Here is a 136,970-nt window from a genome sequence, read left to right as displayed (position 1 = left end):
CCAGCTCATCATTCCTAATTTTTTTTTTTAAGTTAAAGAAAGGGATCTAGGAGTTTGGGCTAGGTGGCTCAACAAAGCATTTGCTGGGCAAGCATGAGGATCCGAGTTTGAATCCCCAGCCCACACATAAAAGCTGGGCACAGCAGCACACATCTATCACTCTGGAACTGGGTAACCAGAGATGCAAGGATCCTGGAGAGTTTCTGGCCAGCCATTTCAGCCATAACTATGAACTTCAGGTTCAATGAGAAACCTTGTGTCAAAAAATAAGGCAGAGGGCTGGAGAGATGGCTCAGCAGTTAAGAGTACTCCCTCCTTTCCCAGACCACCCACATTCTGTTCCTAGCACCAACATGGTGGCTCACAACTGCCTACAACTCCAGTTCCAGGGGACATAACACCCTCTTCTGGCCTCTTTGGACATCAGGCATGCACATGGTTCAGAGACCTGTATGCAGGCAAACTCCTGTACTTCCCCTGCCCCACACAACATACAGAGCAGAGTGACAGAGGAAGACACAGATACCAAGCTCTGGCTTTTCCATATGCACAGGAGGTTGCACCCAAACATACGTATACAGACCTGCCTAAAACAAGTAACCATCCTCCCCTCATTTAATGCTTTCAAAGTCACTTTGGGGTGGTTTTCTGTTACTTGCAGCTACGGGCATGAAGCATGGATATTGGCAAAGTGCATGCAGTGAGGTCTAGCTGCTAATGATTAAGTTCTGTGGATTCAGTTTCCTCTACTGTGGGTGGCACTTGTAATGCCTAATTAGAATTCAGAACCTAGTCAAAGTATTAGTATAGGTTAAAAGCAGGCCATGGTGGCGCATGCCTTTAATCCCAGCATTTGGGAGGCAGAGGCAGGAGGATCTCTGTGAGTTTAAAGCCAGTCTGGTCTTACAGAGTGTGTTTTAGGATAGCCAGGGCTACATAGAAGGGCTCACTGGGTTCAGCTGCTCACCGACAGGCATGATGACCTGCGTTTGATCCCTGGAATCCACAAGTGCACTGTAGTGTGTGCACTCACACACTGAATAAATAGACAAATGAATAAATAGGTGCAAAACGTATCTAAGCTATATTGGCATATAGCACCACAAATGCTATAATAATAACAGAATAATAACCCCACTGCAAATAGAAGTTTGAGCAGGGTACTTCACTGTCAACATAACCAGGTCTGTGGTGGATTAATGAAACCCACGCTATTTGCTTTATGTGTGTACTTTCTTCTTAGTGAGACTCTGGGCTGAACTTATGATGTGTAAGGTCAATAGACTGAAACAAGTGGGACTGTGCTGGCCTTATGAACTGTATGCTGCTGTCCCTTTCTCCATGTGGACGAGGTCTGGCTAGGCCACTGGAGGAAGAGAAACAGTGTGGAGGAAAAGTCAACTGTCTTAGCCAAGACAGCAAGAACAGCCTGTATACAGCCAGCGAACCCCAAACATCTGAGAGACCCTAGGAAATTCACAACCAACCACAGTGAATATATCTAAGACTAGAAGAATCCTAGCTAATTCACAGGCTTATGTGTAGTAAAAAATGTATAGAATTTCAAGATACAGTATTGGTGGAGGAATACCTGCTACAAAGCCATAGCTAACTGATACAAAACCTCAATTACTAACATATCTGAATGGCCCAGTGCCAGAGAGATTGGCTAACTGACTGTTGTGTAATGTGGAAACATTGTCTCTAATCAGTAGCCTCAACAGGTTGGCTCTTAAGGGTTGGATTGTAAGAATTTACTAGACATGGCTCACATTGACAATGTTAGTCCAGGCCCTTCTGGTAGAAAATAGAACATAACCTTGTGATATGGTTTGGATGTAAGATGGCCCTCCCCCATGATGGCCTTCCCCATCAGACTCAAGTATACGAGCTCTGGATCTCCAGCTCATGGGAGACTGTGGAACCTTTAAGAGGAGGGGTCTACCTGGAATGTAAGATGAATTGCTAAACAGTCTTACTAATAAAAAACCAGAGCCAGATATTGGGGTAAAAAGTTGAGAGATCAGAAAAACAGAAAGAAGCCAGCCACATTCTTACCACTTGGAGATCTTCCGCCAAAGAGACCTACTTCCTGTATACCCACTCCTATATGCCTTTCTGTTCTGCATCTCACTTCCTTTCTCTGCCCAGCTACATTACTTCCTCTTCCTGCCCACCTCTGTCACTTCCTGTCTGTCTGCACAGACCTCCAGACCTTTAAGGTTAGTGCTGGGATTAAAGGTATGTACCACCATGCCTGGCTCTATTCTCAGTGTGGCCTTGAACTCACAGAGATCCAGACAGATAGATCTCTGCCTTCTGAGTGATAGGATTAAAGGTGTGTGCTACCACTGCCTGACTTCAATGTTTACTACAGTGGCTGACTTTTTCCTCTGGTCCTCAGATAAACTTTATTGGGGTACACAGATAAAATATCACCACACTGGAAGAAGTCAGTGCTATGGTCCTTTTGGGTTGTAGTGTGACTCTGGTCCGAGCCCAAACTCTAGGGTTCCTGACTGATAACACACTGTAACCACAGCCATGAGCTGCCCCCACCAACATCCCTTCCCTGCCATGGACTGTGTTCTAATTTCCTTTCTGTTGTGACAAAACACTCAGACAATTTGGGGGAAGAATGGGTTTATTTCAGCCTACACCTCCACACTCACAGTCCGTCATTGAGAAAGTCAGCGCAGGAACTCAAAGTAGGAACTTATTGCAGAAGCCATGGGGGAACATTGTTTGCTGGCTTGCTCCAGGGCTCATGTTGGGCTAGCTTTCTTATACAACCCAGAACACCTGCCTAAAGATGGTGCTGCTCACAGTGGGCCCCTGCATCAATTAACAATCTAGACAATGCCCCAGAGACATACCCCTGACAGGCCAGTTGGCAATTCCTCAATCAAGCCTCTCCTCTCAAATGACTCTTGGCTGTGTCAATTTGACAAAGTTAACTAGGGCAGACTGTAACCTCTGAGTCTCGGACCAGAGAATACTTCTTCTTTGAAGTAGTTCCTATCTGGTGTTCCATCAGAGCAATGACACCAAAAACCACAGAGGCCACACTAAAAACCACAGAGGCCACACTAAAAACCACAGAGGCCACACTAAAAACCACAGAGGCCACACTAAAAAACACAGAGGCCACACTAAAAACCACAGAGGCCACACTAAAAACCACAGAGCCACACTAAAAACCTGGATGTGGAGCCCACTGGGAGCCTCTCCAGCAGAAATGGGATGTCAGTGGAAAATTGCACTTATTACAACTCAAGGGTGATGCTTACCAACTGATACCAAACTGTAGTGTCCTTGCACCCTTCTCAAAGCTGGAAATGTCCCAGAAGACCCCAGTTCCAGCAGGCAGAGAGGAACTAGAAGGGCAAGTGTAACCACAACTCTTCTAAGAGAAACTAGATTCGGAGCCAGAAGATGCCTCAGGATGGGAGAACCAGTAGGAAAGAGTCCAGGAGAGGCCACCTGGTCACACATCTGGAAACATCTGGATCAAGTCACTTCTGAATGGTTTTCACAGCCTTTCAGAATTGGTAGAAAGTCCTACTAAGTAAGAAAAAGGAAACAAAGCAGGGGCATCAAGGCTGAAAAAAAAAAAAAAAAAAAAGGAAGTTCACTCCATTGGTGTGTTCCCTTATTGGTGTGTTCCCTTAGATGAGGTCAGATGACTTCTCACAGCACTTGCAAGTCGGGGGTCTGCCTGGCAAGTTCCATTAGCGATGACAGCCTGCCCCTTGGAGTCCCTTTAATGGTCTGAATCAGAACCTGGCCACTCCTAAGTGCATGAGTTAACAATAATACAGTGGGGAAGACCTGGAAGGATGGCTCAGTGGTTACCAGTGCTTGCTGCTCTTGCAGAGGACCTGGATTCTGTTCCCAGCACCCACATGGCAGCTCTCAACTGTAAGTATAATTCCGTCTGATGCCCTCTTCTGGTCTCCATGTGTACTGTTCATGCATAGTGCCCATACATACAGGCAAACATTCATACATATAAAATAAAAATAAATACATCTTTTAAAAATGAAATATTTAAAAAACAATGGGAAAGCTGGGCATGGTAGCACACATCTTTCTATAATTTTTGTTGTTGTTGAAGTCTAACTTTAAGGCATGGTGGTCCGATAAGATACAGGAGGTTATTCCAATGTTTTGTATCTGTTGAGATTTGTTTTGTGACCAAGTATGTGGTCAATTTTTGAGGAGGTTCCATGGGGTGCTGAGAAGAAGGTATATTCTTTTGTGTTAGGATGGAATGTTCTATAGATATCTATTAAGTCCATTTGAGTCATAACATCTGTTAGGTCCTTTATTTCTTTGTTGAGTTTCAGTCTGGTAGATCTGTCTTTTGGTGAGAGTGATGTGTTGAAATCTCCCACTACTAATGTGTGGGGTTTGATGTGAGTTTTAAGCCTTAGTAATGTTTCTTTTATGAATGTGGGTGCCTTTGTATTTGGGGCATAAATGTTCAGAATTGAGACTTCATCTTGGTGGATTTTCCCTGTGATGAATATGTGATGTCCTTCCTGATCTCTTTCAATTGATTTTAGTTTGAAGTCTATTTTATTTGATATTAGGATGGCTACTCCAGCTTGCTTCCTGGGTCCATTTGCTTGGAAAACCTTTTCCCAGCCTTTTACTCTGAGGTAGTGTCTATCTTTGAAGTTAAGGTGTGTTTCTTATATGCAGCAGAAGGATGGATCCTGTTTTCTTATCCCTTCTGTTAGTATGTGTCTTTTTATAGCTGAGTAGAGACCATTGATATTGATGGATATTAATGACCAGTGATTGTTAGTTCCTGTTATTTTTGTGGTCGTGTTGTGTTGTCCTTCTTTGTTGTTTGTTGGTGTGGGACTATCTATTGCCTGAGTTTTCATGGGTGTGTTTAGCTTCTTTAGGTTGGATTTTTCCTTCTAGTGTTTTCTGTAGGGCTGGATTTGTGGATAAGTATTGTTTAAATCTGGTTTTATCATGGAATATTTTGTTTACTCCGTCTATGGTGATTGAGAGGTTTGCTGGGTATAATAGTCTGGGTTGGCATCTATGGTCTCTTAGTGTCTGCATAACTTCTGTACAGGACCTAGCTTTCATAGTCTCTATTTAGAAGTCTGGTGTTATTCTGATGGGTCTGCCTTTATATGTTACTTGGTCTTCTTCCTTTGCAGCTCTTAATATTTTTTCTTTGTTCTGTATGTTTAGTATTTTGATTATTAAGTGGCAAGGGGACTTTTTTTTTGGATCCAGCCTATTCGGTGTTCTGTATGCTTCTTGTATCTTCATAGGTATTTCTTCCTTTAGGTTAGGGAAGTTTTCTTCTATGATTTTATTGAATATATTTTCTGTGCCTTTGAGTTGGTATTCTTCTCCTTCTATTCCTATTATTCTTAGGTTTGGTCTTTTCATGGTGTCCCAAATTTCTTGAATGTTTTGGGTTATGACTTTTTTGTCTTTAGTGTTTTCTTTGACTGATGAATCTATTTTCTCTATTGTGTCTTCCGTGTCGGAGAGTCTCTGTTCCATCTCTTGCATTCAGTTGGTTATGCTTGCTTCTGTAGTTCCTGTTCATTTAGTCAGGATTTCTATTTCCAGCATTTCCTCAGTTTGTGTTTTCTTTATTATCTCAATTTCAATTTTCAAATCTTGAATTGTTTCCTTCATCTGTTTAATTACTTTTTCTTGGCTTTCTTTGATTTATTCCAATTTTTTGCTTGCTTTTTTCTGCCATTTCTTTAAGGGAATCTTTCATTTCCTCTTTAAGGGAGTTTTTCATTTCCTCTTTAAGGGTCTCTATCATCATCTTAAAGTCATTTTTAGGATTGATTTCTTCTGTTTCTTCTGCCCTGGTATGTTCAGGTCTCACTAGGTTCTGATGGTGTCATGTAGGTCTTGATGTTGTTGCCTGAATTTTTGCACTGGCGTCTACTCATCTCTTCCTCTGTTCGGTGCAGGCGGTGTCTGTGTCTGTGTCTGAAGGTGCCTCTCTTGTTCTAATTGGTAGTCTTGATCCACTAGGATTTCTTGGTCAAATCGGTGCTGTTGGACTCTGTTTCTTCAGGAGCAGCTTAGTCCAATCAGTATTAGTGGGTTCTGTCGGTGGCACACATCTTTAATCCTAGCACCCAGGAGGCAGAGACAGGTAAATCTCTGTGAGTTCAAGGCCAGCCTGGTCTACATAAAGAGTTTCAAAACAGCCAGAGCTATGTAGAGAGATCCTGTCACAAACAAACACACAAAAAATGGAGAAAAAAGCACCAAGGCAGTCACAAGTTTTGAGTCTCTATGAAATCTCACTTTAAAACAGAACTAGATAATAAAAACCCAAACCACATAGCTAAAGTTTACAACAAAACTTGTGATAGTGAATATATACCACAACATCCCAAATACAAGCCAGTAAGAAGAAGCTGCCAACATCCAAAGACCTGCATAGAGTCGGTGTCTCTGCAGAAATAGCAAGGAACTGGGGGCACTGGAGTAGTTACCCACTGGTAACTGGGGGCCTGGAGTAGTTACCCACTGGTAACTGGGGACCCTGGAGTAGTTACCCACTGGTAACTGGGGATCCTGGAGTAGTTACCCATTGGTAACTGGTCAGGTTTTTTCAAAACATCAGGTGGAGGGAGGAGCCCTGTAGAGGGTTCAGGAGAAGCAGGCAGGTAGTGCTGTAGGTAAACAACATGAAAATATGGCGTGTGATACACAGAACTATACATGGCCATGGAAGGAACAAAGAGACAGAGCTCTCCATCCCTCTTCTGACCAGGGCCATGTGTTTATTAATGAAGGGGTCTTACAGAATGCCTCACTCTCTCTCCTAAGTGGTAAGGTCTCACAGGAGTGGTGGACTTCATCCAGCTTCCTTGTCCCCCAAATTCTGACATCTAGTCTAGAGACGGGAGCCCCGCCCTCTCCAGCTAGCCATTTCACACACACCCCCAAGTCAATCTTATCTGTGAAATGGAAATTATTTTAAAGAGTCTCATCTTGCTTATCCCAGGATAATGTGAGGCTGGTCAAGAGACCGTACATGTCAAAGTACGAGGGTCACAGGCACTTTTTTATGCTGTAATGAGTTCTGGAGACACCACCGTCCCTTGATGCTGTAAATTCTTGGGCAAAGTTGCCCGGTCTCTCAGGCTCTATTTTGGTGCCCTCTAAAATGGTAACAGCAGTGGTGATCTACGTGAGAGAGATGATTTGAGAATGAAATGAAGCAGTACGGAAAGGCGTTTACCAGCTTATTCTCTGATGTTGCCTATGATTGCTCTCATAGCTTCAGTACGCCTAGGTTTTCTCGCGCGCAAACGCCAGAGGGCGACATAGACGGAGGGAACGCCAGCCACGAACCATTGCCTCAGCGTCATGAACAGCCACGCAGTGGCGCTAAGGCACAGGCTGTCAGGCTTTCCGCAGAGTTCGGGGATCTGAGAATAATTGAATGAGGGACAAGGAGCCCTGGGAACAGAGGAGCCCTGAGCCACAGGGTCAGAGGTGCTTAGACCCAATAGCCCCTGGGCCTCTGGGACACAGTAAGATCAGTGGGGTACGAGTGGGTCCTGGCACGCTTTCCTTCTGGCGGTGTCTGCGGCCCTTCGGGTAGCTGCAGCCCTGTTACCCGAGACGCCGAGGGAGCGTGCGCCTCTGTGGGCGGCTCTGCTTGCTGAAGCTCATTCATCTGCTGCCGCGGCACTCCGTTGCCATGGCAACGTGATGCAGACGGAGGGGGGTGGCCGGGAGGAGGGAGGCCCTGCGTGACGTCTGCACTCCTCGCGGCTCCTCTCTCGCGGCCTCCCAGTTCTTGCCTATTTTGGAAGAGAGCCGCAGCCCTTCTGCTGATGCGCGCGCGCTGGCGCCTTTTTAAGGCAACTGGCAGAGTGGCGGCTTCGCCAGAGCTCAGGAGCTGCCCCCGCCCCTGAGCGGCCGAGTCCCGGCCGGCCTTGGAAGCCCCCCGGAGCCATCGCCCCACCCCATCCCCATCCTAACGCCCTCCACCTTTGTGGGGACATTTCAACCTTGGAGAGAGGAGGTCTTGCCCTTAACCCCTCGTCCCCCGCCCCCAAGAGGGGAGACTGTCTTATAGAAACCTTGGAAGGAAACAAGATGCCAGGCCTATCCGTGCTTGGAGATCCTACGGACAAGGCCACAAGAGGGACAACGCCAGGTGAGGACCTCACGGCCCTCGGGCCTCCTTTCAGCCCCTGATTTATTCCTGGGGCTCAGTCTGAAGTAGATTGGGATCCCAGAAAAACTCAGCCCTCTCATTAAACTGAAAGGGAAACTGAGGCACAGAGAAGTGATTGGCTAGAGTCACATGGCTAGTTTCTCGAGAACATAGGCCCGAGACCAGGGAGCCTGGCTTCCTGGCCCCGAGAGATCCCCCTGTTGCTTAACGCTGAAGGCTACCGATACATTGTGTTCCTCTTTCTCCCTTGCCCTGCACCCAGCCAAGGGCTAGGCAGCTCCGCCTCCAAACCAGCTGTCTTTTCTTCCCAGCAACATCCAGATCTTAGGTGGGTTTTCTGGACCAATGGCCTTTCTGGACAAACTTCTGGATCCCATGGACTCCACGACCAGGTTGCTACTTATAAATGTCTGCTTCCATTGAAGGCTTCTTGCAGCCCACCAGCTCTCTGGAATATTCTGGAGTCAACCCTCTCCTAGACTGCCTGCAAGTGCCACTTGGCTTCTGGATGGAAATGTGGCCTGCTGGACACTGGCAGGACTCCCCAGAGCCATGTGGACCCAGCCCCTTGGACCCTCTGCCCAGTCCTGATGACACCTGATAGAGGACAGCTTGATGTACTTGGCCATTCTTGAGGAGATGTACAATTTCCAGACAGGTCTCCATTCTGGACCAGGGTTGGGGAGCCAGAGTGGATCTGATCTAGATCAGCATTCGTGGTTTTGTGTATAGCACCTATCCCTGGAGCCTTGAATGGTGCTTCCAAGGGGCACCCATTGCCAGGGCCAAGCCTTCAGTGCACAAAGGGGGAAACTGAGGCAGTCTTCAGAAAGACGTCATTTGCCAAGGTCACGAGGCAAGACAGTATATTTGTTGCTGAGATTAGGACCCAGAACACTGCCTCCTCACCCCAAAGGCCAGCCTTTGAATGACACACAAGGTCACTGCACTGTGTGAGCCAAAGACATGTTTCAGGATCTACCATCTCCAACTGTGGCCGTGGTCCTTTGCATTATTTCATTCTGCAGTCACCCAGAGAGATGACCTCCAAGGAGTTCCCTCTTCAACTGGGCCTCTGAGATTCTCTGAAGGTGGGTGTTTGGGCTAGACTGTGGGGTCCATCCATGGCTGCCCGAGGGACCATGCTGAGAGGATTTTCTTCCTTCTACAAGACTGAAGTTAAGGAAGCAGCAGACGGTAGTTACTTCCGGTGCAGGCTGTGCAGACCACTCTCAGGATAAGCAGGGGTCTGTTTTGTGCATTTTGGATCCCATCAGACTACTCCAATGGTGAGTCCCCTGATGAAGTAGGTACAGACCTGTGGTTGGATCTACTGAGGGAAAAGCCAGTGAAACACTTGCTTTCCACTGAGCTACAGCCTTAGGAAGTATTTATTTCCCCAAGTCCAATAAAGGCTTGGTGTTCAGGGATCCCAGAGCTGAGAACACATGGTCTCCTGAAGACTTCAGGCTCTCTCAGACCCTAGCATTGGGCACATGAGCTCATCCCCCCCCCCCAAAACTGGGTTTCAGCTTTGCAATATTCAGATTCCAGAGCCTGAGAGGTGCTGGGCCAGGTGGGACCTAGATACAGAGACACTCAGGAAGCCGGCAGGGAGGCTCAGGGAGGAGAGAGGCTTGCATGGTACCCCAGTGGGATGGTGGCAGTTAGGGCTAGAATCCATGTCTCCTGATCCTCCTGCCTGGGACTCTTCCTCTGCCTTAAACACAATCTGCTGGCACCGAGGCTAAGCTCACTTCCTCTTCATCTCAGATCTCTGAATCCTTGGCAGAGGCATCCTCAGCCAGGGCTGGGCCATTCAGGAGCTTTCCCCTTCGCCAGATGGTCCTTTCCTCCGCAGCTTCCTGGTGTCCCCTCCTCACCCACACAGAGCTCATCCTAGTTCCAGAAGCTTCTCCAGCAACAGGCCAGAACTACAGGCTGCTTCTCTGCTGCTTGCTATGGTGCAGACAACCGTGGTTGCAACATTTGCAGGGGTGGGGATGTCCCCAGCCCTCTGCTCTTGGAGTCTCTTCTTGGTTGCTTCTAGGGTTTTCTTTCTGCCTCTGGCCCAGTTCTAGTGATCATCGCTGAGTTTTAAATCCCTCTGTCTTTCCTGGCCTCTCTTGGGCTGCTCTCTGAAAATGCCTCCTCTGTGTGCCCAGGGCCATTGGGAGTGATCAGCCTACACATCGCGTCTGCTCTGGGGGTTCTAATGAGCCGATCCCCACACCAGATACATAAGGCATGGGTATTTGCTGCACCTGCAAACTCCATGTCACTGGGGACACTCAGGTGACATTAGAGACAAGCATAAATCTGGGTCTGCAGTAGCCTGCAAACCTGAGTAGAAGAGAGAGCAAGGAGGGGGCAGTCACAGGGAGCTTTGAGGTATGGGAAACAGGAGCTGGGATTTAAGATGGGTAAGAACATGGTCAGGTTGGCCTCTAGAAAGATGGCCAAGGATTTCAATTGTTGACTCCTGAAGAGAATACATTGGTACTGTCCTGGATGCTCCTTTCTGCCCTTGAGGGATGTGAGGATGCCCACTGATACATAGGAAGGGGTCTGAATCCAAATTCTCAAGGTCACTTGGTGTGTATCCCTCAGTTTCCCCAGGACTCCACTGATATCTTTATCCCTCTCTTTGGAGATGTTTCATCCTTGACTGTGGCTGCCTCCACCTGGTACTCATAGACCAAGGATGCAGGAAACACACAGGGCCATGAACCCAACCAAGCTGCGTCTCTATGGTCTTATTCAAAATTATATTTTCCTTAAGATAATGAATGGCCACTCCCATTCCATATCCAACACTTACTCTGTTCCTTCCATGCCTGTGGCCTTGTTCTGAGTGCTTGACAAATCAGTTCACCTAGCTCTTTTTTGTTTGTTTTGTTTTGTTTTGTTTTGAGACAGGGTTTCTCTGTGTAGCTTTGACTGTCCTGGAACTCACTGTGTAGACCAGGCTGGCCTTGAACTCAGAGATCCTCCTGGCTCTGTCTCACCTAAGTCTTGCATCAAGACCTTAACACAAGTTTTATTATCCTCACATCTCAGTTTAATACTAAGGCATGAAATGGTAAGACCCTTAACTGACCATTGCCACAGTCTGTAATGGAGGCAAGACTCAGTCCCACCCTCCCTCCAGGCCCCACCCTCTTGCCTCCCCTGCCCTGATTGTCTTCCAGCTGTATGTGAAGATTCTGTATATTCGAATTCCTCTTTTTATTGTTTTAGTCACATTTTTGTTTACGTTGTGTGCATGTATGTGGGTAAGCATGCACCATGGTCTGTGTGGAGTCAGAGGACAACTTGTGGGAGTCAGTTTTTTCTTACCACCATGTCAGTCCTGGGGATCGAATGCAGGTTGTCAAGATTGGCAGCAAGTGCCGTTACCTGATGAGCCAATGTGCTGGCCCCTCAATCCCTTCTTGATGGTCCTTTCATTCTGAATATGACAAACCACCTCCTTCAGCCTTCTCTTCTCCAAGAACAATATCTCCATTCTTTCCATCTTTTATATGTATAAATTACACACACACACACACACACACACACACACACACACACACACATATATATCAAATATAAAATATACAGGGAGTACTTTGCTCCAAGCTGACAGTAGACAAAGCAGACCATTCCAACCCAGGAGGCTCCAGTCAGGGCCAGGGAAAACAGTGACCAACTCCTCAGCAGAACCAAGTCCAGAACTGCCACTGTCACAGCTGGTGAGAGAAGCCAGGATACCAGGGAAGCTGTAGCTGGAGATTTGACCTGATACGGAAGACTTTCTGGAGTGACATTTGAGCCAAGATATTGAGGAAAATGATAACCAGGTGCAGGGAGAGGCAAGGGGCTGTGCGTGCTCAGGGCTGTAGGGAAGAGGATGGCAGAGGCTGCCTGTGGCTAGAAGAGGGGCCGGATGCAGGCAGGGGAGGGGAAAGGTCACCAGAGCACAGCCTGGGAGGAGGTCGGGGTTGCTCCTCACACTTCCTGACAGCCCTGGTGGTTAAAGCCTGAGCTTTGGAGACCTCATCTCAGGCCCTTCTCAGCACAGCTCCTACAGCCAAATCCGCTGGTTAAGCGGGGTGGGCATCTGTTAAAGGGACACAGTGCTGCCTTGTGTCCACCTAATTAATGCACCTGTTAGATTCTACCACCAGGACCCACCACACCTTATAAAGCCTTAGGACCATGCTCCAGTTCATTCCACCCTACCCCACCCACTCAGCACAGCCAAGTCAGTTGGCCACTTGACTCCCAGCAACACAGCTCAAACACACTTCCCTAGGGAGCCCACTGCCAGCAACCTGGGCTTGGTCTTCCCTTACGTTTCATCTCCCAGTACCCTGGATGCTTCTTTCATGACAGTCTCTCATTCAGACTGCTTGCTGGCATTGTCTTCTCCCCAGTGTGGAGGCTCCACAATGTTAAAGCCAGGCTTATGTCTGCCCCACTGCCAGCATCCACCACAGAGGCTGGCCCCGATTCATCCTTCAGGTGTACGTAGTGAGCATCACGTCCACCCACTTAGTCCCTGATTCCTGCCCAGTCCTGTGGTGGATGCTGGCAACATGGTGGCAGGGGGTGGGGTATAGACAAGGAACAAGCATGATAATTATGACTGGCAAATGCAGCCACAAGACAGGGGCACGCCTGTAACTCCGGCACTGGGGAGGTAGAGGCAGGAGGACAGGAAATTCAAGGTTGTGCTCTGCTATGTAATGAATTTGAGGTTAGGCTAGGATCCCTGAGATCCTGTCTCAAATTTTTTAAAAGTGCAATAAGGGAGAGGCCCAGGCGGGACTGTGAGGGCAGAAGGGGTATGCTAGTCCCCACTAGAAGATCATTGGGGCAAGGAAGAGTTCACCTGCCCAGGAAGATCACGGGCATGAATGTGTGAGGGTGCCTCCTCCTCCAGGCCCGCAGATCTAGAGGTCAGGGGTCATGCCCCCACTTCTATCTTCATGCCACTCAGGCAATGGGGTCCCTGGTCTGAATTTTTAAAGTGTGTCCTGTGAATTAATTTTTCTCTCCTCCTTGGAGCAGCCCCTCTATCAGCCCTGTCCTCAAGCCTTGCCCAGATATCTTCATTTTCCCCATCCAGGCTCTAGTCTCTCCTCCTACCCACTCCGTCCCTCCATGTCCCTCACCCCTGCCCAGCCCTCTGCCCTGGCTCTGACCGTTTCCACACGTGGGTGCCAGCGTGTACCCTCTTCACATGAGATTTGCTGATTTCATAACCATAACTAGATAAAACGTTCTGAGTGCTTCCATGAGCAAGTGGGATTGAGGGAGTGATCTCACAATGGGAAGGTTGGAGAAGGAAAACAGCCCATGGAGGAGCAGCTGAGACCAGCTCGATGCTGCACAAGCCGGCACTACCCGAGGCCTAGCTTTCCATTGCATAAGTATTGCACCATAAACACAGGGTTGAGGACTGCCAGAGAACCTACTGGAAAACCCCCTACTGGGGCTGCAAGTCCACCAATCAAAAGAACGACATAATAAGAAAATCTAGATTTGAAAAAGAAAACAGTGTGGAAGCCAAGAAACATGGATTTTAATTCTGAGTTCATCTCGTTCTGGCTGTGTGACCCTGAGCAAGTTGTCCACCCTCTCTGGGAAGGTGTATATTCTTCCATTCAGTCAAATTAGAGACATCAGGAGGCCTGGTATCTCATAATGTGCTCATTTTTCCCTATAAGAAAAATTTGTCTTCTTGTAATAACTTTACTTCCAATGTGGGACAACTCATCTTTCCAAAATGCAGTCCCAATGAGACTAGAGGTGGAATGGGCTAACCTGACTCTTCATTGCCAGTTGGAGTTCATGCTGTCATGGGAACAGTGTATGAAGAATCACTTCTGCTTGGGTGAGACTACATTCATGGTTACAAAGAGGGCTAGACATTAGTAAGGGCATTTTAGCTTGGTGGTCCCTGGTCCCTTCTGCATTTACCTAACTCTATGGCTGTGTGAAGACGGTCACCATCCATGAGGAAACTAATGGGTTTGAATCTGTCCCAGTAAAACTTCATTTGTAAAAAGAAGCAGTGGACCAGATTTTATTTGGGGTCATAGCATATAGGGTCCCACTGTTGTTCGATGTGGTAAGAGAACAAGTTTCTGGGAGGAGTCAGGCTTAAAGCAAAGCATCGCCTGCACCTTGCTGAATGACTAAGCTGTTGACCATTTCTGATCGTAACTTCACCAACTACATAATGAACATAAGAATACCAATCATATTGGTCCTGAGAAAATGTCTAAGAGGGGCTCATAGAATGGCTAGGAAGGTTAAGGCATTGCTGGCAAGCCTGATGACTTGGATTTGATCCCTGCCCAAGGACCCTGTGATGGAGTGTAAGAACTGACTCCTGCAAGTTATCCTCTGACCTCACATGCACACCATAACACATGTGTGTCCCCACCATGATAAATAAATAAATGGAAAAAAAAAAAGTGTCTAAGAGATCAAGCAAGCCCCTCCGTCCCCTTATTCCATCACTTTCAATGGTGCTAAGTCTACCACCCAGGCCACATTCTTGCTCGCTAAGGGTGATAGTAGCCTTCTAGGATGGAGATGTATCTTTCAATAGAGTCAGATTCTTGGTCTGTCTTTCCAACCTACAGTCCTCAGTGACCCCGTTTCTGGAGCAAGTCAAGCACAGGAGGAAACAAGGAATCTCTCCTCCTCTCCATCATCCAGCCATTTGGCAGGGTGCTAGAGTTCACTTGAGGGAGCAACATGGCTGCAGTGGCTGGTGGCCAGGCTTTGCAGGAGGCCTTGGAGTGTCAGGCTGGCACTAGAGTCAGGAACAGTAAGCATCTGTGTTCTCCTAGCCAGCTCTGGTCCCAGCTTTCCTGGACCTCCATGAAGCCTCCACAGCTGTGGTCAGGTGGGAACTTGCAGCCCCATTCATTGCGTTGTAAGGTTGAGGCTGTCATCTTGTCCTGTCTGCTCAGATGACCTCTGAGTGCCACATCCTTCAGCACCTTTTCATCTCTAAAGCCCTAGCAAGCGGTTCATCCTCTCTCTTCCCCCTTCCTCGCCCTCTCTTTCCTTTCCTCTCTCCTTCCCTTCCTCATAGACATATTTGTGCAAACACCAATGTACACTGACAGTCCTCTGTCAATATCCTTGTTCCAATTTTTGAGAAAAAGCAGCCAGGAGTCTCCATGATATTCTGAAGAATCAAATCCTCCACCCACCTTCCAACTCCTCAGGAGGTCTTCCTCCTGGAAAATCTCTGAAAAAGATACATCACTTCTTTAATATGGGTTGAGGGGTGATGTCCCTCTAGAGCCCCAATAAAGCTATGCAAGACAGGAGCAAGGGATCTTCATGGCCTGTTCTTGCTATAAAAAGGCCTTTTTCGGAAAAAATAAAGAAAGGAATCAGCCAATCCCTTCTCGATGCCATCACCTCTTCTTGGTGATTTTTCGGGGAAGGAGTGGGTGGGTTTCCATGGCAACAGATGCGAGCTCTGCTCAGTAAAGAAGGACCTTGATATTTTTTTCTCTCTCATTCTCTCAGTTGTGTGTGTGTCTCTGTGTGTATGTGCGTGCTACACATGCCTATGCCCACACCAGCAATCTTTTTTAGAACTAAAGAAAGCCCTTCTCTCAGCTCCCCAAATATGGAGTGATGGAAAACCACTCACTCCTGCAGGCCAGAGAAGATCCGGGATGGTTCCAGAGAAAGGGGAGTGTTCCTGTCAGGTTGTTTTTCTCCACTGCAGAGACTGCATGCAGCAGAGAGGCCTTTGCAAATGATTAGAGGCTAAGAGTTAGAAAGAAAGATGCTTGGTGGAGAGAGGTGAGCAAAGGACAGATGGTGCAAAAACCAGCAAATGGTATCAGAGTGGACAAGGGACAGAGCACCGAGTCTCGGGAAGCATTTGATCCATACAAACCATCTAATGCTATGTGAAAGGCCCAAGGCAGGCTCAGATATGGATGCAGACACACAGAGAGCTATAAAATAAACATATGTAAGCACCAAATACAAAACCACATGCAACACAGGAAGGTAGAGACTTAGAAAAACACAGACAGATCAAAACCACAGATGCAGGTACTGGCAAATGTGTAGACACACAAGGATGCAGAGCCCAGCTACAAAACACATGCAAACAAATACATGGATGCAGATAGACAAGTGTGTTCAGACAGACAGGCTTGAATGCAGACACAGAACATGCAACACAGCTTCAACCAAGTATACACACATGCACACGCGTGTGCGCGCGCGCGCGCACACACACACACACACATACACATTCACACACATGCACACACACATACTCACACACCTCCCCTTCAGTTGCTCAAGCATCCTATAGCAGGAGGGCAGAGCTGCTGGGAATCTCTTGTACACCCACATCTACACACACACACACACACACACACACACACACACACACACACAGACCCCCAAAGCCCCTTTCTCAACTCACTCCTTGCCCACTTTCCCATAACAAAAGGCTGTGATGCCTCCCCCATCTCAGGCTTCCAATTCTGTTCTGCTGCTGCCGCTGCCTGCCGCTTGGGGGGAGAGAGTGGGGTGACTCAGCCAGGCCAGGATGACTCATACTGACAGTATTTTTAGCAGCGGCCAGGAGCTCTCTAGCGTGCCAGCCGCCCCCTCCTCCTGCCTGCTATTTCAGAACCGTCACTGGTGATATAAATAGCTCTTCTCCCACGGCCTGAAGCTGCTGCCAGGCTATTTTTGGTTCTGCACAGTTAAAAATAGTTTCGTGGAGGTGGGAGGCAAGAAGAGTGGGAGCTGGCCTGGGGAGAGGAGACATTGGGGGCACACAGAGCTTCTCAACTTGAATCAGAGTAGTCAAACTAGGATGATCCCTCCTCTACCCCCTCCCATGTCCCTTTCTAGACCCTTCTCCCCTTCCGAAGTTCCTTATCCCTAGTCCATTCCTGTGGAAAAAGCCAAGGAGTCTTCCCTTAAGCCTAATTCTCTTCCCTAGCTCAACTATTTCCTACAGAAGTTCTGACCCCCACCCCCGTAAATAGCCCATATATATTCTCAGGGAAGAGGATGGCAGCTGCATCCTGTCACCCTTGTCCATCACGAGGCCCACCTCTGCTTTGATGTAACAGGCAGGCCATGGCCTATCTGATTGGCAAGGCAATATTCAGCACCACGGACAGTAGCCACCATGCGGCGTTTTCCCAGGGCTGCTCCAACTGCTTGGGAGACCAGCAGGACCCAGCAGAGACAACTTATTATGGAGGAGATACCAAGAATGTCCGCTAGCCGAGGCTTAAAGCATCTGTCTGTAAGGAAGACAGGCTAGGGATGAGCCTCAGTGATAGAATGCTTGTCCAGCGTGCACAAAGCCCTGGTTCCATCCTCAGCTGTAAGAAACAAACAAATCCACTTGCCACGTGATGATTTAAGTAGATGCTTTCTATCTCTACCAAAATGGAACAAAACACCAGGAAAGGGTCTCTACAACCATGCACCTCTTCTCTCCCCCCCCATCTCCCCACCCACCCACCTCTCACCTTTGGCATCTCTAGGGATTGAACTCAAGCCTTGAGCATGCTAAAAGTGTGCTCTACTACTAAGTCATAGTCCCATTCCTGAATGCACCCTCTCCCAACACCCCCTTCTCCTCACTCCACATTGCTTCTCTTGCAAACACCCCTTTCCAGGAGGAATGAGGGTTTTCTTGACCACAAACTTTTCTCTTTGGTGTCAAAGTTCATTTTTACCTCTGTGACTTCTGTCCCTATCCCCAGCTTTTTAAATGTTCTTTTTTTTTCCAGCCCTAAAAGTGTTTTTACACATTCCTACTCTAAATGAAATTTCAGGCAAAAAGTTTCAATAGACCATCGCTTTCTCCTTTTGTGAGGCTGATAAAAATAAAGGGCACCCATTCCCTCTGTAGAGAGCAGTCATATAGTGACTAGAGAGAGGGGCGGGGTGACGCAAAGGCCACCCTATGGAGGGAGGTAAGCCGGACAGAAATAGCTAATTAGACCAAAGGTGCAGTTTTCAGGGGTCTAGGGGTCCACAAATTCCCAACATTCAGGGGTTTAGGGGTCCACAAATTCCCAACATTCAGTAGAGGAAGAAAAAAAAAAGGAAATGCGCACACACACACACACACACACACACACACACACACACACACTGGAGAGTGGAAAGGCAGAACGAGGAGCTTGGCGCTAAAAATGGAGCAAGAATTGGAGGGAGATGGGAAGGGGAGCCTGGCAGAATTAAAGGGTCTTAGGTAGGTGCAGCAGTCACGGAGACTCAGCAGACCCTGGCTTCTTAGCTGCCTCCCCCTCTTCCTCGCCGGAGCGGTGGGGGAGCTCTCGGGAGCAGTGCGGAGGCCGCTTGGCCCCGCCCGCCGCCGCCGCCGCCGCCGCCGCCGGAGGATTCCTGTCCTAATATGGAGCTGGGATTCCCCCAGCCCCGCCCCCGCCCCCAGCCCGCCCGAGAGACTGGGCTCGCAAGAGGGCGGGGGAACAGCTCTCTCCGGGGGCTGGCAAGCGGGAGAGGGTGCGGGGAGGCCCAAATGTAGATCCAGATCCTCACCAGGCCCTGGGTCCTTGCCTCAGTTTCCCCTACAGGTGACTAATAAGGTTAGTTAGTTAACATAAGGTGTCCCTATGCTGCCCTGGATATATGATCAAGGCCGAATTCATCTGGTCTCTTCCTCACAGGAATACCATTGCATCCTAGAGATTTAGACCATCAGGCCAGGGCTTGGAGGGGAGGAAGGAATTATTTATTTGAAAGTGGCTAAGGGATTTTCAGATTGAATAGACCCCAGCAAGGACCTCCGGTTGTGACCTACCCCGTTCCCCAAACCTAAGGAAAGTTCCTCATGTGACTTTGATCTTTGCGCGGCAGATAGAGGCAAATTCGCAGAGGTCCCTTCCCCTTCCTGTCCTTTGCCTCCTTAGAAAAAAATCAGTGTTGGTATCCGCCGGTCCTAGACCTCTGGCAAACTCCCCGGTCGAGGGCTTCAGCCCACCCTAACCCGTGCACTGTCCCCCCTCTCGATGGAATGCAATGGGAAACCTGGGTCCCTGCACTCCACGCCTGGCTCTGCACAGCTCTCGCCAGCCGGCCCCCTCCGCAGCCTCCTTCTCCCCCCTTCCCCCGCCCCCTCCCTCTCCTGTTCGACGTCACAAGATGACGTAGGGAGCCAGGGAGGGAGGAGGAGCGCCCCCCCTCCCCAGCCAGTGGCTCCCGCTGCAGCTTGCTTTAGCCCAGCCTCCCGCCTCCCGCTCCCCCCTCCGTCTCTAAAACGAGCCCCCCACGCCTGCCAGGAGCTATATAAGGCGGATCGAGGCAGGCGAGGGGGGCAGCGCTGCCGAGCGGAGCCCAGGAGTGGAGCGGGAGCGAACGAGAGCCTGAGCGAAAGACTGGGAAGCAAGCAAGAGGAAGCCTCCGGTGCATCGGAACAGGATCGCAGGTGCTCGGGAGCCGGAGCTGGAGCTCCACAGCCGGCAGTCATGTACCGATCCACCAAGGGCGCCTCCAAGGCGCGCCGCGACCAGATCAACGCCGAGATCCGGAACCTCAAGGAACTGCTGCCGTTGGCTGAAGCGGACAAGGTCCGGCTGTCCTACCTGCATATTATGAGTCTTGCCTGCATCTACACTCGCAAGGGTGTCTTCTTTGCTGGAGGTGAGCAAGCTTGGGCTTTCGGAGACCAGAGCTGACAGGGACCAGGGATGGAGGAGCTGAGGGAACGCGCTGAAACTGCCGCTTGTCTAGGACAGCGTGCTGGAAGACTGTGGAGAGAAGGGACTTGAGGGACTCCGGACTTCCTACTTTTTCTCCCGAGTTCGGTCTAGACTAGCCTGAACGATGGTCCTAGCACTAGATTTGTGGGAGATGGAGAGCTAAAACAGAACGGTCCAGGTTCCCATTGCCTCAGAGGCATTCCAGGAATCCGGGGAGTGGACAGAAGGAAGCCTGGCAAGCTGCAGGGAAAGCCTGCAAAGGCAAAGTCTGGGCAAGAGCTGCCTGTGCTAGGAAATTCTTAGAGGGTCTTTCCTCGCTCAATGGGCGCTGTCCGAGGTGCTGAAACCAGCTCGCGTACGTGCTGCTGTCCGCGGTGCTTAAAACAGCCGTCTTTTTGCAAAGAGTGCTGTCCGCGGTGCTGAACCCCAATCCCCTCCGGGAGAGCTCTGTCCATAGTGCTGACAGCCCAGGGCTGCTGAGGTTCCCGCAGGGTTTGGAAGTCTGAGGGCTCCTTGGCTAGATGGGTCTAGCAACAGGTTTTCTGGCCAAAATCCACAAGCCTAGGGTCAACAGGTGTTTTCAGAGCTAGGTCTGTGAGAATTCCCTGTGTCTGCTCTGAGACTCAGATGACGCTCTCCTCATTTGTTTTGTACCCGAGTCTTATCCCGACTCACTGTATCTTCTCACCCTGCAGGCGCTCCTCTGGCTGGCCCCACGGGGCTTCTCTCAGCTCAAGAGCTTGAAGACATCGTGGCAGCACTCCCTGGATTTCTGCTTGTGTTCACAGCTGAGGGGAAGTTGCTGTACTTGTCTGAGAGTGTGAGCGAGCATCTGGGCCACTCAATGGTGAGTACTGAAAGTCTTTGCATCTTAGGTTGTGGCATAGGAAGGGTAAATGAGCTTTCTACTGCTGAGACACTGAGTTACTGGAGGTGTGTGGGGTGGGGGGGTCTGCCCTGAGCAAAGCTATTGGTCACAGGTTGGCTCTTGCTGCCTTCACTAATGACCACCTCTCCCTTCATTCTTCTAGGTGGACCTGGTTGCCCAGGGTGACAGTATCTACGATATCATTGACCCTGCTGACCATCTGACTGTTCGCCAGCAGCTCACCATGCCCTCTGCTCTGGAGGCTGGTAAGAGCTTCCCCATTCTGCAGAGTGCTCCTCTGTTTCCCTGCTCCAACCGTCTACGGCTCCTCTGGTGCCTCTTAGTCAGTTTTTCTTTTTGTTCACCTAGATCGCCTTTTCCGTTGCCGATTCAACACTTCCAAGTCCCTCCGGCGCCAGAGTGCAGGCAACAAACTGGTGCTTATTCGAGGTCGATTCCATGCTCACCCACCTGGGGCCTACTGGGCAGGAAACCCCGTGTTCACAGCTTTCTGTGCCCCACTGGAGCCAAGACCCCGCCCTGGCCCTGGCCCTGGCCCTGGCCCTGGTCCTGCTTCACTCTTCCTGGCCATGTTCCAGAGTCGGCATGCTAAGGACCTAGCCCTCCTGGACATCTCTGAAAGGTAAGCCCAGAGTATTCAAACTCCAGTAAGAAGGCAGGCCAGAAAGAAGGGCACCTTAGACTCTTGACCTTAGATCCAGGACAGGGAGGATGGGGCTTGAGTGGGCAGAGAACCTGGGAGGGAGTGAAGTGCATGTGTGAAGTAAGGAAAACAGAAAGCTGACCTCACCCTTTCCACCTTCCCAGTGTTCTAATCTACCTGGGCTTTGAGCGCAGCGAACTGCTCTGTAAATCATGGTATGGACTGCTACACCCTGAGGACCTGGCCCACGCTTCTTCTCAACACTACCGCCTGTGTGAGTGTCCTGAGAGGCCGTGGATAACACAGGAAGCTGGCAGAGGCATGGGAGATAGACCAGGAATGGGCTTGCTCCACACTGATGTTGAGGAGACACTGAGTCCAGCAGTTTTGGAGGCTATAGTCAACTTTGGGGTGAGAGAAGTCAAGGCAATATAGGAGAGAGCTAAGAAACACTGAGTGATAAGGTCAAGGTGGGGAGCCTAGAGGTCCAGGTTAGGGTAGTCAGAAGAGAAAATTCACCGCTCCCTCAGTCCAGTGTAGAGGTGAGAAAGGTGGCTGTGTAGGTGGTGTTACCTGATGGGCTTGCTAACCCTGTATCTCTCTTTCTCCCCAGTGGCTGAAAGTGGAGATATTCAGGCAGAAATGGTAGTGAGACTTCAAGCCAAGCATGGAGGCTGGGCATGGATTTACTGCATGCTGTACTCAGAAGGTCCAGAAGGCCCTATTACTGCCAATAACTATCCTATCAGGTAAGCTGTAAGATGCAGGGTGGTGGAGAGGGGAGGAGGAGCTGAGGTCAGCGTGGAGAGAATGGGACAATGACTCTGCTAACAGGACAGCAACGCCTCACAAGCCACTGCTTCTCTCCTCTGCAGTGACTCGGAAGCCTGGAGCCTCCGACAGCAGCTCAGCTCTGAAGACACCCGGGCAGCCTACGTCCTAGGAACACCAACCATGCTGCCCTCATTCCCCGAGAACGTCTTCTCCCGGGAGCAGTGTCCTAACCCAGTCTTTATGCCAGCCCTGGGGCGTCCCAGAAGCACCACCTTCCCCAGGGCACCTGAACTAGGTGTGATCTCAACATCAGAAGAGCTTCCCCAACCCCCCAAAGAGCTGGACTTCAGTTACCTGCCATTCCCTTCTAGGCCTGAGCCTTCTCTCCAAGCAGACCTGAGCAAGGATTTGGTGTGTACTCCACCTTACACACCCCACCAGCCAGGAGGCTGTGCCTTCCTCTTCAGCCTCCATGAACCATTCCAGACTCACTTGCCCACTCCATCCAGCTCTCTCCAAGAGCAGCTGACTCCAAGCACCATGACATTCTCTGATCAATTGACACCCAGCAGTGCAACTTTCCCAGACCCACTGACCAGTTCACTGCAAGGACAGTTGACCGAAACCTCAGCCAGAAGCTATGAAGACCAATTGACTCCATGCACCTCTACCTTCCCAGACCAGCTGCTTCCCAGCACTGCCACATTCCCAGAACCTCTGGGTAGCCCTGCCCATGAGCAGCTGACTCCTCCCAGCACAGCCTTCCAAGCACATCTAAACAGTCCCAGCCAAACCTTCCCAGAGCAACTGAGCCCCAATCCTACCAAGACTTACTTCGCCCAGGAGGGATGCAGTTTTCTCTATGAGAAGTTGCCCCCAAGTCCTAGCAGCCCTGGTAATGGGGACTGCACACTCCTGGCCCTAGCTCAGCTCCGGGGGCCCCTCTCTGTGGATGTTCCCCTGGTGCCTGAAGGCCTGCTCACACCTGAGGCCTCTCCAGTCAAGCAAAGTTTTTTCCAGTACTCTGAGAAAGAGCAAAATGAGATAGATCGTCTCATCCAGCAGATCAGTCAATTGGCTCAAGGCATGGACCGGCCCTTTTCAGCTGAGGCTGGCACTGGGGGGCTGGAGCCACTTGGAGGACTGGAGCCCCTGAACCCCAACTTGTCCCTGTCAGGGGCTGGACCCCCTGTGCTTAGCCTGGATCTGAAGCCCTGGAAATGCCAGGAGCTGGACTTCCTGGTTGACCCTGATCATTTATTCCTGGAAGAGACGCCAGTGGAAGACATCTTCATGGATCTCTCTACTCCAGACCCCAATGGGGAATGGGGTTCAGGGGATCCTGAGGCAGAGGTCCCAGGAGGGGCCCTGTCACCTTGCAACAACCTGTCCCCAGAAGATCACAGCTTCCTGGAGGACTTGGCCACCTATGAAACCGCCTTTGAGACAGGTGTCTCAACGTTCCCCTACGAAGGGTTTGCTGATGAGTTGTATCAACTCCAGAGCCAAGTTCAAGACAGCTTCCATGAAGGTGAGTCCAGCCTCATGTCCAAGAGCTCCAGTCCCTCTCCTTTCAATCAGATGTTGGGTAGATTAGGTAAATCAGTTCCACTCTCTGAACCTCAGATTTATTAAGTGGACAATATAATCTATCACTGAGGAGGTAGTGAGGGTAAGAACAATGTAAAACTTCGTGTGAAAGATTAGTAGAGCTGGTGGGCAGGGGAGGTGATATGGGATAAAGTGATGGACAACGGCAAAAGCTTGAAAGTTTGTGAGGGACCTAGACCAGCCACCACCCCCTTTTATAGATGAAAATAATCAAGGCCCCAGAGTTAAGAAACTTTTCTTAAGTCATACAAAAATGGATGGAAGTTGATGCTTCCCCTAAAGGGGAGGCAGAGCAACAGTTGGTAGAAGTTGGTAGCTCCATCCCAGTGGCCCAGTGCTGTCTGTTTACAGTTCCCTTCCATATGTCCACATTGCCCCTGTCTGCAGACTCTCAGGATCATTTCCTCAGTGGGCCAGCACATTTGAAGCCCATGTTATGTATCAGCATTGTACCACAGCCTGAGCCCAAGGACGCTTTTCCCTAATAGGCTTAACTGATACCCCCCGCTTCTCTTTCTCCTACAGATGGAAGTGGAGGGGAACCAACGTTTTGAATAAGTCTGTGACTTAACGTCGTCAAGTATGGCATATTGTCATCAAGACGTGGAGCCGCTCTCCACCCCCCCCGGGACTGTTGGGGGGATTCTGGGGGCCAGAGGGGGATATATCTGATTCTCCAGGCCCTGAAGGATTTAGGGGGGGGGGGGGAGGGTAAGGGAGGGGAGCAACTTTTTAAAATCAAGGGACTTCGAGCGATCCCAGTTTCCATTTCAATCTGTATTCACTCGTAGTGAGCTTCCTTGAATGGATTTCAAGCGGAGAATGGGGGAGTCTCACTTCCCCACCGCGCTGCCCCATGGGCCTGGGCCAGTTCTCCACTCCTAGGGGCCGAGCCACCTCTGGGTTTTGGTGGGGGAAAGGCATGGCCCACCTGGGGCTAGCCTGTGCCCCGAGGGGCTCTTGACACCCACGTAGAATTCTCTACAAAGCAGTAACGGGATTTCAATTCCGACGGACTCTGCCGCCCTGGCGGCCCTTCCTGTGACTTTTGCGCCCCGCGCCTGGGGTGGGGGGCGCGAAGAGACGCTACATTCCTTTCCGATGGAGGAAGGCAGATCTGCCGTCACACGTGTGTTTGCACGAGTGCGTGTACCTGGTGCGGGACTCACCCGGCCGCCAGACTGCCTGGGCTTGCCCAGGTGGCCACCTCGTGGTGCTGCGGTGACTTTGTAGCCAACTTTATAATAAAGTCCAGTTTGCCTTTTTGGTACTTTGGTGTCCTGCTCTACTGTGAAAAGGGAAGGGTGGGGAGGAGAGAGCATGAGGAGCTCAGACAGGAGCCCTGGGGTGGGAGGCGTGGGCTGACTCTCCTCTAAGCCCTGACATCTCTTCATGAACTTGTCCATTTCTCCATTTGCTCTGAACCTTGAGTGTGTGGCCCACACTGTGCTAAAGACTGAGCATTTGTCTGAAGCAGACACTACATTGAAGACACTGGAGTCTTCACTCTGTCCTGGGTTTACAGTGTTCACAGTATAATGGGACCAGAGGGCCTGGGGATAGACAAGAGGACCCAGCTTGGCGTTGGTCCTGGATATGGGTTTAAAGTTTCTGGTCTTTTCCTGCCCAATCTTTCAGGATACTGATTTCCTTGTGAAGCCTTAGACCTTTACATTGGAAGCTGTAACCTGTTATCCTCACATAGGGCTTTTCAGTTAGCAAATATCTACATCACTGCTATATAGCTCCATTTCACTGACAAACAACTAGATGATGGGTGTTCCCCCAGTTAGTGAGAGGTGCAGGTGAGTAACATCCACACACACACCCAGTCTTGGCTGTTCTCTTGGCTCTAAAAGCCATCTCATCACAGACTCCCCAAGAAGGGCAATGTTGGTTGGAGCAGGGGCCCAAGTAATCCTCTCCTTTGACCCCTCCCCAAGTCTGCAACATAGAACAGAGTTGTCACAAGTCAGTGGAGGAGAAAATTTCAAACTATGGTGTCTGACTCCAAACTCAAAGGCGCAATAGCACAGGGTGCAGTTAGTGGCAGACAAATAAAGTCAGGAGGTAGAAAGACCCGGATTCATATTGTACTCTGACCACTTGTTTTTGGAGTGGCCTAAAGCTTCCACTTTGTCAAGGGTAAAGTGGGGCCAGTGACAGAAGCAGCCAAGAGACACTTTAGGACTGGACAGAAGACTCTTCCAACTCAAGAAGTAAAGAAAAGACTCAGGTTGTTTTGACCTACAAGGCAGTGGTGACTGGAGACTTAGCCTCTTCTTCAAGGAAAGGATGACAAGTCCAGGTCAATCTTTCCACAGAAACACAGAAGCATGGCCCTGAAAACAGGCCTAGCCTCCTCTCATTCCAAAGTCCAGCTGCAGAGTCAGGCCCTTCAGAAGGCCCCTCCCTTACAGAAAGGAAGGTGTTCACAGGGACCTGACACCCTTTCCCTCCTTTGAGGGGTGTATGGTAGAGCCAAAAGCTGCACTGTCATCCCCAAGAGGACCCTGACTTAGCTCCATTCCCTCCTCAGCACAGGACCATCGAGGTGGCGAGATGGATAAAGGTGTTTGTGCCAGGCTGATGATCTGCACTTAATCCTTGATGGAAGGAGACAACTGACCTCTGAAAACTCCTCAGATTTCTAATGCACTCCAGGACACACTCAGGGCTGTGTGCATACACACATGCACACATACACACACAACACACATACACATACACACACGCACACATACACACACACAAAACACACATACACACACAACACACATACACATACATACACACACACTGTACATATACACTACACACACACTGAACACATACTACATACACATTACACACACATACACACTATGTATACTACTACAACTAATAACTAAAAGTTTAAGAAATAGGGGTGAATTTAGGAAATGAAACTTCTGTGAGAAAAAAAAAGAAACACTTCCCTGATATTTGGCAGCAGGTGACAATAGTGTATATTTTGTTTGTTGTGTATTTCTTGTTTATTTTGCCTTTGAGTTTTTTGTTTGTTGTAACAGGCCCCTGCTAGCTTGGAACTTGCTATATAGACCAGACTGGCCTTGAACTCATAAAGCTCTACCTACCTTTGCCTCCTGAGCATTGAATTGTCTTGTCTTGTTTTGTTTTTGGTTGTTGTTTTAAAATAAAATTACAGATACTTACTGTATTTACATCTTGCCCCACTTCCCAGTGCCCCTTGTCCCTCGTTTGATTGTTTGTTTTTTGAGACAAGGTTTCTCTGTGTAGTCCTGGCTGTTCTGGAACTTGCTCTGTAGACCAGGCAGGCCTCAAACTCAGAGATTTGTCTGCCTCTCTGCCTCTGCTAGAATTAAAGGTGTGCACCACTACCAACACCACCACCACCACCGGCTGCTGCTGCCGCTGTTCCTTCTTCTTCTTCTTCTTCTTCTTCTTCTTCTTCTTCTTCTTCTTCTTCTTCTTCTTCCTTCTTCCTTCTTCCTTCTTCCTTCTTCCTTCTTCCTTCTTCCTTCTTCTTCTTCTTCTTCTTCTTCTTCTTCTTCTTCTTCTTCTTCTTCTTTCTTCTTCTTTATTTTTTTTTGAGACAGCTCCTCATTCTTCAGCCCAGGCCAACCTGGAGTCCACTATGTAGTAGCCCAAGTTGGCCTTGCACTTCTGCAGATCTCCCTGCCTCAGCCTCCAGGAGCTAGGATTACAGACTTGAGCCACCACCCACCCTGAGATTCAGCCAGACCACCTGGTCCTGAGGTGAGGAATATAAAACTAGAAAAGGCAATGTTGCCACCTGCTGGCAAGAGAAGTAGCTGCTCCATTCCTGGCTGGTGAGGCCCTGTGACTGAGCATCATCACCTTAGAACAGACAGACAAACTGAACCCCCCCTGGGTGGTGGGGAACTTCAGAATCTGAGAGTAACTGATGTTTTGGGGACACAGTGCATGAGAGAGGGTGTCTTAGTTACTGTTCTTTGCTGTGAGGAGACATCATGACCAAGGAAACTCAAAGTATTTAGTTGAGGACTAGTTCAGAGTTACAGAGGGTGAGTCCGTGACTATCATGGCTCAAAGAGGGGCAGCAGGCAGGCAGGCAGGCATGATGCTGGAGAAGTAGCTGAGAGCCTACATCTGATCTGCAAGATAGAGGCAGAGAGAGACCCCAAAACAAAGCCCACACCAAGTATCTTAGTTAGAGTTTCTATTGCTATGAAGAGACACCATGACCACAGCAACTTTTATAAAGGAAAACATTTAATTGGGCTAGTTTACAGTTTCAGAGGTCTAGTCCATTATCATCATAACAGGAAACATGGTGGCATGCAGGCAGGTATGGTGCTGGAGTTGTAGCTGAGAGTCCTACATCTTGACTTGCAGGCAATAGGAAGTGGTCTGAGACATTGGGTGTGCTCGAGCATATATAAGACCTCAAAGTCCATCTCCACAGTGACACTTCCTTCAACAAGGCCACACCTACTCCAATAAAGCCACATCTCTTAATAATGCCACTTCCTATGAGCTTATGGAGGCCAATTACATTCAAACTATCACATTTCACTGCCTGGCCTCCGTAAGCTTGTAACACTATCTACTGCAAAATACATTTAGTCCAACTTCTAAAGTCCCCATAGTCTATCACAAGTCTCAACAATGCTTAAAAGTCCAAAGTTCAAAGTCTCTTCTGCGATCTCTTAACTATAATTCCCTATAAAATATTTTTAAAAATCACATACTTCCTACATATAATTGCACAGAATATACATTACCATTCCAAAATTCAGGGAAGGAAATATTGGACCAAAGCAAGACAAAAACCAGCTGGACAAACTCCAAACTCAGCATCTCCATGTTGGATGTCAGAACTTCTCCATGAAGATGTCAGTCTTCAGATCTCCAACTCCCTCAGCTTTGTTGACTGCAACATACTTTTCTCTCTCTTGGGCTGGTTCCATTCCCTATTAGCAGCTCTTCTCAGCAGATATTCCATAATTCTGGCATCTCCAGCATCTTGGGATCTCCAAGGCAATCCAGGCTTCACTTTCACTACTTCATGCAATGGCCTCCATTCAGGAACATCCCTGATACTTGCCTGGTCTCAATGGCTTTCCTTAGTCTTGGAGGCAAATTCCATAGCCCCTTTCTTCTTAACTCCAGAACCACATGGCCAAAGCTGCCACATTCTGCTGTTTACTGGGGCTGGAAAATGGTCCCTCATTCTATTACATCTTCACCAACTTTGTGTTTTCACTCACTGCCTAAGTTTCCTCACTGCCTAAGCTTTCCTGCTCTGGAACTTGCTCTGGAGACCAGGATGGCCTCAAATTCAGAGATCCACAAGTCTCTGGAGTGCTGGGATTAAAGACATGCACCACCACACCCAGCTCTAAGCTTTTCTTTACTTCCTTTTCACAAGTTGGAAATTTAGCTTTTTTAATTAATTAACTAATTGTGTATGCAGTGTTCTGCCTGCATATATGGCTGCAGGCCAGAAGAGGGCACCAGATCTCATTACAGATGGTTGTGAGCCACCATGTAGTTGCTGGGAATTGAACTCAGGACCTCTGAGGCATCTCTCCAGCCCTGGCTGAGATCTTTCCCTGGGGTCACCACTCCCTATATTCCATTTCTTAATCTGTTTATCTCCTTAAACACAGAATTTAGCTCCATTATGGTGCTCCTCTTCTCCTCAAATTTTACATTTTGTAATTTATCTTGCTCAGCTTGTTCCTTTTCATTATAAACATTCATTAGCATTATCACTAATAACCACATGACAGAGTCTATACTAGGCTGTTTTGAAATTTACTCTGCCAACATAATTAATCCAAAACTCTTCACTTTAGCCTCAGGCAGACTATTTGGCCAAGGGTAAAAGGTAGTCACTTTCTTCACCAAAATATCACAAGAATGATCTCTAGGCCATATATTAATATTCTTCTCTTCTAAAATCTCTTAAGCCAGCCCCCACAGTTCAAATAATCTTAGCACCACTGTCTTCCATGCTCCTACTAATATGGCCCATTAAACAGTGCTTAAAACATTCCACTGCTTTCCTAACCCAAACTTCCAAACAAAATGTTATTCCAAACAGAAACATGGTCTCGCCTATCACAGCAAAACCCCAGTTCCTGGTACCAACTTCTGTCTTAGTTAAGGTTTCTACTGCTGTGAAGAGACACCATGACCATGGCAACTCTTACTCTTATAAGGAAAACATTTAATTGTGGTGGTTCACTCACAGTTCAGAGATTAGTCAACTATTGGAGTGACAGGAAGCAAGGTGGCATGCAGGCAGATGGGGTGCTAGAGAAGGAGCTGAGAGTTCTTATATTTTGACTCATAGGCAACAGGAAGTGGTCTGAGACATTGGGCGTGGCTTGAGCATAAATGAGACCTCAGTGCCCTCTCCCCCAGGGACACACTTCCTCCAACAAATCCACTAATAGTGCCACTCTCTAAGAGCTTATGGGGGCCAATTGCATTCAAACTACCACATCCACTGACACATCTCCTCCAAAAAGGCCACACTTCCTAATTCTTCCTAAATAGTCCATCAACTAGGGACTAAGCATTCAAATATATGATCCCATGAGGACCATTGTCATCCAAACCACCATGGAGAGCTTAAGTTTGGGGGCCAGAAAGATTGAACTCAAGGGCACAAGAGGATTGCTTAGTGGGTAAATGTGCTAGCTGCCTGGGAATCTGAGTTTGACCCCTAGGTCTCACCAGTGGAAAGAGAGAATTGATTCTAATAAGTTATCCTCTGACCTCCATGCACACCACGACACTCATGCTCACACACACAATCAAAAAGGAAGACTGAGTTCGGTACAAGCTCTACTCTTGTACTCTTGTCCTGTGATGGATATTTATGACACCTGCCTGAGCCAGGAGCTGTCCTCAGTCCTGGGAAAACTGAACAAACAAGATCCCTGGGCCAGACGGCTGTACTGGGGACATAACAAAAGTGAGATGAGGTCTGACTAACACTAACAGCAGGAACCAGAATACGGTGGCAGAGTAACTGGGCACTGATTCCCACTGCCACCTTCTGTGGGAGTGACGCTGAGCTAACACCTCAAATATGAGAACAAAGAAGAGTCCCAGCCCACAGGAAGCACGTGTAAGGACATTAAAATAAAAAAGTGTTTGACTTGCTTAAGAAATAGAAACGAAGTTCTGTGGGTGGGGCAAGCAAGAGCAAAGTGGCTGGAGAGAAGCCTGCCAGCACATCTAGACGGTGGTGAGGAATTTCGATTCTATTCTAGTGTGCAACTGCAATCACAGCACTCAAAAGGCTGAGGGTGGAGAATCCTGAGTTTCTGGGCAGCCTGGGGCACACAGCAAGACCCCGTCTCAAAACACAAACCAAAACATACACAACAAAAATTCCCAAACCAAAAAAACAGAGGGCTGATGTCCCACTTAGGGTTACTATTGCTATAATGAAATACCACGGCCAAAAGCAAGCTGAAGAGGAAAGAGTTTATTTGACTTACATTTCCACATCATAATTCATCACTGAAGGAAGCCAAGACAGGAACTCAAAACAGGGCTGGTGTAGCAGGAATCTTAAAAGGTCTTATTAATAAAAACCAAACCTGGACAGGTATTGGGGTGAATGCTGGAAGATCAGAGAAACAGAACCAGCCACAGCTAACCTCACCTTGCCAGTTCCTCAGCTGATCCTGTTTCCTCAGACTGGAAGCCTCTGAGTCCTCATCCAGCATGAATCTCAGCTGAACTGTGCTGCTCAAAAGCCTAGAAGCTTAAACAGGCTAGTTCCTGGTTTTCACATCTTATATATCATTTTGCTTTCTGCCATCACTTCCTGGGATTAAAGGTGTGAGTCACTATGCCTGCCTGTTTCCAGTGTAGCTTTGAACTCACAGAGATCAGGATGAATCTCTGCCTCTGGAATGCTAGGATTAAAGGTATGAGTGCCACCATTTTCTGGCCTCTGTATCTAGTGACTGTTTTGTTCTCTGACCCCAGATAAGTTTATTAGGGTGCACAATATTTTGGGGAACAAAGTATCACCACAGGCTGGAACCTGGAGGCAGGAGCTGATACAGAGACCATGGAGGGGTGTTGCTTACTGGCTTGCACAGCCTGCTTTCTTATAAAACCAGGGGCTGGAGAGATGGCTCAGAGGTTAAGAGCACTAACTGCTCTTCCAGAGGTCCTGAGTTCAATTCCCACCAACCACATGGTGACTCACAACCACCTAGAATGAGATCCGGTGCCCACTTCTGGCATGCAGGCATACATGTAGACAGAGCACTGTATACATAATAAATAGATAGATAGATAGATAGATAGATAGATAGATAGATAGACAGATAGATAGATAGATAAATGCAGAGCACTGCACACATAATAAATAAATAAATAAATAAATAAATAAATAAATAAATAAATAAATATTTAAAAAAAAACAAACAACAAAAAAAACCAGAACCACCAGCCCAGCAATAGCACCACCCACAGTAAGCCGGGCCCTCACCCATCAATTACTAATTAAGAAAATGTTCTGCCAGGCGGTGGTGGCACACCCCTTTAATCTCAGCACTCGGGAGGCAGAGGCAGGAGGATTTCTGTGAGTTCGAGGCCAGCCTGGTCTACAGAGTGAGATCCAGGACAGCCTCCAAAGCTACACAGAGATACCCTATCTTAAAAAAAAAAAAAAATTCTACAGGCTTGCCTACAGCCCCATCTCTTTGTTTTGCAGAGGACCTGAATTTGGTTTTCAGTACCCACATTAGGTGGCTCACAACCACCTGTAACTCCAGCTCCAGGGCATCCCACACCCTTCTTTGGTTCTCATAGGCACCTGCACTCACATGTACATATGGTACTCCCATATATGCACATAAATTAAAAGTAAAAAATATAAAAATGTTGAAAAAAACAAGATGGAAACCTACAAAGGAACAACACTCAAGGTTGTCCTCTGGCCTTCATACAGACAGACACAAATATACACAAATTATTAGAGAAAGGTGGTAGTGAAAAAGAGTCTAAATAATTGCTAAGTTAAAAGTAGAAAAAGAAGTCACTACACTTTTAATCCTAGTATTTTCTTTTCCCTTTTTTCCTTTCCTTCTCTCTCTCTCTCTCTCTCTCTCTCTCTCTCTCTCTCTCTCTTTCTCGTGTGTGTGTGTGTGTGTGTGTGTGTGTGTGTGTGTGTGTGTGTATACCTATTTGTATATGAGTGCACGTGTGTGCTAGTGCATGTGGAAACTAGAGGTCGACATTGGGTGTCTTTGTCAATCTCTGTTTTATTTTTGAAAATTTATTTACTTTCTGGAAGGTGGTGGCACATGCCTTTAATCCCAACACTCAGGAGGCAGAGGCAGGTGGATCTCTGTGAGTTTGAGGCCAGCCTGGTCTACAGAGCAAGATCCAGGACAGCCAGGACTGTTACACAGAGAAACCCTGTCTCGAAAAACAAAACAAAACAAAATTATTTATTTATGTATTTTATGTGTATGAGTGTTTTGTCTGCATGTACAGCAGAGGAGGGCATTGGAGCCCATGGCACCACAGGTATAGATTGTTGTAAACTGCCATGTGGGTGCTGGGAATTGAACTCAGGATCTTTGGAAGAGCGGCCAGTGCTCATAACCACTGAGCCATCTCTCCAGTCCCCTTATTTTTAAAAATGTATAAATTTTAAATGTATGTGTGTACACATATGTGTTCAAGTACCCAGGACTACACACATGAAGTCCAGCCGAGAGCATCATGTTTTCCTCTCTATCATTCTGCACTCTTCTTTGGAGGCAGGGCTCTCCTAAACCTGGGGCTCATAACCCTTCTTACCAAGGCTGGGACTCAGCAAGCCTCAATAATCCTCTTGTCACTAACCCCACCCTCAGAGCTAGGTTACAGACATGTGCTAGATGCCCAGTTTGATTCACAAATCATGTGGGTGCTGGAATCAGAACCCCAGTCTTACCCAGCTATGACACCTATGAACAACATCAATGACCAGCAAGACCTAAGGGTGTAATAGTGGTACAACTATTGGTAGTAACCAATAGCTGTTTAATTGGACTTAAGGCTCATTCAACTAGAGAGAAACAATGCCTGGTCCTGGGAACTTAGCCAGCTACTCAGGGTTAGTGAAGTCATGAATGTTGGAAGAGAACTTACAACTACTTTGCTAAAAGCATCATCCCTAACAATAATCTAAGCATTTGTCTTACACCCACAGATAAGTGTTGTCTTCACCCCTCATCAAGAAAACTTCCCTTTGCAACAAATAAAAACCAATACAGAAAACTACAACCAATCAAAATGTAGCATTGTGGAGCCCAGTCCCAATGGCTGCATCTACAAAACATGCCCTAACAAAAGGCTCAGGGAACATTTCAGAAGAGGGGCTGAAAATATTGTAAGAGCCAGAGGATCAGAAAGTTTACTGTGAGATTGTGTCTTCTAGTAACCTCAGGATTATATCCATAAAGTCTTGCCAATATGACTGCCTAAACATGAGCAGAACAAGGACGACACAGTAGACATCCCAAGGTGGATGAGGGAAAGCCTATCAGGCCTCAGCCTTACACAAAGAATCAAAGGCAACTAAGGAAGGCCAAGAGTGGGAAGAGCACATTGGCTATCCAACACCAATGGTCATCCCTGAAAACATACATACAAATAACATTACACAGACTGAACAGGTTATATTTAGGAATATATATATATATATATACACACACACACACACATACATAGATGCATAGAGTAACAATTAATGGAAAAATAGACCATGAATGTGAAACAGAGCAAGGTGGGGTATATGAAAGGGTTTGGAGGGAGGGATGGTAGGGGAGAAATAATGTAATTAATAATGTAATTATAATCTCAACAATGAAAGAAAATAGCTAATAGAATGTATAAATATATTTATATGTATATAATAGATTGTAGCCAGAAGTTTCTCTGGTCCTGCCTGGCCTGTGGTTGGGATGAATCTCTCCTACCCACGTCCGGCAGCTGCTTGATCCCAAGTAGACACACAGAGGCTTATATTATTTACAAACTGTATGGCCTATGGGTCAGGCTAGCTCTTATAACTTAACTCAACCCATTTCTATTAATGTATATGTTGCCATGGTGGCTGTGGGGTTTTTGGTCTGCTGGCACCTTGTTGCTCCTTGGGCAGCGGGCTGTGTCTTTCCCGACTCCACCTTTCTTCGGCTCATCTTCAGTTCAAATGTACCACCTCACCTTACCCTGCCATAGGCCAATGCAGCTTTATTTATCAATCAATCAGAGCAACACGTATTCACAGCATATAGAAAGACATCCCACAGCAATGAATTATACATATGTAATAAAACACAGTAATGACTGCAATATTAGTCTGCAATGTTTAATTATTAAATTTATGTGATAAATTTGCTAAATGTCGTTCAGTACACTGGCAAACAAAATATAGCATAAAAAAACCAGCAATTTTTAAAAAGCCAACAAATAACCATCCTTAATAAGGAGCCAGGTGTGGTGGCACACACTTTTAACCTCAGCACTGAGGAGGGAAAGGTAGGCAGACCTTTGATTCTGAGGTCAGCCTGGTGTGCATAGCCAGTTCTAGGCCAGTTAAGGCTACATAATGGATCTCAAAAACAAAACACACCCACTCAGTAGGGAGGCCTAAAGTTGTCCCTGTATCCAGATGTAAGCCTTCCTGTAACCTGATCTCTCCCACAGGATCCTGTTTCTTGAGAGGAAACTTCCCAACAGATAGACTTCTAAGGGGAGACAAGCAACGTGCCCAAGCTTTAATGTCTGTGGACCTCATGGACTCTGCCTTCTCTCATCCCTCAGGGAAAGAACACATTAACCTCCTTGTTTTTTAGTGCACAGAATGGAACTTGGGGCTTCAAATAAGCAACAGCTCCACCAGGAAACTACATCCTCAACTCTGAACAGGGTTTCTCCCCGGCCTCTACTCTCTCTCTTTTGTTCTTGTTTGGTTGTTTTGTATTTTTCAAGACAAGGTTTCTCTGTGTAGCCCTGGCTGTCCTGGAGCTTGCTCTGTAGCCCAGGCTGGCCTTGAACTCAGAGATCCACCTGCCTCTGCCTCTCCAGTGTGCGCCACCACTACCTGGCCCAACTTAGATCCTAGATCTTATGACATGTTCCGCAGAGGCTCATGTGCTGGAGGTTTGGTTCCTAGTATGGTAGGTGGTGGAATCCTTAAGACATGGGGCCTATGCCCAGTGTGGTGGTGCATGCCTTAATCCCAGCACTCGGAGGCAGAGGCAGGCGGATCTCTGTGAGTTCGAGGCCAGCTAGGGCTGCATAGTAAGACCCTATCTCAAAAAACAAAACAAAACAAGCAAGCAAACAAACAAAAAAAACCCCAAAAAATAGAGGGCTGGAGAGATTGCTCAGCAGTTAAGAGCACTTATTTGATTCAATCCTGGCACCCACATAGTGGTTCACAACTACCCATAAAGCCAGTTCCAGGAGATCCAATACTCTCTTCTGAAAAACACCAAGTGTTGTAGTTGGGATTTAATTGGCCCCCATAAGCTCATAGGGAATGGCACTATTGGGAGGTGTGGCCTAGTTGGAGGAAGTGTGTCACTGGGGTTGGGCTTTGAGGTTTCCTATGCTCAGGACACCTCCCAGTGTCTCAGTCAACTTCCTATTGCCTGCAAGATGTAGGACTCCCAGCTCCAGCGTGATGCTGTACCCTCATACTGCCATTCTGAAAATGGACTAAACCTCTGAAACTGTAAGCAAGCCATCCCAATTAAATGTTTCCTTTATAAGAGTTGTGGTGATCATGGTGTTTTTTCACAGCAATAGAAACCCTAAGGCACTAAGTATGCACATGGTGCACATACATACATGCAAGCAAAACACTCATATATAAAAGAAAATGAATAAATCTATTTTTTTAAGTGGGGTCTAGTGGAAGGTGCTGAGGAATCTCACCTTCATTAATGTTGGCTTTAAGGAAGGGACTGTTACATGAGGCTACCTCTCACAGATGGCCCAATGCATGTGACTGTTTCCAATTTACCATGCTGGAATAGAGCCAAGAGAGCCCTTGCCAGACAGCTGCATGAATTAGAACACAAATAGATAGCTTTTCTTTATAAAGTACTAAGCTTTGGTTATTTTGATATAACAACACAAAACCAGCAAAGGCACTGGGCATGGCAATTTGCTTGGCTGAGCCTGTGTTCACACAGGGAGAAGATTCCTGTTCACTTGTGTGGCAGCTCACACCTTCGAAGGTCGGTAACTGTCAGTATTAGTCCCCATCTCCAAAGTCTCAAGAGAGCTGAGAGTTGATCACAAACGATGTTTATTCAAGCTTGATCCCTTGGCACAGCCATATAGAAATATATAAAGTCAGGAAACTATAAATCATGCTGCCATGAAGTCCCCTTCTTCTCCTTTGGTTCAGCTTTCTCAGTGGGCCCCCTTCTCGGCCTCTTCTTTCAAAATCCCAGAGTGTGGAAGGCTGGGGTCACTTCTTGGCAGCTTCTGCCCGGGCTGCCAAATCTGCCTCTTTCTGAGCAGCCAAAACCACAGCTCGTTCCTTCTGGAAAGCTGCCAGTTCTTCTGCACTGAGGCTACAGGGGAAGAAAGATGGCTAGTGAGTGATGGGTCCTGGTACAGACCCCAGCTACCCTGCCTCTTCCCCCTCCCTGGACTTCCCAACCTCACACCTCTGCTCATCTGTTTCCTCTACCTGGAACCAGAAGGTGAGATGTCTGAGATAACACATCCTCTGCATTCCCAACCTTTGTTCCCATCTTCAAGTCCTAACCTGTGGCCTCCCCTATGCCGTTGGGATTTACTGGTCCTTCCCTTGAGACACAGACACTTCACATGAGGGAGTCACAGGCTTATGCAGACACTCCTCTGGGGAAGCAGGAATCTGACCTCTGTGCCCCGTAAAGTAAGGACTTGAAGAAACATCGAGGCCATCTGTGTTCTCCTCGACTCCCTGTGAGGAACAGCCGAAACTAGCCTTGCTGTAGAGTGTGACACCAGCAGCTAGAGGCCCATGACTGTCCCTGCCCCTGTCTGATATGGTCTGGCCAAATGCTCTCCCACTTGACAAGTTACTTCAAGCACACAATTCCTGAGAGCATCCAAAGCCAGCAGACCTTAGGATTGAGTCAGAAGGTGGGAGGACTCAGCAGAACCTCCCTGACTGCTCCCTGCCTAGGTTATAGCCCACTCTGCCTCTAGACAAGACTCCTGGACCCCTGGGAATGTGGCTTCAGCCCCTTACCTCTCTGTTCATTGTAATTTCCCCACTTTTGGGAATATTTGTCTCCTTACCCTCCATTTCCGGGCTGTTTTGAAGTCACCGCTCTCAAAGAGTCCTCATGACACACCAGATAAAAGCAGGAACTCTTTTCTCTGCTCATGACAGCCATTCTTTTTTTTTAATTTTTAAAATTTTTTTTTTTTGTTTGTTTGTTTGTTTGTTTTTCGAGACAGGGTTTCTCTGTGTAGTTTTGGTGCCTGTCCTGGATCTCTCTCTGTAGACCAGGCTGTCCTCGAACTCAGAGATCCGCCTGGCTCTGCCTCTGAGTGCTGGGATTACAGGCATGCGCCACCCCCGCCCAGCCCATTCATTTTTTTAAACAACACTGACCACATGTCCGTCTAAGTCTCTATGTATGGCTCTGTCTCTATGTTAGGATTATACATTTCTCCTGGTTATATCCGATGTCCAGAACCATGCCTAGCACATAACAGGTGCTTATGAAGTATATTCCAAATGAACAAATGAGGCTTCAGCCATATCCTTCTGATAGAGTCTTAGGTTCTTTTACTTAAAAACTCTACATGTAATGGGCTGGGGATTTAGCTCAGTGGTAGCGCACTCACCTAGCAAGCACAAGGCCCTGGGTTCCATCCTCAGCTCAAAAAAAAAAAAAAAAAAAAAAAAAACCTCTACATGTAGCTAGGCTGTGGTGGCACACGCCTTTAACCCAAGCACTTGGAAGCAGGGGCAGGTAGATCTCTGAGTTCAAGGCCAGCCTGGTCTACAGATCGAGTTCTTGGACAGCCAGGGCCACACAGAGAAACCCTGTCTTGAAACAAACAAACAAACAAAAAACCAAAAAACAAAAACAAAAACTCTACATGTATAAAATTGTCATAATGAAACCTATTATGTATAACTAATATATGCTATAAATTTTTTTTAATTTATTTGACTGTGGGCCAGAAGCGGGCACCAGATCTCATTACAGATGGTTGTGAGCCACCATGTGGTTGCTGGGAATTGAACTCAGGACCTCTGGAAGAGCAGCCAGTGCTATTAACCTCTGAGCCATCTCTCCAGCCCCATAAATTTTTTTAAACCTGACTATTTCACTATAATAGGCCTTCTCAACTTTACTCCCAAATTAGGAGCTTTCTGGGCTTCCTCTCCACAACACCTCTCTCGGGATACTCACTCCTTCACCACACGAATGCCCAGGGAACGGGCAGAACCAATGATGGAACGAACAACAGAAGACAGGGGCACATCTTGCATTGCGAAAGCATCATCCTTAGCTTTGACACAGGCAATCTCATATATGTGCTTCAAACTCACCAGGCCCGCCACCTCTTTCCCTGGGAAGAAGAACAAGTGAAGCGTCAGGCGTCACGACTTTTTCTCTGGAAACATCACAATCTCAGGTGCCCGTTCTAGTCCTCACCTGTTTGCCGGGCCCCCTTCTCAATCCCGGCTGCTGCCTTCAAGAAGTAAGAAATAGTAGGTTGCCCAATCTTGAGCTCAAATGTCCTATCAGGCTTAAAAGAAAAAAAGACATATGAGAGTTTCTTGGTTTTTCTATTCAGGTCCAAGGAATTTATAATGTCCCTTTCCTCCTCCCATCACCATGCCTTCCTGAGGTGTCTTTAATATCACAAGATAGGAAAAACAAATCATAGCACACATCCCTACCATCTTTATTCCTAGGCCAGCTCTACTCTGGAAGCCCCAGTGAGATTTAAGACAAGAGCCAAGATACGGCAAGACTGTGGGAAGAGGAGGGTGGCAACCGGGTTAGGGACAGAGAAGCAACCCCAGGTGACTGGTTTCAAACGCCAAGGAAGAGCGTAGAAGAATGAGACTCTGCACCTTCACAAAGATCTTTGTCGGCAGGGGGATGCCTTCTTTGATGTCCTTTGTCTTCTCGTTGAACTCTTTACAGAACTGGTTGATAGAGACACCTCGCTATGAGGAAGGCATAAAGAAAGTTCAGCGTGCGAACTGAAGGCTTTCTACCACCAGGAGCCCTTGTCCCTCCTTCGTCTCCATTTCCCTGTGTTCCTACACGTCTACCCAGATTCGACCACAGCTTCGGGTCCGGACGATTCGTCCGCAAGGTCAGCAACTAGCCAACCGGGGAAGGGTCGGAGAAGCTGAGGTCCAAAGAGGCTACGGAAGGAACACACAGACCTAAGCCTGCAGGTGTGATGGCGGGGCCGTCCTAAGCGAGACTTCCGGCACCACAGCCCCTTCCCACTACCGGCTCCCGCTCCCGTGTCCCCCAGGCCGGGTTCCAGACACCGCACCTGCCCCAAGATGGGACCTAGTGGGGGCCCAGGAATAGCCTGGCCTGCTCGCACGATAGTCCGGATCACGCCGCCGGCCTCGGGCTTCTTGAGGGACCGAGTGACCCGGCTTAGCTTCGACATGATGCGGGACTTTGTCTTAGCTCGCCTTGGGGCAGCAAGAACTACGCTCTGAGCGCAGCCATTTTGGGTCAGAGGTCAAGGGTCCTCACGTTAGGCCAGAGTAAGTGAGGCCAGCGAAGAGCAGCCTCGTTTCAGTCATACAGCTCTCCAACTAACGGCGGGTTACGGAATGAAAACATCTCAACTTTGCGCCCTGAAGTCAGGAAGAGAACCTATATGGTTTCGGTACACGCATTCCCTCCGGAGCGCGCACAGGCACCACATTAGACAGCCAAACAGGAGTGCGGGACCTTGATTCTCCGCACGGCATTGTGGGTCTGTAGTTTCGGCTCCTTACCCTGCGCCTGGTGTTAGCTGTGCTCTGGGTTGCCATCTACCGGACAGGGTGTCATCTTAGCGTTTGAAATGGAGCAGGTTAGTCCAAGCGGGAGCCCCTCTGGTCTTTTTTCTCATGAAGTTTCATGAAAGGCAATGTGATTCCAAGTCTAGAGTGGAAACAAACCGACAGACCGCTGCTCTTTCTGGCTGTGGACTTGATCCATATTAGAGAGTTGGATTTAGGTTAGGATGGCCTCATTCATCCTCTGTACAACGGGTATTATAGGCGCCTTTCAGAATTATTGTTGACAGCTCAAAAACACATTGCCTTAGAACAAGACTTGAACCGAGGAAGCAGTTACTGCTATTTGTAAAAAGGAAACCCGATTTCCCTCCAATTTATTTAGGCATACTTCATTGTTCCCCTGTCCTTCATATATATATATAATTTTTATTTTTTTAATTTTAAGCAGAAGATTCTGTTATGTGTTTCATCACTCTGCATCCTGCCCCATAATCTCCAGGGCTCCTTGTCATCCCTTGCTTTTTAGTAAATGACGTTTGAAGTCACCGGTGTTTGAAGCTTTTGTTATCACGCCCTGGAGCAACCTTGTGTACCTAGGCGTTTTTGGGATGGCAATGGCCTTGGTAGGACTCTGACCGACTATCCTTGACCACACCTGGTTGTAAAGCTCCTCTAATTGCAGGTTTAATTCTCCATTATTTTTCACAATAGTCCAGAATGTAAAATCCTCCATAAGCTGATCCCCAATCACCAGACTGAGACTACTTGGAAGGAACTATCCGCTAAGTCAGTGTTTGAGATCCTTCCGATTCCAGGAGACATCTCCAGTTTCTTCTTACAATTTCTCTCCAGCCAAACAGGCAGTCTGTTATGTAGCATCCATCTCCAGATTCTATCAGCTTGCTCTGAACTGCCTTTCCCAACCCTCCACTGTTTGGTTTTCTTTTTCCATTTCCTTGTGTGTGTAATGGGCTTGTTTTTGCACTTGTGTGGGTGCACATGTATAGGTGTACTTGCACATGTGCGCACATGCATATCGAGGGCTCAGGTTTATGTTAAGATCCTCTTCCATTTCTTGTCAGCCCTAACATTGAGGCAGGGGCTCTGACTCAAACCCAGAGCTTGCCAGTTGTCTCGTTAACCAGCTTGCTCTGGGGCTCCTCTGTTGAGCTGGAATTACAGGTGGATCACCATGCCCAACTGGCACTCACCTAGTTTCTTGAGGTCTAACCTCTGACCTCACCCTTGTGCAGGAAACACTGATTGCTGAGCAACACCTCCCCACAGACACACTGGTTTTGAAATTGCTCTTAGCCTTGAACTTCTCCACAACCTGCTGGAAATAAAGTCAGGTCCTCTGTGGAGGGACCCAGAGGCCTTTTTTCTATCACCATCTTCTGTGCCCAGTGAAATCCCCGAGCTTGACAGTGGTGCTGGCAAGAACAACAGCGTGTCTCCCTGAGAGACACCCCACCACAGAGGCCGAGTGCTTGGTAGGAAAGGGGCCCAGCAGCTTCAGGTCCCCTCGACTTCCCCTCACATCTCCCCTTCAAAACTCTGCAAGCTGGGACAAGAGCAACTGGTACTCTAGGATTCCAAAGAGGAGTGTCTGTCCCACCGGGGAGCCTTTGTGAAAGAAGGTAGAGCCCATGTTGAGTGACTTTCTTTTTCTTCTTTTGTTGTTGTTTGTTTGTTTGACTGATTGTTTTTCAAGACAAGGTTTCTCTGTGTAGCCCTCCGTGGCTGTCCTGGAACTCACTCTATAGACCAGGCTGGCCTGGAACTCACAGAGATCCGCCTGCCTCTGCCTCCCAAGTGCTGGGATTAAAGGAGTGCATCACCACACCTGCCAACTTTTCTAATAAGGCATAAAATAAATGTCTATTTACTCATATAGAGAAGGAGTCAACACATCAAAGAAAGATTCTGTCAAGTCTAGCTTCAGAACTAATGAGTTTATTGGAGTGACTTACAGGAGTGTGGGTGATTCATGAGCACTGTACCACTGGAGTTACAGATGGTTGTGAACCACCATATGGAGGCTGAGAACTGAACCTGGGTCCTCTGCAAGAGCAACAAATCTTCTTCTTCTTCTTCTTCTTCTTCTTCTTCTTCTTCTTCTTCTTCTTCTTCTACTCCTCCTCCTCCTCCTCCTCCTCCTCCTCCTCCTCCTTCTTCTCAGGGGTTTTCGAGAAAGGGTTTTTCCATGTAGTTTTGGTGCCTGTCCTGGATCTCACTCTGTAGACCAGGCTGGCCTTGAACTCACAGAGATCCACTTGCTTCTGCCTCCCGAATGCTGGGATTAAAGGCGTGCGCCACCGCCGCCCGGCACAACAAGTGTTCTTAATTGTGAGCCATCTCTCCAGACCATCAACTCAGTCTTGAGTCGTCCATCTTCCTCATCTCTCTTCACTTCTCTGGTATGTGTGATGACCTCACCAACCTCAGGACATTTCCCTAGAGTCACTGAGGTGAGCCAGAGGCCCAGAGACCAGGGTCCCAGGAGCCCCACTGCCTTCCATGTTAGAGTCTACAGAGATACTTGCATTTTGTTCTTCTGATTGTCAAATCCAGTCATAAGTCATTAGCCTCTCTCAGTCTTGTCCTTCTAAAGCATATAAATTCCAAGGCTTTCCCATGTCACTAATACCTTGAAGAGTCCATGGATTAGCTGTAGTGGCCAGAGCACAAAGTACATACACTGCTGCCACCCTGCCCCCAGGGATTCCTGATGGGTTGATCATATGAGACGTAAGGGCCAGCCTCCTCTGCTCTGTATCCCCAGATCCAAGGGGCCTGTCTTTTTCAAGCCCACCCTCTGGCCTCCAGTGTAGGCTTTAGCAGAGCCTGGTGTTTCCCAAACGCCCAGCCAGGAGTTTGTTGTGGTTATCTTTTATTTGTTGTGATTTTCTTTTAAAAAGACTTATTTTAATTTATATGGCTGTGTGTATGCATGTGGATGTGAGTGCAGAGGCCAGAAGAGGGTGTCAGTTCTTCTGGAGCTGGAGATACAGACAGATGTAAGTGCTGGGAACTGTACCGCTAAGCCGTCTTTCCAGACCCCTGTTTTGCCTTGAGATAACATCTTACTTGTAACCTTGGCTATATAGACCAGGATGACCCCAAACTTATAGACATCCACTTGCAGATGGTCCCAAACTTACAGAAAACCTCTTGAATGCTGGAATAAAGTTGGCAATGTCCAAGTCCTTACACTCCCATACCTGGACTATGCTAGTATCATAATCCAGACCCGTATCCCAGAAGAAAGCAGCCCCTTCTGAGTCCTGTCAACCTCTAAGTCCTCTACTGCAGACTGGTGTGGGGTGGTAACAATGGGGGTTCCAGGGGTTGGCTCAAACTTGTGAAATCTGGAGCATGCTTCCCTTTCTCTCTGGGCCTCCATTTCCTCACATGTAAACTGAGGTCATGAGGGCCTCTCTGGCAGACAGTGTTGGAATAAAAGAGTCGGAGTGCCTCCATACTATAGGCCTTTAGAATTGAAACCATCCTCCAGTGAGGGATTTGTGTAGCCTTCTGGAGTGGGGAGACCTCTGGGAGGTTCCTGTATGGCCAATGAGTGTATTTCTTTGGCTGCTGGGCGTCAGAGCAGTTGGCAAAGCAGTTGGTATTTTCACCTGTTTTTAGGCATGGAATTAATGGAGTGGATGTAGTGGGCTTAGAGGATGTGGAAAATTAGAAGGGAGATCACATTTGTTCCCTTTTAGGAATGAGTGGGCAAACTCTCACTCCTTTTTAAAAAGATTTATTTGTTTATTATGTATACATTTTTTAAAAAAAGATTTATTATGTATACAGTGTTCTGCCCGAATGCCAGAAGAGAGCGCCAGATCTCATTACAGATGGCTGTGAGCCACCATGTGGGTGCTGGGAATTGAACTCAGGACCTCTGAAAAGCAGTCTTAACCTCTGAGCCACCTCTCCAGCCCCCCTCCCCCACACTCATTCTTTGTGACAGAAGACACAGGCCATCTCTTTTGTGCATAGGTCTTTGATTTCCTCATAAAAACACTTCAAACTCAGGGGTTGGGACAGAGGTGTAGCTCAGTTGGCAGGGTACTTGCCTAGCACCTATGAAACACTGTGTTTGATGCCAAACACTGAATACACTAGGTGTGGTGGCACAGACCTGTAATCCCAGCACTTGGAAAGTGGAGACAGGACAATCAGAAGCTTCAAGTTCAAGGTTAGCCTGAACTGCATAGAATCCTGTCTCAAGACAAATGCACAAACTCAGGGATTACTTGGCCACTGGGATATTGTACCAGACCAAGAGATACTAATCAGTAGAGGCCTCATCTGAGCTTCTACCCTTCCATAAACTATCCTTCTAGGTTGTGGCAACCTGCAAAGTCAGGAGTTCATTAGTCTTGGGGCCCTTGCTCTTAATCCCAGCTCTTGGGAGGCAAAGGAAAGCAGATCTCTGTGAACTAGAGGCCAGCCTGATGTACATGGTGAGCTCCAGGCCAGCTGGGGCTGTACAGTGAGACCCTGTCTCAAAAATCAAAACAAAGGGACTAGAGAGAGATGCCTCAGTGGTTCAGAGGATCTGAGTTCAATTCTCAGTACTGACAGGGTGGCTCACAACCATTTGTAACTCCAAACCTAGGGGATCAAAGCTTCTGGCCTCTGTTGGCACCAGGCATACAAGTGGTATACAGACATACATGGAGCCAAAACACTCCTATACATTAAAAATAAAACAGATTTTAAAATTCTAAAACAAAACAGACAACAGAAATAAAGTCAGGAGCTCAAGAGCCAGGGTGTTGGATAGTGCGAAAATACTTGCTAAGCTGTATAAAGCCCTAGGCCAGATCCCCTCTTGGTTCCTCTTCTGAAAGCCATTTCTGTAAATCTCTTCCATTCTTGGGGGTGTAGAGGGGAGGCAATAATTGTACCTGCCTCTCAAGGATTAAAGGACTTAATTTTCTCAAATTCAACGCAGAGAGCCAGGCATAGACAGAAGAGATTTTCCTGTAAGCGTGTGGTCCAGAGGAACTGAGCACCCAAAGTCGGCTTTCCTTGAGGTTTTACAAAGGATAGGTGCGTGCTGGTGGGAGGGGAGGGCACGTGCCTGTGGACACCAAGGAGGCCAGAGCCCACTGAAGGTTACAGAGAAAAAGCTGAACTGGGAGACAGATCTGCACTCAAGACAACCGCAGTGGCTTTCCTCAGCTTCTGCGGGTGACGCACCTTCCTCCGCCTCCTCTAGCAGTTTGCTTTTCTCAGCTCGCCCCTGGCTTCTCTCTAATTCCGTGGATTCCCCAATGGAAGGCGGGGTCCTGGAGCAGGAGGTGGGGAGTCCCTAGCCTAAGGTTGGGGAAAGGAGTCTCTAGTTTACTGTGAGAAGGAGGCTCCTGTCTCCGGGAGAATCCTGGAGACCCTGGAAGGAGGGTGAAGTATTGGGAGCCTGGAATAGGGGAGGGGTCTTGTAGACCAAGTGGAGTCCCTCAACCAGCCGGGAGCGGATAGGGAGTCCCTCAGAGGGAATGGCGGGAGGGACTTCATTTGTTCCAGGGGCGAGGCTCAGAAAGGGGTGCGGGCTCCCCAAAAAGCTATTGGCGTCGCTGACTACAGTTAGGCTAAGCCGCAGGAGGAGGAGCTTCGGGGTTGGGCGGGGCCCTCCAGGGGGCGTGGCAGGAGGGGGCGGGGCGTGGGAGCAGGGGGTGGAGCGTGGAGCTTTGTGTGCTCACACTCCCTCCTCCAGGCCCCGAGTGTCCCCGTGACGACGCTGCACCGAGCAGCCGCGGGCCGAGCCCATCCCGCCGCAGCAGTCCCGGGGTGCGGCAAGGGTGAGGCGGGTGGGGGCGAGCAGCGCACAGAGAGCTCCCGAGCGCCGCCAGGTGAGGCTGGAGAGGTGGAGGGGCGGGGGAAGGGGGGCTGCGCCAAGAGTGCGTGGGGGGCGTGTTTGCGTTTCTGGTGGTGGCGAGGTTAGGGGATCGGGTCTGAGGGCTAGCGCCTGTGGCTGTTAGCGCGTGGGCGCGTCCCTGCGGTAGCAGGTCTGGGTGTGCTGCGCCCGTCTGGGCACCGCCGGTGGTGCTAGGGGTGTGCGGGACTGTCTGCGCGCGCGTGTTTGCAAGGGGCCGCCGGGCTGTGTATCTGCGTATGCGCTGGGCCGTCATTGTGCCCGTCCCGAGCGCGGGGTACGGGCCTGCAGCAGCGCAGACTCTCCAGCGTTGGGGTTGTTAAATAGTCAGCCTGCGGGGGACCCGCTCTGCTGCGGGGGAAGCCTGGTTAGGGAGCGCCGCCCCGACAGGCCTCCTGAGACCCGAGCGGCCTGAGGACGGCAGACAGACACCTGAGGGAGGGAGGGAGGAAGGGGGCGCGCAGCCGGGAGGGATCTGGAGGCCTGCCTGCAGTGCCAGGCCAAGATGAGGAGACTGAGTAAGGTGGATAACAAGAGAAAGACAAGCGAATAGAGGAAGGCGGGCTGGTAAGAGAAGTGTGGCAGGAGAAAAGGCAGGAGAGGGCAGTCCTGGGAGGACAGAGAGTCATTGAGAACAGATTGACCTACAGAGGCCTCGCCCTGCACAGGGGCAGAAAGATTAGCATGAACACACAGACCCAAGAACCTGACAGAGGGCATAACTGAGGTCTTGGGGTTAAGAACTTCAGCCAGGAACTAAGTCTGAGAGGTAAGGTCCCTTAAGTCCTGGCTGCCCCTCAGCCAAGCGAACTCCATCCAAAGTTGGTGTAGTCCACTGGCCCCCTCAAATATCCCAACCCTCTGACTTTGCCAGTTCTTTCTTGGCCGTCTCTCACCAGTCTCTCTCCTTGGTATCCCAGCAACCTCACCGTTTAGGGGAGGCAGAGTAGTTACAATAACAAGTGTCAAGGGTCCCTCTCGCCTTGGCCTAGGGGGCCCTGCAGTTAGCCCGAGCTTGAAAGGAGCTGCCGTGGGATGTTGCAGAGTTCTTTTCTCCTCTCCCACTCTGCTCAGAATATGGTGCTGGAAGGAAACCCTGACGTGGGATCCCCTCGAACCTCGGACCTCCAGCACCCAGGGAGCAAGGGCTCTTGCATCCTCTCTTCTCCGGGTGAAGAAGCACTGCCAGGCGAGGAACCCATCAAGTATGGTGAACTCATCGTCCTGGGGTGAGCCTCCCTAGCCCAGGAGCCAAACTCTGTCAAGCGTTTTATAGAGCTTTCTCTGGTTTCATTCTCAAAATCAACCTTCCAAGTAGGGGCCTGACAAATGAGCTCCATTTTATAGAGGCCATGTGATGAGTGGGAGAGCCAGGATGTGTTCCTGTGCGTTCTCAGCCTGCATCCTGACCTGTCCCCCTCTAGACCTGCCTCTGCCCATGCAGGAGAAGTGTTCAGAAAGGCAAAAGATGTGTTCCTCACAGAGGTGCTTACCTCTGAAAAGCAGCTGCCAATTTGTGTCCTGATGGAAGGAAGGGCTGTTCTTCTGTCTGGGTGCAAGGCTTGGGATGGAGGAGACTGCAGACACAGAGGAGGGACCTTGTTGACAGCCCTCTGTCCTAAGCAGAGCAGGGAAGCCTCACTCAAGCTGTGGTTCAGAGCCCCTGGAGAACACGTGCAAGTCACACATGGGGTCAGGGAGAGTGCACACACCTCTAATGCCGCCATTCAGAAGGTAGAGGTGGGAGGCCACCCTTGGTTACATGAGAACTTGTCCCCAAAATCAACAAAAAGAAGAAAGGGGGAAGAAGTGGGGGAGGGAGGAGAAGAGAGAAGAGAAATATGAGATACCAGGAGGAAGCTTACACCTGGAGAGGCAGAATCTCTGGACAGGTTTAGAGAATAGAGATTTTAACAGACTCGATAAATTCTAATTGGTCCTTGGCTTTTTTTTTTTTTTTTTTTTAAGATAGGGTCTCATGTAGCTCAGGCTGGCCCCCATCTCCCATCTATCTCCCTACGTAGCCATGGATGACCTTGAGCTCCTGATCTTTATTCTTCCCAAGTTCTGAGATTACAGGCGTGTGCCACCAGACTGCATTTACATGGTGCTAGGAACTGAGCCCAGAGCATAGTACATGCTGATCAAGCACTCTACCTGCTGAGCTACATCCCTAGTCCTTCTCCAGAGCTTTCTATGACTCCCCACTACTTACAGAAAAACAATCTTTTCGTGGTATTCATATCTCCAGACCATGCTCTACCACTGAGTCACTAAATCTGAGCCTCACTAAACACTGCCAGTCTTAGGGCCTTAGCTAAGAATCCTCTAAATTAGCCAGGCTGTGGTGGTGGTGGCGGCGTCGACGGTGGCGGCACACGCCTTTAATCCCAGCACTCGGGAGGCAGAGCCAGGCAGATCTCTGTGAATTCGAGGCCAGCCTGGTCTACAGAGCGAGATCCAGGAAAGGTGCCAAGCTACACAGAGAAACCCTGTCTCAAAAAACCAAAAACCAAACCAAAACAAAACAACCAGAATCCTCTAAATTGAAGGACTTTGGCAAGTCTAGGTGGAGTATGACTACAATGTGGCCTTTTTACTTTCTTTCTTTTTCTTTTTTCTTTTTTAGCTTCTTAGCTTGAGGCAAATCATCCCCCCCTCCCCGCCCCCAGGCTTTGACTTGTCTAATTTATAAAATAGGAAGAAAGGCACTTCCCTGGCAGGACATTTCACAGATTCCATTAGGTAATTAAAAGCCAGGAACAGAGGCAGCAGTCCATGGCAGCAGTCCAGGCAATCACTCACCTCACCTCTGCTTCTCATGGTCCTGCCTTCTGAGGAAGGCTGGAGAGGAAGGTGGGAGTCAGACGTGTGTGGCGATGATGGAGGGTGTGTGATTGGAAGCTGCTGCTTCCTTTGTGGTCATTTATGGTAGTTGTGTGAGGAATGATCCTTTGAAAAGAAGAAGTCTTTCCAGGTCTTCAAGGCCCAGTGTAGGTGTCTCCTCTTCCCGAATTCCAACCCTGGGGTTATTGTCCCACCCACTGCCACTGGGGCTTGAGTGTACTTGATTTGTGCCTGGGTTCCTTGAGAAGCTGGGTCCTCTCCTCCACTGAGGGCACATGACTGTGACGCCTCACCGCTACGACCCTAGCACCTGCTGTCACAGCTGAGGCATCCAGGGAACACTCGGCTCATTGAAAGAGGGACCCCATGCCCCGCTTCTCAATGCAGCCGTTGGCTATGCTGGGCTCTTCCGGCTTTGGGTGGTTCTAGCATTTGTTTCTCAAGGTAGGGTCTGCTTTGAGTTGGCATTTTCCTCCAGGTCTCCTAGGGGCTCATTCTCTTCTTTATCTCCTCCCACTACCCCACCCCCAACATTTACAGCTACAATGGGTGTCTGGCAAGTGGGGACAAGGGCCGCCGCCGAAGCCGCCTGGCACTGAGCCGCCGGCCACATGCCAACGGAGTGAAGCCAGACGTCATGCACCACATCTCCACACCACTTGTCTCCAAGGCAAGCAGCTTACCCCAGTGGAATGGATGCCATCCTGTCCTGTGTGCCCAGGCCCAGGTCTTCAGCCTTCCTAGACCTACTTGCCCGTGGCCTTTCTGGAGCAGGGGATCCCTCTGTGTCATTACTCACTCGCTGCCTGTTGGCTCAGCAAATACATGGTAATGATGGGGCTGGAGAGATGATGACTCAGTAGAAACAGAGGCTTGCGTGCAAGCATGAAGATTGGAGAGTGCATCGCCAGCACTCTCGTAATAAGAGCACGTGTGCCTGTGACCCCAGCACTGTTGAGGGCAAAGACAGGAGGATTGCTGGGGCTTGCACAAGCTCCAGGTTCAGTGAGAGACATAAATCAGAGTGACAGAGGACGCTGTGGCTTTGGTGGGCACACCTGTGCACACATATGCACACCGCAAACACACCCCAAAATAGTGCAGTGTGCCCAGTCCTTAACTGACTTCAAAATGTTTCCTTGACTGCCATACCCCATTCACTGGATGGAAATTTTACTTATTTAAAATTTTTTAAAATTTATTTTTATGTGTAAAGATGTTTTGCCTGCATGAATGTCTATGCACTGTGAGCGCGGTGCCCGTGGAGGCCAGAGGTATTGAATATTCTGGGATGAAGTTACAGACCCTTGTAAGCTGCTAGATGGGTGCTAGGAACCAAACCTAGGTCCACTTCAAGAGCAGCAAGTGCTGTTGATCACTGAGCCATCTCTCCAGCACCTATCACCATTATTTCAGAGGGGGCCAAGGCTCTATGAGTACACAGTGTACTAGTCAGAGTTCTCTAGAAAAACTGAACTCATAGACTGAATCTCTATCTACCTACCTACCTACCCACCCACCCACCTACCTACCTACCCACCTACCTACCTGTCTACCTGTATATCTGTTTGACTATCTATCTATAAATAAATATATGGGAGATTTATTTAAATAGCTTACAGGCTGTGGTCCAGATAGTCCAACAATGACTGTCTACTAATGGAAGGGTCAAGAATCCAGTAGTTGTTCAGTCTACGAGTCTGGATGTCTCAGCTGTTCTTCAGTATAATCCAGAACTCTAGAAGAAGTAGGCTCTAATGCCAGTGAAGGAATGGACTTGCCAGGAGAGCGAGCAGGCAAAGATCGAGAACTTTCTTCTTCTATGTCCTTTAGATAATCTGCCAGCAGAAGATGTGGCCCAGATTAAAGGTGGCTCTTCCTACCTGAAAAAAAACTTGATTAAATATTTATCTTTCCACCTCAAATATTTGGATTAGAAGTGGGTCTTCTCACTTGAATGTTTTAATTAAGCAAAAATCCCTCACAGGTGTGCCCATTTTTTGGGGGGTTTTAGTTAATTCCAGATATAGTCAAGTTGACTACCAAGAACAGCCATCACACGCTATACCAAAGAGAAAACTTTGGCTTTAGAGGGTTGGCGTGGAAGTTAAGTCTCTGCTGTTTCCAGCTGTGTGGCTGAGGGCCAGTTCTTGTCTCTGACCTGCAATTCCCAACTGTAAAATGGAACAATAGCACATTTTTTTTATATAGCTGGAGGATTAAACAAAAGAGCCAGGTAAGAGTTCCTTCTATATAGTCTCCTCTCCATAGGATGGAGCTGCTCTTTCTGGGAGTGGCTATTGGGTCCTGAGCTGGCCTGTGGCTCAGAAGTTTACTCCTGTACCCTGGGAAGTGACTGCCTTCTCTCCACCAGGCCCTGAGTAACCGAGGCCAGCATAGCATCTCATACACACTGTCCCGGAGCCACTCAGTCATAGTGGAGTACATACATGACAGCGACACAGACATGTTCCAGGTATGTCCAGTCTCCCAGCCTCTGTGCTCTGCAGGTGTTCAGGGTCAGGCCATGAGCCCAGACGCCCTGGGAAGGGTGCTTCTGAACATTTATTGTAGTGGGTTGTCCTGCAGATGAGAAAGTAGGATGTCTTAGCCTGGGTTGCTGACTTTGCAGCAGCCCTCTACTAGAGGTGGAGGCTATACAGCTTTGGAATTCAAAGTACAGGGTTAAGCCTTATCATGCCTCATCAGCTCTGTGCGCTTACCACTGGGTGACTTTGGGCAAGAGTCATTTAACATCTGAGTCTTGTTTTTCTCATCTGTAAAATGAAGCCCATAGTAGCTCCCCCCACACGCACCATGGGCAGAGTAACTGAGGTCTTATACAGAAAATGTTTAGCTTAGGCCTAGAGAGATGAGTTAGAAGTTAAGAGCACTTATTGCTCTTGCAAAGGAAGGTTCAGTTCCCAGCACCCTATCAGCTGGCTTATAGAGGCCTGTAACTCAGTTCCAGGAGAATTGATGCCCTCTGGCCTCCACAGGCCCTTGCATACATGTGGTACAATAAAGTCATTCAGGCACACATAATATATAAAATAATAAGCGGGTGTGGTAGCTTACACTTTAACCCTATCTTTAATGTGGGAGGTAGAAACAGGCGAATTTGAGGCCAGCGGGATCTACATAGCAAGTTCCAGGCCAGTGAAGGCTACATAGTGAGACCTTGCTTAACCGCAGCAGCAACAACAAAAATCTTCAGAGATACATTCTTGCTAAAATTTAATTTGCTGTCACTATTCCAGACTGTCGCCCTTTCATTTGTCTATCAGCAGATGAGCTGGTTCTCACTGAGTAGGGTGTTTCTCAGAGCTCTGGGGCCACAGAGCAGAAGTTGGCTTCATGCCACAGCTGATCAGATGTAGAGAACCTGCATGTGAGCCCAAAGGGTCTAGTTCTCAACCTGTGGGTCATGACCCCATTGGGGTCGTGTATCAGACATCCTGCATATCAGCTATTTACATTATGATTTATAATAGTAGCAAAATTACAGTTATGGAAGAGCAATGAAATAACTTTGTGTTTGGGGTCACCACAACACGAACTGTATTGAAGGGCCAAAGCGTTAGGAAAGTTGAGAACCACTGGTCTAGAGAGCTGTGGTGTGCTACCTGCTTTGTGTCTAGCCTCTTCATTGTTTGGTGGCTGCTGAGACACTGGGTGATGAACTTGTGAAATTTGCCTGTGAATGTGTTCTTGCCTTCCTCTCCTTGCAGATTGGCCGTTCTACTGAAAGCATGATTGACTTTGTGGTAACAGACACATCTCCCGGCGGGGGAGCCACAGAGGGCCCTTCTGCCCAAAGTACCATCTCCCGCTATGCCTGCCGCATCCTCTGCGACCGCCAGTCACCCTATACTGCCCGAATCTATGCTGCTGGCTTCGATGCCTCTAGCAACATTTTTCTTGGAGTGAGTGAGCCCCCAGGGCAGGGCTAACCCTTCAACAAAGTGAGCTGAAGGGAGGGAGGCTGCAGAGATGCTACAGCCTAGAGTGATGGGCCGGTACATAGCCATCCTCTCTCTGCATCACTCCCCTACAGCTTAGCAGCTCACTTCTTGAAGAAGCAGTGTGAGATACAAAGAGGTCAGGTGGTGGGTGCCCAGGACCTCTCTGGGAAACCCCAGACTTTGAAGGTGGGGGGAATAACACCTGTGGCATGCAGCCTTTTGGGAGCTCCTGGGCTTGTGAGCTTATCCTTCATGTGGTCCTAGGAGCGGGCAGCCAAATGGAGGACTCCTGATGGTCTGATGGATGGCTTGACAACCAATGGGGTTCTGGTGATGCATCCAGCAGGTGGCTTCTCCGAGGACTCTGCCCCAGGTGTCTGGAGGGAGATTTCTGTCTGCGGGAATGTGTACACATTGCGGGATAGCCGCTCAGCCCAGCAGCGGGGGAAGCTGGTAGGTGGCCTCCTCCATTTCTCCCCACCCTTCCCAGGCCCTCATAATCAGTTCATTGCCTTTCCCAGCGGGGGGTTGGGGGGAAATCTCCAAGAGAGTCCCACTAGGTTCCATTTGGTGAGCTCCAGGCTCAGTGTTCTTGACACTTGTCACTTACCCCTGCAGACGGGACCAGAGCGAGGTCCCTAGGCGTAGTTTTATACTGCTGGGAATCCAGCAGGTGATATGAAATAGAGCTACACAAATGCACTGCATAGAACCAAATGGCTTTGAGGCTGCCAGCAGCTTAGGAAAATCACATCCTCTTCCAAGGGGGACACCTGGTCTGTGTAGGAGCAGTTTATAGCCCAGAGTGTTGGCAGCTTGTACTGTGTCTGTCACATTCAGGGAGGTTTAGTGTTATTATTCTTTCCCAGCAGGAAATGGCCTTTGGAGTAGTTCTTATACTGCTGGTCCAGAAGTATCCCATCCAGAAGATGGGAGTAAGTTATAGGAAACATAGGGCCATGTGGCTATATTCCTTGACTGGACCACACAGAATTCTCCCCAGGTGTCAGCACATGGGAAGGTTATGCATTCTAGCCCAGCCTGGGCACATAGTAAGAACCTGTCTCAAAATCAAACCAGGGACTAGAGAGATGGCCCAGTAGTAAGAGCACTGGCTGTTCTTCCAGAAGACCCAGGTTTGATTCCCAGCACCCACATGGCAGCTCACAGCCAGCCAGCCATAACTCTAGTTCCAGGGGCTCCAACACCCTCTTATAGGCTCCATGGGTACCAGGCGTGAATATGGTATATAGACATACATGCAGACAAAACACTCATAAAATTAAACAAAACAAAGCAAAAAGCAAAACACACACATGAATGTTATGTGGATGTACACTTGCTATGTGCCCACTGTATACCAGGCATTGTTCCATGTTTTTGTCTGGTTGGCATATTTAGGCCCACTTGAGATATCAAATCCACTTTGAGGTTCAGGAAACCAAGACACAGAAGTTAAGTTATTCTCTGAACTGAGTAAGTGAATGACAAGACCAGGATTGGAACCCAGGCTCTCTATCTCCAGAATTCTTGCTGTGATCCATGGCCCTTAGGACAGCTACTTTGGGCTAAGAAGCCAGTATTCACCATGGGAGGGATTTGCTCTCCCCACTATACCCAATTTCTGCTGTTATGGGAGAGCTTTGGAAACCCTTGCTTTGGGCCAGACCTCCTGATGTGATCTATGAAGACACCAAAGGGCAGGTCCTGCTGGGAATGGGGCCATCTATCTTCCTTGTCTCAGCTGGCCTGCTAGCCTAGGGTGTTCTCTCCAGGGAATGTCACTGGCCAGAGGGTGGCTTCTCTGGGGTGAGGCTGCCTGACGGCAGGGTCAGAGAGCTCTTGGGCTAAGGCCTTCTGCTGCCCCCGCCAGGTGGAAAACGAGTCCAACATCCTGCAAGATGGTTCGCTCATCGACCTGTGTGGGGCCACGCTGCTGTGGCGCACTCCAGCAGGGTTGCTGAGGGCACCCACGCTGAAACAACTGGAGGCCCAGCGACAGGAGGCCAACGCAGCACGGCCCCAATGTCCCGTGGGCCTCAGCACCTTGGCCTTCCCCAGTCCAGCCCGTGGCCGCACAGCACCTGACAAGCAACAGCCCTGGGTCTACGTCCGTTGCGGTCATGTCCATGGCTACCATGGCTGGGGCTGCCGGAGGGAGCGCGGCCCTCAGGAGCGCGAGTGTCCTCTTTGCCGCCTTGTGGGACCCTATGTGCCCCTGTGGCTCGGCCAGGAGGCCGGTCTCTGCCTGGACCCCGGGCCACCCAGCCACGCTTTTGCACCCTGTGGCCATGTCTGTTCTGAGAAGACTGCCCGCTATTGGGCCCAGACACCACTGCCACATGGCACCCACGCTTTCCATGCAGCCTGCCCCTTTTGTGGGGCTTGGCTCACTGGTGAGCATGGCTGTGTCCGCCTAATTTTCCAGGGGCCACTGGACTAGGCTCTCCAGGGTCCTTGCTGCCATGCCCGCCTGCCCACCCAGGTCCCCCATCTTCTGCTATTCAGAGGGAGCTCTGCATGTGGGACTGTGCCTGCTGGCAATAGCCACACCAGTTGGACACATTGGATGGCCTGCGGCCCTCACCTCAACTCTAGCCTCTAAGAGGATCCCTAAGATCTCCATCCCAGTCATACTGATGGGGACTTCAGCACCAGCTCTGCCCAGGCTGATGGAGGGCCCCCATGCCGCTGCCCTCCCTGGAGTATCCTACATCATGCCGCCTACACTGTGCCCCTGGGGGAGTGAAGGGGCCATGGCCCCTGACTTCCAGCTTAGTCTGGTTGTGCCCTGAACCTGCCAATCCAGGAACAGATTCCTTCCTGCTGCTAACGCTGCCCTGGGTTACTTACTCTATAAACCTTGTTGCTCAGCTGCCCTCACAGACCTGCAGATCCACATGCATGCAATACCTGCAGCCCTCAGTGAGTAATGAGTGAGTAGGCAGTCTGAGGTCAGCATTTGCAGGCAGATAATGCCAAGTGGGGGACACATGGACAGTCGGGATCTCCACCTGGAGGAGTTCACAGCCTAGTGGAGGGTAGACGGTTTCATGGGTATTAGGACCAGAGAATTCTAGGGCTAGAGAACAGCAGTTGCTGGATTTGGGAAAGTAAGAGGTTTTGTGGAGGAGGTGGTACGGGAGCCCGGCCTCCATGCTGACATGGAATCTTCCAGGCCCACAAGGTAAGGGCTCTGTTCCCTCTTGGCACAGGCTCAGGGTAAGGAAGCAGGGGTGGAGAAACAGATTAAGGGGATGCTGGAGCATAGGGTGTGGCCATGCTTGGTGGAGAATTCAGATCCTCATTTGTGGGCCATCAGGAGTCAGTGCCACAGCACTGGTTCTGACCCAAGGGCTACCATTGCTGAATAGTCACTGTGTGCCCACCCCCCATCCCAACAGTAGTTACAGCTGTGTGCATTGAGCACTCACTAGGTACCAGGGCTTTGCTTCTTGAACAGGGATTTTGTTATCTACTCTTCACAGTGATCCAGGAAGAGAGATGTTTGCACCTGTGTTTGTAGAGAGACAAAGTTATAATCTAGTTGCAGGCAGTTATTGGAAGCCATAACTGCCCCCCTCAGATCATACTAAGGCTGTGCAGGACTGAGGCAAGGCAGTTTAGTGTCTGTTTCGTGGAGAGAAGAAGAGAGAGATGGAGCTCTGCCTGCTCAGTGCCCAGCCCCACGCAGGGCCCCAGCCCCAAGCAAGGGCTCCCAATCAGAGGAAGCCCTGTGGAACTAAGGCCAGAAGCTGATGAGCACATCCTGCTGGCCACCTGTACATGCTAGGGTTATCCTGAGAACTTTGGGGGGCAGAGGCAGGATGGAGTTTTGAGGGCAGCCTGGGTGAGGGCAACAGTAGGGTAGGGAACATGCCTAACAACCAGTATCTGCAGGTCAGCAGAAAAAGAGCGATTGGATCAGGGCTGTGGGCTGGGACCTGGTGGGCCTTGGTGACTGTGGAAGTCAGTGCTGAACCCTCCCTGTTCCTCCGTTTGTGAGTCAGGTCTTCCTGTGAGCCAAGGGCTGTGCTGGGGTTTCCCCCTGCCCATTCAAAGGGAAGTGAATCAGGAAAACAGGTAGATAGACTCTAGAGAAATCAAAGGAGGTGGCTCTGAGTGTAGGTGTGACCTTGTCCTCAGTACAAGACAGAAGCCAGAGTTTAGGGAGGTGCAGATTTCACAAGAAACTGTACAAGGCCACACAGCTGGCTGAGGCCAGAAAGACCAGACTTGGGCTGTTGGGAGGACAGAAGGCGGCCATCACAGAGAAGACTGAGTGTCACATAGCTACAGTGGGATGCCAGAACGCATGAAGAACATTTCAGCCCTCCCCTCAAAACACTAGAAATGAAACTCTACTCAATTCTTGCTAATGGCCCTGTTGGGGACCAGACGGGAACAAATTCTGATATCATTTCTGGTGTTGACTTTGGGAGGATGGACAAAAAGTACTTGCCTGGGCTGGTGGTGGGAGTCAGCCTTGAGCTTCAGATGCCACACTTGTTAAACGGAATGACAGTCTCTAAGACCAGGCACGGTGGCATGTGCTTGTAATTCCAGCATTTGGAAGGCCAAGGAAGGAGGATTATGTGTTCAATGGCAGCCTGGGCTATATGGCAAGACTTGTCTCAAACAAACAAAAACAAAAAGTACTTTGTTCACCAGGTGGATGTAAACATACAGAAAAGCCATGACCCATTAACAGAATGTGCTATGGTCAAAGAGGAGAGAGAGAGAGAGAGAGAGAGAGAGAAAGAGAGAGAGAGAGAGAGAGAGAGAGAGAGAGAGAGAGAGAGAGAGAGAGAGAGAGAAAACAGTGTAGTGGAAGGTCTTAGGAAATCAAAGATCCTCTAAGTCTAAGTTTTCCAATCTGTGCAATTGATACAACAGTGATATGCTATCTCAGGGGTTTTGCAAGAATTAAATAAGATTCTATATGGCAAGCTGCTGGTAAAGGACTTCGTTCAATAAGTACTCCTATTAATTGAGATTATACATCATGCAGCTTGGCTGGGGTCTTGGGTACTGGGATCCTTCACTTGCCTGAGCTACCTTGGTGCCTATGGACAGCTCTACCTCTCCTAGCTGGTACAGCTACACTTCAACTTCATCTGAGTCAGTCAACTTTATTACTCTAAAACAACGAAAGAAGGCAAAAGGAAAGCAGATTTTCCTGAGGACATAAGCATTTTTACAGAATTCCCTCTTACAATGACAAGCACCAATCAGAGCCAACAGCTACTATCACTGTGGGGACAAGCCAGCCAGTCTTGGGTACCTTTTTGGATGAGAAACTTGTGCCTGTGTTGGGCATTGGTTACATTGGGCCCTAAACACAGACGTGGCAAGGAGAGTGTTGGATTTTAGCCCAAAGACACTACCTCCTACACAACCCTAGGGGGCAGCACTATCCCTTGACAGTCGCCCATTCCTTGGAGCAGATTCACTTATTCTGAAGTAAAGCTGACAGAGCTCCAGAGTCAGAAATGACCCACCTAAAGTCACATAACCTGCAGGCGAGAGGTCTGGTTTGACCTTAGGCAACCTGCAACAGCCTCCAGTCTAACTCAAGCTCTTTGCCCTGTCAGTCATTGCAGGAACTTGCAGGCACTGGAGGTCACTCGGACAGACACCACCCAGACTGCTAAAAGCGACAGCATGCTTGCCCTGAAGTAATCGGGGGGGGGCTGCTTTTCTATGCTGGTCGGCAAACGGCTGCACAGACAAAACAGCAGCTCCTTGCTGCCCTCGTCTTTGCGTGTGTTGAGGAAACTGGGGTTTCAGATGTTTAAGGGTCCATGGCCGGCCAGCGAAGCGCCTGTTCCATTTTTTCTGCACCCCTGGGTGGGTGGAACTACTTCTGCTCTGCCCGGAGCTTCTTCACATGTAGCCTCCGCTCTTTGCAAGAGCTTTGAAGTCTCCAAATCCCAAATTCAGAGAGGAAGGGGATCCACATTGCTACACTCTTCTCTCTACATGCTTGTTGCTAACCGCCAAACCCAGATCGGAGGGAAACTAAACCCCGAAGAGGGCAGGGTCCCAGCTACATGTGAGGGGGGGCTCCTGCTGTACAGGGATCCTGGTGTTTGGGGATCTTGTCAGTCCCCTCTGTCTGCACCGGGCAGCAGCTACGTGGGTTACCGGTACCCAAACCACTCCCCCCACCCTTCCTCCCCCGCCACTCCACCGCTCGAACGTGGCCAGCGGACAAAAGGCCAAGGCTTCAGGCCCTTCTAAGCAAGCACCACCCACAGCGCCCGGGGGCGGTGAGTTGATGAGGGAGGTGCTGTCCTCAGCTCGAATACTGGCTGGAACCGCCGCCCATCTGATCCCAGGGGCCTGACAATTGGTCGGCGGGGGCGGGGCTTGTGAAGTCCCAATGAATGGGGGGGGGGCCGGAAGCAGGAAGTGAGTTTGCGAACGGAGCAGCTGCAGCAGGTGAGGTGCCGGGCCCTGGTTTCGGGGTCACGACGTGTCATCTTCAGGGGATCAGAGCGTGGCCGGGCTGTGCGCGCAAGATCATCCTCTTTCTGTCCACCCTTCAGTGCCTCTTCCAAATCGCTCCCTGCTTTCGGGCCAAGGAGGATTTGCGGGCAGTAAAGAGTTAACACCCCTTTCCGAGCCCCGGAGACTGGGTAGTTGGGGCGGGGCGCGCGATGGGGGAGCACAGAGTCAGGGGCGGGGCGTAGAGAATGTAGTGTGTTGGGAATTCCCTGGGTCCCATCTGGGCTGCAAAGCTTTGGATAAGTTGCTTGTTTTCTAAATGACAGTGTCTCTATCTGGAAAATGGGTTGTGACCTTGTACGGCTTCCCAGGGGTAGCAACAGAAGAAAGAAGGATAATGGAGGGCTGAAGAAAATGAGGAGACTGGGGCAGATGCTGGGAAGGAAAAGAACATGAATACTTTTTCGGTTTGCTTGTTTTTGACAGGGTTTCATGTACCCTAGACTGGCCTTGGACTCCAACCCAGGGCCTGTTTAGTGCTGGGCAAACACTCTACTGAGTTACATCCCTGCCCTGAGAGTGGCCTCTTCTAATTTGCATACCCAGCTGTTGAGCTTGGTGTCATCTTCATACTCAGTTTTACAGAGGAGGAAAGAAAGATACAGGAAAGTGAAGTGGTTGGCTTGGCTTTTAGAACTCACTGATGGAGCAGATTGGCGCAGGGGGTGGATAGGAAGCCAGACACCTGCCTTTGTCAGCAGTGATGGGCTGGAGGTGTTGAGGATTTCTGAACCAAGAGGCTAGGAAGTCTGAGAAGGTGAAGGTGATGGATGGGAGTGGCCTGGCCTGGGAGTCTAGCAGTAAGGGTTTATTCTGCTGATTCCTCCTTTGTATGCTTAGAAAAAAGGCATCTTTGAGCCTCAGTTTCCCCGTCTATAACATGAGGTAGTTGGAGTCAGACTTTAAGTCCAAGAGGCCACAGGCCCAAACTGGCCCACTAAGTATTCGCATCTTTGGATTTCAGCATATCAGGTGAATGGACGCTACTGGATGACTCCCTCCCGGGGTTTTGGGTGGAAGAAGTTAGCTCATGAGAGTTCAGAGACGTGAAGATGGTGTGTTCTCTGAAATGACTGTGATGTGTCCTTGCAGGGCCCATGGCAGATACCCAGTACATCCTGCCCAATGACATCGGTGTGTCTAGCCTGGACTGCCGTGAGGCCTTCCGCCTGCTGTCCCCTACAGAGCGCCTCTATGCCCATCACCTGTCTAGGGCTGCTTGGTATGGAGGCCTGGCTGTGCTGCTCCAGACCTCCCCTGAAGCCCCCTACATCTATGCCCTGCTTAGCCGTCTCTTCCGTGCCCAGGACCCTGACCAACTGCGTCAACATGCCCTGGCTGAGGGCCTTACCGAAGAAGAGTATCAGGTCAGTTCTCACAGGCCAGCCTGGTTCTCTGAGGGGCTTCTAGAAGGGTGTGAAGGACCAGGATCAAAGGGCACAGAGCTCTCTCTTCAGCTAGATAGAGGATTAGACTAAAGGTTGCTAGGTCAAATGCATGCATGCATGAATGCACACGTGATGTATACACACACACACACACACACACACACACACACACACACACCTACCTACCTGTAGCCTCAGACTTCTGATCTGTAGAATATACATGTGGTCTCTTAGTATTATGGTGACCTACTTAGAACAGTGCCTGCTTCAAGATACAGGGAGACAAGTCAGGCATAGTGGTGCACACCTTTAATTCCACCACTCTGGAGGCTGAGGTGGGAAGGTTGTTGTGAGTTTGAGGCCAGCCTAGCTTCCACTGTTCTCCGAAGTCTGCAGTAATTATACAAAGGACTTAGCAGCTGGTATTGAGAGGACAGAAAGGTGGCCTGGGTAGAAATCAGGAAGTTTGAGTTACTCTTCTGCATTGTGAGGAGCCTGGGTAGGATGTTCTACTTGTCCCCTGGTTCTTGTCTGTGGATGTATTGGCCAGATACTACACAAATTCTTAGTGTATTGCAGCAGTTCAGAAACATACAAAACACAAAAAGTCACACATGCTCATTGTCTCTCCAGAGGTAGTCACTGTGGCTAGTCCTTTTCCATTCTCTGTCAGTGCATTGGGTACTGATACTTGTATGTGCACAGTATATTTATTTAACTTACTTTTTTAAAATGTAAAATGCCAGTCTTATGTGCACATGTGCAAGTGTTGAACAGAGATTCCAGGTGAGAAGTTACTCCCTTGAAACAGGATCTCTCTCTTTTACAAATATTTATTGTGTGTGTGTGTGTGAGTTTTAAGTGCCCTCAGAAGCAAGAGGCATTGGATCCACCTCACATGGATGCTAGGAACCAATCTTGGGTTCTCTAGGAGAGCTCTTAATTACTGAGTCATCGCTCTAGCCCCACAACAGGGTCTCATACGGAACCAAAGCTTATTGACTATAAAGCTCCCAGGATAGCCTGTGTGCACACCCTCCTTCCCAGTACTGAAGTCACATGCATGCATGGCCATGCCTGACTTTTTTATGTGAGTGCTGGGTATTCAAACTCAGGTTCATCATGTTCTCAGTGTTCTGCATACTGCCTCTTTTGCAGATCTCTGTGTCCTGGAGAACTTCCAGAGAGTATATATTAATCCATTTCCTTTTATTGGCTGTGAAGCACTCCACAGCAATATACACTGTAATCAGATTAGTTTTTGTTTTGTTGTACGTTTGAGATGGTTTCTACTTTTTCTTGCAAGCCGTGCCACATTCTCCTCCACCATTTGTGGAAATAAAAATGCTGGGTTGAAGGCTCTGTACAGTTATAATGATCTGGTTCTGTTAAATTATCTTCTCAGGCCACGTGTGCTGGACACCTTTAGTCTTAACACTGGGGAGGCAATTAGGCAGGTCTCTGTGAGTTCAAGGCCAGCCTGATCTACATATTGAACTCTAGACAAGCCAGGGCTACCTAGTGAGACCCTTTCTCCAAATAAAATGGTTTTGAAAAATGCTTCAACATGTCATGTCATGTTCCCACCAGGAGTGTGTGGACTGGGACCTGGCTTTCTGTAAGGAAAAGGAAAGGATCAGACTGAGCCAAGGTTATTGTTTCTTCACCTCTTTTGAACTGTGGCTAATGCTGCCTGTCTTTGGGCCTTGGTCTACTGTTTAAAAGAGCAAATCTCTGCGGAAATGCCTGTCAGTGGGAAGTACTACCCAAGTGTCAACTATTTTTAGTGGGATTCTTTTGTTCGAAAGTAGCAGAAGCTCAATACAAAGTGGCTCAAAAGGCTGGAGAGATGGCTCAGAGGTTAAGAGCACTGACTGCTCTTCCAGAGGACCTGAGTTCAATTCCCAGCACCCACATGGTGGCTCACAACCATCTGTAATGAGATCTGGCACCCTTTTCTGGCCTGCAGGGACACATGCTGTATACATAATAAATAAATCAATCTTAAAAACAAAAACAAAACAAAGTGGCTCAAAGAAAGCATTATAGCTGGTGGAGGTGGCGCATGTCTCTGAGTTTGAGGCCAGCCTGGTCTACAGAGTGAGTTCCAGAACAGCCAGAGCTACCTAAAAAAAAAGCAAGAGAATTATTAGCTCACGTAAGTGTGAGATCCAGGGCTAGAAGAGGCTTCAGGTGCCCTTGGATTCAGTTGGTCAATGCTGTCAAGATGGGATCTTCATTTCTCAATGTTCTCTCACCATTGTGGTAATAGAACATAGTGATGCTGGCCAGCTTGACTGTTTATTTAGTTCAGCCTGTAGCAAGAGAAGGTGATTCTCTGACTGGCCTAGCCAGCTTGCATGCCTACCCTTGGAGCTGTGGGAAGCAGGTTCCTGCTCTCTCCACCCTAGGTGTATTTGGTAGCTGCTGAAACCAGTTTGTCCACATAGTGGGGTCAAGGTGAATTTGATCTGTGACAACAAATTGGGCCAGACTGGGGCCTCCTAGGATCAGGGTTGAGCCCTGAGATTTCCCAGCCTCTTCCACACTGGTATGCCCTGGGGTTCTGGTCTCAGGCTGACATTTTCCCGAAAGCGAAAGGGCGGTGCTTCTCAGGTGTTTGATGCTATGTGGTCTCCATTCCCCAGGCATTCCTGGTCTATGCTGCAGGGGTCTACGCCAACATGGGCAACTATAAGTCCTTCGGTGACACCAAGTTTGTTCCTAACCTGCCCAAGGTGAGTTGGGGCGGCTGGCAAGGAGTCGGAGGTGGGCTGTGGTTGGAGAATGTAGAAGGGACCCTGATTGGAGTCAAAGGTACAGACTCAAGCCCTACCCCTGTCAGTGGGACACTGTGACCGTGGGCACCACTCAGCATCCCCAAATGCTGCAGACACACACATAAAGGAAGAGTGAGACCCTTTCAGACTGCTGATCTGAGAGTCGGTCCAGGGCGAGTTGTGTAGATGTGAACTGTCAGATGCCTGCTGGTCATGCTGTACAAGTGGCCTGGTGATGTTCATGCAGTGGCTGACTGAGCAGGTCGTTGGTAGCCTGAGACCCAGCTCTTCTCAGTTTCTGTTGATGCTGCTGTTCCCTGGGCTATACTATGAGGTCTTAGGTTCAAGTAGAGAGAGGCACTGGACGTTTGAAGGGCATGTGGGGAGGCCAGTGACTTCCTTTCTCCTTGCAGGAAAAGCTCGAACGTGTGATCCTGGGGAGTGAGGCTGCCCAACAGCAGCCAGAAGTCAGGGACCTCTGGCAGACCTGTGGGGAGCTTATGTTCTCCCTGGAGCCGAAGCTTCGTCACCTCGGGCTGGGGAATGAGGTGAGTCCCACCATGCAAGAGCTTGATAGATTGGTGGGCATCCTTGAGGCTGCTTGTCAGCTGTAAAATGGGAAGGGAACTGGATGGAATGATTCCAGAATGTTCTTCCAGGTCTGCCCTGCCTGGATGTGGGTGCACGAAGAAGGAAGAAAAAAGGAACTAGGAGGAGAAGGGAGTCTAGGAGGGAAGGATGTGGGGGCTCAAGGGTCCCTGCCTCTAGGGATTGCTTGGGCTGCATGGGAAGAGGGCTGGGGGCCAAGCTGGAGGAAAGACTGAGTTAGGCATGGTGGCACAGACCTGTAATCCCAGGCCTCAGGAGGTTGAGTCGGGATGGCTGTGAGTGTGAGGCCAGTGTGGGCTGCATAATGAGACCCTGGCTCACAGGAGAAAAAACATAAAAATGTCCAAGATGATGATCTGTTTTACAACTCTTCCCCCCTGGAAATGGATGGACAGGGTGGAGGTGCAGAGAGCCTAGGAAGGAAGCCATCAGCTGCCGGATAGGGTCCCCGTGAGTCCTCAGTAACTCTGCACTCACACCCCTTTCTCACTGACTCTTCCCCAACAGGGAGTCACCACCTATTTCTCTGGAAATTGCACCATGGAAGATGCTAAGCTGGCCCAGGACTTTCTGGACTCTCAGGTTTGGGAATTGGGAATTTGGGACACTAGTTTGATTGGGCTCCTTGTCCCTGTACGTTCAGGGCACCTGTTCTTGGGTCCCAGCTTGAACTCAAAAGACATATGGGCACCTTGGGTCCTTGAGGTAGAAAAGACTTAAGGAATCTTCGTGCGTGAGGTAAGCCTATGCCAATCGGAGAGACAAAGAAGTTACATGTGTGCCAGGATGTACTCACCCCTGCCATTCCCACACTTCCAAGATGAGGCTCTTGGGGGCCTGTGTTCTTCAGCCACTTGCCAGCTGTGCGGCTGTTTCCCGAGTCTATCTCACACAGCTAAGAGCTAGCCGAGGTGGCTCTGTGCCTCACACAGTCAAGTTGATGCTTAGTAAAAGTTATCGCTCACAGGGATGGTGAATGGCTCAGTGGGTGAAGGTGCTTGCCAGTAAGCCCAATGGCATGAGTTTGATCTCTGGAAGCTACATATTCCCTAAATTATTCTGAGACCTTCACACAGGCACTGTGGCACATGTGTGGACCCTGTGTGTGTAATTTTTGTAATTACAAAATCTGTTTATTATGTTTTGTCTGTGTGTGTGTGTGCCCAAATGTATGTAGTGTGTGCCACCTTTATTCAGGAGCCCTTGGCTATCCTAGGGCTAGACTTAGAGATGGTTGTGAGCCAAGCCACCATGTGGGTGCTGGGAACCAAACCTGGGTCTTCTGCTAAAGCAATAAATACAATAAGCACTTGTAACTCCTGAGCCTTCTCAGCCCCAGTGAATCAGTTCAGTTTAGTTTTTTGAGGCAAGGTCTCACTCAGTAGACCAGACTGGCCTTGAACACACTGCGATCTGCCTGCTTCTGCCTCCTGGGATTAAAGGCGTGCACCGCTCAGTAGTAGTATTTTTTTTTTTTAAGTTAGCATTTAGTGTGTGGAGCCGTGCATGGCAGCCATCCCTGGCCGGCCTGCCTGTCCTTTCCTGGTAGGCTTGGGAAGGTTCCTCAGGGAAGCCCCAGCCTATTTGCCTCACTGCTGTCCATGGGGCTCCCCCACCCTCCCCAGTCTCCCTGATCTCCCCATCCCTGAAACCCTGCTCTGGTCTTTTCCAGAACCTCAGTGCATACAACACACGGCTCTTCAAGGTGGTCGACCAGGAGGGGAAGTCCCACTATGAGGTGCGACTGGCGTCTGTGCTGAATACAGGTGCGCTCAGGCCCTACTGTCTGATGTCAGCCACCTAATGACAGGTGCTCCGGGCAGCAGCCCGGCTGCCCAGCAGGAAGAGTCCTTGGGTCCCAGTTGTTTCTTCACGCAGCAAAAGAGTGGCCCTCAACTCGTTTTGGACAGGGCTCTGATTGGCTCCCCCTGGTCTCAAGCCCACCCCAGGGCGAGGTCGGCATCTGCTCAGTCACTCAGGGAGAGGTGGCAGTGGGACCTGTTACAAAGCAAGGAGAGTGAATATATTTAGGCCCCTCTGCTGCCCTTTGTTAGCTGTTTTTACCGTCCGCATCCCCAGCCTCCAGCCACGTGCTACAGCTCCTGATTTGTACATCTCGTCACCAAGGCTTCATACAATTTGCTGCCCACTTCCTGCTCAGAACAATTTCTGGCCTAGTTCATCTTTACCCAGCCAACCCCTCTCCATCCCATGGCTGGATGTGGATGGCACCTTTTTAGGGACCTTTTCCAGCACTCCCAGTAGTTTCCTAGTTGGTCTTCTGTGTCTTGACAACATTCCTCTGCTAGAATGGACCATGTGTTTCTGTCATTGTCTTTCCCAGTGCCTAGAGCTTGATAGTACTCAGGTACTCAGTGTGGAAGTGTGGGGGTAACAGTGAATGGACATACCACAGGCACTCCAGATAGAGATAACGTATGAGCCACTGCAGGGTGATGGAAAAGCTTAGGGGACAGCACAAAGTATGTTTTGACTAAAAAAAAAAAAAAAAAGGACATATCAGCTAGAGAAACGGCTCAGTGGTTTAGAGTTCTCCCTGCTCTTCTAGAGGACCTGTGTTAGGTTCCAAGCACCCACATCAGGCCAGCCGTAACTCCAGTGTCAGAGCACCCAACACTCTCTTCTGGCTTTCCTAGGTACCAGGCGTGAGTGTGGTGCACATACATTTATGTAAGCATCCATCGCATACACAAAATAACAACAAATTTTTAAAAAGAAAGCAAAGGGACATAGGTCTGGGAAACAGAGGGGACCACAGTGATGTAGAAACTGGAACATACCCACGGCACAGGTTGCAGGGTAGGACAGCACCAAGACTAGCTTTGGGGCTGGGAATGTGGACTGTGGGAAGAGTACTGGCCTAGCGCGCGCCAGGCCCTGGACTCTATTCCAAGTACTGAAAACTTGCCTTTTCCAGCTTCTAGAAGACTGTAGGTGTCTGTGCTCCTTGGCTAGTGGTCCCTTCCTGCCATCATCAGCCCCTGTCCCCAGTTACAACTCATCCCTCATAGTTTTTGAGATGTGGCTCTTTTAACTCATTTTTTTCAAAGATTTATTTCTTCCTGTTTTTTCTTTATGCGTATAGTGTGTGCGCCTGTGTGAGTTTCTGTGCACCATGTATGTGCAGGTGCTCGAGGAGGCCAGGAGAGGGTTACAGACGACCATAATACACCTGACATGGGTGTTGGAACTGAACCTGGATCTTCTGCAAGAGCAATATATATTTTTTTGTTTGTTTTTTCAAGACAGGGTTTCTCCGTGTAGCCTTGGCTGTCCTAGAACTTGCTCTGTAGACCAGGCTGGCCTTGAACTAAGAGATCTGCCTGCCTCTATCTCCTGAGTGATGGGATTAAAGATGTGTGCCACCACTGTCTTGCAAGAGCTATATGTCAATATGTACTCTTTTGTTGTTGTTTTGTTTTTTGAGACAGGGTTTCTCTGTATAGCTTTGCACCTTTCCTGGAACTCACTCTATAGCCCAGGCTGGTCTCGAACTCACAAAGAACTCCCAAATGTTGAGATTAAAGGCATGCACCACTACCGCCTGGCTTGGAATATGTGCTCTTAACCACTGAGCCATCTCTCTAGTTCCATTATTATTTTTTAGGACAGGCTAGTCTGGTGGGAGTACAGGTGTACACTACTGTGCCCGTCATAACTCTTGGTGTGTGTATGTACGGATTATTGTTTTTTTGTGGGGGTCATTTTTGTTTTCTTGAGATAGTGTCTTTATAGTCTTCAAGGATACCCTAGACTCACAGTGTACCCTTCAGCTCCTTATCTTCCCATGTCTACTTCCAGCTGATGGTGTTGTAGGTGTGCAGTACCACACCCTGCTGTTTTACAGTTTCTTTTCCTTTTAACATTTAGTGTGTGCACACGTGTCCTGGAATAGAAGTCAGAGGATGATCCACAAAGGTCGATTCTGTCCTCTCACCATGCAGAGGACAAACTAGGGATTAAACTCAGGTCGTCAGGCTTCATGGTTGGAACCTGTACCCTCTGAGCTGTATCTGCAGCCCCTGTGCTTTTTGAGACAAGGTCTCACTCTAGCTCAGGCTGGTCTCAAACTCAGTGTGATCCTCCTGTCTCCACTTCCCAATCAGCAGGATTACATATGTGCACCTTGCCTGGTTTATGCAGTGCTAGGCATCAAACCTGGGGCCTTGTGCATGCCTATGCAAGCACTCTGTCAACTGAGCCACATCCCCAGCCCCTAGTATATGCATGCATGTTTGAAGAAGAGAAGTTATCCTAATTTCTGTCAGCAGTGGGGAGCCTTTGAAGTTCTTAGTGGGCCGGAGTGAGAAGCCTGCTGGGGTGTCCTGGCCTGGCCTATTTCCTGAGTATTTCCTCATTCCTTAGACCCTGCTCTCGATTCTGAATTGACTTCCAAGCTAAAGAGCTATGAATTCCAGGGGAGCCATTTCCAGGTCACCCGAGGGGACTATGCCCCCATCCTCCAGAAGGTGGTAGAACACTTGGAGAAAGCCAAGGTAGGTCTGGCTGGGACCTGAGGGGGCCGCTTACAATCCTTCTGGGCCGCAAAGGTGGATGGTCCAAGGCTGACCAAAGCTCTTTTACCCCAAGGCGTATGCAGCCAACAGTCACCAGGAGCAGATGCTGGCCCAGTACATGGAGAGCTTCACCCAGGGCTCCATTGAGGCCCATAAGAGGGGCTCCCGCTTCTGGATTCAGGACAAAGGCCCCATTGTAGAGAGGTGAGGTGCCAGCCTTTGCTCCCCCTCCACGCTTCTGCCAGGTCTCCTCCATCTCTCCCCTTCTCTCCTCTAGTTACATTGGTTTCATTGAGAGTTACCGTGACCCATTTGGCTCCCGAGGAGAGTTTGAAGGTAACTTCTCGTGGAGGGGGAGGTTGGGTGGAACTTCCTTTTGTACAGGTTCAAGTCCACACTCCCATTTTCCCTTGAGGGTTCTGTCCTTCCCTCCTAGAAATAAACAGCAGCCCTGGGGCAGTGGACTTGTGACATCCCAGGCATTGTGTAGTACAAAGTTAACCTATATTGTCTCACTGAGCCATCCCCCAAGGCTTTTACCATAGTGGTGGCCAAGTCCAGGTACCCTGACTGAGCCATTTGGCTGTTTTGCCTTTTGCGCCTGACTTGGCAACGCTCTAGGTAGACAGATAGACAGACAAACTTGACTTCTTACTCTGGATTTGCCCATCTGTTCTGGGATGCTGAGCAGTCAGACCTCTGAGCAGCGTGGAGTCTTGTGTGTAGTGATGTGCTCAATAGCCAGGAGAGGATGTGCCTCTCCCTGGAGACTGATGCAGCTGTCATCCCACAGGCAGGTCATTGCCGGAGGATTCAGACTGGTCTCTGCCTGCTCTCCTCTTCATTCTGAATAGAGAGGCTGAATATTGAGTTGCTAAGCCAGGGATTAGCCTGGCACTAGAGGAAAGGTACCAGTGGAACATAGGAGGCTCAGACCTGAGTTCATAGGAACATGAAGGAATTCACATGCCTGCAGCTTTCCTGCCTGGGACCTTAACCTTGCAGTCCCCAGCAGCCAGCACCATGCTGCTGCACACAGCAGTGTTCATTGTACATGGCGATGTCTGGAGGAACTGGGTAGGGTGCAGTGGGATCCCAGGATGCTGCCAAACCATAGCCCCACCTCTCGGCAGGTTTTGTGGCCATGGTGAACAAAGCCATGAGTGCCAAGTTCGAGCGGCTGGTGGCAAGTGCTGAGCAGCTGCTGAAGGAGCTGCCCTGGCCTCCAGCCTTTGAGAAGGACAAGTTCCTCACCCCTGACTTCACCTCCCTGGATGTCCTCACCTTTGCTGGCTCTGGCATCCCTGCGGGCATCAACATCCCCAACTGTGAGCTCCCTTCGTATCCTCCCAATTCAAGGATGTCCCCGTCTATTCCTCCCCTCCACACACATTTCTCACCGAAAACTGCCCTTTGCCGCTCACCCCTCTATCCGCTCCCCCACCTCCGCCCTTCCCTGGGTCAGCTGTCTTCCTTATCTTCTAGATGATGACCTGAGACAGACTGAAGGCTTTAAGAATGTGTCTCTCGGCAATGTGTTGGCTGTGGCCTATGCCACAAAGCGGGAGAAACTCACGTTCTTGGAGGAGGAGGACAAGGTAGGCACTGGCTGCCTGAGGCTTGGGGCCAGACTACCTGGTCCAACACTGGCGAGGTCAGAGTCCAGCTTTGGTCCCGGCCTAGCCACTCTCCTGCCGTGTGACCCTGTGTCACTGAGGGGCTTTCATCTCCTCACAGGGTGCGCTGTGGAGGCAGGCCCTCCTGGGTCACTGTGAGTTTGAGTTGGGCTTCTCCACGTGTGTGAGGAATGGAGTGAGCTTGGCTTCCAGAAAGCACTTACCCCACATGGGCCTCAGCCTTGCTGAGAGGCCTGGTGTACTATATGGCCAGGGTGAAATGGTGACCAGTGGGTTCTTCGTTTGTCTTGGCAGGACCTGTATATCCGCTGGAAAGGGCCGTCCTTTGACGTGCAGGTGGGGTTACATGAGCTGTTGGGCCATGGCAGCGGCAAGCTCTTTGTGCAGGTAAGAAGGGCCAGCAGGGACCTGCTGCACACACAGCCAAGCTGGTCCTTTGCAGGGCAGCATCGCTCCCTTCAACATCTGGAAAAGTACAGGATCCAGGTGTAGAGACAGTGCCTTGGCAAGGCAGCGGCAAGGACTGGCCCTTCCCGGTCTCTGTCTAGGGGCCACCCGAGTCATACCTGCAAGGGGAGCTTCCCCGGCCTGGGCCCAGCAGTCCCTCTTGGTCAGCAGTCACCAGCTGAACTGTCCCCGAGAGCTCTCTTTACCTATTCAGTTATCGGGGCTCCTGGAGCAATTAGGGGCAGGGGGGCTCAAGCCAAGGGTTTTCTACCTAAGGGACCATCTCCCCAGAACACTTTCTTCCCCCGTTGGTCACAGTGCCTGGAGCCCTTGGCTTGCACTTGGGGAACATGGAAAAGGCTGGCAGTCTTTCCAGCAGGCTAAGGAAACTCGTGGGCTCGCAGTGTGGAGCCACATAGCTGAACTAACCAGAGGAGGGTAAGGACAACCAGCGAGAATGGTGTTCTGGGTTAGGCCTGCTCCCATTGCTGGGACTGCCTCTCTAGATGAGGGAGGGCTGGAGCTGGACCTGGGAAGTCAAGAGAATTTAGGAAGCAGCTGAAGAGATAGCAGCCCAGCATTGTGTCTCAGCCAGTCTCTACTCAGGCCATGGTCTTAACTGTTCTTCTGGCCGGGCCTCAGTGGACCCATCTGTACAGTGGAATTTCTGACACCATCACATGAACTATTGTGAACAATAAAAGAGGAGGTGAGGCGTAAGCCCTTCACAGTAGGGTTTTAGCAAACATGTATGAGTGTTAGGAGACAGGGAGGTTATGTAGCCTGATTCCATTTGGGGGCTCTTGGTCTCTGAGCCTCAGTTTTCCCACCTGTGATATGGCGAGGGTGGAGCCTTTCCTAGGCGGTGGCTGTGAGGATTAAATGTGTGATACATGAAAGACCCGTGGCATATGGCAGGGTGCGGTGTGGGAGTGGGTGGGTGGGTGTCATGCTGGCAGCCTGAGTGTTGGGGCCATGACACATGGGAGAGGCAGGCTCTTTGGCCTACTACCCATCGGCATTCTCCCACACAGTCCGGGTAGTCTGGGTTCACAATTTCAGGGGGTCCCTCCCTTGTCTGGACCCATTTCCCTCTCTGTACAGTGAAGGGAATGCGTGGTTCCTCTACTGCTGAGGGATCTGAGGAGGTGGTTGGCATTACAGAGCTCTGAGGGTTGCAGGCATTAGTGTAAAGGTGTACTCATGGTTCCTGCCTGCCTGATCCCTTTCCTTGTCTTTCTGAGCCACATAGATTCTGCCCAGGGACACTGTCCCCTAGCCTACCCCAACATTCCTGACCCTTCTTCTACAGGATGAGAAAGGTGCATTCAACTTTGACCAGGACACAGTGACCAACCCAGAGACCGGGGAGCAGGTGAGGAGAGCATCTTTGGAGCCAGGCTGCCGGGATGGGGGACACAGGCGGGGCCTGATTCCTGGGTCCTGGGTCATCCTTCTAGATTCAGAGCTGGTACCGGAGTGGAGAGACATGGGATAGCAAATTCAGCACCATTGCCTCCAGCTACGAAGAGTGCCGGGCCGAGAGTGTGGGCCTCTACCTCTGCCTCAACCCCCAAGTGCTGGAGTAGGAACAGTGGGCTGGAGGGGTGGTGGCCGAGTCCCCACACTGGGCAGCTCTGAGGGTGTTGGAGCATAGGGCTAATCGGATCAACCCTGTCTCCCCTCCACCAGGATCTTTGGCTTTGAGGGAGCTGATGCAGAAGATGTAATCTACGTAAACTGGCTCAACATGGTTCGGGCTGGGCTGTTGGCTTTGGAGTTCTACACTCCAGAGGCGGCCAACTGGCGACAGGTAAGACTGGCCAGGAGCCACCTTCAGGATAGAGAGGGAGCTTACATGTGGCTACTGTGAGAATTCTGGGTGCGGGGATGGGACAAGTGCACTCCCTAAGGCATAAACTCCAACCCCAGACTCTACTGTTGGTGGGACAACCCCCACCCACTGCATTTCTGCTAGAAAAAGAGTCAGGGTCCAAATTCATGCACTTCCTTTGTAGCCTTTTTTTTTGGGGGGGGGAGGAGTGTTTTGTGTTTTGTTTTTGTTTGGTTGTTTTGTGTCTTTCAAGACAGGGTTTCTCTGTGTAGCCCTGGCTGTCCTGGAACTCTCTCTGTAGGGCAGACTGGCCTTGAACTCAGAGATCCTCCTGCCTCTGCCTCCAGAGTGCTGGGATTAAAGGCGTGCGCCACTATACCTGACCAACATGTAGTTTGAAACTATGGTAATCAACAGTGATTTAATTTTTTTAAATTTATGATTTGTGTGTGTAGAGTTAGTTCTCTCCTTCCAGTTTATGAGTCCTGGGAGTCAAAGTCAAGTTGTCAGGCTTGTATGGCAAGTGCACACTCATCAAGGCAGTTTGCTGCCCCCTCACCCCGCTTTTTAAACAAAATCAAGCGAATATAGTGTGGGGAAGCAGTGCACGCCGTCGAGGGTCTGCACTGTAAGACTTTGCAGCTGCTGGGGTCTGAGACAGGAGTTTTCCTGAACCCCAAGTTCCTGCGAAGCCTGGGCAACATAGCAAGACCCCATCACAAAAGAGAAAAGAGAGCTGGAGAGATAGCCCAGTGATTAAGGGCACTGGCTGCTCTTCCAGAGGACCCGGGTTCAATTCCCCACACTCACATGACAGCTAAGAATTGCCTATAACTCCAGTTCCAAGGAATCCAACCTTTTTCCTAGATTCCACAGACACTGCATACATGTGGTACACGTACATGTAAGCAAAACACCCATGCATATAAAATAAAAATGAAACAAGTTTTTGAAAAAATAAAGAGAGAAAAGCTGGGTGGTGGTGGCGGTGCACGACTTTAATCCCAGCACTTGGGAGACAGAAGCAGGCAGATCTCTGAGTTCAAGGCCAGCCTGGGCTACAAAGTGAGTTCCAGGAAAGGCGCAAAGCTACACAAAGAAACCCTGTCTCGAAAAACAAAAAACAAAAAACAAAACAAAAAAAAAAAAAAACAAAAGAAAAAAAAAAGAAAAAGAAAGAAAGAAAAGAAAAGAAAGAAAACTAAAGAGAGAAAGACAAAATCGTGTGTGCGCGCATACATACACACACATAAAAGGAAATACATTTTAAAGTCTGGACTGAGGTCTGACCTGACTGTTCCTTCAGCCGCTGTGTGACCTTGACTGGTCACTTCACGTCTGGGCCTCAATGTTTTGTCATATGTAAAAGAGGGGATAATGATGCCTACTCGGTTCCATTGCACAAAGAAGACTGGGAAAGAGCGAGCCCGTGGTGGTGCTCACCTTTAGTCCCAGCACTAGGGAGGCAGAGGCAGGCGATCTCTGTGAGTTCAAGACCAGCCTGGGCTACAGACCAAGGACAGCCCAGGCTACACAGAGAAACTGTCTCAAACAACAAAAACAAAAGAGATTGGGAGAGTCCTCAGGGTCTTGATAGTGAGGGACCCCAGGAGTAGCTGCTGTCTGGAGAATCAAGAGCACGTGATGAGGGGGCGTAGTGCACCAGGCTCTGCTCACACAGTCTGCCCCAGTGAACAGGCTGGGGAGAAGAAAGGAAGAATCTGAGAGGTGAGCGGGGAGCAGGAGGGAGTTAATGGACAGTGACAGCGGACAGCATGGTGAACACATCAACAAGCTTTGCCTCAAGCACTGAGTAGGCTACACATGACCTCTTTCTCTTGGCCTTGGTAGGCCCACATGCAGGCCCGGTTTGTGATCCTGAGGGTTTTGCTGGAGGCTGGCGAAGGACTTGTTACCGTCACTCCCACCACAGGCTCTGATGGGCGCCCAGATGCCCGTGTCCACTTGGACCGCAGCAAGATCCGGTCAGTGGGCAGACCTGCCTTGGAGCGGTTCCTACGCAGACTCCAGGTAAGTGGAAGTCTCACCTTGGCCCCTTCCAGCCTCTTCTCTGGTCCTCCCTCATTCTGTCAGTACAGCTTAACCTCCTGGCCAGTCACTGCATCCAGCACGTCTCCCTAGTGACTGAGAATAAGCTATGAGCAGGTTCTCACATGCTCGTGAAGGAATGCAGACATTCATCCATGAATGCAAAAGATGCCGTGGCAAAGAGCTGTATGGGTGTGATGGTGAGCAAGATTGGAAAGGAACGGCCAATGCTTGCAGAGGCCCGAAGAGGACATTGATTCCCCTGGACCTGGAGTTACAGACAGTTGTGTGCAGTTGAATGCTTTTTACTCCTTGACTATTTGGGGGCCCGCCACCCAGCTCCCAACTAAATATAAAATACATGGAGGCTTATTCTTACTTATAAGTGCCTGGCCTTGGCTTGGCTTATTTTTAGCCAGCTTTTCTTAACCTAAATTATCCCATCTATCTTTTGCCTCTGGCTTTTATCTTTATCCTGTATACCTTTCTTTCCTTCTTACTCTGTGGCTCACTGTGTAGCTGGGTGGCTGGCCCCTGAGTCCTCCTCCTCTCACTCCTAGATCTCCCCCCTCCAAAATTTCTTCTCCTGTTTATTCTCTCCTCCTGCTAGCCCCACCAATCCTTTCTCCTGCCTAGTTATTGGCCATTTAGCTCTATTAGACCCTCAGGTGTTTTAGACAGGCAAAGTAACACAGCTTCACAAAGTTAAACAAATGCAACATAAAAGAGTGCAACACATCTGTGCAGCATTAAACAAATGTTCCACAGCATAAATGAATGTAACACATGTTAAAATAATATTCTACAGCCTGGCGGTGGTGGCGCACGCCTTTAATCCCAGCACTCAGGAGGCAGAGCCAGGTGGATCTCTGTGAGTCTGAGACCAGCCTGGTCTACAGAGCGAGATCCAGGACCAAAACTACACAGAGAAACCCAGTCTTGAAATACCTGCCCCCCCCCAAAAAAAATTCTACAATTGTGAGCCAGCATGTGTGTGTGCTGGGAATCAAACCCAGGTCCTCTAAAAGAACAGCTAGTACTCTTAACCACTGAGCCATCTCTCCAGCCCCTGAAAAACTTGTCTTTATGGTATGGTACTTTCTCTTTTTTACTTCTTTTTCTCATAAAAGACCCACCTGCATCTGCCTCCCAAGTGCTGGGATTAAAGGCGTGGACCACCGCAGCCTGGCATGGTGTGGCACTTTCCACTAGAACAGGGACATATTGAGTATTTTTAGCACTACATATATTATAAATCATAAAGTTATGATTCTTTGACTCAGGACCAAAGTATCTCTGTGATTGTATGCCTATCTGTTTCCAGGAAGGATCTAAAGAGTCTTTCCATAAAATATGTGGGAGTTTGGGGTGATTTTTGTTTTAAAATTTTGTGTGTGCGCGCCGGATGGTGATGGCACATGCCTGTAATCCCAGCACTCGGGAGGCAGAGGCAGGTGGATCTCTGTGAGTTTGAGGCCAGCCTGGTCTACAGAGCTAGTCCAGGACAGGCTCCAAACCTACAGAGAAACCCTGTCTCGAAACCCCCCCCCAAAAAAAAAATTGTGTGTGTGTGTGTGTGTGTGTGTGTGTGTGTGTGTGTGCGCGCGCTACAGTGTGTGTGTGTGTGTGTGTGTGTGTGTGTGTGTGTGCGCGCGCTACAGTGTGTGTGTGTATAGAGGTCAAAGATAATTTGTGAAGTCGATTCTTTCTTACATTTATGTAGATTTTGGGACTCAAACTCAGGTCATAGGCTTGTGTGACGATGGTGTTTATCTGCTGGGCTATCCCACCTGCCTTGTTGATTTTTGTTTTTCATTTTAATTTTTCAATTTTTTTGGGGCAGGGTCATACATGTATATCCCTGGGTGGCCTAGAACTCCCTATGTAGACCAGGCTAGCCTCAAACTTGTGTCATCCTTCTGCTTCTGCCTCTCAAGTGCTGAGGTTATAGGTGTACACACCCAGCTAAAGCACATGCTTGTAAAGTCAAATTAGTGACTGGAGGTAGCGTGTACACTTAAAACATACGTGAGACCCTGGGTTTTATTCCTTCACCACCAAAAAATAAATAAGGATAAAAGCCACCAGATGAAAAATATGGCTTTGGTGGGTTCTGGGGTAGAAAGGGGGATAGTTGGCAAAGCTAAGGAGACCTAAGTGAGGGCTGGAATTTAGTTAGTAGTAATGGGCCAGTTATGAAGGTGTTGAGGATAGAAAGCCGTGCTGACTACTTCTGGGAGCTCACTGTACCGTCTTTAAACTTTTCAATAAATTGAAGATTTTTGCTGCAAATGGCAAAAAGGAGGAGCTGTTCCCAGAGATTAGGTGTAGGAGTCAAGGAGGTGAGGCAATAGGTTGTTTGAATCTTCGATGGTCTTTTAATTAAAAAAAAACAGAAAACAAAAAACTCAGAGCCAGATATTGGGGTGAAAGCTGAAAGATCAGAGAAGCAGAGCAAGCCACAGCCAACCTCACCTTGCCAACTCCTCAGCTGATCCTGTTTCCTCAGACTGAAAGCCTCTGTGTCCTCACCCGAAAGGATCTCAGCTGAACTGCTTTAGTTCCTGTTTCCTCATGTCTTATATACCTTTCTCCGCCCTGCCATCACTTCCTGAGATTAAAGGCATGTGTGCTTCCCAGTACTAGGATTAAAGGTGTGTGCCACCACTGCCTGGCCTCTGTGTTTAATCTACTGGCTGGCTCTGTCCTCTGATCACCCAGGCAAGTTTAGTAGGGTATACAATATATCACTACAGTAGTCCTTTTTTTTTCTTTTCTTTTCTTTTTTTTTTTTTTTAAAGCAGGGTCTCACTGTATCACCCTGGCTGGCCTGCAATTCTCTGTAGACCAGGCTGCCCTCAAACTCACAGAGACGGGCCTGCTTCTTTCTCCCTAATGCTGGGATAGAGGTTGCCACCATGAGTGACCCAGTTGAGCCCTTTACAGGGGACTCTTGCAGCATGGTGCTCAGTTTCCTCAGCAGTGTCCAGAAACAAAGTTTGAAGTCATCTTTGATTCAGCTGTGTATTATGTCAGCCATGTTTTTTTCCTACTGCTGTGAACAAAGGTTAGGTATGTGCCTTTATCTACAACTTCTTGGGAGCTCTGGCAACAGTGGGCTCAATTCCTATGTACCAGCTGGCTGGAACTGAGTAGTAGTCCCACATTCAGACATGGCATGGACTGTTCATTTTCCCCAGGAACTGCCTGCTTCTTGTTATTCCTGTAGTCCAATTTCTGTATCCACCAGTTCCATATCCATAACATCCATAAATTCAACCAAATACACACATGCAAAAATATTTAGGAGAACCATCTCATATGTACTGGACATCTACAATATTTTTCTTGTCATTCCCAACAGTATGGAATAAGAACTAATTACATAGCATTCTGTTTTCTTGGGTATGATAGTACTCTAACAGGCTGGGCATTTTGGTAGAGGACTTGCCTAGTGCACATGAAGCCCTGGGTCCCATCCTCAGAACTATAAAAGTGTTGACTCGGACCAGTGATCCCAGCAGTCAGGGTAGAGGCTGAAAGATCAGGAATTTAGGGCCATCCTTCACTACATGATGAGTTTGAGGCCAACCTGGTTGGACTATGTAGGCTCTGTCTCAAAAAAAAAGCAGGGCTGAAGAGATGGCTCAGTGGAGAAATAGGCTTGCTGCACAAGTGTAAGGACCTGAGTTCAGATCCCCAGTACCCGTGTAAAAAGCCAGGCCTGGTTGCATAGACCTGTAACCCCAGCACTGTGAGGGCAGAGACAGAAGGACCACTGGGCTTGCTGGCTGCCAGCCCAGCTCCAAGTTTAGAGAGAGACCCCATTTCAAGGGAATAGGTGGAGCGAGACAGAGCAGGTTGCTCAACATCTTTCTCTGGCTTCCTCTGCACACACCAAACACATGCACAGAAATCTTTAAAATTTGTAAGAAATCTAAATGTGATTTAAAATGTACTGTACCAGAAGATGTGTGGAAGTTATACATATATAGCACACCATTTTGGATTAGGGACTCGAGCATTCAGATTTTGTTATCCACCGATGGTACTAGGATCCATTCCCAGTAGACTGTACCTGCCTGAATCACTCCTGATACCACTGGCTCCTTTGGCATCCATGTTACTAACTCTCCAGTTTGAGCTTTCCAGGTCTGGCTTGTTGGTTTGATGAACATATATGAAGAGATTACATATTATCAAGAAGTAAGAGGTGATCTGAGTCACGCGCACGTGGTGGAAGGAGAGAACAGACTCCCTCCAGTTATACATACATAGATTCGTGCGCATACATACCAAGTAAACATAAAAGTAAATGTTGATAAAGAACTAAATAGGGGTTGGGGATTTAGCTCAGTGGTAGAGCGCTTACCTAGCAAGTGCAAGGCCCTGGGTTCGATCCTCTGCTCAAAAAAAAAAAGAATGAAATCTTGGACTTCAGTGTTACTAGGCAAGGACTATGCCACTGGGCTCTGTCTGAAGCTAAGAGAAAGGTTAAAAGGGAAGTGGAGCAGTGTCCATGAGTGAGAAAGTCTAATATGACAGAAACTTGAGCTTCGGGAGAGACAGTGAGAAGACAGTGTAGGAATAGAACCCATGTTGGTGGAAGGGAAGGGTGGGCTTCCACAGCTGCCAAGTGTGGGTTCACAAAGGAGGAGCCCAGATGCTCTTTAAAGCCCCACCTCTTTTAGTTTTCATTTAAATTAATTTTGGGGTGTGTGTGTGTGTGTGTGTGTGTGTGTGTGTGTGAGTGTGGTGTATATGTGGCATGTGCATGTGTGTGTCCTGCTCCATCACACTTGCCATGGCCCCTTGAAATAGGGTGCCTCACTGAACCTGGAGCAAGGCTGGCAGCCTGCAAGACCCAGGGACACTCCTGTCTCCCCTCCCCCCAGCCCTGGGATGACAGCTCATGTGTCACTGCCCAGCTTTTTCACATGGGTGCTGGAGATTTGAACTCATGCTTCTCGTTCTTACCCATTGAGCCATCTCTTCAACCCCAAAGCCAAACCTCTTAATATACACCAGCCCTCTAAAAAATTAGCTGTCAGACATTCTGCCACATACCTTTAATCTCGGCCTGAAGAAGGCAGAAGCAGTTCTGTTGTGAAGCCTGGTTTACATAGTGAGACTCTATCTTTAAAAAGCAGGGTGGGGATAGCCATCTAGGATGTTTATTCTAGGGTGTTTATTTGCTTGTTGTTTTTTTTGTTGTTGTTGTTGGTTTTTTTTTTTTGGTTTTTTTTTTGGTTTTTGTTTGTTTTTTTCCGAGACAGGGTTTCTCTGTGCAGCTTTGGAGCCTTTCCTGGAACTCCGTAGCCCAGGCTGGCCTCAACCTCACAGAGATCCGCCTGGCTCCACCTCCCAAGTGTTGGGATTAAAGACATGTGCCACCATGCCCAGCCTATTTGTTTGTTTTTGAGACAGTCTTATGGGTTGGGGATTTAGCTCAGTAGTAGAGCACTTGCCTAGCAAACTCAAGGCCCTGGGTTCAGTCCTCTACTCCCCTCCTCCAAAAAAAAAAAAAAAAGAGAGACAGTCTTACATAGCTCAGGCTGTACTCCCTGTGTTGCCCAGGATGACCTTGAACTCTTGATTTTCCTGTCCCCACCTTCTAAGTTCTGGGATTGTAGGTGTATGCCATATACCCAGCTAGCTCATCAAGTCTTAGCACTGAAATTTTATAGAAGACAAATCATAGCATATCCTATCCAGAGCTAGGCACAGCTGGCCATGGTCCCTGGCAGAGTCTTGTGGATGCAAGGTGAGTACCCACCCTAGGTACTTAATTCTTCTTACAGGTGCTGAAGTCCACAGGGGATGTGGTTGCTGGGCGGGCCCTGTATGAGGGCTATGCAACAGTCACTGATGCACCTCCAGAGTGCTTCCTCACCCTCAGGGACACAGTACTGCTGCGCAAGGAATCCCGGAAGCTCATTGTTCAGCCCAACACTCACCTGGAAGGTAATGGATATTGCACCGTTTGATGGAGCCACCTGGGGTCTTTCCAGAGATCAGATGACCACTTGGTTCAGGGAGACCTCCTCTCTGCTGTGTTCTTTCTAATGGACCGCAGGCCCAGAACCTTGGCATTTTCCACTTCACACACATGGACACTGGTTGCCAGGCAGCAGCAAGAGGTCTCAGGAAGGCCAACAGAATAGGAGCTTGTAGGGACCAGGTCAAGGCCTGGAGGATCTGGAAGGTCCTAGCAAGGAGGTAAGGTCAGGCAATGAGCTGGGACTGCACAGGCCAAGTAGGGCCTTTGAGAATTGGAATCAACAGCATTCAGGATAGAGATGTCCTCGGCCGTCCCCCCCTTCTCAAGTAACATTTCCATTTCTAGAATCCCTGATCCTGCATGGTGCTGGTACCCTGTGTGCCCTTCTACCTCTCCAGTGCACCAAGTCCACTGTACTCGATAGCCTTTGTACATGCTGTTCCTTTGGCTTGACATGATGTCCCTCCATTCTGTCCTGTCTGGTTCTTCTTGTTGATCAGGTCTCTGTTAAATGACACTTCCTGAGACTTGCTGTCTCCAGCCCCTCAACACAAAGTAACCCCTTCAGTCTCTTATCTCTCCACTTCATTTTCCTTTGCCCTTTGATACATTCAGTCCAGGGGAGGCCGCTGAGGGATGAAGCAGTGGATGGGATCCAGCCATTCCCTGAAGCAGTTCAGAGCGTATTAGGAATGAGAATACATGGTGATGTTAATCACACAGGGAAATTTTTTTTGTTTTTTTGTTTTTTTTTTTGTTTTTGTTTTTGTTTTAAGATTTATTATGTATACAGCATGTATGACTGCAGGCCAGAAGGGGGCACCAGATCTCATTACAGATGGTTGTGAGCCACCATGTGGTTGCTGGGAATTGAACTCAGGACCTCTGGAAGAGCAGTCAGTGCTCTTAACCTCTGAGCCATCTCTCCAGCCCACACAGGGAAATGTTAATGAATGTTTTAAGGATACTAACAGTGCTCTGAACCCTTGGATAAAGAGCCCATCTATATCTTTAGAGTATCCAGGAGAGTTCTTGGGAGGAAGTGGTGATGCTTAAACCAGGCCTGAGGAACAGGTTGGATTTTTCAAAGGTAGTGGTGAGTTGGAGTATGACCTATGGTAGAGCATTTGCCCAATATGTAATAGGCCCTGGGTTCTACCCCAGCACTTTGGTAGTTGGTAGCAGTGGTGATGTTGGTGGTGGAGGACTTGCAGGTCCCAGGTACTGGGTGAAAACTTTTCACGATATGCTGGGATTGTAGCGAGTGTTTTGCCTGCATGTATGTATGTATGTGCACCATGTGCATGCAGTACCCTTGCGGGCCACAAGAGGGCATTGGATCCCTAGGACTAAGCAGTTATGAGTCACCTTGTGGGTACTGGAGGCCAAGCTGAGAGCAGCCTGGGTCCTCTGCAAGAGCAAGAAGTACTCAATCCCTGAGCTCTCTCTCTCTAGCTCCCCGACAGCACAACATATTAGTCATTTTTGTTAGTGATTGCTGGGGTTTGGTTGGTTTTGTTGAGACTAGAATTATCTAGACTAGCCTTAAAATTAATGATCTTCCTTTCCTCAACTCCTTGAGTGCTGGGCTATGGTGTGTACTACCAGCCAGACTTAACTCTTGACTTAAGGGAAGGATGAAAGCTGGTAGCAGTTCATTTAAGTCTGCTCCTGTAATTCGGCCTCCCTCACAGGTTATCCTAATGACTAAGTTAGATAACTAGTCTAAAGGCTGAAGAGTTTGTGCCGCAGAGCTCAGTCAGCAACACTCCCTGTTCCTGTTATTATGACTCTTCTTCACTCGTCATGTCTTACCATGCCGGCGTTTTCTCTCCGTCTCCTCCCAGGCTCAGAAGTACAGCTTGTAGAGTATGAGGCCTCAGCGGCTGGTCTCATCCGATCCTTCTGTGAGCGTTTTCCAGAAGATGGGCCTGAGTTGGAGGAGATCCTTACGCAGCTGGCAACAGCAGATGCCCAGTTCTGGAGGGACCAGGTCAAGGAGGCCCCAGCTGGCCAGGCTTGAGAAGATTGTGTGGTCCCTTCCCCTACTCCTTCAAACCAGGCCTGTCAGTGGCCCAGCGTTGTGTGTGTGAGATTAGGAGTCAGAGGAGGGGCAGGAGCTCGGACTCTGGTGCTACCTCAGCTGAGGGTGGTGATACTAACCCTTCCATTTGTCAGCACTTTCCGGTTTACCAAGTACTTCCTCAGTTCCTTGATCTGCACTGCCATCTTTGGAAGGAGCGCCACAGGCTGCCTAGTCCAGTTTCCCACGTGGGGAAGTGGCAGTTCTGAGGAGTGACTGGTCTAAATCCTGCAGGTGGCATGTGACAGAGCCAGGGCTCAAAGCAGTCTCACCAAATCCAATGCTCTTTGTGTATTACTTTTATAACCAGAAAAAATAAATACCACAACCAACCATCTTTGCAATGTGTGTGATTCTTCCTGTCTGGGTTCAGAGCCTGGGGAGGGCACAGTACACCACTTTTGGCTCACAGTCCACAATAGGATGTTGATATCACATCTAAAGGAGAGCACAGAGACACAGTGTGGGTGCTGCAGCTCTCCTTTGTGACATATTAAGATTTATTTTTATATGTATGTGTACATTTTCTCACTGTGTGTCGGAGCTGGAAGCTAGACGACGGCATCAGATCCCCTAGAACTATACTTAGAGAATTGTGAGCTGTCAAAGGTTGCTGAGAAGTGAACTGGGTTCCTCTGCAAGAGCAGCAAGCATTCTTGTACTTTAAAATATTCCTGGAATTTAAGCGCTAGAACTCGCTTCAACTTGAGACCCCTCCCTTTAATCCTCGGAGCCTGGACCTCTACAGTATGACAATCAGAAAGGACATGGCCCTTTTCAATTGGGTTAACCATAAAAATTGAGGCAGTTCATTTTGGAGGTCTTAACCCCAACAAGGGCTCCTCCCCAGGCCTCGAAGCCAAGGATCCTGTTATTGATGCAGAAACCATAAATCAAAATAATGGTGCAAGGGAAAACGTGGGCAAGGGACCGGCGCTTTTCTTGTTTGGTTCCAGCCGGGACAATTTCATTCCGGAACGTTTGTTTCTGTACTTTCCGGTGTCCGGGTACTATTGGGCGTTGCGCTACGGCGGAGGTGGTTGCCGAGGCGACGCCAGGAAACATGGCTGCTACGTCTTCGTCGGATTCCGACAGCGCGAGAGCTGAGAGGTGAAGTCCCGGGTGTTCACGGCTGCCTTTCCCTCAGATGAGTTGACGGTGCCTTGGTGCCGGTCCTGCACTCTTGCTTTCGGGCAGCACTGGACGTTGTGGAAAGGCCCTTTATAAATCAGTAACTGAAGCCGAAGGCCAAGAGTGTCTGTGTGTATGTGATTGGCAGATCACTCCGGGCGGCAACTGATCCCAGGTTCCCCTTTCTCCGTGCTCTCAGTCTTAGGCATCATTTTACTCAGAACTTTCTTCCTTTCCTGTGGGACTCACTTTCCGACGCTCCTCTCCTTTCCCTCGCAGCAACGAAGCCAATTCGAAATGGCTGGACGCTCACTACGACCCCATGGCCAACATCCACACTTTCTCCTCCTGCCTGGGTGAGTGAGTCTCCAGACCTAGGAACGCCTGGATTCTAGGAGGAAGGCAAGGTTAGGTAACGGTGAAACCTTTGGGATTCTCATTTACGACCGTCTTGTGTTTTCCAGCTCTGGCAGATTTGCATGGCGATGGGGAGTACAAGGTAAGCAATCAGAAAGTTGAGTGGGGAAAATTCAGAAGTGAGATTCGCGAAGAGACGCTGCAAACCCAGGAGCCCACTAGTACTGAAAAGACACATTTAGTTGGAACTTCTTTCTTTCTTTTAAGTAATTATTTATTATTATTTTATGTGCATTGGTGTTTTTCGTGTATGTATGTCTGTGTGAGGGTGTCAGATCCCTTAGAACTGGAGTTACAGACAGTTGTGAGCTACCATGTTGGGTGCTGGGATCCAGGGCAGCCAGACCTCTTAACTACTGAGACATCTCTCCAACCCTGGTATTTCTTTTTTAATTTAGAAAGTGAATATTAATTTTATAACATGATCTGTAGAAATAAAACAGAAAGCAAAATGTAGATTCATAATGCCAAGACATTAAGTCTCTAAGAATTAATTTGGGGGCCAGGAGTGGTGATGCATGCATGCCATTAATAACAGCATTTGTGCAAAAGAGACAGGTGGATCTCTGAGTTTGGGGCTGGCCTGACAAGTTTGAGACCAGCAGAATTACATAATGAGACAGACCCTGCCTCAAAAAAACAAACAAACAAAAAAAAACCCATTCCCATCCCAAAACAACATTAGAAACAAAGTTAATTTTGATATTTTTATTTATTTATTTAGTGTGTGGGAGGGTACATGAAGTGTGGCAGACAGGTGACAGTTCTCTCCCATGTAAGTTCCAGTGGTTGAACTCAGGTCATCAGGTATGGTGGCAAGCACCTTTGCCCACTACAGGCCCCAATTCTTTTTGTCTAAGTGTTATGACTTAATTTTTTAGTTTATCGTACAGAAAAAGGGGCTTAAAAATGAGAAATGATTCACAAAACTGGTTTGGTTTTGGTGTTTTGTTTTGTTTTAAGATAAAGTCTCTCAGTGTAGTAGTCTTGGCTGTCTTGGAACTCTCTATGTAGAGGAGGTTCCAGACTGGCCTCAAACCCATGGAGATCCTCTACCTCCCAAGTGCTGGGATTAAAGACGTGCACCACCATGCCCAATTTCTGTGTGTCATCTCTGAGTAGAGACTATGCTAATAATCTTCTCCATATCATCCAAGTTTTAGTATATGTGCTGCTGAAGTAAGCATATAGCCTCAGAGTTCAGATACTGTGACATGATTCTTTGGTGCAAGGGAAAATACCTTGACTGGGAACAGGCATTAAAGTATCATTGGATAAAGGTGCTTGCTGCTAAGCCTGATGACCTGAGTTCAGTCCTTGGATGCATGGGGTAGGAGGAGAGAACCAACTCTGATCCTCTGATCTCTACATATATGCTGTGGCATGGATGTGCCCACACACATATAAATATATGTAATTTAGAATATGAAAACTCAGCTGGGTGGTGATGGCGCACGCCTTTAATGCCAGCACTTGGGAGGCAGAGGCAGGCGGATCTCTGTGAGTTTGAGGCCAGCCTGGGCTACCAAGCGAGTTCCAGGAGAGGCACAAAGCTACACAGGGAAACCCTGTCTCAAAAAACCAAAAAAAAAAAAAATATATATATATATATATATGAAAACTCAAGGAAGTAAGGTTTTTCTTTCTCAAGAGAGCATAGGTTATCAAGAGGCTGGTGATTGTAGAAGCTGATAGTGGTCCATATAGGAATCCATAGTATTTGTCTCTCTACTTTCCTTTATAATTAGAAATTTTCCTTGGCAAAAACTTGATTTCAGCCAGGCTGTGGTGTCACATGCCTTTAATCCCAGCACTTGGGAGGCAGAGGCAGGCAGATCTCTGAGTTTGAGGCCAGCCTGGTCTACAGAGTGAGTTCCAGGACAGCCATGGCTGTTACACAGAGAAACCCTATCTCAAAAACAAAACAAAACAAACAAAAAGCTTGATTTCAATACAAATATAACATAAGTATATTTAGCCTCATAACAGAGACTATTACAACAGTGTTCAAAGTCCTGGGTTCAGTCCCCACTATTATAGTAAAAGAAAAGGAATGAATGATGGAGAAACCCTTCATCTGCCACCCTGAGCAGTCACCAGCCTCTATAATTCAGGATTCCATTTGATCTCCTCCAGGTGTTATAGGGTAGCATTCCCTTTTGCAAGAGAGGAACCTGAGTTCAGAATGGCTCATTAGCTTTCCTAAGGGGATACTTCTTCCAAGCCCACAACAGCAAAACCTTTGTGCATGTGAGGATGGATTAGTAAACACCAACAGAAAGGCTGAGCCTAAGAAGGTCACTGAAGCCGGGCGGTGGTGGCTCATGCCTATAATCCCAGCACTCAGGAGGCAGAGGCAGGTGGATCTCTGTGAGTTCAAGGCCAGCCTGGTCTACAGAGCTAGTCCAGGACAGGCTCCAAAGCTACAGAGAAACCCTGTCTTGAAAAAACAAAAAACAACAACAAAAAAGAAGGTCACTGAAGAAATGACCATTATGCTGAATGGCCTCTTTTCCCTGCAGCTGGTGGTGGGAGACCTTGGCCCAGGTGGGCAGCAGCCCCGTCTGAAGGTGCTCAAAGGACCAGCCGTGCTGACAGAAAGCCCACTGCCTGCCCTGCCGGCCTCTGCTGCCACCTTCCTCATGGAACAACATGAACCCAGGACGCCGGCCCTAGCGCTGGCTTCAGGACCTTGTGTCTATGTGTATAAGAATCTCAGACCCTACTTCAAGTTCAGCCTGCCCCAGTTACCTCCAAACCCTTTGGAACAAGATCTTTGGAACCAAGCCAAAGAGGTAAGTGACCTAGGGAACAAGATCACAAAGATAGCAGCTGCTGAGTGAGGACCAGACTCAGAAGAGTGGGCTCACAAATGGGCCGATAGTGGGAGATAGGCCGTAACCCAGCTGGGGCATCAGCAGTGAGATGCTGTGCTCGGCCCCAAGAAATAGCTTCCAGGGAAGCACTGAGCCAGGTCCTTTGGAGAGCAAGCACAGAGAGCCGCTATGTTCTAGCCACATCCATTCCTACCTGTGGGTGAAGGGAAACCAAAGAAGGGAGAGACTCACTCTAGAGTGAGTGGGGGATGACCCTGCAGAGTAGGGATCCCTGGGAGAGCAACAGGAAAGAGGATGACGGGCGTGAACATGGTCCTGAGACTGAATTCAAATCCAGGTCTTGGACTTGGGGTTCCTGTCAGGCAGTTGGGAAAAAAGCAGAGAGGAAGAAGACCTACCCCTTGTCTCCAGATGTAGACGTAGTGAGTCGGTTGAGGACATGGCTGCTAGAGCTCACAGGCTCTCCCTTCTTTCCTGCTGACACAGGACCGGATCGACCCCTTAACCCTGAAGGAGATGCTGGAGGGCATCCGGTGAGGGTCCACTTCCCTGCTTTCCACGCCTCATCCCAAAACTTCCCTGTGGCCCTTGCTAAAGCCGCCATTTTGGGCTCTCATTGCAGGGAAAAGGCAGAGGTGCCCTTGTCTGTCCAGTCACTCAGGTAGGAGTCCTGTGGAGGCAGGGCAAAGCGGGTATCTGCCGACTAGCCCCAGGAGCAGCCCTGCCGTGGCATGCAGGTGCTAATTCTGTGTGTGTGCAGGTTTCTACAGCTGGAGCTGAGTGAGATGGAGGCGTTTGTGAACCAGCACAAATCCAAGGTTATCAAGCGGCAGGTAATGGCCTTCTCTTTTTGTTGCCCTATAAAGGTGCATACATTATTTTTTGCAGTTAACAGGGATGGCTATGAACAGCTGTGACATGATAGTAATTATCAAACTTATTTTCTTTTTCTTTCTTTCTTTCTTTTTTTTTAAGATTTATGTATTTGCTATGTATAGTGTCCTGCCTGCATGTATTCCTGCAGGCCAGAAGAGGGCACCAGATCTCATTACAGATGGTTGTGAGCCACAATGTGGGTGCTGGGAATTGAACTCAGGACCTCTGGAAGAGCAGTCAGTGCTCTTAACCTCTGAGCCATCTCTCCAGCCCCAAACTTATTTTCTTAAGGGCAAAGATAATAATTCTTATTACAGAATATTCAGAAAATAAAGAGAAATATAAAAATGATTCCACTATGTAGGGACACCCACTTCTTAGCATTTCTGTACATTTCCTTCACAGATTGTTTTTTTTAATGCTGCTTCTCTTGAGTAACATTCTGAGAACACCATATTTGAGCCTTAAAGAGACTTTGAGAACTCTTAACACTAATTGTTTGGTTGTTTGTGATTTTTTTCATTTGTTTGGTTTGGTTGCTTTTTTTTTTTTTGGTTACAGGGTTTCTCTGTGTGTCCTGGAACTCACTCTGTAGACCAGGCTGGCCTCAAACTTAAGAGATCTGACCACCTCTGCCTCCTGAGTGCTGGGATTCAAGACTTGCGCCACCACTGGCAGCTTGGATTTTCTTTTTTTATCTTTTTGTTTTGTTGTTTTTTTTTGGTTTTGTTTTTCGAGACAGGGTTTCTCTGTGTAGCTTTGCGCCTTTCCTGGATCTCACTCTGTAGACCAGGCTGGCCTCGAACTCACAAAGATCCTCCTGGCTCTGCCTCCCGAGTGCTGGCATTAAAGGCATGCGCCACTACCACCCCGCTTTGGATTTTCTTTTAAAAAATGTTTTTGTTGTTGTTTAGAGAGTTTTGTTTTGTTTTGCTTTGATTTTGAGACGAAGTCTTGCTAGGTGGTTCTGGCTGGCCTGGAACTGGGGAACTAGATTTATAAGCCAATTTCACCTTGAACATGCAGCAGTCCTCCTGCCTCTGCTTCGATGCTGGGATTACAGGTATAAGCCACATACTAAACTCTTAAATGTGTGGCCATGTTTGTTTTGACTATATGAATAGCTCATAAGTGATTTAGACAGTACTCATTGTTAGGTAGGGGGGGGGAGGGGGAGGGGGGGAGATGAAGAGGTGGGGGTGGGGTAGGGGGGGAGGGGGAGAGCGGCAGCGATGGCGGCACACACATGCACGCCTTTAATCCCAGCACAAAGAGACAGGTGGATCTCTGTGAGTTCAAAGCTAATCTGGTCTACAGAATGAGATCCAGGACAGGCTCCCAAAGCTACAGAGAAACCCTGTCTCGAAAAACCAAAAGGAAAAAGAGAAATGTTATGTTTGTTGGCAAAAGACAACTAATTTTGCCATATAACATTGGTTTCATTATTGCGACACCTCATGCGTATGCTACCTCGTTTTGCCCTCGTTCCTTCCCTTCCATCACCCTGCTGCTGGGCCGTCTGGCGGTTCACTACGGTAGGAGCGCCACTTCTTGCTATGACAGATTTTCACCACCATGATCAGGCCCTTGAAGACAGACCTTTGAGAAATGAGGATTGCAAGTGTCCCTGTTCCTGCGATTGCCTGTCGTACTGAAAGAACAAGGAGCCTCCTAGTGCATTGAACCCTGCAAGCGCCTCACCAATTTTGACCAAGGTCAGTGTCAGGTCAAGGTCCACTTAAAAGTTTTTTACTATTAATGCTGCTACAGCAGTCTTCCACGTTCAAACAAAGTAGACATATTTTGTGTCTACTTAGATAATTCTGATACTTTGCTGGAGGCAGCAGAGTTCAGCCCAATGGTGTGTAGACTTAGAGCTGTGACCAGTAGGAAGTGAAGGAATGGATTAGGATTTTAATCAGGAATTAACAGTTTCTTCCAACTATGGTCAGTATGTTTGGAGCCTTTTCTCTGCAGATGAGCCTGCCCAGTGTCCCAGTCTTCCTGGAGGTTTCTGGCCAGTTTGATGTGGAGTTCCGGCTGACTGCTGCCTGCCGAAATGGGAGCATCTATATCCTGAGAAGGTAGACACAGTTGTGGCCTCAGAGACCTGGTGATTTCAGAGCCTTGCAAGATGATCAGGGGGTTTGGGGGCTGGACTTTGGGATGGAAAAGATGGAAGAATTTGTAAAGGAGGTTAAACTGGTGAGAGTAGAGGGGAGGAGGAGGCTGGCAAAGAGTGAAGGAGCCTGACACAGTTTTTGTAATACACAACAGTACCATCAGAGGTGGAGGAAACAGATATAATCCCTTGTATTTGCTATATTGTTGGTTTGGTGTTGTTTTGTTTTTGTTTTTCAAGACAGGGTTTCTCCATGTAGTTTTGGACCCTTTCCTGGAACTCACTCTGTAGAGCCCAGGCTGGCCTCAGACTCACAGAGGTCCACCTGGCTCTGCCTCCCGAGTACTGGGATTAAAGGCGTGCGCCACCACCGCCCAGCTCCAGACAGTCTTAATCTAAGACATTTAGTGAGCATCTACCATGCATTTAGCACTGTCCAGAGTGTTGGAGGTGATGGAATGCTGCAAACACAGTTCCTGCCTTCCTGGGGAAGACAGGCATTACAGCCATTGCAAGTTAGATGGGTGCTTACTGAGGAGCAGTGGAGGCTCAGTGGGACGAGAAACATCGTCTGCTGGGGTGACCTGAAGGCTCTTGCACCTTTAGTCCCAACTTTTGGAAGGCTAAGAAGGGAGAATTCCTAGAACCCAGGAATCTGCACCAGCCTTGGAACAGAGCCCAGAAGCCAGTGGAGACCCACAGTCATTAGATGGCCTGAGGAAAAGTGGGTCCGAGCCTGGGGTAATTTCTGGAAAAAGAACTTACATATGTAAATACACTATATAGATGTGTTTACTTTGCCATTTGGTGGTCACATGTTTTTCATTATTATTAATGCTGCTACAGTGGTCTTCCAGGTTCAAGCAAAGTAGATGAACTTTGTATGTCTGTTACTTAGATAATTCTGATACTTTGCTGGAGGCGGCAGAGTTCAGCCCAATGGTGTAGACTTAGAGCTGTGACCAGTAGGAAGTGAATGAATGGATTAGGATTTTAATCAGGAGTTAACTGTTTCTTCTGGAAAAGGAAAACTAAGAAGGAGAGACTGGAAAACTAAAGATCCTTTTCTCATAAACCAGTACACTTCCCAGGTCTAATAGTGTTGGCTAGACTGCTCTACAGTAAATGTATTCACAACTCTGAAATCCCAGGCTGTTAGACTTGTCACATTGTGAAGGGCAGGAGGGCACAGAGTAGGAAAACACAGCTGGTGTTATCCAAGGTCGTACATCTACAAAGTGGTAGTTGGAGAAATAATCCCATCATCTGCTCAGGACCAGGGGTGCTTTCAGGTTAATCTGGGAGTGCTTAGAAGGCTGGGTCAGCCAGGGAGATAGAGGCAAGGCTGCTCTGGGCAGAGATTGTGTGTTTATTCCACAGAGACTCCAAACACCCCAAGTATTGCATCGAGTTGAGTGCCCAGCCTGTGGGGCTGGTCCGGGTACACAAGACCCTGGTGGTGGGCAGCACCCAGGAGAGTCTGCATGGCTTCACCCACAAGGTGTGGTCTCTGGCAAGCCCCCCCCCCTCCCCCTCCCCTCCACACCATCTGCCCTGTTTGCCCAGAGCTCTCCCTTAACCTGCTCCTGCTGCCCTTACTTTCCACTGAAGCCCTGAGCTTCCTGCAGACACACTGGCTGTTTCTTGCTAGGGTAAGAAGCTGTGGACAGTGCAGATGCCTGCAGCCATCCTGACCATGAACCTCCTGGAGCAGCGGTCCCGGGGCCTGCAGGCTGTCATGGCTGCCCTGGCCAATGGGGAAGTCCGCATTTACCGTGACAAGGCCCTGCTTAATGTCATCCACGCCCCCGTGAGCACACCTTCAGCATTGCTGCCGGCCCTCTTCCCAAGCCCTTCCTCCCCTTTCATACGTTTTTATTATGTGTGTAATTGATGTCGTTCACCCACACCCCTTAACTCCCCTCTGCCTGAAACCCTTCCCCCAATCGGTCTCTCTCACTGTCATGTCTTTGTTTTTAAATAACCTACTTTGTTTACTCAGGGCTGTTGGCATGTGTATGGGGTGGGTGTATTCACTGAACCGTGACCAGCTTACCGGTGGCTGCACCCCCAAAGAAAAATGACCCCCACCTCCAGCAGCCATGGACTGCCAATAGCCTTGGGTGGGGCCTCATCCCCTCTCCCCCATGCATCTAGCCCTGCTTCTTCACCGCCTCTCCTGACCCCATAGGGACAGTCTCAGAGATACTGGCTGAAACTATCATGATGTGTAGAGTTGCCTACAGGGTTTCTTCTCTGTGTAGTTTTGGTGCTTGTCTTGGATCTCGCTCTGTAGACCAGGCTGGCCTCGAACTCACAGAGATCTGCCTGGCTCTGCCTCCAGAGTGCTGAGATTAAAGGCATGCACCACTGCCACCCAGCTTGGCCTCTCTTTCTTCAGTTGTTATTATTTTACATACACACTTATAATCTGATCAGTTCATTTTAGTATGTATATGATTTCAGGATTGACTACTTGGTATTGGATAACCAGTTGGGATTTATTTTTTTATTAAATTAATTTTGTGTGTGTGGCTTGTTTGCCTGCATGCATGTCTGTGCACCATGAGTGCATAGTCCCATGGAGGCCAGAAAAGGACATAGGATCCCTTGAATCTGGAGTTACAGGCCACCATGTGGGTGCTGGGAATCAAACCTGGGTCCTCTGGTAAAGCAGCCAGTGCCTTTAACTGCTGAGCCATCTTTCTAGTTCGAGTTCCAGGGCTCTTTTTACACACACACACACACACATACTCCATGTGTGCATGTGCCAGGGTGAGCATGTGGGGATGAGAGGTCAAGTTTCAGGGATGAGCCCTCCTTCCTCCATGAGTTCTGGGGATCGAAGGCAGGTTGTCAGATCTGCACAGTGAGTGCTCTTACCCTCCAAACCATCTCACCAGCCCTGTGTGAACATTTCTTAATGCAAAACTAAGTGGTTTTATGAGTGCTACGTAAAATCTGAAGGCAGTGCTTGGGCCTGATGTACTGGGGGGGTAGAGGGTTAGGAGAAAACTGGGGAAGGTAGAGTGGAGTCTGATGTGAAAGATCTTAAATATCCTGCCAAGAAGAGCAAAAGTCATTGGAGGGTTGTGGTTTTGAAAGGCAGTAGAGGCAATCAAGGACACAGTGGAGACACAGACTAGGTGGCCCAAGAGATTGATTTAAAAAAAAAAAAAAAAAAAAAAGCCACTCCAAAAGAGGGATAGGGGTATTTCAGGTGGAGCTTAGCAGGGCCGGTGAGGTTGGAAGGGAGATGAATAATCCAAGAAGTATTTCCAGAGCATTCTTCAGCTTCTCTTCACATCTCACCCATTTTTTTCTTTCATCTGGCCTCTCCCTCTGGCCATCTTGCTTTCCTTCTCAAGCTGTCTTCCCAGGTAACATCTGGTTTCTCCACATAGGATGCAGTAACCAGCCTTTGCTTTGGCCGGTACGGGCGAGAGGACAACACCCTCATCATGACTACTCGAGGTGAGAACTCAGATCTGGGAAGGACAGGGTGGACCTGGAGTGGAGAGATGAGATTCTGGGGGGAAGGAGGAGAGCTGTGGATAGAACAGGTGGAAAGCCAGGCCTGTGCACATGTTCTGTGTAAGGTTGGATCAGCTTATCAGCAGTTGGATTTTTCTGCCTAGGAGCCAATCCTGGTCAGGCCTGTGCCTCTCCAGGTTACCTAGCACCCTCAGCATCCACCATAGTGCCAAGAAAATCACAGTACTTCATAAACAGCTAGTAAAGGAATGAATGGCTGGGCGGTGGTGGCGCATGCCTGTAATCCCAGCACTCGGGAGGCAGAGGCAGGTGGATCTCTGTGAGTTCAAGGCCAGCCTGGTCTACAGAGCTAGTCCAGGACAGGCACCAAAGCTACAGAGAAACCCTGTCTTGAAAATCAAAAAAAAAAAAAAAAGGAATGAATGAATTGGTGATAGGAGGGTTGCTGGGAGCCACGTGTGCTGGATCAGGTGGTCAAGGTCATGTTTTAACACAGAGGGAAGTTCAAGGCTCTCCTAAGCTACATGAGTCCCTTCCTCAGGAGAAAAAAGACAGACTTGAGATATTTCATTCCTTCTAGAAAGTGAAGCTTGTAAGGAAGACAGGACGGGTATGGACATGAATGTAATTGTTTTGGAAAGAGTGGGAATGTGGGGTAGGACAGGGCAATGGATATGTTTCTCTTGCCCACTTTGCAGGTGGTGGCCTTGTCATCAAGATCCTGAAGCGTACAGCGGTGTTTGGGGAAGGCACAGGTGAGATAGGGCCACCACTGGCACAGACCACAAAACTCAATGTGCCCCGGAAGACCCGGCTCTATGTGGACCAGACCCTGCGGGAGCGGGAAGCTGGCACGGGTAAGACTCCTGGAAGAACACAGAGACTCCCACTGGGGGCCTTGAGCATGAGAGAGACCTCGGCCAACAGGGAAGGTCAGAGGTATAGCCGTCAGGTAACGAACTGATCCTCCAGGCGGAGGATGCTGTTAGTGAGAGTCGGGACCCTTGGCATTCAGAGCAGGAATTCTCAAGAGAAAAGGAGAATTCACCAGCATTCTTCTTGTTGTTAAGTGTTCCTGCTCACCCATTCATTCGTTACCTATGATGATACCAGGCAGCTCAGTCCGGCTAACTTCATGTTGGGTGCTAAATGCTTTCTTCCAAGGGCTCCTGGAGCACAACAGAATGAAAAATATTGCTGGGCATGATGATAGCACACGCCTTTAATCCCAGCACTTGAGAGAGGCAGAAGCAGGCAGATCTCTGTGAGTTCCAGGACAAAAAAAAAACCCCAAAAACCAAAAACAAAACAAAAAACCAACCAAATATGTAAATGGATAAAGTGTCAAAAAATCAGTAGAGAGTTAAATTCCATAAGGTGACCAGATATAAAGTCTAGTAAAGGAAATTATAAAACTATCTTCATGATGGATGTGATGGCACACACTTATAATCCCAGCAATCGGGAGGTGGAAGGTGGGAGATCCAGTTCATGATCAGCCTGGGCTACATAGTGAGACCCTGACAGAAAAATAAAACAAAAACCAACCCAGCACCAAAGTAATTAGAGTGGGGGCTGTGGCTCTAGAGGTGGATTGAAGAGGGTCATCTGCACTGGGCAAATGGTTAGGGGTAAGGGATGGGCCAAGGGGACTTGGGGACCAGTAAGTGGGTGGGACAGGTGCAGGGTGAGGCTGGTTTCCATTATGTTGAACTTGGTGTGGATGGGACCTCAGATGAAGATGATCATGAGGCAGTTCAAAGCTGAGGCAGGCCTGGGCACCCACAAGCTGCTAGGGACACACCACACAACAATGTCTACACGTACGGAGCTTGGCATGTGGCTATGGGAACAAGTTCAAATCCTTAAAGAGCCAGAAGCTGATGTTCTTTGGGGTGGCCAGAGTCAGGGCAGGCCCTATATTATTCAGAGAACAAGATGGTGGGTGAGAAGACCAAGGTCAAGACCAGCCTTGAAACAGGGAACACCAGCCTTGAGGGCTGGCCAGAAGGTACCAGGGATGGAGACCAAGATAAGGAGGAAATAGGGTATGGCCCACAGCATCCAGTATGGCACTCCTCCTATATTCCCAGATTCTGCAGGCCTTGTTCCTACCTGTCATGCCTTCCTTCTCCATTCTTCTCACATGATCTGGTCACTGCTCCATTCAGCCTTCATGTTTCCCTCTGCAGCCATGCACCGAACCTTCCAGACAGACCTCTACCTACTGCGCCTGCGGGCTGCCAGGGCCTATGTACAGGCCCTGGAGTCCAGCCTGAGCCCCATGTCAACCACAGCTCGGGAGCCACTCAAGCTGCATGCTGTGGTAAGCACCCAGGGGTGGGGACATTAGGGGCAGGGGTGAGTGGGTCCTCCTGCTGTACAGGTAAGCACCCAGAGCCAGTGCCAAGCCACCTAGCCCTGTGCTCCCTTCTCACCTCCCCACAGCTCTGGAGACTGAGGCCTGTCCTCCTGAGAGAGTGGCTCTTTCCTCCTTTACTGCTCCTCAGGAGGGCTGCTCAGTCTTGCCTGCTGTCCTGCCTGTGGCTGGCTACAGAGGGAGATTTACTCCCCTGTTCCACGCTGTACCTCAGACAAACCCCTGGGCTGGAGTAGGGTATAAGCACATAGTAGTTACAGTGGGACATTTCTTCCCAGATATCTGAAAGGATTCTCCTGGCCAAAGTTCAAAGAAGAGAGTGATTTCTGTTGGCATGGCAACCTGGGAATAGGACTGCGTGGTTCAGGGTAGGGTCACCTTGACCTGACCCTATATGCCCTGAGCATCCGCGCGCGCGTGCGCGCGCACACACACACACACACAAATACAACACACACATACACACACATACAAATACAACACACACATACACACAGAGACACACACATACAAATATACTACACATACACACACACACACAGACACAGAGAGACACACACATACAAATATACTACATACACATACACAGGTACACACAGACAGACACAGAGAGACACATACAGATACACACACACACACACACAAATACAACACACACATACACACACATACAAATACAACACACACAGAGACACACACATACAAATATACTACACATACACACACACACACAGACACAGAGAGACACACACATACAAATATACTACATACACATACACAGGTACACACAGACAGACACAGAGAGACACATACAGATACACACACACACACACACACACACACACACACACACACACACACACACGAGCAACCTCAAGGCCCACACAGCCCCAGTTCTCAGTGAGCCTGAGCGTGTTATCAGAACCTCCATGTTCCAGTCCCTCCTTTTCTTTTCTTCCCCTCCTCCCTAGACAAGGTTTCTCTGTTTAGTCCTGGCTATCCTGGAACTCACACTGTAGACCAGGCTGGCCTTGAACTCAGAGATCTGCCTGTTTCTCCTCCTTAGTGCTGGGATAAAGGCGTGCGCCGCCATGCCCACCTTCATTTGTTTCTTTTCTGAAGAAAGAGGCTGGATACAGAAAAGGTTATAGAGCCACTTAGAATAGGGTGTGGGCTGGTGTTTAAATTGTTGATGATTAAATCTCACTGGGATGAGAGGAGAAGACCGTCAGGTCCTGGGGTCAGTGGTGAGTACAGCTGCAGCCCCAAGCCAACTTTACCTACAATTCCTTATGTAGCCTCCATCAAGACCTTCCCTGATCTGTGCCTTTGCCATCCTGTACACCTCTGAACTGCTGTGCCCTTTAAGAAGCAGATGTACAGCCAGGCTGTGGTGGCGCACGCCTTTAATGCCAGCACTCGGGAGGCAGAGGCAGGCAGATCTCTGAGTTCGAGGTCAGGCAGCCTGGTCTACAGAGCGAGATCCAGGAAAGGCACCAAAACTACACAGAGAAACCCTGTCTTGGAAAAAAACAACAGCAAAACAAACAAACAAAAACCGAAAAGAAAAGAAAAAGAAGCAGATGCACAGAACTGGAAAAGGTGGCTTGAAGGCATTGATGAGGAAGCAGCAGGCAAGGTGGTGGTATTCAGTGTTCAAGGCCAGTGGGTCCTAAGGGCCTCGCCATCTACTCTTTCCACAGGTTCAAGGCCTGGGCCCCACCTTTAAGCTCACACTTCACCTACAGAATACCTCAACAGCTCGGCCAGTACTGGGGCTGCAGATCTGCTTCCTGTACAACGAGGCACTCTATGCCCTGCCCCGGGCCTTCTTCAAGGTACTGGATAGTCAGGGCTGGGGCTGATGAGGTGCCCCTAACTGTTAGGTTGAGGTAAGGGAGTGGCCAGCAGACCAACACAAGCCAGAGACCAGACTCAGCTCCTGCCTCCACTGCCTTTTCCCAGCCAGAGAGACCCCAGGGAGCCACACAGAGGAGCTGGGAAAGAGCAGAGTGACTTCTTCCTCTGCACACCCCCATGCTGCTGGGGAGGGTGGAGAGCTCCAGAACTCATGCTGCCCAGATGTTCCTGCTGGAGAAGAAGAACCCCCCTCTGGCCCAGTCACTACAGAAGCAAAGGGCTGGGTTTCCCCCAGGGCTCAAGGTGTCCTCAAGTTGGGAGAAGCAAAAACCAAGACTCTTGAATAGGGAAGAATCAACCCTGGCCTTGGTAGCTGTCAAGAGGTCTAGGTCTAACCAGACACCCATGGGCCCCAGGCATGTACTTACCCTCCCGTCACCGTGTCCCCGGATCTGGCTTGTCACCCCTGCCCAGGCTGAAGCGTCCTGAGATGCAGCAGAGAGGACGGGCACAAATGCTTCGAAACCTAGTTTATTTCTGTCCCCAAACATAGGTCCCTTTGCTGGTGCCAGGACTCAGCTACCCACTGGAGACCTTTGTGGAGAGTCTCAGTAGCAAGGGCATCTCAGACATGATCAAGGTAGGTTGCCCTTTGGTATTTCAGAGAGCCAGGTGAGACTCTGGAGAAGACAGTAGGATGAGGGTGGACAGGACTCTGGGGCCCTGGGCCAGATATGTCAGCACAGCAGAGGCCTCCCAGCCTTCCCGTCCCTCTGACAGATAGGCTGGCAGCCTATCATTTGAGCCAGCGCCGACAGAAGATTTGAGCAAAGAGGAGAGGTCAAGGTGTGTGCTCCCTTCGCCATGTCTTCTCCTCCCTAGGTGCTGGTGCTCCGGGAAGGCCAGAGTGCGCCCCTGTTGAGTGCCCACATCAACATGCCTGTGAGTGAGGGGCTGGCAGCTGCCTGAGCCCTGGGCCAGCATTCAAGCCTCCACAGAATGGAGTCAGCCAGATCCAGCAACTTCCAGTGTCCCCAGGCCACACCCCTACACACCAGTCCCTGCTCTCCACCTTTGCCACTGGGCCTGAGCCACAAGACAGGGAGTGCTCAGAATCAGCTCCTCATCCCTCAGACTCCTCCTGAGCACTGTCCCACAATTCCTGCTGCCTACCACCCTCCCCAGCTCTTTAAAGAATCTTGCCGGGTTCCAGGAAGAGCTCTGAGGTGATCGAGTGAGCAGAGGCCCAGACCTTCCTCCCTCCCACTCATCTGTTTCAGATCAAGGCCACAGTTGTTCAAGGGCTTGGCCTGGGAATTCAGCTGAGACTGAACCCCTGCGGCCCTTTAAGGTTTTAGGGGTGCTTCTGCCAGCTTAGCTTACAGGCGCATGTGCTATTCCTCAGATGAATGAGGGGCTCCACCTTCTGCCTTGCAGCCCAGGAGACACAGGGCTCTGTCCTCAAGTCTCAGACTAGCCACAAAGATTGCCAGAGGAGGTGGTGCAGGGGATAGAGAGGTCCATGTGAGGAGCTCGAGGTCCCAGCCCCAGCCAGAGCTTCTACATAGCACCTGCTGCTGACCAGAATGCTCATGTCCAGAGACATTGTTCCTGAAATCAAATACCAAGCTAGATAGCAGAGCTGGGGCTGGTGGCACCAGGAGGAGTATTTCTGGGACCTAGGAAGTGGTCCAAGAGGCAGATGCCTACAAGTACCTATCAGGATGCACTTAGGCCCAGGCCCAAGATGGTCCAGAAGTTGGGATGTTTTCTGTGCAGTGGCCAGAGTATGCATGAGGCCACTGAAAAGTACACATGAGTGGTACGGAGTGAGGCTGAAGACAACATGTAGATGTGTCTAGATCCCAAGTGGCAGCCAAACCTGGCCCTCCTCAAGGACCATTCTGAACCACTTGAGAACCAGGAACCCTGCTCCATGGGAACCAGCGTTTTCTCCTTTCTGACCAGGTTCAGCCTGGTGTGTGGCACACAGCTCAGGGCTGCCTCCTGCTTCCACCTCCTCTCCAGTAGAAAAAAGAATTTGACTGGATTAATTCCAAACTGTTTTCAGCTCTCAACACCATCAGAGCTTGGCTGCTCCTCAGGAGGAAGGGAAGAATTGGCCCAAATAGGTGATATTCACAAGCTTTTGCCCACAAGACCAATGGCTCCAAGCTGGCCACCACTGCCCAGTAACAGCTTCTGAGCCCACTTGGGGACTAGGGTAACACTGCCCACCTTGACCCTTCCAAAGAGTACATTGGGGGCCAGGCTAAGAGACAATGGGCCTAGACCAAAGAAACAGCCCATCCCCTCACAGACAGACTGCCTGAGCATGGATGGCAGAGGGTGTCCAGCTGCATCAGCCAGTGGGGACCCAGCTGGAACGAGCAGGAAGTCTAATGGAGATGGAGAGATGAGAGGGGATGGGATGTTGCTGTCAGTCAGAACCCAGCCTAACCTGCAGAATTAGCAGGTCTGCTCAGGAAGGGGATAGGCCCCTTGTCACGGGTATTATGTTATGATAAGGCTACATTGTGTATTTGGTCAAAAAACATTCCAGTCCCTTTCACCCCAGTCAAGCTGTGAAATCAGAACAAAAATATTTGATGTGCACTCTCTCCATAGCTCTTCAAAGCTGAGAATTAACTAACCATTTTGAACTTTTAGATGTTTTCATGGAATTGGTACCTGCTTCCCCCCCACCCTCAGGATACCTCCCTCATACCTTGCTTCTGTGTAGACTCCTATAAGAGAGTTCCCTTATAGGAACTCCCTTTTCCCTTATCCAGGGAAGACCCCATCTTCCTTCTTACTCTGCCCTCATTTGGTAAAGCATATGCATGGGGAACTTCTTTTTAAGACCCATTCTAGTCTTTATAATGTTGCTTGTCTGGACATTGCTGTATTCAGCTCACACATGTAATAGTTTGGGTGGTAAACGGAAGCTGGAAATGCTTTTCCTATAGACAAAGCTCCCGTATCCTCCGGCTTCTGCGCTGTTTCTACTCATTGCTTTGTGAGGTGGGGACAGATGAGCATTCCATCCCAGGGCTGTACTGTTCTCTCTGGAGCTCCAGCTAAGCCCACCTTCTGATAAAGGGGTCATCCCTCAGAGGACTAGATTGATCCTGATTTTCTTCTCCCTTCTTTCATGGTCATTGTTTGCTTCTTTTTTTTTTTTTTTTTTTTTGTGGGCTTTTAAATTTCAAACTGTTTATCTTAGATCTCAACTCCTCTGTTCAGTCCTCATGGTATCCTTTCAAAGATGTATTTAATCTTTGCATTTATGTGTGTGTGTATAGCCTAATAACATCTAATTTTAAAAACTCATACTGAATTTATTTAATTAAACAATCTATTCCCTCTAAAGTCAGAAATGGGCTAGATGGGGGGCTCAGTGAATAAGAGCACTTCCTGATCTTGCAAAGGACCTGGGCTCAGTTCCTGGCACCCATATAGTGAAAGACCCCCCGGCACCCCTATAGTAATGCTATGTTTGCAAGGCTTATAAGGGAACAAAAGACAGTTCCAGGAAATAGAATGGCCCCACCGCAGCCCAGATAGCCGATAGATAAGCAGGATGTCAGGGGCAGACTGCCTGGCGTCAGTGCGGGAGGGCCAGAGCAGCTGGAATTCTAGATAGGGGTTGAGTCAACACACATATCTGGTTACCAAGGGAAAAACCCACAAACCGCCCTGAGCCTGAGTTCACGCCCCATTTGATTTATGCTCATATATTCGCGCCTCACTTTGACAGAGCTTTGTCCAATTAGAACCCTTAGACTATTCGCGCCTCACTTTGAATTGTCCAATCAGAGGTTTGTCCAATTAGAACCCTTTGACTATTCGCGCCTCACTTTGACAGAGCTTTGTCCAATTAGAACCCTTTGACTATTCGCGCCTCACTTTGAATTGTCCAATCAGAGCTTTGTAACCATTCGCGCCTTGTTTAAATTATCCAATCAGAACCCTTTGACTAATGCTTTCCCGCGCTTCTTGCTATAAAAACCCATCTTACCAACCCAGAGGGGCGCAAGTTTTCCGAGAGACTTGGTTGCCCAGGTACCTGTGTTTAAATAAACCTCGTGCTGTTGCATCTGATCCCTGGTCGCTGTGTGCTCCTTGAGCCGGGGGTCTCTCCTGAGGGGAGACCTCTCCGGGGGTCTTTCAATAGTATGGTTCAAAATTGTCTAACTCCAGTTTCAGGAGACCTGACCACCACTTTTGGCACTCAGCACCCACATGGTGCACATACATACATGTAGGCACTCATACACACAAAAAAGTTTAAAGTAAAAAAGCCAGGTGGTGGTGGTGCACACCTTTAATCTCAACACTCGGGAGGCAGAGAGGTAGGTGGATATCTGTGAGTTCTGGGCCAGCCTAGTCTATATATTGAGTTCCAGGACAGCCAGAGCTGCTACAGAGAAACCCTGTCTAAAAAAACAACAAAAAATTAAAAAAAAAAAATTGAAGGTGCATTCTATATTGTATAGTGGTCTCATCCATGCAGAGAAGCAAGAACCATAAAAATGTAAAAGGAAGCCAGATGTTGGTCACACCTCTAATCCCAGAATTCAGAAAGCTGAGGCAGGAAGATGAAAGTTCAAGGCCATCCTGGGCTACATAGTTTCAGGCCAGTCTGGGGACTGCTGTCTCCACCAAAATAGTTTTATTTATTTTACTTTCTGACAGAAGCCTCCCCTCCCTCCTCTCTTTCTACTCCCTCCCCCCCGGCCCCCTTAATACACCCCTCCCCCAAAGTCATTTTTTAAAGGAAGAACAAAGAAAATATGATCGCAAATACAGTGAACATAGTCTACAATGAGGGGCCATTAAGACGGCTCAGTAAAGGCATCTGCTGCCAAACCTGTCGACCTGAATTCAACCCCAGTTGCCATGTGGAAAGAACCAACTTTCTCAAGTTACCCTCTGACCTCCACACACACAAGTGCATGACATAAGTTATTCTTCCCATGCACACAAAAATAAAAACAGATCTAGTGATTTTTTTTTTTTTTTTTTAACCAGAGCTGAGGACCGAACCCAGGGCCTTGCACTTGCTAGGCAAGCGCTCTACCACTGAGCTAAATCCCCAACCCAATCTAGTGATCTTTATATGTGCTTAACAGTCTCTTCATAAGTCATGTATAATTAAGATATAAAATACAAAAGTGAATCCACTCAAAAGACATGTTCATCAGAAAAAAAAAAAGCTTTATTGAAAATATTTAGAGCTGACATGGTGGTACACACCCTTAATCTGAGTGCTTTGGAGGCAGAGGCAGGTAGATCTCTGAGTTTGAGGCCAGCTTGATCTACTTAGTAAGTTCGAGGCCAGCCAGAGCTGTAAAGAGAGACCCTGTCTCAAGAACTAAGAAAATATTCAGTGAGGAGATAAACCATGTTCATGACCTGGACAGTTGAATTTCACACAGATGCCAGTTTTCACCAAGCTCTGCCAGTTGTTAGGTTCCACTAATTACTTCAGTGCAATTACAGTGTAGAATTCATCTTATCGGTCAACTCTGAGGAACTGGGCCTCAGATGGTTATGGAAGAGTAAGAACTCGTAGTGGGTGATTCCCACTAAGTGGGAGTAGAAAAAATGACCAGTGAAGAAAAAGAAAAGGTTTGGTTGTGGTGTATTCAGAGCTCTGTGTGGAAGAGTACCAAACCAGGACACGCAGTCATTCGAGCACATCTCATACTGAGTGAAAAGGCCAGCCACAGAATAAACACAGCCGGAGCATGCAGAATCGTGACAAGCACATGTGACAGCAAGGCAAGGGGATGACGAAGATGAGTGAACCACTCATCTCCTACAGGGGGAGCACGGCAGGGCTTCACGCTGTTTCCCAGACAAGCTGTGGTGAAGGTTCCAAGGAGCCTTCCGCATCTCAAATAAAAACTCACGAAAATTCAGTAGTCTGCAGGCTAAGGGGTAACACAGAGGAGGACACCAGATCTGCCCAGGCCACACACAGCACCAAGTGTTCCTAATGTCTTTCTACAGCAACAGAACATGTGGAGGGACAAACAGTGACTTCTAGGAGTCCAGGAAAAGCCGGTCAGGAGGGTAGGTTCCTGAGGACTCGGCATATGACTACCAGCAGACGGCGCCCAACATTTTCTGTGTTTAGCTCTATTTTTGATCCAGCCTCCCACTCCTGCCTTTGCTGTTGCCCCGGAGCTCCAGAGCTTCCCTGGTCCAGTTTGTCCTCATCACCCTACGACCACATCCCAGAAGGGTGGCTGCAGGACGGATGAGGTCTCGGGAACAGCAGTTAGTACCTCCTGACATAAACTGCCAACACCCCAGCCAAGATTAGCCCAAAGCCTCACCTCACCTTCCATTGTGCTTGGGAAGTTCTGCCTTGCTTATCCTCCCCTCTCTTTAGGAACAAGTAATTTTAATTTTTAATTTTCTCCTAAGACAAACAAGCTCCCAACCTCTGTCAGGTTTCAAAACATTGTCAGGCTCTTTGGAATGCTAACATCTATCTTTCCCCTTATAAATTTATATTATTTTTACTTCTCTATTTTAGTGAGTCTAAAGGCAAAAAGAGATAACTGGGGTGCTGAAGCCTGCCATGTCTAGCTGTTGACTATATTTACATCAGATGCTGAAAGCTGGGTGTGTTGATTCACCATACCCGCATTCCCAGTGACTGGAAGTCTGAGGCAGGCAGTTTGCTGTTGAGTTCCAGTGAAGCCTGGGTTACATAGTAAGTTCCAGGCCTTCCTGAAATACTAAATGAGATCCTGTCTCAATAATAATAATGATAATAATAATAGATTTTAAAAGCAAAAAGGGTCTGGAGAGATGGCTTAGTGGTTAAGAGTCTCTTGCAGAAGGACCCAAGTTTAGTTTCCAGTACCCACATCAGGTGGCTCACAACAGCCTATAAGTCCAGCTACAGAGGATTCAATGCCCTCTTCTGGTCCCCATGGGCACCCATATATACATGACTGTGCATGCATTAAAGCACACTCGTGTGCCCAGACAGACATACACAAAAATAAATATTAAAAGCATCCTTCACAGGCTCTGGAACACCTGGAAGCTGATTGGTTTTACTCTGATGTTTCTCCTACTCACTTCAGCCGTGAAAAGTAAAGCTGACATCCCACGCAACCTAAGTCAGAAGCGCATTTTTTTAGTAAAAGGGGGACCTGTAGGGCCCTGGCCCCCGTTTTGGGTAGCTGTTGCCTTGCTTGCTGACCTTGACCTTAATATCCTCCTTATGCTAATTCCCTTCCAGATTCCACCTTCCTGAATGCTTAAGGGAAGCTCCTTGTCTGTGTATCCAGCATACTGGCCATTAACAGCCTTGGGATGCAAGATTGTAAAACATCAGAATCGGGGTTGGGGATTTAGCTCAGTGATAGAGTACTTGCCTAGCAAGCACAAAGCCCTGGGTTTGATCCCCAGCTCCAAAAAAAAAAAAAAAAAAAAAAAAAGGGAAAGAAAGAAATTGAAGCCAGCGATGTTCTAAAACAGGAAGTGGTGATGGTGTCATGGGCCTATGAGGATGCTGGACTAAAATCTATCAAATTGTACAAACAGGAAAATTGCATACTATGTGAATTATCTGTCAATAAAGATCTTATATTAGCCGGGCAGTGGTGGTGCATGCCTGTAATCCCAGCACTCAGGAGGCAGAGGCAGGTGGATCTCTGTGAGTTCGAGGCCAGCCTGGTCTACAGAGCTAGTCCAGGACAGGCTCCAAAGCTACAGAGAAACCCTGTCTCGAAAAAGCAAACAAACAAACAAACAAAAAAGTTAGGTTTAACTCTAACCTCTTGGGCCAGGCATGGTGGTGAATGTTTTAATCGTGGCACTCAGAAAGCAGGAGCAAGTCAGTTGTGGTGATGCATGCCTTTAATCCCAGCACTTGGGAGGCAGAGGCAGAGGCAGAGGCAGAGGCAGAGGCAGAATCATCTCTGAGTTTGAAGCCAGCTTAGTCTACAAAGTGAGTTCTAGGACAGCCAAGGCTACAAACAGAAACCTTGTCATGAAATAAAAATAAAAATAAATAAATTTTAAAAAGGTAAAAGCAGAAGCAGGTGGATTTCCTTGAGCAAGGTCTACATTTCTACCCCACAATCTTGTCAAACAGTCTAGCAGGGCTTTATGTTTCTTAAAGAACAAAGGTCCCAACTCTGGCCCCACATACAGGTGTGCTGCAAGAGTTTCCTTGAAACCCCTGCTGCAGAAATGTGTCTACAGAGTGCTACCCTCTAGAGCACACTTGGCCTTTCCTTGCCTGGATCCCACCACACCCTTCCAAGGCCCATCAGGATCTCATGCCTTCTGTAGTCCCCAGTCCTGACAGCCATGGGAACTGGAAATAGCAAACAAAGCAATGTGAGGGATAGGAACCCAGCAAAGATGGGGGAGGACAAGAACCAGGTGGGCACAGTAGAGAGGCAGACAGGCAAGCCAAGTAGACCCCTTGCCAAAGACCCCACCACCACCACCAAAAGGGGCAGAGTTGCAGTGTCTGAGCTCTCCATATGGAAAAGCCCACACTGGGCAGGTCCAAGGAGGGAGCTAGAGCTGCCCACTAGAGGCATGAATGGCCAACCTGGCCTTTTCTCCTGTGGCTGGCATGAAGCTGAAAGCAAATTCCCAGCGCTCTCCTCTGCTCCCTTCCTCCCTATTCAGTTCTGGCTCTACCTGGACTCAGGAAGCCACAAGACCCACATCAGCTGGTGTCTGGAACGTGATCCCATCTCCAGGCAAAGGGGACGCTAGGAAAGGCCAGAACCAGACGAGGGCCCAGCGCGGACCCAGGGCTGCCTGCAGGTTATGGCAGGTGCCCAGGTCATAGGAGTGCTGACCCCGAGCCCACTCCCAGGTGGTCTGGCCCCGCAGCAGGAGCATCCCATGGAAAAGCAGTCCAGCACCACACAGAAGTGCACCTGCCACACATGTGTCCACCACAAAAGCTAAGGCGAACTGGGCCAGAGACACTTTGCCTGTGGAGAGAAAACAGAAAGGGTCTCAGGGCTTTTGGCTGGCCTTCCCAAACCCAAATCCTGCCTTCCTCCCACCCAAGAAGTGGGACTCATTCCTCCATTCTGTAAATTCAGTTACTCAGTTACACCTGGGATTTGTGTTACATGGGAAAGTAAAGCACCTTTTACCATCTTGGCTTCAGCAGGCAGCTAGTTCCTGCTGAATTGACCACCAGAGGCCATGAAACATTGTGCTAAGTGAAAGAAGCCAGGCATAAAGGGCCATGGGTTGTGGGATGTGATTTCTGTGAGCGGCCTTGAATGGGCAAACACATGCACAGAAAGTAGACTAGTGACTGTCAGGGCTTGAGGGGATTTAGGGATTCACGCCAGGGCTGTTTACTGGTCACAGCATTGCTCTATGGAGTGAAAGTGTTCTGAAATATGTGGTAATGATTGCACTACACTATATACTAAATACAGATATTTAGTTTAGAATACTAAAATCTACTGAATTGTACACTTCCAAATAACTAAAATGATGTGTTTAGTATCAGTAAAAGAGTACTTGGTCTGAGGAAATGGCTCATTCAGTGAACTGCTTGCCTTGCAAGCATGATTCCAGTCATGATAGGACAGGAGGCAGAGACAGGTGGATCTCTGGAGCGTATTGGCTAGCTGGCCTGGCCTACTTGTCAAAGTCCCAGGCCAATGAGAGACTGTCTCAAACAGAAAGGGGAAGGTGCCCAAGGTTGTTTTCTGACCTTCACACGCACATGCACGCGTGCACGCACACATGCACACCCCAAACCAGGGCAGAAATGCTGTGCAAAATACTAAGAGTAGAGGAAATAGACTTCATCTATTTTGATAAAAGGGGGAGAGAACATCCTGTCCAGGAGAGACTCCTAGGAGACAGTGTCGGTGGTCTGGCAGTTTAAGAAATCCTGTTGCCCAGCAGATCTGTGTGCAGTAGAAACCTGAAGAGGGGCAGGCTCCGTGAGCAGCTGGATGTGCCAGAGTGTGTGGAGGGAGAGGGCGGGTCTTCTACACTCAAGTACAGGATACAGAGACCGTGGAGAGCAGACGAAAGGAAGATCAAAGGGGAGACAGAGATGGAAATAACCAAGTCTGAGCTATAGGTGAGGCCAAAGGCAAAACACGTCAAGAATACAGTGCTGGGAGCTCCTGAGCCTGAGAGGTCCCCTAAAAGCAAGAAGACGGCTGGATTTCCTAGAGACAGAGCCTGGCTTGTACCACTCTAGGCGGAAGGGCAGAGCAGAGGCCAGGTGGGAGCAAGGAGAGGCGTGAGGCAGGAGGGAGCAGCTTTGAGCCTACACAAGTCCTTTGGAAGGAGGCGGCAAAATAAGGAAAAGGTCTATATAAGGTAAGGGAACCCCAAGAAAGCCAATGAAGAAAGCTGGGGCACAGGAAGAGGCGTGGACAAAACAAGCAGAGGCCTCCAGCAAGGGGGACATCAGCTCAGCTTCCGAAAGTCGTGGGCCCTCAAGCCTGACAGGGGGAGTTGAACACAGGAACATTGTTGTTCTCTCAAAATATATAGCCCAGGCTCACCTTAAGCTCTATATGTAACCCAGGTTGGCCACAAACCCTTAATGTTCCTGCCAACCCGAGCCTCAAATGGAGAACAAGGTGGACCTAGCCGTGAACATGACATGAGTATCTGGAAGCTCTTAGTAGCCAGGAGAAGGAAGATGAGCTCGGATGCTTGAGAGACTGGCAGGAGAAAGGTGGGAATGAAGGACGCAAGGCAGGAACAGTGCAGATGGGACAGGCAAGATGAACAGAACCGGGGAGAAAGGACAGAGGGTGGAGGGCACAAAGAGGGACGGCCAAGGAGGGGACACCGAGGCTCTGACAGGGAGCAGGTGTGGATGTGAGAGTTAGGAGAGTTGAAACACAGATAGGGCCAAGAAATGGGAACCAGAGGGTTGGGGATTTAGCTCAGTGGTAGAGCGCTTGCCTAGCAAGTGCAAGGCCCTGGGTTCGGTCCTCGGCTCCAAAAAGAAAAAAGAAAAAAGAAAGAAATGGGAACCAGGAGTGAGCACATGCCTGCAACCTCATCAGTGCTTGTGAAGCTGAGGAAGAGGATTGTGAGTTCGAAGCCAGCCTGGGCTAAATAGCAAGATTGTGTAGAAAAGAAAGAAGGGAGGGAGGGAGCAGGGGTGGGAGTGGGGGTGGGGGACGGGGGGGGGGGGGGGGGGGGAATAGCAAAGTAAGCCATCTGGGCATGGATAGGGCTGTTGATAGTTTTGGTGCTTTTGGCTTCAACAGGTCCCAGGTTCGACAGGCTGGGAGCCCAAGTCAGTGCGAGGGAACGGAGAGGGAGGCTGTGATGGCTGCAGAAAGACACCAGGCCTCAGAAAACACAGAACCATCGAGAAGTGTATAGAAGAGCCTGGAATGGAAACCAGCATGAGCTCCTCAGTGGCTTCCAGAGGCTGGGGGAAGGGGTATTTGGGACAGAGGACTTAGTAGGCCCATCTCCCCTAAGATAACCTTCTAGCACCCCAACAACCCATGGACTCTCATACTAGCTTTTCCTCTTCTGTACCAAGCTCTGAGACCCTTGATTCTGGGGGCTAGAGCTCTGCTGGTCTTGGAGCCTCATGTAAACCACAGTACTTCACACTCAGCTGCGTAGGAGGCTTCCCTCTCTCCTTAAATGACAGGGACTGGGTCTCCAGAGTATTGCCCAAGAGAACCAGCTGGACACGACCCCTCCCATGGCCTCCCCAGCACAGTGCAAGGTTCAGAAAGCGTCCCACCTGTGAGTAGCATGAGCCAGGGCAACAGGAGGAGAGCCACCGTGTAGAGGGCTGAGTGGGCCCGCAGCAGGGCTGACAGGGCAGGGCTTAGCAGTGCTGAGACGTGGAGCAGGACCCCAGCGGCGTGAAGCAGCAGGCACAGGAAGGGCCGGTAGTTATGGAAGCCCACACAGCGGCCCAGTAGGCGGCAGTGGTGGTCTCGCCGGAGGATGCACACTCGGCAGGCAGAGCAGTGCCCACTGCGTGGTGGCACCTGGCTTTGGCACTGGTAACAGTAACTGCAGAGGCAGGGAAGGGGGAATAACCACGTGTTAGTGCCCCCAACAGCTCTCAGTGCCCCAGACCATGCCCAACCTCAGCCCCAGAGACCATCTTGGGAAGCAGGAACAGCCACCGCCCTTGCCAGGCACCTCCAACTCTAGCCTCGCAGGTCTGAGGTGACACCTGAGGTGTCACCTCCTGTGACATACCCACTGAAAAACGAAGTTTTCAATGGCTTGGAAGTGTTCCCACCCCAACACCTCTTTCCCTCTCTCCACCCCAGCCACGGCCCTTGTGGTTCTGGAATATTCTGGACACACAGTGACTTCTGCCTTTTTGTGGTCCTGCTTCCTCCTCCAGGAAACCAGTTCAAAAGTTCCCAAGTGGCTAACTCCACCACTTCTTTGTACAGATGCCTCAATGAGGTCCACCTTGACCACTTTATTTTAATATTTTAGTTTTTACTTGCAAATGGGTGAGTTAGTCTTACTATATTTGCAGATGCTGTGTTTTTTGTTTTTGTTTTTTTAATAAAATGTGAATGAATTAAATCAAGCTAATTAACAAATCCATCACCTAAAATTCTTGTGCTGAAAATTGACCATGTATTTAAAACTGAAACTTTGGGCTGGGGAGATCGTTCAGTGCTTAAAGGCATTTGCTATACAGGCCTCACGACCTGTCAGTTCCCAGAACCCAAATGCTAGGAGAGAACTCCTGAAAGTTGTCTTCCGACCTCCACATGCACGCCTGGACTAGGACACACGTCATAAATACAAACAAAAATAACTGAAATTTGTGTTCCTCGCCTTTTTTACACTGACCTATTTTTTTCCACACCATCTTTCACCGTCCATTTTATTATGCAATTTGCTTACTTATTGAGCTTGTAATTTATTATCTGCCGCTTCTGCCTCTGGAATCAACTCCAGGTCAGACATTGTTTTTATTTGGGTCCCCGGAACAGTGCCTGATCAGTATCTGAATGAGTAAGTAGCTAGCGGATGGCAGGTTCTAAAGGAGTTCTTTGGCTCTAACAACCCGAATACTAACGTCATCTGGTTTCTGACAACTCAAGTTCTGGGGCCTCTCTTGGTCCCAGCCCTCCACCCCCACCCCGCTTCTGCCCGCAGACCCCGGTGCCCGACACTCACGCCCAACCCCGGCCCAGGCCGCGGCCAGCCAGCATCACGCCCCGAATGCTGGGATCGGAGCGCAGGAAGAGTCCCACGTTGCCCAACAGGTTAAGAAGCTGATAAGCAGCCAGCGCCAGTTGCAAGGCCCGGGCCAGGGGTCCCAGCTGGGGCGGCCCGGGCCCCAGCACCATCACGTAAGCCAGCTCCAATACCACGGCTGCAGCCCACAGCGCTGTGAGCACCAGTGGCAACCGCGGGGGAGCTCCTTCTGCACCCCGAGCCGCCCAGGGTTCCCCCATGGTTCCGACCCACCCGCTGACGGACCCCTGGGACCCCACCGCTTCCTTATTGGGGAGGGCATAGCGGCGGATGGACGTCTGTCACGACCAATGGGAGCTCTGCAGGGTGCGTTGCGCGTTAGAGTCACAGGGCGGGGCCACACATACAGAGAAGTGATTGGCTAACAGATCAGATTTCGAAATCCGGTTGGTGCTGCCTCCCAGTGTCAAAGTGAAGTGGACGCCCAGCGTACCGCAGGGACCACGCCCCCTGGTGTGTCTAGCTGCCAGGACCAAAGGATTGAGTTGCAACCCCTGTGGCGTCGGGGTTTCCCGGCTCAGCACATTCTCCCCACACTCCTCTACAGCCGCCCCGGTATTAATAGACCTGGCTGGCTCTATCATCTGGCCGCGAGCCTTTCCCCATGCTCGGGTGTCTCCATCACCCTAGAAAACTCCCCAAACAACTTGTTGCCTCGGTGTTACTGACTGTGAGATAGAAATAAGGGTCTGTTTCTCGTGCGCAGTGCTGGAAGCCGGACAGACTCGGGTCCACAGGGCAGCTTTCGGGATGGCCTGCAGCCACCACCTGGACTCCACTTTACCGATGTGGAAACAGACAAGGCCCATGGCTCTCCCGAGATCACACAGCAAGCTAACCACAGAGCTGAAATGCGAACCCGCTGTCAGGGTCCGTAGTCAGTCCAGCATCCCCCCGCGATTCCGCAATCTTTGACTCCAGCGCAATCTCTTCTCTGGTCCAGACCCAAGCTCCCTCGCCCCCTATCTGGCCCCACCCACCTCCCCCATATTTAGTACGAATCTGATCTGGGGCTGGGATGGGCCCTACTTAACCCGGCCTGAGCGTTCAAGAGCTCGCCCAGCAGAGCAGAGCAGAGCCAAGATCCTGAGCAAGATGATGATGGTTATGCAGCCCGAGGGTCTAGGGGCCGGGGAGGGGCCCTTCTCCAGCGGCGGGGGCGGCGAGTACATGGAACAGGAGGAAGACTGGGATCGTGACTTGCTGTTGGACCCGGCCTGGGAGAAACAGCAGCGGAAAGTGAGTGCTCACCCATTTCCCAAAGGCAAAACTGAGGCTGAGAGGCCAGGCAGTTCTTCCTGGGCATCTGGGCAGTTCAAGGGCAGAGCTTTTCTGTAATCTAGACTGCCACTCCCCAATCCAGGCTCTGCCCATCAGTCATCTGCCGTCCCCTAGGGCTAGAGAAAAGTCTGGGAGTCCTCATGAGGGATTTAGAATTTCAGGAGTTCCTGGAGTCCTAACGACCGCCCCCTACTCCCTTGAGCCCACTGCCCCGTTTCTGCCGGTGAAAGTAGATTTTGGACAAGGTCCAGAAAATCCAACTTGTTGGGTGGGAAGTGAGGAAGTTTCAAAAAGTTATGCCCCTCTATACACCCACCCCACTTTCCAAATTAAGTATCCCCAGACCCCATTCTGAAAACATGCCAGGCACACAACCAGTGTGTGGTGTAGGGGAGAAGAGCCATCGAGTACTCTTCCTATCTTCTACTATGTATTCTGCTCAGAGTAGTGTCCACAGTGCCTCTATCGGCTTGGCAATTGAAGAAACTGAGTCCCTTTTAGAAAACAGCAGAAACAGGCAGCCTATTATATACTGTGAGAAAAAAAAGAATCCCCCCCATTTGAGGGTCTTTGTCCCTTGCCCCATCCCCCTCTCTCCCAAGTCACTCCTCCCTGCCTTAGAAGCCCTGAGTCTGCTGAAAAGGCCAGAAGGTCGGGAGGAGGGGAACCCTGGGTCCCCTTACCAGTAACTTAACCCGAGGGCCCAGATGGACACTTGTGCTGAGGCAGCGCCTTTGGGGGAGGTTCAAGAGGGCCATGTGGGCAGCCGCTGCCCAGGCCCAGCCTTGTAAGGCACTGCCCCCCCCCCTGAACTGCGGAGGGAGCAAGACACCTGGGTTCCTCAAAGAGAAAATGATTCCAGCTGGACTTGAAAAATGTTGAGGAGCTGCAGGCCAGGCATGGGGAAGGCACCATGTGGCCATTGGACATGCCTTTTGCCAACTATGAGTGATTCCAGGAAAGGGCAAGGCACTGGTGTACCCAGTGGAATTTGTAGGACCTAAGAACCCCAGAATTTCTGCTGGGTTAGATGACAGACATTGACTGCAGGGGTGGGGAGATCGAGTTGACTGGGCTGAGGTGCCTGGGGTGATCTACCCTCTACCCTGCCCCCCTACCCCCTGCACCTGTCTCCAAGCATGGCTGTGGTCCCTGAGTTCGGCAATCCCCAGTGATGTCATCCCTGCCCCTGGCTCCAGCTGCCATTTGCTCCTCAACAACTCTTGTTTCTAGCCCCAGCCTTCTCCCAGGTCCAAGTCTATGTCTTCCTGTCTCTTTCTTGCCTTTGTCATTTAAAATATCAGAACCATCCTTTCATTCCAAATTACAGCCACCCATGTCCACCACCAATGTCCACCACCAACCCCAGTCCACCAGAACAGGGTTGATGCTCTGAAAACCAGTGTGCATTCCCTGTAGATGCACATGTGGGCTATTTCTTCCTCATTCCACATTGTTTAACAAGAATGTAACATCCTTGTGGTCAGACACCACTCTGCCCCATCCATCCCTGCTCCTATATGCCTCTTAGTGACTTCTTCCTTGCTTACCAGTGACTGCAGTAGCCAGGGTCTCCAGCCTTGGAGCACTCCCGCTCTCTCCTGATACCCGAATCCTCTTCAGTTAACCACATTAAAAAACAATTGGCTCATACATATTTCTTGGCTTTTTTTAAGGTCTCATGTAGCCAAGGATGACCTTGAACTGATGATCCTCTGCCCCCTCTTTCTTTCTTTTTAGACATTTTATGAGATTTCATTCTATTTTATGAGGAGTGTTCTGCCTGGGTATATGTGTGTGCATCACATCCATGCTTGGTGCTTGAGGAGTTCAGAATAGTGCATAGATTCCCTGGACCTGGAGTTATGGGTGGGAAATGAGCCACAAAGTGGGTGCTGGGAATCAAACCCTGGTCTTCTGCAAAAGCAACAAGTGAGCGATCTGTCCATCACTTCCTCCATTTTTCTTTCTTTTCTTTTCTTTCTTTTTCTTTTTCTTCCTTTTTTTCTTTTTTTGTTTTTGTTTTTTTGAGACAGAGTTTCTCTGTGTGGCCCTGGCTGTCCTGGAACTAGCTCTGTAGACCAGGTTGGCCTCAAACTCAAACTCAGAGATGGAGTGCCTCTGTCTCCCTAGTGCTGGGCTCCTTCCTCCACTTTCTAATTGGGGGTTGCAGGTCTGCACTGTCACGCCAGGTCTGAAGCGGTGCTGGGAGTCAAACTCAGGGCATCTTATGTGCAAGGCAATCACTCTACTGAGCTACATCCCAGATGCTCCATAAATATATCTTTTAATTTTTTTAAAGATTTATTTATTTATTATGTACACAGAAGAGGATGCTCATTACAGATGGTTGTGAGCCACCATGTGGGTGCTGGGAACTGAACTCAGGACCTCTGGGAGAACAGTCGATGATCTTAACCTCTGAGCCGGGTTGGGGATTTAGCTCTGTGATAGAGCACTCACCTAACCTCTGAGCCATCTCTCCAGCCCCTTTTTATGCTTTTTTTTTTTTAAACTGGAGCTGAGGACCGAACCCAGGACATTACGCTTGCTAAGCAAGCGCTCTACCACTGAGCTAAATTCCCAACCCCATATCTCTTTTTAAAAAATCTTTTCTTGCTGGGCGGTGGTGACGCACACCTTTAATCCCAGCACTTGGGAGGCAGAGCCAGGTGGATCTCTGTGAGTTTGAGGCCAGCCTGGGCTACCAAGTAAGTCCCAGGAAAGGCACCAAAACTACACAGAGAAACCCTGTCTTAAAAAAAAAAATCTTTTCTTTAAAGCTGGGCAGTGGTGGTGCATGACTTTAATCCAAGCACTTGGGAGGCAGGTGGATCCCTGTGAGTTCAAGGCCAGCTTGGTCTACAGAGTGAGTTCCTGGACAGGGTCCAAAACTACACAGAGAAACCTTGTCTCAAAAAAATTTTTTTTCCTTTAATGATTTATTTTTATTATGTGTATGTACATGGGTGTCCATGGAGACCAGAAGATGGTGTCAGATTCCTGGAGTTGGAGTTACAGGCATTCATAAGCCTCCTGACATGGGTGCTGAGAATCCAATCTGGGTCCTTTGGAAGAACAACCAGTGCTTTTAATCACTGGGCCATGATTCCAAACCCATAAATAGGTCATAAGAAGATCCGGAATCAGAATGAAACAAAGCACACCCACCCACCCACCCCTCCTCATACCCACTCTCATGTCCCTTGTATCCATTCTCACCTCCTCATTTTCCCTTCTGTTCTGACAACCATTGTCCTTGCTCTGCAACCAGAGTGAGCTTTTAAATTTACAGTCCTGGGGTACATTTGGGAGACAGAGGCAGGCAGATCTCTCTCAGATGGTCTGTTCCATTTAATGAGTGTCAGGATAGCCAGCGCTGCATAGAGAGGCTTGTCTCAAACATAATTAATCAAGTTCTGATGCCTCCTCCCTTTTGCATGAAGCTTCGCCAACTCCCTGTGGCTCTCAGGATCAAGTTCAAACTCCCTGGCTTAGCACCCAGAATCATGCATGACCTGGCCCCTGTTACCCCTCCGGTCTGTCTCTCCCCACCAATACCCCAACACCTCCAGCTTCATTCCAGCAGTGCCCACAATGCTGCAGTCCCACAAACAGAACAAGTGTTTCTCACTGCACGTTTTCCCTGTGTCTGCCCCTGCCTGGCATGCCCTTGTCTGCCCTGCCTGGGCCAGTACAAGCTCCTGCTCTTCCTTCACAGCGCTGATCCAATGGGAGCCTGTAGTATGAATCTTAAAGAGTCTTATTAGTAAAATCAAGCCTGAGGCAGGTTATTGGAGTGAATGCTGGAAGATCAGAGAAGCAGAACAAGCTCCGGCTATCTGTTTTCTCAGGCTGGAAGCTTCTGAGTCCTCATCCCAATGGCTCTCAGCTGAACTGTCTGCTCCAAAGCCTGAACGCTTAACCAGCCAAATGCTTAACTAACTACATGCTTTACTCTTTAGTTCCTGGTCCTCACGCCTTATATACCTTTCTCTTCCTGCCCCCCCCCCACTCCCTGGGATTAAAGGTTGGGTTTCTGGGATTAAAGGCATGGGTCACCATGCTTAGCTGTTTCTAAAGTGGCCTTGAACACAGGGATCCGCTAGCTCTGCCTCCCAAGTGCTGGGATTAAAGGCGTGTACCACCACCACCCAGCTTCTGCTCTGGCTTGCTCTGACCCATTTTCTAGCCACCATTTTTGGCTTTGTTCTAGTAGCTATCTGCTCTCTGACCCCAGATAAGTTTATTTTGGGGTACACACAATATTTCAGGGAACACAATACCCACCACAGGAGCCTCCATCAAGAAGCCCCTCCCTAATTTGGACAGTCCCTCTCCACCCCAGATTCCTCTGATGTCTCTGCCAGTATACCTCAGAGACCAACATGACTCTAATTGGTTGTGAACTCCTTCAGGGCAGGGCTACAACTTATTAAAACTCAAATTTGGTGCTGGGAATGTTGCTCAGTTGATTAAATTCTGACTTAGCTTAGCATGAATCCCCAGTATCAAATAAACAGGGTATGGTAGTGCATGCCTGTAACCCCAGGACTCAGGAGATGGAGGCAGGAGGATCAGAAGTTCATTGTCAGTACTGGCTGCATAGTAAGTTCAAAAATACACGAAACCTTGGAATACATAAGACTTGGTCTCAAAAAATAACAACAACAACAACAACAACAACAAACAAACAAACTCATGTTTGCCTCCCCCGATCCTTCAAGCCCTCCCACCCCAACCCCCAGCTAAGCTGAGGCCTCCTGCCAACTGTAGACCAAGGGCATCTAGACTCTGATGGTAGAAGCGGCTGCAGAAAATATGAATGCAATCTCCTGTGCGTGGGTCCCTATTGCCTAAGGACCCACTTATACACCCCCTGTAAACAGAAGCTCACCATGTTCCCTTAGCAATGACAGCTGTCCAGATTTATAGCATTCCTAGCACACCTGGAAATCTGGCTGAGGAGAGAATTCTAAATGGCCTCCAGGGCCACCTCTCAGGATCATCTGTTTTATGGTGGGGGGAATGATGTTTTTTGGTCAGCTTAGTGACTGCACATGAATCTACTGATATTTTAATTATTGTCTGTGGCCCCACAGCCCCACTGTCAGTGCGCTGCCAGCCACTCAGGCCAAGCAAGGTCTGGCGGGCCTTCCAGTCCCTTAGCCTTGGTTTTGCCGCAGCCATGATATGTAGGTTTAAATTAAGTCTCTCTTGTTCCATTTATCAATAAGACTTGGGAGTCAAAGGCTGGAGTGAAAACCTGCTAGCTCAGAGAAGCTGAGTAGCAACTGGCTGACCTTGCTTATTGGCCGAAGACACTGCAAGAGAAGCATCTCTTTCTTTCTTTCTTTCTTTCTTTCTTTCTTTCTTTCTTTCTTTCTTTCCTTTTTTTTGTTTTGTTTTTGTTTTTGTTTTTGTTTTTGTTTTTTTTTCGAGACAGGGTTTCTCTGTAGCTTTGGAGTCTGTCCTGGAACTCACTTTGTAGACCAGGTTGGCCTTGAATTCACAGAGATCCACCTGCCTCTGCCTCCCGAGTGCTGGGATTACAGGCGTGTGCCACCCTTGCCCAGCGAGATGCATCTCTTTCCTCATCCCAGAAGCAAAAAGAAGTGCCAAACTCAAGTCCCTGTCCTTACCTCCTGCATGTCTTCTCTATGACCAGTTCTGATCAGCTGGTTGCTGGCTCTGCCCTCTGATTCAAGGTATAATTATATCGGCAAGTCTCGGGTGTGTCCGAGTGTGATCAAAATATCCCACAGCAGAGGAATGTGCTGAATTCCAGGATCCTGCTGAGTTAAAGGAAGAATGACTAGAGACGTAATGGAGTCTGACCACCACCCTTACTTGGACAAATACAGAAAACAAACCACAGAGAGGTCAAGGGCTGGCCCCAGATCACAGAGAGGATGCCATTTGGGGTTGGAGCTCAGCTGTGAACTCCATCAAGGATCCAGAGCCAGTGGTAGCACTCAGGGTCTGAAGGCCTGGTTGGTTGGCAAGTATATGCACACTCATAGGACAACCCCATTCCCAATAGATACAGCCATATCCCGATCCTCTTATCTCAGTGGAAGCTGAGACTGGTTGTAGGGAGGGGGTCATCGGTGCTGGGAAAGAGGTCATGTAGTTTGCAGTACCTGGTTAACTGGGCACTTCTTTGAGACCCAGTGGGGATGATAAGGTGTTTAATAAATCATTTTGAATTAACAACAGACTGTTGATCACCTGTGCAATGCTTTTTTGTCCAGGGTCTGCCTGGCAGCTGATTCCCACCTCTCATCTAGATATGATTCCCTTGAGGAGCTCTCAATTTAGAGACTGTATCTCTGGGCTATCTGGACCCTCAGGGGACTCCACACTTTTGAAGTGTGTTAATGTTTTCTAATTCTATCTGCGGTGATGAAGATTAGATAAAGCTGTGTATCAGGCTTTTTCTTTGGGCCACCAGCTCAAAAAAAAAAAAAAAAAGACTTATTAATTATGAAAGTTCAGACTTAGCTTAGACTTGTTCCTAACTAGTTCTAACTTGAATTAACCCATATTTTTTAATCTTTTTTTTTTTTTTTTAACATGGCTCGGTTACTTTTTCTCTGTACTGCCCATCCTGCTTCTTCCGCATCTGGCTGGCCAATCTGCCCTCCTCCTCCCCAAGTCCTCTCTGTCCCCAGAAGTCCTGCCTAACCTCTTCCTGCCTAGCTATTGGCCATCCAGCTCTTTATTAAACCAACCACAGTGACACATCTCCACACAGTGTAAAGAAATATTCCACAACAAAGCTGGAGTGCTGACCGAGATCTCAAGTCCAAACTGGCGCTTACAGAGGCCGAGCGCCATTTCTCTTCTCTCAGTAGAACTAAAACTCCAAGAGGGAAAGAAGCTGAAGAAGGATACATAGCAAGACGGTGGCTGAACCAGGATCTACATCCGGGGCCTTGAGTTCTAAGTCTTATCTTCATGGAGCTAGATCTGTGTGCACCAGACTTGGTTCCAGGCATTCCCCGTCCATAGATCTGTTCCGGCTGTCCAATCACTGTCTTCTGTCCCTAGACCTTCACTGCATGGTGCAACTCACATCTGCGCAAGGCAGGCACTCAGATCGAGAACATTGAAGAGGACTTCCGCAATGGCCTCAAGCTCATGCTGCTTCTGGAGGTCATTTCTGGTGAGGGCACACATCGGTGGCCAGGGAAATCTGGAGAGTTGTGGGAATGGTGGCAGCAGAGTGCTGGGAGGGAGGGAGCTTGGGAGCAGCACTTTTAAATTAAGAAATGTCAGTGCTGAGAATCAAATCCAGGGCTTCAGTCAGGCTAGACAAACGTTCTACTACTACTGAGGTACATCCCAGCCCCCTCCAGTAACCTTTGACCCTTACACTCTCCTCTTATACTCAGGAGAGAGGCTGCCCAGGCCAGACAAAGGCAAGATGCGCTTCCACAAAATCGCCAATGTCAATAAGGCGCTGGACTTCATTGCTAGCAAAGGAGTGAAGCTTGTGTCCATCGGTGCCGAAGGTGAGAGGGGACAAGGCCAGCATGGGCAAGGGCGCAGGGGTGTCAACAGCCTTCTTCCACAAGACCCAGTGGAGATAACTGTTCCTGTCTATAGAAGTAACTGCACCCAGCAGGTGGTCAACGAATCATTCTAAAATAACACTACGTGACTATTGAGTGCTTGCTAGGCGCTTACGAGGCACCAGGCCTTGGGTGGGATACAGGGCCAGGAGGCCGAGCTGGAGGGCCGTGCGCTGAGGCCTGGGCTCTATGGCCTGGAGTCCAACCCTGACCCCTGTCCATGGCAGAAATTGTTGATGGGAACCTGAAGATGACCCTGGGCATGATTTGGACCATCATCCTCCGCTTTGCCATCCAGGACATCTCTGTAGAGGGTGAGCAGAGGAGGAGGTAGGTGGAGAGGGCCAGCTCAGACTCTTTCCCAGCTAACACTTCTATCCCTTTGTCCTCCAGAGACCTCGGCCAAAGAAGGCTTGCTTCTCTGGTGTCAGCGGAAAACAGCACCATACCGCAATGTCAACGTGCAGAACTTCCATACCAGGTCTGTTTGATGGCATCAAGGGGGCACAGTCAGGAGCTCTGGTCCATGAAGGTGTAGACTGGCCCCATCCCAAACCTCAGCAATTGGAGGGGCTCCGGTTCTGGAACAGCCTCTGAAAGGAGGACTCAGGATATAATGAAGTGAATGGGCCAGAACAAGGAGGGTTGCCATAAGAAGCCTATTTCAGCCAGAGAAGACCTGGATACCCCATGTATCTAGAAACTGGTCTGGTCTGAGCCTAGGAATGTGAAGGGGTTATGAGGAGCTTTGAGGAGATGGTCTGGCAATGGTGGGGCAAAGGAATTTGTGCTTGACTGCATTTCACAGAAAAGGCAGTCCTGCTTGGGAGCTTCTAGGCTGAGGGCAGGACATGGCCTCAGCCTGAACCCAAGCCTGACAAACCTTTCTCTCTGTCCAGCTGGAAGGATGGCCTGGCCCTCTGTGCTCTTATCCACCGCCACCGGCCAGACCTCATTGACTATGCCAAGCTGCGAAAGGTGGGCCTCTATGAGTTATAGACCCAATTCTTCAGTCTCTGCCTTCAGCTGACCTTTCACTTTTCCCCTTCATGCCTCTCTAGGATGACCCAATTGGAAACCTGAACACTGCCTTTGAGGTGGCAGAGAAATACCTGGACATCCCTAAGATGCTGGATGCAGAAGGTGAGATCAGTGGATGAGAACAGTATTAAGTATAACTTGATCCAGTCCAACCTCCACTTAGTGCCCTGCTCTCTCCTCCTCCAGTGATAATTTACTCCTGCTCCCTACTCTATCCCTACCCTTCTTCCTTTTCAAAATCTTATGGTTTTTGAGACAGAGACTCATGTAGCCCAGGCTGGCTTCAAACTCAGTATGTGTCTGAGGCTAGCCCTGAACTCCTGATTTCCCTGCCTTGACCATTCAAGTGCTGGGATTATTGGCATGTGCTAGCATTCCCAGCTCTTTTTACAATGTTCCATACTATCATTTCTCTTCTCCAGGAGCTTTCCATTACACACCCCAGCCCTCCAACTCCTGGCCTTCCTCGATGGAATGGCTCTGCCCTCTGTCTCATATCCCAGGCTCTTGGTTATCCAGGATAATATTGGTCCCCAAGACTGGAAGCTTCTCTGGGGCACATTCTGCCTGTGGTCCCTGAGCCCAAGCAATGTTCAGTCAAGGAAGCAGCAAATATTTTCTGAGCAACCACTGCTTGGTACCCTGGATATCTGGCCCCAGAGGAAATCACAGGACTTAGAGAAAAGGCAGAGAGACTGAGTGACAGGCTGGCTGGGGCACCAGGCAGAGTTCAGAGATCCCTCATGAGGACCTCAGTAGCTGCACACTCATGCATGGCCTCATACCAGGCCCTGGGATGATCATAGAGGGCTTCCTGATGGAGGAAAACACTGCACTTGGGGTAGCTGGCAGCCGGTGACTAAAGTCCCTTTTGTTATCCTGAGAGTGTCCCTGCATGGGGAGGAGAGTCTTGAGTTCATTCCCCACCCTGGCTTTGGTCAACATACACTTTATAAGACAAGAACTGAGTTTGTTGCTGAGTGGTGGAATGCTTACTTATTGTGAGAAAGCCCTGGATTTAATTCCTACGCAAAAAAAACAAAAAAACAACCCCCCCAAAACAAAACACCATACCCCTTGCTGTCCTCCCCCAGACATTGTGAACACCCCCAAACCAGATGAGAAAGCCATCATGACCTATGTCTCCTGCTTCTACCATGCGTTTGCTGGGGCTGAGCAGGTAAAGGAAGACCTCATTGCTGCCCCACTGAGGGCACTGCTGCCTAGGTAAGGTCCAAGGGCCCAACTTTGGTGTTAGCCTGGCATTTGGAGGTGCCAAGCCATGCCAGCGGGAGAGCGGGACGCTGTCTAAGTTGTACACAATGTGTCTTCAGGGAGCTCAGGGACAAAGGCCTCTGTCCTGAAAGCTCCCTCCCACCTTAGAGATGTGATCACCCCTCCTTCTCGATCTGAACACAGGCCGAGTTTTTGAGGGCTTTACATGGGAGGCTAGGTTGGGGTGTCTGGAGTAGCTTGTCCTAAGCCCTCTTGCTGTCCCCACTACAGGCAGAGACCGCTGCCAACAGGATCTGCAAAGTGTTAGCTGTGAACCAAGAAAACGAGAAACTGATGGAAGACTATGAGAAGTTAGCCAGTGAGGTACGGCTAGGACCAGGGCACCTTCCTGCCGCCACATTCCTTACCTTGTCCCTGCGGACCATCCAGCCGTAACCTCTGGCAGGAGTCTTCAGGGCTCCTTCCGGGTTCTCTCTTGCCTCCCCACGGTCTCCTGCCCTCTGTCAACCAAAACTCCTGGTCGTTCCTGATTCACTTACTGATCATACATTCACCGATCCTGTCCTTTGCTTATATTTAGGCAGCCATATGTCCTTTTTATACATGCCAACCTATTTTGGCCCCTGGACTCAGAGATTGACTGTTCTGGAACTGGGATGTGGCTCAGTGGTAGAGTGCTTGTCTAGGCTATGGGAAATCCTAGATTCAAGTGCCCCCCGCCACCCCCACACACATATACTTAAGCATTCTGTTCCTTCTCTGACCAGTGAGGACAGACGACCCCATTCTGTTCTCCATAGTTTTGAAAATCCCCTCCATGTATTTGAGGCCTGGCCCTCTGGCCACAGCCTGTGTGTGGAGTGGAGATGGATGGGTGAGGGATGAAGGTCAGCTCAGAACTCTCTGCCTCGCTCTGGTCCTGGCAGCTGCTGGAGTGGATCCGCCGCACTGTCCCGTGGCTGGAGAACCGTGTAGGTGAACCCAGTATGAGTGCAATGCAGCGCAAGCTGGAAGACTTCCGGGACTATAGACGTCTGCACAAACCTCCCCGTGTGCAGGAGAAGTGTCAGCTGGAGATCAACTTCAACACACTGCAGACCAAGCTGCGCCTGAGCCACCGCCCTGCTTTCATGCCCTCTGAGGGCAAGCTGGTTTCGGTGAGCTAGTGCCCTGGGTGATGCTGGGTTCTCGATCCCCATCTGCATAATAGGTGAACTGTGATGAGGCCATCTTTGTTTCCACACAGGACATAGCCAATGCATGGCGGGGACTGGAGCAGGTGGAAAAGGGCTATGAGGACTGGTTGCTCTCAGAGATCCGGCGTCTGCAGCGGCTTCAGCACCTGGCTGAGAAGTTCCAACAGAAGGCTTCCCTGCATGAAGCTTGGACCCGGGGTAGGTATATCTCATGGGGCTGGACTCCTTCCTGGGACAAGATGCACAGAATAGGGGCAGATGCTCTGCAGGGAGCCAGAGACCAAGTCTGCAATGCCCCTCCCCCTTCCCACCCACACTTCCGCCACTGCCACTGAAATTGTCTGACTATATAGTGCCTATGTAGACCAGGCAGAGATCTACCTGCCTCTGCCTCCTGCAGGGGGTGCTGGGATTAAAGACATAAACTACCTAACCTGGCTGGAGACCAGATTTTTCATTCCATCTTGACTTGCCACAGGGCAATCTGGGCTTCTCTCAGGACTAGTTGTGTTATCTATAAATTTAATCTCCCTCTCTCAGGCTCTGGCCCTCTGTAGTCATCTGACTAAGATGTCACTTAGCAGGGGTTGGGGATTTAGCTCAGTGGTAGAGTGCTTGCCTAGTGAGTGCAAGGCCCTGGGTTCGGTCCTCAGCTCCCAGGGGGAAAAAGAAAAAAGAAAAAAAAGAAAGTTGTCACTTAGCTTTTGTATATGGAACAGGTGTCCAAAGGTAAGTCCCTAATCTCAATATCACTATGTCATATTCAAAGTATACTGATGTAGAATACTGCATAAATCAAATATATCACTCTCCATAAATAATGCCATCCATTCAGGATTATATCAGAGATTTCAGTCCTACAAAAAAATGAGTCCTTGGGGAGGGAGAGATGGCTCAGTGGTTAAGAGCATTGATTGCTCTTACAGAGGACCTGGGTTCAATTCCCAGTACCCATACGGTGGCTCACAGCCATCTGTAACTCCAATTCCAAGGCATCCAACACACTCCTTTGGCCTCCTTGTGCACCAGGCATGTACATGTTGTACATATGTATGTGTATATAAAGCATGCATACACATAAAAATAAATATTAACAAGAACAACTTCTTAAAAACCAATCTGTTAAACCAGGTGGTGGTGGTGCACACCTTTAATCCCAGCACTAGGGAGGCAGAGGCAGGCGGATCTCTGAATTCAAGACCAGCCTGGTCTACAGGACAGCCAAGGCTGTTACACAGAGAAACCCGATCTTGAAAAAACAAACAAAACCAACCCCAATCTGTTTTGTTAAAAGAAACGAACAAGCATTCATGATGGATTATGGCATAGTGAATAACAATAGTTTGGATATTTTTATAAGAATTCCTGAAGTTGCCAAGTAGGGTAGGTAGTACACTCATTTAATCCCAGCACTCTGGAGGCAGAGGCAGGCAGATTTCTGAGTTTGAGGCTGGTCTACATAGTGAGTTCCAGGACAACCAGGACTACACAGGGAAACCCTGTCTCGAAAACAATTCTTGAAATTTAGTTTAGGTGACTCTGAAGCAGTCTCTGAACCTTTATACCCATCACCTGCAAATGCAGGGACCCTCAAATAAGGTGTCCCTACCACTACTGTAATGATGGTGGTGGTCTTTATTTGTAAAATTATAGTAATTATTACTTATTAAAACACTTTCCCAAAAAAAATCACTTTTACATTTATTATTCATTCATGCAGTAATTATTCTTGGAGGTTCTGCCATCCACACTGTGCCAGGTGCTGGGAAAGCAGTGTTGAGTAAATGAAGCCAGGTCAAAGGATTGAGGAATTCACAGGAGCATTGAAAAGTAGTTCGAAGGCTGGGCGCGGTGACTCACGCCCTTAATCCCAGCACTAGAGAAGCAGAGGTGGTAGATCTCTGAGTTTGAGGCCAGCCTGGTCCACATACCATGACTACATAGAGACTATGTCTCAGAATAAAACAGAGGGACCGGGGAGCGGGGTTGATTATCACGCAATTCCAAAATTGTAGCAAAGGTCATCCTGGACAGTGCTGGGTCAGGGGACACTGACTTCATTGGCAAACAATGCTAAAGTTCCGGCCGGGATCTCAGGGTATGTTGGGAAACCTCACACTCTATCGGGGCGGCCTCTGGGTGACAGGACCCTGTTCTCTTTCCGAGCAGGCAAAGAGGAGATGCTGAACCAGCACGACTACGACTCAGCTTCGCTGCAGGAGGTGCGTGCGCTGTTGCGGCGCCACGAGGCCTTTGAGAGCGACTTGGCTGCGCACCAAGACCGGGTGGAGCACATTGCCGCACTGGCCCAAGAACTCAAGTAGGCGTGGCCAGAGACTCAGCCTCGCCCCTTCCCGTTGATCCCCACCCTACTCCTCTGTCATACCCTTGGTAACCTAGTAGTGGCAGCCCGCTTTCTTTCACACCATTACTTTCTTGCGTCCTTACTGAAACACTGTCTCCAACCCCTGCATTTATCCACTGGCATTCATCAGTCCCACCGCATGGGGAAATCTGTCCCCCGCAACATAAAGACCCCTTCACCTCAGAATATTAGCCTACCACCCCATCAGCCTTGGCCTCACCAACCACCTCCTCCAGTTCTCCTCCTCCCACAATTCTGCTTCTGAAACCCAGGCTCCACATCAGGACACCTCCAGACACTGAGACACCCCCCCCCCCCCCCCCCCCGACGAAAAGCTCCTCTGCTCCATACTTGCTTTGGCTGCCTATCAGTCACTCCTGCACCCTCACCCTGCCTTGGGTTCCACCAGGGTTTAAGTTAGGCCAGAGTCTGCCTCGACACTCATTCGGCTTTCACTCCATCAGTGAGCTGGACTACCATGAGGCAGCCTCAGTGAATAGCCGCTGCCAAGCCATCTGTGACCAGTGGGATAACTTGGGTACACTGACCCAGAAGAGGAGAGACGCGCTAGAGGTGGGCAGGTGGGCAGGTGGGCCAGGGAACCGAGGGCAAGGCGATGAGGCCAGCAAGCTGCAAAGGGTCTGATCCATGGTCGCCCTGACCCATAGAGGATGGAGAAGCTCCTGGAAACCATTGACCAGCTGCAGCTGGAGTTTGCTCGGCGGGCAGCACCCTTCAACAATTGGCTGGATGGCGCTATTGAGGACCTGCAGGACGTGTGGCTAGTGCACTCTGTGGAAGAGACTCAGGTGAGTGCAGGCATTCTGGGAGAAGTGTGGGAGGCACTGGATGTAATGGGAGGTAAACTGGTCTCACATCCCATCAGCCATATCTTTGGGTTCCTGGGTAACAGGAATAGGAAGCAGGAAAAAAAAAAAGTTATGGGGGTTGGGGATTTAGCTCAGTGGTAGAGCACTTGCCTGGCAAGCACAAGGCCCTGAGTTCGATCCTCAGCTAAACCAAAACCCAAAACCAAAAAACCCAACCTAGTTATGGAGTGGTAAGCTGGCAGGCAAGAGGCCTAGGTTCTTAAACCAGTCCTGCACCAACTACTAGACGGCCTAGTTCCCTGTTCTGCCTCCTCTGTTGCTTGCTGATAAGTGGGTGTGCTATCTGATCCTTCTTGTTCCCCCAGAGTCTGCTAACAGCACATGAACAATTCAAGGCAACATTGCCAGAGGCTGATCGAGAGCGAGGGGCCATCCTGGGTATCCAAGGAGAGATCCAGAAGATCTGCCAAACATACGGGCTACGGCCAAAGTCCACCAACCCCTACATCAACCTCAGCTCACAGGACATCAACACTAAGTGGGACACGGTCAGTGCTACTGGCAACCTGCACGGTCCCCATTTGCTCTTGCACATTTGAATCAATGAAAGCTCTGGTGTCCCAAGATATGGGGAAGAAAGCTCACCCCTATCCAGATCTGGGGTCTGCCACAGATTACTCATGGCATTGGGTAAGCCCCACCCCTATCAGGACTGACTGACATGTCACCTACAAGCCCACCCACACTAGTTATGTCACTGGGCACCATTTTACAGAGGAGGAACCTGGAGCCTATAAAGGTGAAGTAATTTACTTCATGAGAACAAGAACTGAGGTTTGAGGGCTTGAAGGCCACCTCGCCTCAGGACCATCTCCTGGCCCCCAGACTTAGCCATGGTACAACCACTCTCCTTCCCAGGTCCGAAAGCTGGTGCCCAGCCGTGACCAGACCCTGCAGGAGGAGCTGGCACGGCAGCAGGTGAATGAGAGGCTCCGGCGACAGTTTGCGGCCCAGGCCAATGCCATAGGACCCTGGATCCAGGGGAAGGTGGAGGTGAGGACTTGGAGGGCTGGGCCAACTCAGGAAATGGGATTGAGGGCTGGCCCACAGGGAGTTGAGAGTTCTTATTCTGCCTGGGTACTCCTGCAGGAGGTAGGGCGGCTGGCAGCTGGGTTGGCCGGCTCTCTGGAGGAGCAGATGGCTGGTCTACGGCAGCAGGAGCAGAACATCATCAATTACAAGAGCAACATCGACCGGCTGGAGGGTGACCACCAGCTACTGCAGGAGAGCCTGGTCTTTGACAATAAGCACACAGTCTACAGCATGGAGGTGAGGCTCGCCCTTGGGAGAAAGGGCAGGGAAGCCTGATGTGATCATAGCTAGAGAGAGCATGTCTGTCCCATTGGGTCACCAAGTCAGCCTGGCAAGCTTTTCCAAAGCCCCACGGTAATATGGCTATCCAGCAATGGAAAGTGACTTGTCCAGGCTAGGTGTGATGCAAACCTATAATGCCACCACTCGAGAGGGGAGGCATGAGGATCAGGAGTTTGAAGTCATTCTCACCCACATACCAAGTTCAAGGTCAGTCTGGGCTTCATGAGGCAAGGGAGGGGGAAGAAAAGAAAGGAAAAGTGACCTGTTCAGAGTCATAAAGCATCCTAAAGCTAGACCCCAGAATTGTCCACGGCTGGTTGATCAAAACTTAATACATAATAAGCCATCAAACTTTAAGATAGAAAGGGCTGCTTAGAGTCACTTAGGGGAACTTCGAGATGGGGACAGAGGCCCAATAAGGGGGAGGACTTGACCAATGCTATATAATAGATTAAGAATTCAACTAACTAGACAGCCAGGTCTGGTGGTGCATATCTTTAATCCTAGCACTTGGGAGGCAGAGGCAGGTGTATCTGTAGGTTTGAGGTCAACCTGATCTACATAGAGAGTTCCAGAACAGCCAGGGCTACATAAAAAGACCTTGTCTCCAAATGAGTACACACATCCAAAAAAAAAAAAAAAAAAAAAAAAAAAAGTAAAACTGGACTAAGGACCAAGAACGGCCACCCACTGACTGCCTTGTCTCTTGCTCTCTAGCACATTCGTGTGGGTTGGGAGCAGCTGCTCACCTCCATTGCCCGCACCATCAATGAGGTAGAGAACCAGGTACTGACACGAGATGCCAAGGGCCTGAGCCAGGAGCAACTCAACGAGTTCCGGGCATCCTTCAACCACTTTGACCGGGTCAGCAGGGCCCAAGTCCTATAGGCTGAAATGGGAGCTGGTGGGATTTGGAGAGCAAGCCTGATACCCTTTTGCCCTCTACAGAAGCGGAATGGGATGATGGAGCCTGATGACTTCCGAGCTTGCCTCATCTCCATGGGTTATGACCTGGTGAGTTCCCTAACTGCTTCTACAAGTACCATCAGTTCCCCTCCTTCTGCCTGGCTCCCTCTTCACACAAATCATCTCTGCTCAGCACACCCACACAAAAGCTATCTATGTGACTCCCTAGAGCCGAGCTGATTAATGTCTTGGGGAGAAGAGAGTCCGTTGTCACTGGGGTGATATAAGCCAGGTATGGGAAATCCCCAGGAGGATCATGAGCCCTCTTGGCTTTAGCACTTATGGACACAGTGCCTGCCCTCTATCTCTGCAGGGCGAAGTGGAGTTTGCTCGCATCATGACCATGGTGGACCCTAATGCGGCGGGGGTTGTGACTTTCCAAGCCTTCATTGACTTCATGACCCGAGAGACCGCCGAGACAGACACGGCGGAACAAGTTGTAGCCTCCTTCAAAATCCTGGCGGGAGACAAGGTGAGTATCATGTGGTGGGGGGGCTGGCGGGCCAGGGCATGACTCAAGACCTGCGGGCCACGTCTCCTCTTTTCTAGAACTACATCACCCCAGAAGAGCTGCGGCGAGAGCTGCCAGCTGAGCAGGCCGAGTACTGCATCCGTCGGATGGCGCCCTACAAAGGATCTGGGGCTCCCCCCGGAGCCCTGGACTATGTGGCTTTCTCCAGTGCCCTCTATGGAGAGAGTGACCTCTGACAGTCTTAGCAGAGAAAGAGGGCACTTCCTGTGGTGGAAGAAGCACCACAGAGCAAGGGCCTCAAGATCATCCAGCACTGTGTTCTGAATAAAGGCCAGGCTGTGGGCCTCTCCCATCTCCTCTTGGTTCCTGAAGGGGAAGCTGGGCCCTGGCGCTCCTAGGTGGGATCAGCTACCCCACTTGACCCACTAGGGTTCCCTCAGAGACTAAGCATTTATACCACACTGGAGAGCAGGAGACCTCTTTATTGCTCTTAGAGAAGGCTGGTTACAAGTTTCCCGGATGTGGAAGGGAACCAGCAAATTTACAGTATCAGACAGAGGGAAACAAAAGCAGGAAGCCAGGGCCTGCTGAAGACAAAGCCAAGTTTATGATGAGAATATTTTCATTCTGCACCTTACCCGAGCCTGGGGTTCTTGCCCCAGCGTTGGCTTCCGTGAAAGCTTCCTTCACCTCAGGATCCTCCTAGCTACCACAATTCAATAAAGATGCAGCTAAGAAACTTCAGGTGGACATGAGAGGGAGAGATGGAGGAAAGAAGGGGCCCAGGGCCCACTGCTCACCCTGAGGTACCAAGTGCCTGTCCCTCAGCCGGCTGTGCCTCCTGAGGAGGGGCCTGGGGGATGAGTCAGGCTAAGGAAGGGGCCACTGTGGTCGGCATCAGGTCCTGTGCCAGCAAGTCCCTCAGTTCACCACTGCTGAGCTGGCCATTGTATTCACACCACAGGCTCCAGACCCACGATACAAGTAGTAGTAACCCTGAGGGACAGTGGGACTTGGTGAGGGTGCTTAGGTAGAGTGAGGCTGGAGGGTCAGGGGCCAACCAGGCAAAACTCACCTCCTCACCCCAGTTACGGCCCCAGCTGTTCTTGATGGCCCAATAAGGAGTGTTAGAGCCTGGGGAGCAACACACAATACAAGGAGTAAGAGGCCCCAATTCTCCACTCAGAGACTCATTACACTGTACCCTTCACATATCTGCAGTGGGCCGACAGTGCAACAGGAACTAAGAAAATAGCAACGAGCTAATGAGGCTCACCTACTGTCCCCATAGAGACCCCATGCATCTATAAGGCTTGGAGAGAGCACTTGTCCAGCTGCCTCTAGAATAACCTCCCACAGCCCCAGCTCTCCTGTCTACAAAAGGCATGGGTGTTTCTCTGAGGCTCGGACCCAGGGCCAGGTTCCCAGGCATTACCCCGAGGTTCCTCTCAGAAGGCCTAAGAAGCTGCTATCTACCCCCTGACTATATGGTCTGGGGTGGATGGAAATATAAGCAGGAGACCGGTGGAACTCACGGTTGCCATAGCCCACCAGCAACACAGCATGGTCGATGAGCCAGGGGCTGCAGAGGGGCCGGAGAGGGTGAGCGATCCCATGGCGGTAGAACTGACAAGAAAACAGGGAATAGAATGCCAGCTTGAAAGGGCGAGTGAGGGAGGCACAGACGAGAGATGGGCCGGGGCACAGAGACCAGGGCCTCACCTGCATGCCAAAGGCATTGATGGCAACTGAGATCGGTCCTTTCTGGGCCAGCCAGGCTGCCATCTCTGAGAGGGGAAGGCAGCGTCAGTGGATACTTGGGCCCAGCAGCATCAACCTGGACCCACCCCGGCCCCCACTCACTGTTCTCATTCTTGCTCAACTCCACTGAATCATTGATGTAGACTTTTGCTCTCTGTGCCGAGAAGCTGCAGGCCTGGACATGGCCTTGGTAGCTGTAGTCATCCTCTGTCTCCAGCCCTCCTGGAAATTGAGGAGACTCCTGTTTATCACTCATTCGTGTTCTCCCAGGCAGAAGAGTGCCAAGCATCCCACAGACATGAAGCCACATGTTCCTTACATACTCCCAGGGCCCCAGGCCTCTGAGGACTCTCCTCAGACTAGAGATAACAAAGCTTGGGGTGAAAGGATGTGGGGAAGGAGCTACATTAGCACGGGCAGGACTCTGCTCCCATCTCTGCCTCCTTGCTGAGGCCTCATCCCAGGCTTCCTGGCACTTTGTCCTTTGCTGTTTGTCCTGCTCAACAGTCTACTGCTAAAGTAGCAGCAGACCCTTGCTGGGCTCCTGGACCAGTTTCTCTGTAAGCTGCCTCAGTTCCTTAGCTCACTATCCTCTACTACTGCAGCCAATGGCTGAATTTAATACCTCTCCTCGGGAGAGAGATGTGTTACTGTCTAGTTTAGCATAGTAAGAACACAGACTTCCAGGAAGTGAAAACATCAAGATCCACTGGGTCCTTGTCATGCAACAGAATCTTAACATCTATTTTCTCACTTGACACTGGAGACAATCATACGAAGTGGACAATGTATATCCCATTTCACAGTTGAGATAACTAAGGCTCTGACAAAACTGACTTGCTGTAAATCTTCAGCCAAAAAGGGTCAACTTCAGGACCAGGACCCAGTTCTATGTGACCCTCATGCCCATCTCTCCCTCTTGCAAAGAGGCAGCACCTGCTGCCCCTCCAGACCAAAATAATGCATACCCAAATTCTTTATGGCTGTGTAGGCATTGGAGGGCAATCCACCCAAGCAGGCTTTGTCCATCTTGTCACAATCCAAGAGCTCTAGGAGACAGAAGGCTGGTTCGAAGGGATCCTCTGGAGAGGCTGGCCTTAATGTCAGGGGGCTGGAGCAGGATGCTCACCCTGCTCTGACAGGGACAGCAGAGACCCCTGGTTCAGGAACCACTGGCCCTCCACATTGCCTGTGACAGAGAAGGCCCAGCAGGAGCCACACATGCCCTGCAAGACAATGGACACGGTCAAGGCTCTCCCTTTCTTCAGGGTCCCATGCAGCTTGCCTTCTCATCCCCACTTCTGGGACTCCAACCTGGTCCTTCACGTCAGTGACGGCCCCTTTCTTCCTCCAGTCCCATTCGGGTGGGGCGAGATCATCTATGGGCTTGGCTAGACTCATCTTCTTGCCAGGCTCCTTTTGTAAAAGGGGATTCAGGTAGATGGTGTAGAATTCCTCCTCTGTAGGTAGAGGTGGGCAGGGCAGAGAGGGGTAAATATTTTACGCTAGCCCAAATGAGGAGCTTCCAGAGCAGGGCCCAGTCTCTTCCAAGTTCGGCGAGGGCTCTGCTCACCATCCCCACCTGTGAGGTCACTGAACTTGGTGATCCCATACTGAGCTGTGCCACGGTCCAGGGCTTGAATCTTCTGTGCTCGTACCATGTTTCTGGTAAAGACAGTCAAGCGCCACTGGGCTTCTGAGTACCAAAGAGAAGGAGAGAGGCTTGAAACCAACCAGATCATAAAAGGAGACATAAATGGGGTTAGCAAGCCAAGTTTTTCCCAGGTGAGAAGTAGACTCTGAGTTGAGCTTGAAACTTTTGAGTGTGTCAGAGCGAGTGTGGTGTGTGTGTGTGTGTGTGTGTGTGTGTGTGTGTGTTGGATAGTAGTATGCTGTCTGTGTTATTTCACTCCTGATCATCCTGTCCTCATAAAGTTCTCCTGCTTTCAAGTAGGCTAGGCTAGCTGGTCATGAGTCTACTTCTGCTTCTATTTCACCGATACCTAGGCCACCTTGTTGGGCTTCTTTGGTGGGATCTGGGAATTGAACTCATGACTTCACACTTTCAAGGCAAGGGCTTTAGTAACCGAGTCACTGTCTTAGTCCCTGAAACTGTTTGTAAGGACAGATCCCTGGGGCAGGGAGAATACGACATGGGGAAGCAGATCACAAAGTGACAAGGTGGGAGGTGTGGTCAACTTTGGGAGCCTAAACCGGAGCAATGACCAAAATGAGACCTGAGAGTGTCATCCAGAAAAGGTTATGGCAAAGGCCATGATGACAAAGGAAATCCAACAGAGAAAATCTGGTCTCCGCCTTACCCGACCCTGCCTGGAGGGACGGAAGCCCATGGTTTCTGGCCAGGAAGATAAGATGGAAGGAAGGGACAGTCCACTCTTCCTTGACAAGATGGCTGCCTAGAAAGCTAGATAAGAACTCAGGGATTGGGAGTCCTTGAGAGACACAAGGTCCTTGTGTCCTTTCCTTCCTCAATATCAAAGTGCCGTGGTAGGAGAAGGCCCAAGTCTGACTGGGACAGGTACAGACAAGGCTGGGTCCTACCTTCCTTTGATTCATAAGTGCGGTTATAGGTTTTCATGAAGTCCTCGAAGACTGTGGCCATCTTTACAGAAAAGTCCTGGGAAGGCAGAAGGGTGTTTGTTTACGATGCGTTCGGCCTGACCCTGGGGACGGAATTGAGGCTAAAGGGAAAAGAGAAAAAGGGGGAGTTGGCTCTCCCAGAGACAGGCTCCTCACCTGGGGGAGGGGATCCTTGTTCAGCATCGGAAGGAATGAGCTGAAAGTCTCGTTTCCATACTCTGGATAGGGTTGGAACAGAGAGAGAAGCAGTCAAGGCTGAATTCTGAGTCAGGTACGGTCTGGGCTATCCCGTCTCCTTGAACTAGCCCAGCACCTGTATCCTTCGGATTCACGGGACCACAGTCCCTCCTCAGCAGCATGTGTTTTCCTAGTTCATCCAGGACTTCGAAGCTGCAGAGCTGGTGGGAGAGAAGGAACAGTCTGGGGACACACTGGAACAAGCTCCTGGCAAGAGCAGCTAGACGCTCCTCAAAGGAGGGCCACATAGAAGGCAATCATGTCTTGGTGGGAGGAGGCCCTGGCCAGCAGCAGACACCAGCACCCAAATACCCACCCTTCCAGAGCTTCTTGATCTCTAACTAGTGACTCAGAGTGGGGTAACCTCTGCCTCTTCACAGGACCAATTGCTTGCCGGCCTAGGGCCAACAATAGCTGGGACCACATCACTCACCATGGTTTTCTTGGTCACAGGGAGCAGGCACACCAGCGGATCATTGCAAGGTGGCTCCTCCATTGTGGCTTCCAGGGAGAACAGAGAGCCCCGACCCACCTGGATGGAGGAGGAGGTGAGGCTGGCACAGCCATCCCCGACTCTGCTCCGCTTAGGAGGCTGTGGTCCACCTGTGCTTCCCTATCCAGCCTTAACCTGCACCGGTCCTTTCGGCTACCGTCCAGGACAACAACCAAAATTTAAGTCAAACTCCACCTTGCATCATTCCTGAGCCCAGGCCCCGCGCCCGCTCCCCACGCGTCCTCACCCGGCGGACGCGCCCGCGTACGGCCCCCAGCACGGCCCTGGTCCCCGCAGCACGGCCGTAATTGTACATGTCCAGCACGAAGCGGGCGGGCGCCAGCAGCTCCGGGGGCGACAGATCCCAGGCCTGCTCGTCGTCGGCCTGGAGCTTGGCGGGGACCGGGACCAGGGCCACGGCCCGGAGCAGCGCCAGCAGCCATAGCAGCTGCAGCAGCGGCGCCATGACGAGGGCGAAGCCGCTGGCCCGGACTTAGCGACCCACAGACGCGCGGATCAACCGACCCGGGGCGGAGCCCGCGGTCAGAGGCCACAGAGTGTCTCCCCACGGCCCTGGACAGCGCCGGGGCGGCCAATGGGCACCGATTCCTGGCGCCTGCGCGCTCGCTTATTTACGCGAGGCACGTGGAGCACGTGGGGATGGTGGGGCGGGGGTATGGGGTGGGGAGAAGGACACATGGCTGAGAATAAAACTCGAACCCACCACTTATTCCATCGTTATCTTAAGCAATGAAAGCCAGATCCCTTTAATCATGGCAGACCTGTGAAGTTAGGTGGTGTCCCGTTTCACAAGTAAGGAGAAAAGTTTACAGAGGGCTCTGTTAAAGAGTTGAACTTGAACCCAGGCAATTGGCTCCTGAGCCTGGCTTGGCGGCTTGTACTCTCCTCTGAGGCTCCTATTGTCATTCAGGAGATGGTCAGTAATATTACAGGTCCTGGGACCCGAGGATATAGCTCAGTTAATAGAGTACTTATGCACAGAATAAACCTAGCAAGGTGAGGCTCGTCTGTTACTCCTGCATTCAGGAGGAAGAGACAAGATCTGAAGTTCAAGGTCATTCTTGGATACATAGTGAATTTGAGCCTAGACTACATGGGTCTGAGTCCCACTCCCAACCCCCATGCTGTTAGGAAGCAATCATACAAGTAATCAACAAAGCAATGCACACAAGGTAGGATCGTGTCTTAAGCACCGTGTTCCAGAGCTGCCAAGGGACAGCATCAAAACCTAAAACGGGAAAAATAAAAAAAATCCAAGGTGTAGAAAAGCATGTGGGAACAAAACAAAAGGACCATAACCCAAGCTGCGTGCTATGTAAGCCTCGGGTACACTTGAAGAGGGACTGGAATGGAGGGGGCTTTTATTACTAGAAGGGAATTTTCCAGAAACTGCTTGGATACAAAAATCTACTGGTTTTGGAGCAGGGAGGCAGGCATTACCCTCAGCTCATTGGTGAGGGAGCTGTTGGCCGGAGCTTCTTGTCTGACTCCTTGCCTTTAAAGCTGTTAAAAATAAACCTGGGTGGTGGTGGTAGATGCCTTTAATCCCAGCACTTGGGAGGCAGAAGCAGGTAGATCTCTGAGTTCGAGGCCAGCCTGGTCTACAGAGCAAGTTTCAGGACAGCCAGGGCTACATAGAAACCCTGTCTCAACCCCGCCCACCCCCAAAGAAGAAAGAATAAAAAAAATACAGC

General features: G+C 49.4%; 8 protein-coding genes and 1 non-coding gene across 15 annotated transcripts; 6 read left to right on the top strand and 3 right to left on the bottom strand.

Moving 5' to 3' along the window:
* The first annotated feature begins 7,856 nt into the window (after nt 1–7,856).
* Nucleotides 7,857–25,119, top strand: Npas4 (neuronal PAS domain protein 4). 2 transcript variants are annotated; one of them, XM_036174157.1, is made up of 9 exons: nt 7,857–9,489; nt 19,513–19,873; nt 20,628–20,779; nt 20,964–21,066; nt 21,170–21,443; nt 21,629–21,738; nt 22,078–22,213; nt 22,340–23,769; nt 24,375–25,119. In XM_036174157.1, the coding sequence occupies exons 1-9, from the start codon at nt 9,487–9,489 to the stop codon at nt 24,401–24,403; spliced, it is 2,598 nt and encodes an 865-aa protein (XP_036030050.1). In that variant the 5' UTR covers nt 7,857–9,486; the 3' UTR covers nt 24,404–25,119. The 2 variants fall into 2 exon arrangements, with proteins under 2 accessions (XP_036030050.1, XP_036030039.1); XM_036174146.1 differs by lacking the exon at nt 7,857–9,489 and having other exon boundaries at nt 16,528–19,873.
* Nucleotides 25,120–37,168: 12,049 nt separating this feature from the next.
* Nucleotides 37,169–40,624, bottom strand: Mrpl11 (mitochondrial ribosomal protein L11). Its single transcript, XM_036192751.1, has 5 exons — nt 40,413–40,624; nt 39,976–40,071; nt 39,551–39,644; nt 39,305–39,464; nt 37,169–37,456 (listed from the first exon to the last, which is right to left on the bottom strand). Exons 1-5 carry the CDS (start codon nt 40,533–40,535, stop codon nt 37,351–37,353), a joined length of 579 nt encoding a protein of 192 aa, XP_036048644.1. The 5' UTR covers nt 40,536–40,624; the 3' UTR covers nt 37,169–37,350.
* Nucleotides 40,625–46,278: 5,654 nt separating this feature from the next.
* Nucleotides 46,279–56,459, top strand: Peli3 (pellino E3 ubiquitin protein ligase family member 3). 3 transcript variants are annotated; one of them, XM_036201541.1, is made up of 8 exons: nt 46,279–46,296; nt 46,610–46,745; nt 47,843–47,997; nt 50,156–50,285; nt 51,990–52,091; nt 53,347–53,541; nt 53,845–54,033; nt 55,454–56,459. In XM_036201541.1, the coding sequence occupies exons 3-8, from the start codon at nt 47,846–47,848 to the stop codon at nt 56,021–56,023; spliced, it is 1,338 nt and encodes a 445-aa protein (XP_036057434.1). In that variant the 5' UTR covers nt 46,279–46,296; nt 46,610–46,745; nt 47,843–47,845; the 3' UTR covers nt 56,024–56,459. The 3 variants fall into 3 exon arrangements, with proteins under 3 accessions (XP_036057434.1, XP_036057442.1, XP_036057425.1); XM_036201549.1 differs by lacking the exon at nt 51,990–52,091; XM_036201532.1 differs by lacking the exons at nt 46,279–46,296; nt 46,610–46,745 and adding an exon at nt 47,253–47,537 and having other exon boundaries at nt 50,156–50,342.
* A 3,497-nt stretch (nt 56,460–59,956) lies between these two features.
* Dpp3 (dipeptidyl peptidase 3) lies at nt 59,957–83,793 on the top strand. 3 transcript variants are annotated; one of them, XM_036201504.1, is made up of 18 exons: nt 59,957–60,024; nt 61,183–61,457; nt 64,127–64,216; nt 64,672–64,806; nt 65,375–65,449; nt 66,540–66,633; nt 69,254–69,384; nt 69,479–69,609; nt 69,683–69,741; nt 70,539–70,733; nt 70,891–71,003; nt 71,337–71,429; nt 72,802–72,864; nt 72,950–73,074; nt 73,182–73,302; nt 75,175–75,354; nt 81,174–81,336; nt 83,221–83,793. In XM_036201504.1, exons 1-18 carry the CDS (start codon nt 59,970–59,972, stop codon nt 83,394–83,396), a joined length of 2,274 nt encoding a protein of 757 aa, XP_036057397.1. In that variant the 5' UTR covers nt 59,957–59,969; the 3' UTR covers nt 83,397–83,793. The 3 variants fall into 3 exon arrangements, with proteins under 3 accessions (XP_036057397.1, XP_036057405.1, XP_036057413.1); XM_036201512.1 differs by lacking the exon at nt 59,957–60,024 and adding an exon at nt 60,173–60,221; XM_036201520.1 differs by lacking the exon at nt 59,957–60,024 and adding an exon at nt 60,495–61,062.
* Nucleotides 83,794–84,491: 698 nt separating this feature from the next.
* Nucleotides 84,492–101,753, top strand: Bbs1 (Bardet-Biedl syndrome 1). Its single transcript, XM_036178039.1, has 17 exons — nt 84,492–84,566; nt 84,867–84,943; nt 85,052–85,086; nt 87,527–87,799; nt 88,328–88,374; nt 88,464–88,502; nt 88,602–88,754; nt 90,411–90,432; nt 90,695–90,801; nt 92,220–92,340; nt 92,491–92,649; nt 94,244–94,313; nt 95,033–95,191; nt 96,527–96,660; nt 98,418–98,552; nt 99,128–99,214; nt 99,457–101,753. Exons 1-17 carry the CDS (start codon nt 84,520–84,522, stop codon nt 99,541–99,543), a joined length of 1,752 nt encoding a protein of 583 aa, XP_036033932.1. The 5' UTR covers nt 84,492–84,519; the 3' UTR covers nt 99,544–101,753.
* Nucleotides 101,754–106,604: 4,851 nt separating this feature from the next.
* On the bottom strand, nt 106,605–112,076 carry Zdhhc24 (zinc finger DHHC-type containing 24). Its single transcript, XM_036191589.1, has 3 exons — nt 111,745–112,076; nt 110,330–110,607; nt 106,605–107,561 (listed from the first exon to the last, which is right to left on the bottom strand). The coding sequence occupies exons 1-3, from the start codon at nt 112,023–112,025 to the stop codon at nt 107,266–107,268; spliced, it is 855 nt and encodes a 284-aa protein (XP_036047482.1). The 5' UTR covers nt 112,026–112,076; the 3' UTR covers nt 106,605–107,265.
* A 748-nt stretch (nt 112,077–112,824) lies between these two features.
* On the top strand, nt 112,825–130,518 carry Actn3 (actinin alpha 3). Its single transcript, XM_036201468.1, has 21 exons — nt 112,825–113,064; nt 120,160–120,274; nt 120,504–120,623; nt 120,911–120,997; nt 121,077–121,164; nt 121,583–121,661; nt 121,745–121,826; nt 122,819–122,904; nt 123,231–123,323; nt 123,887–124,117; nt 124,207–124,354; nt 126,326–126,476; nt 126,986–127,094; nt 127,190–127,330; nt 127,717–127,899; nt 128,270–128,404; nt 128,501–128,680; nt 129,443–129,589; nt 129,674–129,739; nt 130,005–130,163; nt 130,241–130,518. Exons 1-21 carry the CDS (start codon nt 112,921–112,923, stop codon nt 130,397–130,399), a joined length of 2,703 nt encoding a protein of 900 aa, XP_036057361.1. The 5' UTR covers nt 112,825–112,920; the 3' UTR covers nt 130,400–130,518.
* Nucleotides 127,468–127,543, top strand: Trnaa-ggc. Its single transcript has one exon. It is a non-coding gene; the product is annotated as a tRNA-Ala (tRNA).
* A 107-nt stretch (nt 130,519–130,625) lies between the features above and the next one.
* On the bottom strand, nt 130,626–135,866 carry Ctsf (cathepsin F). 2 transcript variants are annotated; one of them, XM_036201482.1, is made up of 14 exons: nt 135,503–135,866; nt 135,196–135,294; nt 134,839–134,923; nt 134,682–134,743; nt 134,487–134,562; nt 133,498–133,620; nt 133,239–133,384; nt 133,054–133,150; nt 132,893–132,973; nt 132,027–132,146; nt 131,886–131,950; nt 131,699–131,789; nt 131,239–131,297; nt 130,626–131,159 (listed from the first exon to the last, which is right to left on the bottom strand). In XM_036201482.1, exons 1-14 carry the CDS (start codon nt 135,719–135,721, stop codon nt 131,085–131,087), a joined length of 1,398 nt encoding a protein of 465 aa, XP_036057375.1. In that variant the 5' UTR covers nt 135,722–135,866; the 3' UTR covers nt 130,626–131,084. The 2 variants fall into 2 exon arrangements, with proteins under 2 accessions (XP_036057375.1, XP_036057383.1); XM_036201490.1 differs by having other exon boundaries at nt 133,507–133,620; nt 135,503–135,865.
* Between the last annotated feature and the right edge of the window lie 1,104 nt (nt 135,867–136,970).

Source organism: Onychomys torridus, chromosome 1 (assembly GCF_903995425.1).
Source record: "Onychomys torridus chromosome 1, mOncTor1.1, whole genome shotgun sequence".
Lineage (NCBI taxonomy): Eukaryota > Metazoa > Chordata > Mammalia > Rodentia > Cricetidae > Onychomys > Onychomys torridus.
Note: the sequence above shows the minus strand (reverse complement) of the source record. Positions and strands in the feature narration are given on the sequence as shown.

What these genes read in the sequence shown, in the direction of transcription:
- Peli3 (XM_036201532.1), top strand. Translation starts at nt 47,846, where the DNA reads ATGGTGCTGGAAGGAAACCCTGACGTGGGATCCCCTCGAACCTCGGAC. An exon ending in GGTGAACTCATCGTCCTGGG is followed by an intron (nt 47,998 to 50,155) that starts GTGAGCCTCCCT and finishes CAACATTTACAG; the next exon opens with CTACAATGGGTGTCTGGCAA. An exon ending in CCCAGCAGCGGGGGAAGCTG is followed by an intron (nt 54,034 to 55,453) that starts GTAGGTGGCCTC and finishes TGCCCCCGCCAG; the next exon opens with GTGGAAAACGAGTCCAACAT.
- Dpp3 (XM_036201504.1), top strand. Translation starts at nt 59,970, where the DNA reads ATGGGGGGGGGGCCGGAAGCAGGAAGTGAGTTTGCGAACGGAGCAGCT. An exon ending in AAAGGCCCCATTGTAGAGAG is followed by an intron (nt 69,610 to 69,682) that starts GTGAGGTGCCAG and finishes TCTCTCCTCTAG; the next exon opens with TTACATTGGTTTCATTGAGA. An exon ending in GCCCAACACTCACCTGGAAG is followed by an intron (nt 81,337 to 83,220) that starts GTAATGGATATT and finishes GTCTCCTCCCAG; the next exon opens with GCTCAGAAGTACAGCTTGTA.
- Mrpl11 (XM_036192751.1), bottom strand. Translation starts at nt 40,535, where the DNA reads ATGTCGAAGCTAAGCCGGGTCACTCGGTCCCTCAAGAAGCCCGAGGCC. An exon ending in CGACAAAGATCTTTGTGAAG is followed by an intron (nt 39,645 to 39,975) that starts GTGCAGAGTCTC and finishes TTTTCTTTTAAG; the next exon opens with CCTGATAGGACATTTGAGCT. An exon ending in GAAGGGGGCCCGGCAAACAG is followed by an intron (nt 39,465 to 39,550) that starts GTGAGGACTAGA and finishes TCTTCTTCCCAG; the next exon opens with GGAAAGAGGTGGCGGGCCTG.
- Bbs1 (XM_036178039.1), top strand. Translation starts at nt 84,520, where the DNA reads ATGGCTGCTACGTCTTCGTCGGATTCCGACAGCGCGAGAGCTGAGAG. An exon ending in ATGGCGATGGGGAGTACAAG is followed by an intron (nt 85,087 to 87,526) that starts GTAAGCAATCAG and finishes TTTTCCCTGCAG; the next exon opens with CTGGTGGTGGGAGACCTTGG. An exon ending in AGCATCTATATCCTGAGAAG is followed by an intron (nt 90,802 to 92,219) that starts GTAGACACAGTT and finishes TTTATTCCACAG; the next exon opens with AGACTCCAAACACCCCAAGT.
- Npas4 (XM_036174146.1), top strand. Translation starts at nt 19,243, where the DNA reads ATGGAATGCAATGGGAAACCTGGGTCCCTGCACTCCACGCCTGGCTCT. An exon ending in CTCCTGGACATCTCTGAAAG is followed by an intron (nt 21,444 to 21,628) that starts GTAAGCCCAGAG and finishes CCACCTTCCCAG; the next exon opens with TGTTCTAATCTACCTGGGCT. An exon ending in TCAAGACAGCTTCCATGAAG is followed by an intron (nt 23,770 to 24,374) that starts GTGAGTCCAGCC and finishes TTTCTCCTACAG; the next exon opens with ATGGAAGTGGAGGGGAACCA.
- Actn3 (XM_036201468.1), top strand. Translation starts at nt 112,921, where the DNA reads ATGATGATGGTTATGCAGCCCGAGGGTCTAGGGGCCGGGGAGGGGCCC. An exon ending in GGGAGAAACAGCAGCGGAAA is followed by an intron (nt 113,065 to 120,159) that starts GTGAGTGCTCAC and finishes TTCTGTCCCTAG; the next exon opens with ACCTTCACTGCATGGTGCAA. An exon ending in TGTGTCCATCGGTGCCGAAG is followed by an intron (nt 120,624 to 120,910) that starts GTGAGAGGGGAC and finishes TGTCCATGGCAG; the next exon opens with AAATTGTTGATGGGAACCTG.
- Ctsf (XM_036201482.1), bottom strand. Translation starts at nt 135,721, where the DNA reads ATGGCGCCGCTGCTGCAGCTGCTATGGCTGCTGGCGCTGCTCCGGGCC. An exon ending in TCACTGACGTGAAGGACCAG is followed by an intron (nt 133,151 to 133,238) that starts GTTGGAGTCCCA and finishes ATTGTCTTGCAG; the next exon opens with GGCATGTGTGGCTCCTGCTG. An exon ending in GTTGAGCAAGAATGAGAACA is followed by an intron (nt 131,951 to 132,026) that starts GTGAGTGGGGGC and finishes TTCCCCTCTCAG; the next exon opens with AGATGGCAGCCTGGCTGGCC.
- Zdhhc24 (XM_036191589.1), bottom strand. Translation starts at nt 112,025, where the DNA reads ATGGGGGAACCCTGGGCGGCTCGGGGTGCAGAAGGAGCTCCCCCGCGG. An exon ending in GGCCTGGGCCGGGGTTGGGC is followed by an intron (nt 110,608 to 111,744) that starts GTGAGTGTCGGG and finishes CTGCCTCTGCAG; the next exon opens with TTACTGTTACCAGTGCCAAA. An exon ending in CTGGCTCATGCTACTCACAG is followed by an intron (nt 107,562 to 110,329) that starts GTGGGACGCTTT and finishes TTCTCTCCACAG; the next exon opens with GCAAAGTGTCTCTGGCCCAG.